Source organism: Pristiophorus japonicus, chromosome 8 (assembly GCF_044704955.1).
Source record: "Pristiophorus japonicus isolate sPriJap1 chromosome 8, sPriJap1.hap1, whole genome shotgun sequence".
NCBI lineage: Eukaryota > Metazoa > Chordata > Chondrichthyes > Pristiophoridae > Pristiophorus > Pristiophorus japonicus.
The window spans coordinates 7,670,633-7,814,811 of record NC_091984.1 but is presented as its reverse complement, the minus strand read 5'-3'; the positions used below and the strand labels follow the sequence as shown (position 1 = coordinate 7,814,811).

The 144,179-nt window shown below is 48.0% G+C and overlaps 1 protein-coding gene across 1 annotated transcript; it reads left to right on the top strand.

Moving 5' to 3' along the window:
• Positions 1 to 28,594: 28,594 nt before the first annotated feature.
• LOC139268370 (di-N-acetylchitobiase-like) lies at positions 28,595 to 94,474 on the top strand. Its single transcript, XM_070886440.1, has 8 exons — positions 28,595 to 28,727; positions 32,723 to 32,871; positions 34,391 to 34,529; positions 38,557 to 38,765; positions 49,556 to 49,727; positions 49,818 to 49,915; positions 63,515 to 63,676; positions 94,252 to 94,474. The coding sequence occupies exons 1-8, from the start codon at positions 28,595 to 28,597 to the stop codon at positions 94,453 to 94,455; spliced, it is 1,266 nt and encodes a 421-aa protein (XP_070742541.1). The 3' UTR covers positions 94,456 to 94,474.
• The last annotated feature ends 49,705 nt before the right edge of the window (positions 94,475 to 144,179 follow it).

Sequence of the window (144,179 nt, the reverse complement as noted above, 5' to 3'; positions counted from 1 at the left end):
ATCAATGCCAGAATAAAACTTAATCAAGTTTCAGTTAGCTGGGCTGCAAAACTTAAAAAAGAACAAAGGTTGATTTGGGGCACAGATAAGGAAGTCTCTCAAAGTATAATTAAGGCCTGTTTTTACAGCCAGGGGGACACTTTGCTTCTACACCAACTTCGTATGCTTCAGACCTGACAGACTTCAAGATCAGCACACCAGCGTTGTTAACCTGGTTCTTCAGAACATCAACCAAGACAGCATTGCAAACGACCAGGACACCAAACACGCCGCGGCAGCAAGAGGCTCACGGAACAACCACCAAGATATTACCAGCAACCAAATTGGTAATATTGAGCCACCGCGACCAACGATTTCCAAACCGAAGTCAACTCGACAAAAACCTGAAGATTCGCAAGCTACTCTACAAGCTATCCCTGAGCTACCAACGGGTAAAACATTACCTAAAAGAACTTTAATACCTACTGCTGAAGGAAGAAAGTGGGTACTTACCCCATAAATCCAATACGTGCCCTACCGCATCAGCGGACACCACCCAACTGAGGAACACGCAGCAAGAAGTCCTCTCCTACGTTCAGGGTACGGCTCGCAGAATCAACAAAATCTAACGCACCCCGAAACCGCGACCCATTACCGACTGTCAAGGAAGGATTGGTGAGCATAGTCCCTGAAGCTCCAGAGCCTAACCTAGTTAGATAGGGGAATTGGGAGGTGGGAGGTCTTGTACTGCGGTGTATTCCCTTGTGTTTGAATAAGGGATTCCCCATTAGAGTGATAAGCTTTCCCTCCTTTAAAGTGATAAGTTTTCTCAGTTTTAATAAAAGGTGTATTCATTCTTCTTGAATAAAAACCATACATTTCTTTGTTCAAAGAAGTTGTCTGCTGTACTTTATCACACCCTGATTAATAAATCCAGGCTCAAAAACCAGAGAGTGGGAGCAACTCACAACCGCTCTGGGTCAGGGAAGGTAAACTGATGCCCCACACCATCCCCTACACTCCCACCTTCCTCTCTGTTGGGACCAACATTCGTCTTCGAATCTTTATCACACTTCCTTCATGTTTTGGTCAACTGTCATCCTCAAACCTCTCTTCCCACTATTTCCATGTCTTTTTTTTCATTTGTTCTTGGGATGTGGTTGTGTTGGCAAGGCCAGTATTTATTGCCCATCCCTAATTGCCCTTGAGAAGGTGGTGGTGAGCCACCTTCCTGAACCACTGCTTTCCACATGGTAATGGTAGTCCCATAGTGCTGTTCGAGAGGGAATTCCAGGATTTTGATGGAGGGAAGTTCATTGATGAAGCAGCTGAAGATGAGTGGGCCTCGGACACTGCACTGAGGAACACCTGCAATGATGTCCTGGGGCTGAGATGATTGGCCTCTGCCAACCACATCCATCTTCCTTTGTGCTAGGTATGGCTCCAGCCAGTGGAGAGCCGTTCCCCTGACTCCCATGCTGCTTCCATTGTTTAGCATACATGGAGTCCTGTTTTGCAGCTTCCCCTGGTTGGCACCTCATTTTTCAGTACCCTGGTGCTGCTCCTGGTCTGCTCTTTTAAACTTCTCATTGAATCATGGTTACATAGAAACATAGAAACATAGAAAATAGGTGCAGGAGTAGGCCATTTGGCCCTTTGAGCCTGCACCGCCATTCAATAAGATCATGGCTGATCATTCTCTCAGTACCCCTTTCCTGCTTTCTCTCCATACCCCTTGATCCCTTTAGTCGTAAGGGCCACATTTAACTCCCTCTTGAATACATCCAATGAACTGGCATCAACGCCTGGCTTGATAATAATGGTAGAGTGAGGGATATGCCGGGCTATGAGGTTATAAATTGTGGTGGAATAAAATTCTCCTGCTGCTGATGGCCCACAGTGCCTCACGGATGCCCAGCTTTGAGATGCTCGATCCATTCTGAATCTCTCCCGTTTAGCACACTGGTAGTGCTGCACAACACGATGGAGGATGCCCTCAGTGTGAAGATAGACCTTCAGCTCTACAAAGACTGTGCGGTGGTCACAGCTACCAATACTATCATGGACAGATGCATCTGCAACAGGTAGATTGGTGAGAATGAGGCCAGATCAATTTTTCCCTCATGTTGCATACATTCTGTGCCCTTGCTACCCTCAGTGCTTCTTTCAAGTGGTGTTCAACACGAAGGAATACTGATTCAGCAGCTGAGGGAGGGAGATAGGTGATAACCAGCATGAGGTTTACTTGCTCATGCTTGACCTGAAGCCATGAGACTTCATGGCGTCAATGTTGAGCACTCCCAGAGCCACTCCCTCCCAACTGTAGACCACTAGGATGACACATTTGGTGGCTCTCTCCTGCCGGTGGGACAGGACAGGACAGGACAGTGATGGTGATGGAGGAGTCGGGGACATTGGCAAAAAGGCATGATTCTGTTGGTATGACTATATCAGGCTTTTGCCTGACTAGTGTGTAGGACAGCTCTCCCAATTTTAGTGCAAGTCCCCAGATGTTAGTGTGGAGGACTTTGCAGGGTCGACTGGGCTGGGTGTAACATTGTCTTGTCCGATGCCGGTGCCGAGGTTGGTGCCAAGTGGTCCATCCCGTTTTATTCTTATTATTGTTTGTTGTAGCTGTTTATTACAACTGAGTAACTTGCTCGACCATTTTAGAGGGCAGTAAGAGTCAACCACATTGCTGTGGGTCTGGAGTCACATACCATGCAGACCAGGTAAGGGCGGCAGATTTCCTTCCCCAAAGGACCAGATGGATTTTAAAGAAAACCCGGTACTTTAATGGTCATCAGAACTGATACTAGCCTTTTATTGCCAATTTATTTAATTAACTGAAATTAAATTCCACAGATGCCGTGGTGGGATTTGAACTCACGTCTTCAGATTAGTTTGCCCACATAATGATGGTGACTGCACTCCAAGACGCTGAGCATAAAATTGCAAACCCCTTTTTACCCCGGGGCGGGCGGCAGAAACGCCACCCCCGGAATTGCACCCATTATTGTGGGGACTATAATGGCTTTGTGCTGAACCTCCCGATCAGCCTCGGGTCGGGGTGTACACGGTGATGATGCCATTGCTGTGCGCACCGACCCCTTATCGTCCCAGGCTGACCGCTTTGAGCCCCGTGGGGGAAATTGGTCTGCGGGACGCGAGGCTGGCGTGGGGCAATGCCAACACCAGCTTTGTGGGGCGCGATGCTGCCGTACAGGAGCCGCCGGGTCGTTACTTGAAGGGGAAGGCCTTTGTGCCACGGCCGCCATGTTTTACAGTCGGCCCAACAATGGCGGTCGGTCTGCCATCATGAAGCCCACCACCCCCTCTTAGGGGCCGGGCCGCTGTCCCAGCCTAAAACTTCTCCGGTGGTGCCCACCAAAGGGGCTGTAGTGTTCACAACGGCCCTCCCCTGTAAATGAAGGGGAGGGGTGTTGTGTCGTGTCAGCACTACGCGGAAAGGCCATGTAGCATTGATGTCATCAGCGTGGTGCAGAGCTGCAAGCCCTGTTACTGCCCCGGGAGGGCCTTGGAAACGATGCAGAATGCCTCAGACAACACTCCACCTCGTCTCTGAGGTGATTCATTGTGGTGTGCTGCAGGCTGCACAACTTGGCTATAATGAAAGTGCAGGCATTGCCAGTGGGGATTGCAACCCCACCTCAGGAGATGGACAAAGAGGAAGAGGAGCCTGCCAAGGTCCCGAATGGCCAACCAGATGAGGAGGAGGAACAGCAGCCACAGAGGAGGCACTGTGGCAATGCTGCCGCTGCAAGAGCGTCTCATAATGCATCGTTTCTCTTCAATGGAGGAAGCTGACAGATGCAGCTAATATTGGCCGTGCTGTGCACTATGATAATGGCTCACTGAAATTCCACATTGATAGACAAGAGGGGAATGCAAATGGTCAAATTAATATTTTAATAACTTCGTCAAAAGTTTTGCCTCAAACAGCACACCAAACAAACCCTCACCAGCAACTAATAAAAAAAATGTAACAAATGCTCCTTGAAACAGCATAACACACAATCAACTTGAGCAATATGTGTTCAAACGCCCCTGCCATTTGTAATTCCACACCAGCTTCAATGTGCCATATTAGGACCAGACCCATACACCAATAGCAGGCATCAAACAACAGCAACAATATATTTACAATGATATTTACAGGATGAAGACATCTGTCCAGGGTGGCCAAAATCTTTATTTCCCACCCTTTCCTTAACCCCTCCTCCCACGCCTACTGCTCCTCCTTAATGGGGCTGCAGTGCCTGCAGCAAGACTGCTTTAAGGCTGCTGTGTCTGTAAGGCAGACACTACAGACGGCCTAGCAGGATGCCCTGGACCAGCTCTGAGACCGGAAGGGCCTGCAGCGGACTGCACTGCCTCAGTATCGGTGGCAGCAGTCTTGGATGGCTGGGGTATAGACCGCGGCAGGTGCAAAGGTGGAGTGGCAGTGGTGGGAGCCGGAATGCTGTCATCCTGAGCAAGGACAGCACCTTCCATTTCCAGCAGAGCCTCAGCATCCGGAGCTAGATTGCTGGCCTGCTTCGGCACCATCACTTCCCCAGAGAGGATGGCCGCAGTTGGTGTTTGCATGGCATCAATCTGAGACTGACTCACAGAACCCGGAGTCTGAAACGCTGCAGTCTGAGAGTTGATGCCAGTAACCAGTGACCGCATCAGATCACGAAGGCCTTGTGTGGCTTCGGCCTGTGATGCGATAGCTACTGCCATGCCACGCGGCATCACCTCTGGGATTCCACTGTCGCTCGTTGAGCCCATCTCCCTCTGGAGCCGGTCAAGGATGGGCTCGATAGGCTGCTGGGAGGCTCGGCCAATGCTTGAGGCGGCCTCCTCCAACCTCAGAGCAAGTGCATCCATGCTCTGCGGGATGCTTTCCAATGCACCCCTGGCGCTGTGTGTTGCTGCAGACCACTCAGGCCAGGAGTCTCAGGCTCTTCAAAGCCCAATAATGGCGTGTCTTCCACCGAGGTGGTGCCTCCACTTGGTGCAGCTGATGGAGGGTCACACTCTGTCGAAAAATTTTTGCCCCCTTCCTCCTCGTCTCCCCCACTGTTCGATGTGGAGGGCTTATGGTGAGGCTGCTGTGCTTCTGGCTCATCATCTGTAAGCACAAAGCAACAGAATTGTGGTTAGCAGCAGGTGAGGGGCAGGAAGGGAAGAAAGAGCTGGCATTGGACATTTATATGTAAAGGGAGTAGGGCATTTGGTCTCAAGGGTAAAGGGCCACACATAAAACACAAAGGGCATTAACATACTGCCAGGGGGCTCGGCTTCACCAACCACTACTGCACCAACTGGTGTGCCCACGAGGGCGGACACTTGCTCCTACACCTCTGTGAGGTCCTCGATGTCAGGCTCCCCTCCTCCGGTGCACCTCTGCTCGTGCCGGTTGTGTGTCAGTTTCGACTGCAATAACAAACACAAGAAGGTGTGAGTGAGTGTGCAGCTCATCGTGTGCCACATGTGCCTACCTTCGTTGAATAGTGGCTACTGTGTGGAAGTGTGCAGATCTCCATTTGAATGTGTGTGGCTGTGCAGAGTGGCTGGGTGAACGGTGGGATTAGGTGATTACCACCTAAGATGAAGGATAAGGCTGAAGTGTTGTGAACGCATATCAAGAGTGAAACGGTAGTGCGAGAAGGAGTCAGGCTGAGTAGGGAATACGAAGGTCAGCGACGATTGGATGGCCAGGCCATGGCTGATGAACTGAGCCTGAACTTTAATGGTGTCTTCACCAATGAAGACCATCGCCTCGGTACACATCGTGCAGGAGCAGGTACTGCAAAGTCTTGACATTGTGTGAGACAGTGAGCTTCACATTAAGGCATTGCAACGTGAATAGAAAGGGTACTCACCCTGACTGCCCTAGTGAGGTTGTTGAACTTCTTGTGACATTGTGTCACAGTTCTGGCGACTGTGTTCCTGGCGGAGACGTGCTGGGCCACCTCCCTCCATCACCTCCTGAAGACTCTGGGAGCAGGCCTCTTTCCACTGGAAGGTTGCAGCAGAATCCACCGCCTCTCCACTCCCTCCACGAATGCCTCGACGACCGTCGGTGAGATGCGGTGGTCACGCTGGCGACCAGCTTCCTCCTCCATTTTCCCACTCTGAGCAAACGGAGAAGTTGGAACTGCGCATGCGCATACTTATCTTACCACGTCTTTAAGAATTGACTGTCCACAGGATGCATAGCGGCTTTCGCAGCATTTGCATTCGCTCTGGAAATTTATTGTTGAGATTTTCAGTTCCACCACCGTTAGAGAATTGTGCAATGACTGATTTAACGCTCCCGTTCCCGCTTGGGGCGCTGAAACCTATTTTTGCAGCAGGCGGAGCAAACTTTCAGGGGAGCTATAGTTACTGCCCCAACAGGATTAACCCTTCAAAATGGGGGTACCGAATTACTAACCCAATTCCCCGATATCAGTGTTAAATTTACTTTACATCACATTTCTCAGGCTGCAATGATGCTGGAGCTCCCAGTCTCTGCCGTGTGTGACACAGAGTGGGCACCCCAAAGTTATACTGAGGTCAGTGGCGAATGAATACTGTGCATGTCTGGATGGATGCTGGTGCAGAGCTACACTTTCTGCAAGCTATTATTTAATGACAATGAGGGAGAGAATGGGAGCGCCTGACTTCATCTAACAATAAAAACATTTCAGAGCAAGTTTGTATAGTTCTCGGGGATTTTAAAATGCTGCTTTGCATCAGGCGGATATGATAGTGCAGCCGGTACGATCTCAAGCTGGTGCGGAACAGCCTCCAGGACTGGGGAAGAGGGGAACGCACAGTGTCTCACGTTACTTGTCTTTAGTACCATTGCCAGTTAGATTGCTGGCCTGACATCGGAGTTATACGACTACTTCTGTGATACTCCTACTACAAGGAGTAGTTGAGGCCAATAACAGATTCATTTAAAGGGAAGCAAAATAAGGGCATGAAGGAGAAAGAATAGATGAATATAATGATAGGGTTAGATGAAGAGGGGTGCGTTGAGGCTCATGTGGAACATAGACAGTGACTTGGACCCAATGGGCTTCGGCCTGTTTCTGTGCTGTACATTCTAAGCATGTAATACCTTGTTGATGTGTACTTGAAAATGTTTCACATTGATGCAAAAAGGCATTAGATACTGAATGAAAAATGTACTGGTATATTCTGTATCTAGCATAATGAATGAAATGTTTGTGAAAAGTTTCAGTGACGGCAGCAGATAAGAGTATGAATTACTTAGACCTTGAGCCACATGCACAAGTTCTTCTCTCCCATCCCCTTCACTCCCTTACTGACATTGTCAACCATCCAACCAATAAAGAACAGTGCTCTACTGACCCTGACAGAACAGAAATGTAATATACTTAACAATTATGGTACAGATGCAGAACACAGAGATTCAAGCTCCATGGGTGTAAGATACCCTCGTCATGATTAAAGTCTTTGGTTTCTTTTTACTGAATAAAATGGTTAAAACATTATGGGCAGGAAATTCCAAACCTTAGCGGCAGTGGATATCACTAACGGTGCGCTCGAGCATTATCGCCGTTGGAAAGCCCCGGCGCTGGGGCTAACTATATCGGTGCACCGGTCCCGAGCGAGTAAGGGAAGGTGCTGAAAGGGCACTTCTGCTCCCGTCGGGCAATAACCGGAGTAGGATGTCGGGGAAAACTTCGGGAGGGAACATCGGATCCGATCCATGTCAATGGTCGGTGAAAGGGCTTGTGGGGCTGAACAGGGCAGTACTGAGCATGTGTGGCCGTGCCTTGGCTGGAAGGAGTGACAGCAGTAAAGCGGCAGACTGATTTCCAACTGATAAATACACAGGTCAGCCTCTGACAACGAAGGTGTATCCAGCGGTACAGGAACCAGGCGGGTCGCACACCGGGATGCATAGCACGAGTCCCGGAAACCTATGGAGGCGGACCTGTTAAAACCGTGGGGATGGAGCCTGCTGTCTGCGGGTGGAAAAGTCACCTTGCCTCGGTGGTTAGTTTTCCGTTGTGTGATCGGCGCTATTGGGGCGGTCTGGTCGGATGCGTTTTGCTCCAGAGTCCCGTGTCCGAATTCATCCGGGGATGGCTCATAGGAAAGCAAGGGAAGGTGAAATGGTGAATGAAAAAAATACTGGAAGAATAGGAAACCATTAACTCTTTTAGCGTCTACCTGCAAAACATAAAACATTTATCCGTGCCACCCGACCTGGATGACACACCAGACATTTACAAGGCCCTTTTTTTTTTTCTTTTTTTTCGGTTTTTCTTTTGGGCACTAAAATCAAATTTTTTTCCTTTTTCCAGTGCCCCCTATAAAAGGGGAGGGGGACACTAAAAGCACCGGCAATTAAAACAAATTAAACTTTAAAACGTAAAATCAAATTAAAATTTGGTTGCCGGGCGTGATGATGCACTCCAGTCCCTCCGGTGCCCACCTCTTAGGAAACCATTAACCAGAGACCAAGTCCAAAAGGTGAAATGATTAACTAAAGAATGTGGGAAATGATTATCCAAAGTCTGCAAAATGCTTGCAGAGACTAAGTCTAAACGTGGCATGAGTTGCTGAGGCGTGAGTCCGGGGAGCGTCCGAGGCCTATCAAGGTCGCGAGAGCCAGGTGGAGTTCGTAGTCGCTGAGGCGTGAGTCCGGGGAATCCGGGCAAGGCCTATAAAGGCCGCGAGAGACAGCGGGAGTTCGTAGTCGCTGAGGCGTGAGTCCGGGGAATCCGGCCGGGGCCTGTAAAGGCCCAGCTTGCATCAGGGAGGCAAAAAAGAAGTAGAAAGAAAACGAAAGGTGACGTCACAACCAAGGGGGTAAGTGATTGGCTGGTGATTGGTCAGTAGTTTTTCTTTCTCTTTCTTTATCAGTAAGTAACATTTAGCATCGTTGTTGCCCAATTAAGTTTATCTAAGGATTAAGACATGGCAGGAGAGCTCGGACATGTGTTATGCTCCTCCTGTACTATGTGAGAAGTCAGGGACGCTTCTGGTCTCCCTGACGACTATGTGTGCAGGAAGTGTGTCCGCCTCCAGCTCCTGACGGAATGCATTGCGGCACTGGAGCTGCGAGTGGATTCACTCTGGAGCAGCCACGATGCTGAGAATGACGTGAATAGCACATTTAGCGAGTTGGTCTCACCGCAGGTAAAGGGTACACAGCCAGATAGTAAATGGGTGACCAACAGGAAGAGCAGTGCAAGGAAGGTAGTGCAGAGGTCCCCTGCGGACATCCCCCTGCAAAACAGATACCTCGCTTTTGGTACTGTTGAGGGGGATGACTCATCAGGGGAAGGCAGCAGCAGCCAAGTTCATGGCACTGTGGGTGGCTCTGCTGCACAGGAGGGCAGGAAAAAGAGTGGGAGAGCTATAATGATAGGGGATTCAATTGTAAAGGGAATAGATAGGCGTTTCTGCGACAGCAACCAAGACTCCAGGATGGTATGTTGCCTCCCTGGTGCAAGGGTCAAGGATGTCTCGGAGCGGATGCAGGACATTCTGAAAAGGGAGGGTGAACAGCCAGTTGTCGTGGTGCATATAGGTACCAATGATAGAGGCAAAAAACAGAATGAGTTCCTACGAGATGAATTTAGGAAGCTAGGAGCTAAGTTAAAACTTAGGACCTCAAAAGTAGTAATCTCAGGATTGCTACCAGTGCCACGTGCTAGTCAGACTAGAAATAGCAGGATAGCTCAGATGAATACGTGGATTGAGGAGTGGTGCAGAAGGGAGGGATTGAAATTGCTAGTGCATTGGAACCAGTTCTGGGGGAGGTGGGACCAGTACAAACCGGACGGTCTGCACCTGGGCAGGACCGGAACCAATGTCCTAGGGGGAGTGTTTGCTAGTGCTGTTGGGGAGGAGTTAAAATAATATGGCAGGGGGAGGGGAACCTATGTAGGGGGGCAGACGGAAATTAAAAAGGGAGAAAGAGGCAAAAGACAGAAAGGAGAATAGTAAAAGTGGAGGGCAGGGAATCCCAAGGCAAAAAACAAAAAGGGCCACATTACAGTAAAATTCTAAAGGGGCATGGTGTGTTAAAAAGTCAAGCCTGAAGGCTCTGTGCCTCAATGCGAAGAGTATTCGAAATAAGGTGGACGAATTAACTGCGCAGATAATGGATATGATGTAATTGGCATCACATAGAAACATAGAAACATAGAACAATAGGTGCAGGAGCAGGCCATTCGGCCCTTCTAGCCTGCACTGCCATTCAATGAGTTCATGGCTGAACATGCAACTTCAGTACCCACTTCCTGCTTTCTCGCCATACCCCTTGATCCCCCGAGTAGTAAGGACTTCATCTAACTCCCTTTTGAATATATTTAGTGAATTGGCCTCAACTACTTTCCGTGGTAGAGACTTCCACAGGTTCACCACTCTCTGGGTGAAAAAGTTCTCCTCATCTCAGTCCTAAATGGCTTACACCTTATCCTTAGAATGTGACCCCTGGTTCTGGACTTCCCCAACATTGGGAACATTCTTCCTGCATCCAACCTGTTTAAACCCGTCAGGATTTTAAACGTTTCTATGAGGTCCCCTCTCATTCTTCTGAACTCCAGTGAATACAAGCCCAGTTGATCCAATCTTTCTTGATAGGTCAGTCCCACCATCCTGGGAATCAGTCTGGTGAACCTTCGCTGCACTCCCTCAATAGCAAGAATGTCCTTCCTCAAGTTAGGAGACAAAAACTGTACACAATACTCCAGGTGTGGCCTCACCAAGGCCCTGTACAACTGCAGCAACACCTCCCTGGCCCTGTACTCAAATCCCCTCGCTATAAAGGCCAACATGCCATTTGCTTTCTTAACCGCCTGCTGTACCTGCATGCCAACGTTCAATGACTGATGTACCATGACACCCAGGTCTCATTGCACCTCTCCTTTTCCTAATCTGTCACCATTCAGATAATAGTCTGTCTCTCTATTTTTACCACCGAAGTGAATAACCTCACATTTATCCACATTATACTTCATCTGCCATGCATTTGCCCACTCACATAACCTATCCAAGTCACTCTGCAGCCTCATAGCATCCTCTGCGCAGCTCACACTGCCACCCAACTTAGTGTCATCCGCAAATTTGGAGATACTACATTTAATCCCCTCGTCTAAATCATTAATGTTCAGTGTAAACAGCTGAGGCCCCAACACAGAACCTTGCGGTACCCCACTAGTCACTGCCTGCCATTCTGAAAAGTACCCATTTACTCCTACTCTTTGCTTCCTGTCTGACAACCAGTTCTCAATCCATGTCAGCACACTACCCCCAATCCCATGTGCTTTAACTTTGCACATTAATCTCTTGTGTGGGACCTTGTCGAAAGCCTTCTGAAAGTCCAAATATACTGGTTCTCCCTTGTCCACTCTACTGGAAACATCCTCAGAAAATTCCAGAAGATTTGTTAAGCATGATTTCCCTTTCACAAATCCATGCTGACTTGGACCTATCATGTCACCTCTTTCCAAATGCGCTGCTATGACATCCTTAATAATTGATTCCATCATTTTACCCACGACTGAGGTCAGGCTGATCGGTCTATAATTCCCTGTTTCCTCTCTCCCTCCTTTTTTAAAAAGTGGGGTTACATTGGCTACCCTCCACTCGATAGGAACTGATCCAGAATCAATGGAATGTTGGAAAATCACTGTCAATGCATCCGCTATTTCCAAGGCCACCTCCTCAAGTACTCTGGGATGCAGTCCATCAGGCCCTGGGGATTTATCGGCCTTTAATCCCATCAATTTCCCCAACACAATTTCCCAACTAATAAAGATTTCCCTCAGTTCCTCCTCCTTACTAGACCCTCTGACCCCTTTTATATCCGGAAGGTTGTTTGTGTCCTCCTTAGTGAATACCGAACCAAAGTACTTGTTCAATTGTCTGCCATTTCTTTGTTCCCCGTTATGACTTCCCCTGATTCTGACTGCAGGGGACCTACGTTTGTCTTTACTAACCTTTTTCTCTTTACATATCTATAGAAACTTTTGCGATCCGTCTTAATGTTCCCTGCAAGCTTCTTCTCGTACTCCATTTTCCCTGCCCTAATCAAACCCTTTGTCCTCCTCTGCTGAGTTCTAAATTTCTCCCAGTCCCTGGGTTCGCTGCTATTTCTGGCCAATTTGTATGTCACTTCCTTGGCTTTAATACTATCCCTGATTTCCCTTGATAGCCACGGTTGAGCCACCTTCCCTTTTTTATTTTTATGCCAGACAGGAATGTACAATTGTTGTATTTCATCCATGCGGTCTCGAAATGTCTGCCATTGCCCATCCACAGTCAACCCCTTAAGTATCATTCGCCAATCTATCCTAGCCAATTCACACCTCATACCTTCAAAGTTACCCTTCTTTAAGTTCTGGACCATGGTCTCTGAATTAACTGTTTCATTTTCCATCCTAATGCAGAATTCCACCACATTATGGTCACTCTTCCCCAAGGGGCCTCGCACAATGAGATTGCTCATTAATCCTCTCTCATTACACAACACGCAGTCTAAGATTGCCTCCCCCCTGGTTGGTTCCTCAACATATTGGACTAGAAAACCATCCCTTATGCACTCCAGGAAATCCTCCTCTACCGTATTGCTTCCAGTTTGGCTCGCCCAAGCTATGTGCATATTAAAGTCACCCATTATAACTGCTGCACCTTTATTGCATGCACCCCTAATTTCCTGTTTGATGCCCTCCCCAACATCACTACTACTGTTTGGAGGTCTGTACACAACTCCCACTAACGTTTTTTGCACTTTGGTGTTCTGCAGCTCTACCCATATAGATTCCACATCATCCAAGCTAATGTCCTTCCTAACTATTGCATTAATCTCCTCTTTAACCAGCTATGCTACCCCACCTCCTTTTCCTTTTATTCTATCCTTCCTGAATCACAGAGACATGGCTCCAGGTTGACCAAGGCTGAGAATGCAACATCCAAGGGTATTCACCATTGAGGAAGGATAGACAGAGAGGAAAAGGAGGTGGGATGGCGTTGCTGGTTAAAGAGGAAATTAATGCTATAGTAAGGAAGGACATTAGCTTGGATGACGTGGAATCGGTATGGGTGCAGCTGCGAAATACCAAAGAGCACAAAACACTGGTGGGAGTTGTGTACAGGCCACCAAACAGTAGTCGTGAGGTTGGGGACAGCATCAAACAAGAAATAAGGGATGTGTGCAATAAAGGTACAGCAGTTATCATGGGCGACTTTAATTTACATATAGATTGGGCTAACCAAACTAGTAGCAGTACGGTAGAGGAGGATTTCCTGGAGTGTATTAGGGATGGTTTTTTTGACCAATATGTCGAGGAATCAACTAGAGAGCTGGCCATCCGAGACTGGGTGATGTGTAATGAGAAAGGACTAATTAGCAATCTTGTTGTGTGAGGCCCCTTGGGAAAGAGTGACCATAATATGGTAGAATTCTTTATTAAGATGGAGAGTGACACAGTCAATTCAGAAACTAGGGTCCGAAACTTGGGGAAAGCTAACTTCGATGGCATGAGGCGTCAATTGGCTAGAATAGACTGGCAAATGATACTTAAAGGGTTGACGGTAGATAGGCACTGGCAAACATTTATAGATCACATGGATGAACTTCAACAGCTGTATATCCCTGTCTGGAGTAAAAATAAAACAGGGAAGGTGGCACAACCGTGGCTAACAAGAGAAATTAAGGATAGTGTTAGATCCAAGGAAGAGGTATAGAAATTGGCCAGAAAAAGCAGCGAACCTGAGGACTGGGAGAAATTTAGAATTCAGCAGAGGAGGACAAAGGGTTTAATTAGGAGGGGGAAAATAGAGTATGAGAGGAAGCTTGCTGGGAACATAAAAACTGACTGCAAAAGCTTCTATAGATAAGAGAAAAAGATTCGTGAAGACAAATGTAGGTCCCTTACAGTCAGACTCAGGTGAATTAATAATGGGGAACAAAGAAATGGCAGACCAATTGAACAAATGCTTTGGTTCTGTCTTCACGAAGGAAGACACAAATGACCTTTCGGATGTACTGGGGACCGAGGGTCTAGTGAGAATGAGGAACTGAAGGATATCCTTATTCGGTGGGAAATTGTGTTGGGGAAATTGAAGGCCGACAAATCCCCGGGACCTGATTGTCTGCATCCCAGAGTACTTAAGGAGGTGGCACTAGAAATAGTTGATGCATTGGTGATCATTTTCTAACAGTCTATCGACTCTGGATCAGTTCCTATGGACTGGAGGGTAGCTAATGTAACACCAATTTTTAAAAAAGGAGGGAGAGAGAAAATGGGAAATAATAGACCGGTTAGCCTGACATCAGTAGTGGGGAAAATGTTAGAATCAATTATTAAGGATGAAATAGCAGCGCATTTGGAAAGCAGTGACTGGATTGGTCCACGTCAGCATGGATTTGTGAAAGGGAAATCATGCTTGACAAATCTTCTGGAATTTTTTGAGGATGTAACTAGTAGAGTGGACAAGGGAGAACCAGTGGATGTTGTGTATTTGGACTTTCAAAAGGCCTTTGACAAGGTCCCACAAAAAAGATTGGTGTGCTAAATCAAAGCACATGGTATTGGGGGTAATGTACTGGTGTGGATAGAGAACTGGTTGGCAGACAGGAAGCAGAGAGTCGGGATAAACAGGTCCTTTTCAAAATGGCAGGCAGTGATTAGTGGAGTGCCGCAGGGCTCAGTGCTGGGACCCCAGCTCTTTACAATATACATTAATGATTTGGATGCAGGAATTGAGTGTAATATCTCCAAGTTTGCAGATGACACTCAACTAGATGGCGGTGTGAGCTGTGAGGAGGATGCTAAGAGGCTGCAGGTTGATTGGACAGGTTAGGTGAGTGGGCAAATGCATGGCAGATACAGTATAATGCGGATAAAAGTGAGGTTATCCACTTTGGTGGCAAAAACACGAAGGCAGAATATTATCTGAATGGTGGCAGATTAGGAAAAGGGGAGGTGCAACGAGACCTGGGTGTCATGGTACATCAGTCATTGAAAGTTGGCATGCAGGTACAGCAGGCAGTGAAGAAGGCAAATGGCATGTTGGTCTTCATAGCTAGGGGATTTGAGTATAGGAGCAGGCAGGTCTTACTGCAGTTGTACAGGGCCTTGGTGAGGCCTCACCTGGAATATTGTGTTCAGTTTTGGTCTCCTAATCTGAGGAAGGACGTTCTTGCTATTGATGGAGTGCTGCGAAGGTTCACCAGATTAATTCCAGGGATGGCTGGACTGACATATGAGGAGAGACTGGATCAACTAGGCCTTTATATACTGGAGTTTAGAAGGATGAGAGGGGATCTCATAGAAAGGTATAAGATTCTGACGGGATGGGACTGGTTCGATGCGGGAAGAATGTTCCCGATGTTGGGGAAGTCCAGAAGCAGGGGACACAGTCTTAGGATAAGGGGTAGGCCATTTAGGACTGAGATGAGGAGAAACTTCTTCACTCAGAGAGTTGTTAACCTGTGGAATTCCCTGCCGCAAAGAGTTGTTGATGCAAGTTCATTGGATATATTCAAGAGAGAGTTAGATATGGACCTTATGGCTAAAGGGATCAAGGGGCATGGAGAGAAAGCGGGAAAGGTGTACTGAAGGAATGATCAGCCATGATGTTATTGAATGGTGGTGCAGGCTCGAAGGGCCGAATGGCCGACTCCTGCACCTATTTTCTATGTTTCTATGTTTCTTTAAATACATGTCCGAAATTCATTTATTAATAACCAGTGACCACATTTACAACAAACATATTAATGATGCACCTTTGTGCAATGGCTCGTTACTGTGCCTTTGCCTGCTCTAGTGCGACTACAAAGTGTTGGCCCAGTAGCTGCAGCACGGCTGGTGGACAGCTGCTGAGTGTCCGTGCGGGGGACTTCAGATGACCTTGCAGGACACCCTCGACTGACTCTGGGCCAGGAAGGTCCAGCTGCAGACTGCACCATCTCAGCAGGGGCGGCAGCAGTCTGGGGTAGCTGGATGACAGACAGTGACAGGGGCAATGGCGGTGTGGCCGTGGTGTAAGCAGAAATGCTATCATCCTGAGAGAGGACAGCAACTTCCTGTTCCACTGACCCACTGCCATTCCCCCGCGGCAACACCTCAGCATCCCTAGCAATCTGTTGGAGCACAGATTGATGGCCTGCTGAGACGCCGTGAAAGCCCCGGTTGACGGTGGTAGACCCAGCCATGATGGCAGCAGTCAGAGCTTGCGTGACATCAAGTTGAGACTGCATGAGAGCAGTCTGAGATTGGATGCCACCAAGCATAGACTGCATTACAGCACTAATATTTGCGTCGCTTCCGCCTGTGCTGCACTGGAAGCTGCCAGATCGCCCATCACACGCGGCATCATGTCTGGATCACCACGGACTCACTGGGAGTCTACCATCCTTTGCAGATTGGAAGTGATTGGCTCCATGGTGTGCTCAGAGTCTTCTGCAATGTTGGAGGTGGACTCCTCCACACTCCTGGTCATTACCGAGAGGCTGTCATGCACCCATGCCATTGGATCTATTATCGCCGTGTGCATGCCCATCACACTTCTTGTAAATGCCTCAATATGGAGGTCCTCATCTGTGTCCTGTGTAGCACAACTCACACATGAACCCGCCCTCCGGGGAGTTGGCTCCCGAGCTATCCTTTGCCCCGACCTCACTGTAGCCCACTCGTCCCCGGTGCCTCACCATGTGCAGATCTCGCTACTGTGGCCTCTAAACAACAGTGTCTGAGCTGGTGCCTGTGGGTGAGATCCGCCTCGCTCTCTACGCTGACCTCAGCGACAGGCTTCTCAGTTGCTTGTTCGTTGTCTGCAATAATAATCTCACACGAGTCGGGTAAAGGAAGGGAGAATTGTATGCATAGAGCATGATTAGCTGGAAAGTCTGATACGCTTGTGGGGTGAGGGGGAAGTGGGATGTGAGAAGAAGGAGTAGGGATGAACATACCGTGGTTTCCCCAAGGGGGTCTACGTCGCCGATGACCAAGGCGCCCTCCACCCGGCGCCCAATAATACGCAGCACTCTATTCTCCAGTGCAGACAGTGGTTGGGTGTCGGCTTGTCCCCTGTCTGTGCACTCCTGCTCCGTCCTGTTTTGAGCCACCTTGGCCTCACTCCACCGTGCTGCCCAAGACATCATGCGCTACCTCCCTCCACATGCTGCACAAGGCTTGCGGCGAGCGGCTCCTGCCACTTGCCGGGTCGAGCACCGCTCTCTGACTCTCCACACCGAACACCAAGGCTCCATTGCAGAATTTGTGGGCTCTCACCCTGGGTCGTTGATCCTCCATGTGTGCAGCAGCTTCAGTCCGTTAGCTCCTTCTCCTTCGGGCTGTACAGAGACTCCAGGGAAAAACCATGAATTGTTCCTCCAGCACACCCAGCACCAACATCAGAGATGGAGATAGGGGGCCCTCGCCCACCCCGCCACCACCCTCCGACCCAGCGGGCGGGGTATTTCGGATAAATCTTCCACCAGGTCGAGCAGTTCCTGGGAGATGTCGGGGCGACTGGGCGTGCTCAGCCTCATCGGCCTCGCCCGCCTCAGCTTACAGGACGACCGACCCAGCAATGATTAATGGTTGTGGTATGGTGGTAACTGTGGACGGCTCCCCGTCCCCCACAACAGGCATGGCTTCTTCCCCATCCCCAGCAGGCCCAGGCTGGACAGAAGTAGCTGTCTCACCCTCCCGAGGGATGGGCGACTCCCGCCGATGGCGCGTCTTGGTAATGGTGGGGATGTGGGGTGGGTGGAGCACGGGACCAGCGCGATGCGCCAACTCCTCTTGCATTGAGGGACCTCCCTCCTCTCGGTCCTCCTCCGCTTCCAAGAAATGGCGCTTCCTTTTTAGTCTGGATGGACACTGTAAAGTCCTGTCCCCTCAGTACAGATTCACACGAGGCATGTAGTGAAGTCAAGGTCACTCTGGACCTGCACCTTTATTTCACAGCTCTGGAAAGCTGCACTTGCCTGAGACCTGCCCTTATATACCTGTCTCTTGCAAGTGCACCCCTGGTGGTAAAGTATGCTGGTGGTTTCAGGTCATATCTTATTACAGTCATGTATAGCATGTTAGAATACAGTTATATATTATAATGTAAGATACATGACATCACCCTCCCCCAAGGTCTTATTGTCTTTATAGGTTCAGTCTCTCAGGTGGTCTACGCTCTCGCGTGGAGTGTGAGTTGTGGTTCAGTTGTTTGCCTTGGTGTCTGTTTTTCTTTGGGTGTGGTTGCTGATATCTCGCCTGGGTTGTCTGTTTCGATTGGTGTGATTGTTGTTGACTTGTCTGGGCTGTCTATTGGGATTGCCCTTTCCTCAATTTGTTCCCTCTGTCTGTCCACCAGGTGTGGTGCGAGTTCCACATTGTAGTCTGCCTCTGGTTCCGCAGTGTTGTTGGAAAATCTGCTTTTGACTTGGTCTGCATGCCTCCGGCAGGTTTTGCCATTGTCCATTTGTACTACCAGTAGCCTGTTTCCTTACTTGTCCGTTACTGTCCCTGCAAGCCATTTGGGACCCCTGCCATAGTTTAGTACAAACACTTTGTCCCCTATCTCATTCCATCTACCCCTCGAATTTCTGTCATGGTACTCAGTCAGCTTACGGCGCTTTGCCTCAATGATTTTGTGCATGTCTGGGAGGATTAATGAGAGCCTTGTTTTTAAAGTCCTTTTCATCAACAGTTGCGCGGGGGTGATCCCAGTTAATGAGTGCGGACGAGATCTGTATGCCAGCAGCAGTCGCGACAGGCGACCCTGCAGCATGGGACCTTGGATTTTAAGAGTGCCTTGTTTAATCATTTGCACTGCTCTCTCCGCCTGACCGTTGGAGGCCGGCTTGAACGGTGCCGTCTTGACATTATTTATGCGGAGGTCAATTATAAAGTCTTGGAATTCTGCGCTGGTGTAGCACGGACCATTGTCACTGACCAATATGTCAGGGATTCCGTGCGTTGCAAACATGGTTGCGAGGCTCTCCACAGGGGTGGAGGTTGTGCTCGAGTTTAAAATGGTGCATTCGATCCACTTTGAAAATGCATCTACAACTATGAGGAACATTTTGCCCAAGAATGGGCCTGCCTGGTCTACGTGCACCCGCGACCAGTGGAGCCTCCCTGGGGGCATTGCTGAGTTGGGCACACATGGTGCACCTTCGGACGCAGAGTTCCAAGTCCGCATCAATACCAGGCCACCAGACGTGGGATCTGGCTGTGGCCTTCATGAGAATGATCCCCGGGTGCTCGCGGTGGAGCTCCCGGACAAATGCCTCTCTGCCTCGCAGAGGCATGACTACTCAGCTGCCCCACATCAGGCAGTCTGCTTGTCGTGATAGCTCATGCATGCACCTGTGAAAGGGTTTTAATTCCTCGGGGCAGGCATCGCGAGCCTCTGCCCAGTCACCAGTTAGGACACATCTTTTTACTAAGGATAACGTGGGGTTGCTGGCCGTCCAGGCTCTGATTTGGCGAGCCGTCATGGGTGAACCTGTGAACTCAAAGACATTGATTGTCATGACTATCTCACAGTCCTGTTCATCAGACACTTCCGTGGTCGCCAGGGGTAGCCTGCTGAGAGCGTCGGCACAGTTGTCTGTGCCTGGTCTGTGTCTTCTGGTATAGTCGCCAGCATGAGTGCCCATCATTGAATTCGTGCCGAGGCATTGGCATTTATTGCCTTGCTCTCGGATAGGAGGGACATGATCGGTTTCTAACGCGAACTTGGCCCCGAAAAGGTATCGATGCATCTTTTTCACACCGTACACGCATGTGAGCGCCTCCTTCTCTACCATTCCGTACCCGCGCTCCGCCCGCGAAAGTGACCTGGAGGCATGAGCTATGGGTTGTAATTTGTCCGCACTATTGACATGTTGCAAAACGCACCCGACCCCATATGCTGATGCATCGCATGAGAGAACTAGCTTTTTACCTGGATCAAAGAAAGTCAAAACACTGTTGCGTGCCTTATTGAAGGCGCGTTCCTGGGCGTCCCCCCAAAACCAATCGCACCCCTTCCTGAGTAGCACGTGGAGAGGCTCCAGCAGCGTGATTAAGTTCTGGATAAAGTTCCCAAAGTAATTGAGTAGCCCGAAAAAGGCACGCAGTTCTGAGACATTCCGGGGCCTGGGTGCCAGGCGAATTGCTTCTGTTTTGGACTCTGTTGGGCGGATTCCATCAGTGGCAATCCTTCTGCCCAAAAATTCAACCTCGGGTGCGAGAAACAAGCACTTGGATTTCTTGACTCGTAGGCCTACCCTATCCAACCGCTTTAGTACTTCCTCCAAATTACGGAGATGGGAGTCGGTGTCCCTACCCGTGATAAGTATGTCATCTTGAAATACAACCGACCCCGGGATGGACTTGAGCAGACTCTCCATGTTGCGCTGGAATATGGCAGCTGCCGACCTGATGCCGAATGGGCATCGATTGTATATGAAAAGGCCTTGATGTGTGTTGATGGTGGTGAGTAGCTTGGATTCCTCGGTCAATTCTTGCGTCATATACGCAGATGTGAGGTCTAATTTTGAGAAAAGTTTACCTCCAGCCAATGTGGCAAATAAGTCCTCCACTCTGGGCAGTGGGTACTGGTCCTGTAGGGAGACTCTGTTTATGGTAGATTTGTAGTCCCCACAGATTCGTATGGATCCATCGGGTTTCATGACTGGGATGATGGGACTTGCCCAGGCGCTAAATTCCACAGGTGATATAATGCCTTCCCGCAGAAGCCTGTCTAGTTCGTGTTCAATCTTTTCCCTCATCACATAGGGTACAGCTCTGGCCTTGTGATGGACCGGTCTGGTATCCTGTGTGATGTAGATTTTGACTTTGGCCCCTTTGAAAGTGCCCACACCTGGCTGAAAGAGATGTTCAAATCGCTTTATAACTATTGAGTAGGAGGTCCGTTCCTCTAATGACATGGCATGGACATCATCCCATTTCCAGTTTAGTTTTGCCAGCCAGCTTCTCCCCAGCAGTGCTGGGGGGCTCCGGGGACAATCCACAGGGGAAGTCGGTTCACTGTCCCTTTGTGTGTGACAGAGAGCATGGCGCTGCCGAGGACTGGTATGATTTCTTTGGTATAGGTCCTTAGTTTGGTGTTGATTGCTCGCATTGTCGGTTGATGAGGTGTGAACGGCCGTTCCTGTGGCTCTTGATGGCTTCTGCCTGCTGTCGAGAGCCTGTTCTCCTGGTTTTGTCTGTGTGTGGGGGTAGCAGCTTGTTTAGTGCTGTGAACTTCTTGTTCCGATATTTCGTTAGTTGTCGTACCTGCATTGTAAATCAACCTTGTTTCTTCTTCCCCTACCAAGAATGTCTGTGCAACCAGTGCTGCTGCCTCTAAGGTCAGGTTCTTGGTCTCTATGAGCTTTCGGAATAGGCCTGCATGGCCTATTCCTTCAGTGAAAAAGTCTCTCAGCATTTCTCTCCTCAGTTCATCGGAGAACTCACATAAACTAGCCAACCTCCGAAGTTCCGTCACGAAGTCGGGTATGCTCTGGCCCACACAGCGTCTGCAGTTGTAGAACCTGTGTCTGGCCATGTGTAGGTTGCTCGCTGGCTTCAGGTGGTCTCTTACCAGTGTGCTCAATTCTTCAAATGACTTGCTTGCTGGTTTCTCGGGTGCCAACAGATCCTTCATTAAAGCATATGTTTTCGAGCCACAGCTGGTCAAGTGATGGGCTCTTCTCTTGTCTGCCTTATCGTCGCCTAACCAGTCTTTGGTTACAAAGCTTTGCTGGAGCCTTTCTATAAAGTCCTCCCAAATGTCTCCCGCATTGTACTTTTCATCTGATCCGTTGTTCGCCATTCTGTGGATTCTGTAATCCCGTAACTCATCGCCACTGTAAAGTCCTGTCCCCTCAGTACAGATTCACACGAGGCATGTAGTAAAGTCAAGGTCACTCTGGACCTGCACCTTTATTTCACAGCTCTGGAATGCTGCACTTGCCTGAGACCTGTCCTTATATACCTGTCTCTTGCAAGTGCACCCCTGGTGGTAAGGTATGCTGGTGGTTACAGGTCATATCTTATTAGTCATGTATAGCATGTTAGGATACAGTTATATATAATAATGTAAGATACATGACAGACACGGAGGCAGGGAGACTTCTATGTTTGCCTCTGCCTCTGCCTCCGCTCCCTCCTTCTGTTTTTGTTTCTCGGGCCCAAGGCCGACTGCGGGTAGTAGATTCTCTTTGGGAGTGGGTCCTGTCATAGGATTGGTCACGGGATTACCTCGTGCTCACGTTCACCATTTTGGTGTTTGGGGCAAGCGCGGTTATGGGGTCATTTGAGTTTACTTAGTGACTCGCCTCAAGATGTTTTTTTCCCTCCACACCTTCCTTCTGCTCGGACGCACTCCCTTTCCCCCGCCGGAGGCCGTGTTGGTCTTTTTCTGACATCGCCCGTGCCTCTACTGGTTCCGACGAAAGCGGGTGGGGGAGGAGTGGCAGCGACACCAGCCTCGGCCACCTTAGGTGGTTTAACGGACTTGGAGGTCGGAGTCGAGGATGACTTGCTTCCACACTAGAAATGAGTTCTCAGGTGACTGAAGAGTCCAATGCGGGACCTACAGTCTCTGTCACAGGTGGGGCAGACGGTTGTTGAAGGAACAGGAGTGTGGGGTGCCTGGGTTGCCACGTGCTCCTTCCACTGTCGACGCTTGGCTTCAGCTTGCTCTCAGCGAAGAGGCTCGAGGTGTTCAGCGCCTTCCCGGATGCTTTTCCTCCACTTTGGGCGGTCTTGGGCCAGGGATTCCCAGGTGCCAGTGTGGATGTTACATTTTTTCAAGGAGGCTTTGAGGGTGTCCTTGAAGCATTTCCTCTGCCCACCTGGGGCTCACTTGCTGTGTTGGAGCTCCGAGTAGAGCACTTGTTTTGGGAGTCTTGTGTCAGGCATGCGGGTGATGTATCCCGTCCAGTGTGGCTGATCGAGCGTGGTCAGTACTTCGATGCTGAGGATATCGGCCTGAGCGAGGACACTGACGTTGGTGCGCATGTCATGCCAATGGATTTGCAGGATCTTACAGAGGCAGCATAAGTGGTACTTCTCCAGTGTTTTGAGGTGCCTGCTTTACATAGTCCATGTCTCTGAGCCATATAGGAGGGCGGGTATCACAACTGCTCTGTAGACCATGAGCTTGGTGCAGGGTTTGAGGTCCTGGTCTTCGAATACTCTCTTCCTCAGGTGACCAAAGGTTGCACTGGCACACTGCAGGTGGTGTTGGACCTCGTCGTCGATGTCTGCCCTTGTTCACAGTAGGCTCCCGAGGTATGGAAAATGGTCCACTTTGTCCCATGTCTCGTTGTGGATTTTGATAAACGGGGGCAATACTGTTTGATGGGGGCAGTTTGGGACGATCTTTGTCTTACGGTTGTTTAGTGTAAGGCCCATGCTCTCGTAAGCCTTGGTGAAGATTTTGACGATGGCTTGGAGTTCGGCCTCCGAGTGTGCGCAGATCAACCATCGTCTATGTACTATAGTCCAATGATGGAGGATGGGACGACCTTGGATCTAACCTGGAAGTGACGGAGTTTGAACAGATTCCCGTTTGTCCTGTAATTTAGCTCCACTCCAGCGGGGAGCTTGCCGAGGGCGAGATGGAGCATTGCAGCAAGGAAGATCGAGAAGAGCGTTGGTGCGATGACACAGCCTTGCTTGACCCCGGTCCGAACGTGGACTGGGTCTGTGGTGAATCCGCTGGTCAGGATCACGGCTTGTATGTCATCATGGAGCAGGTGGAGAATGGTGACAAACTTTTGAGGGCAGCCGAATCTGAGGAGGACGCTTCATAATATCTCTCGGTTGACAGTGTCAAGACTTTTATGACCTCGGTGGAAGACACGCCATTATTGGGCTTTGAAGGTCCTGAGGCTCCTGGCCCGAGTGGCCTGCAGCAACACACAGCGCGAGGGGCATCTTGGGGCAAGCTCCCCAGAGGTTGAGTCTGATCATGAGTTCTGCTCTGAGACACTCAGATGTGGACATGGACTTGGAGGCTATGTCAAGAGAGTCCATGGTAATTCACCATGAGCTTATGGCTGCATTGGAAAGCATCCCACAGAGCATGGATGCACTTGCATGGATGGAGTTCAGAAGAATGAGAGGGGACTTCATAGAAACGTTTAAAATTCTGATGGATTCAGACAGGTTAGATGCAGGAAGAATGTTCCTAATGTTGGGGAAGTCCAGAACCAGGGGTCACAGTCTAAGGATAAGGGGTAAGCCATTTAGGACCGAGATGAAGAGAAACTTCTTCACCCAGAGAGTGGTGAACCTGTGGAATTCTTGACCACAGAAAGTTGTTGAGGCCAATTCACTAAATACATTCAAAAAGGTGTTAGATGTAGTCCTTACTACTAGGGGGATCAAGGGGTATGGCGAGAAAGCAGGAATGGGGTACTGAAGTTGTATGTTCAGCCATGAACTTATTGAATGGCGGTGCAGGCTAGAAGGGCCGAATGGCCTACTCCTGCACCTATTTTCTATGTTTCTATGTTTCTATGTTGCAGGAGGCTGCCTCAAGTATTGGCCGAGCCTCCCAGCAGCCCATTGGGCCCATCCTTGACCGGCTCCAGAGGGAGATGGGCTCAACGAGCGACAGTGGAATCCCAGAGGTGATGCCGCGTGCCATGGCTGGCATGACAGTAGCTATCACATCACAGGCCGAAGCCATGCAAGGCCTTTGTGATGTGATGCAGTTATTGGTTACTGGCATCAACTCTCAGACTGCAATGTTTCAGACTCAGTGATCTGTGAGTCAGTCTCAGATTGATGCCATGCAAACACCAACTGCGGCCATCCTCTCTGGGGAAGTGATGGTGTCGAAGCAGGCCAGCAGTCTTGCTCCGGATGCTGAGAGGCTCTGCTGGAAATGGAAGGTGCTGTCCTTGCTCAAGATGACAGCATTCCGGCTCCCACCACTGCCACTCCACCTTTGCACCTGCCGCGGTCTATACCCCAGCCATCCAAGACTGCTGCCACCGATACTGAGGCAGTGCAGTCCGCTGCCGGCTCTTCCGGTCTCAGAGCTGGTCCAGGGTATCCTGCTCGGCTACCTGTCGTGTCTGCCTTAGAGACACAGCAGCCTTAAAACAGCCTTGCTGCAGGCACTGCGGCCCCATTAAGTAGGAGCAGTAGGCGTGGGAGGAGGTGTTAAGGAAGCGGTGGGAAATAAAGATTTTGGCCACCATGGACTGATGTCTTCATCCTGTAAATATCATTGTAAATATATTGTTGCTGTTGTTTGATGCCTGCTATTGGTGTATGGGTCTGGACCTAATATGGCACATTGAAGCTGGTGTGGAATTACAAATGGCAGGGGTGCTTGAACATATATTGCTCAAGTTGATTGTGTGTTATGCTGTTTCAAGGGGCATTTGTTACATTTTTTATTGGTTGTTGGTGAGGTTTTTTTGGTGTGCTGTTTGAGGCAAGACTTTTGGTGAAATTATTAAAATGTTTATTTGACCATTTGCATTGTCTATTAATGTGGAATTTCTCTGAGCCATTATCACAGCACATAACATGGTCAATATTAGCTGCTTCCATCAGCTTCCTCCATTGAAGAGAAACGATACATTATGAGCCACTGATGATTGGCCCTTGCAGCGGCAGCATTGCCACAGTGCTTCCTTCGTGGCTGCTGTTCCTCCTCCTCGTCTGGTTGGTCATTTGGAGCCTTGGCAGGCTCCTCTTCCTCTTTGTCCTCCTCCTGAGGTGGGGTTGCAATCCCCACGGCCAATGCCTGGGACCTCATTATAGTCAAATTGTGCAGCATGCAACACACCACAATGAATAGCGACACCTGTTGATTGCAGTATTGAAGGCTGCCACCAGAGCGGTCCAGGCATCGGAACTGTTGCTTCAGCACCCCTATTGTCTACTCGACTCTGTTGCGGGCGGTCGCATGGCTGCTGTTGTAGCGATGCTCCAATTGGGTGGTGGGATTGCTGAGAGGGGTCATTAGCCAGGTGGCAAGGCCGTATCCTTTGTCCCCGAGCAGCCAGCCATGTCCTTCCCATGCTGGCCTAAACATTCGTGGCACATGCTCTCATGCAGGATGTATGCATCCTGTGTGCTGCCAGGATAGCGAGCATTCACTGCGAGGATGCGCTGCGTGTGGTCACACAGCAGCTGCACATTCAGGGAGTGGTATACCTTTCAGTTTCGGAAGACCTCGGCATTCTAGAATGGTGCTCGCAAGACCACATGTGTGCAGTCAATGGCTCCTTGAACCATTGGGAAGCTTGCTATCCTGGCAAACCCATATGTCTGCTCATACGATTTATCCCTGCTCATAGGGAATGTTAATAATTGCATTGACCGTCTGAACAGAGTCCGGTAAACATGAACCAAATTTCCCGGCGGGACACAACAACCTCCGTGGATGGGTGGTGAGCCTTTCGGGGATCCATTAATGCCCCTAAATGAGCTGCTTCAAACCAAATTTCATGTCCACAGAGTGATCAACATAGGGAAAGAGTTCCCACATCCAGTAGCTGGGACTGAATAATTTAAGAAACAACTGGATACAAAAGAAGTGGGGGGATATATATATATTTTTTTTGGAGGGTCGAGTGGCCTCCATCATCAGTGATTATCTTGCTTGTGCACTAAATTGATAATAATGTACGAATTCTTCACATTTGTATTGAATTCCTCTGACTGTCAGTCAACTGTGATATTAGACCACTTATACAAAAAGGGTTCCATGCCTCTTAAAATAAAGTCGAATACATTCAAGGAAGAATTTGCAATTATATTGCACAATTCAGGCCCTCAGCACATCTATACAGCCAAAGATAACGGGAACGATAATGCCCACGCCAGTGTAACGGGACGGTAACCTACGAACCTGGGCCTATTTGCGCCCGGGTTGGAAGTACCGCCCCTCTCTGGGAATTTGGCCCAAGTGCATCAGAGAATAAGCGGAGTGTTGTCTGAGGCGCTCCCGGTAGCTGACCGTGCATCTCTGCACCACGCTGATGACATCAGCACTACACGGTCACTCCGCGTAGCCCTGACATGCCACAAAGCCCCACCCTTTCATTTGAAAGGGGAGGGCCGTTGCGAACTCTGCAGTCCCTTTCCTGGCACCACTGGGCCACCGGAGACTTTTTAGGCTGGGGCAGCGGCCCGGCCCCCAAAGGGGGTGTGGGGCAACATGATAGCAGCCCAGCCTTACCAACAGCCGCTATTGTTGGGACGACTGAAAAGTCGGCCGACAGAAAAACATGGCGGTCACGGTGCAAAGGCCCTCCCCTTTAAGCTGCGCCCAGGTGGCTCCTGTACAGCAGCATTGCACCCCGCAAAGCTATTGTTGGCATCGCCCCATGCTAGCCTCGCGTCCCGCGGGGCACAAAGGGGTCAGTGCAGGGTGATAAGGCACCAGCGCGGGGCGCAAAGCGGTCGGCCTGGGGCGATAAGGGGTCGGCGGGGTGATAAGGGGTCGGTGCACAGCGATGGCATCAACGTGTACACCCCGTCCCGAGACTAATCGGGAGGCGCAGCGCAAAGCCATTATCACCCCTACAATAATAGGGGCAATTCCGGGGGAGGCTTTTCCGTTGCCCGCCCTGGGGTGAAAAGGGGTTTGCAATTTCATGGTCAACGTCTTGCAATGCAGTCACCGTCATTATGTTGGCAAAATAATCCAAACACATGAGTTCAATTTCCACCATGGCAGCTGTGGAATTTAAATTCAGTTAATTAAATAAATCGGCAATAAAAAGTTCGTAATAGTAGTGATGACCATTAAAGTACCGGGTTGTCTTAAAATCCTATCACTGATGTCCTTTAGGGAAGGAAATCTGCCGTCCTTACCTGGTCTGCACTACATGTGACTCCAGACCCAGAGCAATGTGGTTGACTCTTAACTGCCCTCTGAAATGGCTGAGCACACCACTCAGTTGTAATAAACAGTTAGAAGAAACAATAGTAAGAATAAAACTAGATGGACCACCCAGCATCAACCTCGGCACCGGCATCGGACAAGACAACAGCACACCCAGCCCAGTCGACCCTGCAAAGTCCTTCGTACTAACATCTGGGGACTTGCCCCAAACTTGGGAGAGGTAGTCCCACACACTAGTCAGGCAAAAGCCTGATATAGTCATACCAACAGAATCATACCTTTCTGCCAATGTCCCTGACTCCTCCATCACCATCACTGGGTATGTCCTGTCCCATCAGCAGGAGAGAGCCACCAAATGTGTCATCCTTGTGGTCTACAGTTGGGAGGGAGTGGCTCTGGGAGTGCTCAACATTGACCCCATGAAATCTCATGGCTTCAGGTCAAGCATGAGAAAGTAAACCTCATGCTGGTTATCACCTATCTCTCTCCCTCAGCTGCTGAATCAGTATTCCTTCATGTTGAACACCACGTGAGAGAGGCACTGAGGGTAGCAAGGGCACAGAATGTACTGGACATGAGGGAAAAACCTACCTGGCCTCGTTCTCACCAATCTACCTGTCGCAGATGCATCTGTCCATGACAGTATTGGTAGCTGTGACCACCGCACAGTCTTTGTAGAGCCAAAGGTCTGTCTTCACACTGAGGGCATCCTCCATCGTGTAGTGTAGCACTACCTAAACGGGAGAGATTCAGAATGGATCTAGCACCTCAAAGCCGGGCATCCGTGAGGCGCTGTGGGCCATCAGCAGCAGGAGAATTTTATTCCACCACAATTTGTAACCTCATGGCCCGGCATATCCCTCACTCTACCATTAACATCAAGCCAGGTGAGTAACCATGATTCAATGAGAAGTTTAAAAGAGCAGACCAGGAGCAGCATCAGGATACTGAAAAATGAGCTGCCAACCAGGGGAAGCTGCAACACAGGACTACATGTATGCTAAACAATGGAAGCAGCATGGGAGTCAGGAGAAAGGCTCTCCACTGGCTGGAGCCATACCTAGCAAAAAGAAAGATGGTTGTGGTTGGCAGAGGCCAATCATCTCAGCCCCAGGACATGACTGCAGGTGATCCTCAGGGCAGTGTCCTCGGCCCAACTGTGGCTAACAAGGGAAATTAAGGATAGTGGTAAATCCAAGGAAGAGGCATATAAATTGGCCAGAAAATGCAGCAAACCTGAGGACTGGGAGAAATTTAGAATTCAGCAGAGAAGGGCAAAGATTTTAATTAAGAGGGGGAAAATAGAGTATGAGAAGAAGCTTGCCGGGAACATAAAAACTGACTGCAAAAGCTTCTATAGATATGTGAAGAGAAAAAGATTAGTGAAGACAAACGTAGGTCCCTTGTAGTCGGATTCAGGTGAATTTATAATGGGGAACAAAGAAATGGCAGACCAATTGAACGAATACTTTGGTTCTGTCTTCACGAAGAAGACACAAATAACCTTCCGGAAGCACTCAGGGACCGACGGTCTCGTGAGAAGGAGGAACTGAAGGATATCCTCAATAGGTGGGAAATTGTGTTTGGAAAATTGATGGGATTGAAGGCCGATAAATCCCCGGGGCCTGATAGTCTGCATCCCAGAGTACTTAGGGAAGTGGCCCTAGAAATAGTGGATGCATTGGTGATCATTTTCCAACAGTCTATCAACTCTGGATCAGTTCCTATGGACTGGAGGGTAGCTAATGTAACACAACTTTTTAAAAAGGGTGGGAGAGAGAAAGCGGGTAATTATAGACCGGTTATCCTGACATCAATAGTGGGGAAAATGTTGGAATCAATTATTAAGGATGAAACAGCAGCGCATTTGGAAAGCAGTGACAGGATCGGTCCAAGTCAGCATGGATTTATGAAAGGGAAATCATGCTTGACAAATCTTCTGGAATTTTTTGAGGACGTAATTTGTAGAGTGGATAAGGGAGAACCAGCGGATGTGGTGTATTTGCACTTTCAAAAGGCTTTTGACAAGGTCCCACACAAGAGATTGGTGTGCAAAATCAAAGCACATGGAATTGGGGGTAGATACTGACGGGGATAGAGAACTGGTTGGCAGACAGAAAGCAGAGAGTCGGGATAAACAGGTCCTTTTCAAAATGGCAGCCAGTGACTAGTGGAGTGCCGCAGGGCTCAGTGCTGGGACCCCAGCTCTTTACAATATACATCAATGATTTAGATGAAGGAATTGAGGGTACTATTTCCAAGTTTGCAGATGACACTAAGCTGGGTGGCGGTGTGAGCTCTGAGGTGGACGCTAAGAGGCTGCAGGGTGACTTGGACAGGTTCGGTGAGTGGGCAAATGCATGGCAGATGCAGTATAATGTGGATAAATGTGATGTCAATCACTTTGGGGACAAAAACGCGAAGACAGAATATTATCTGAATGGCGGCAGATTAGGAAAAGGGGAGGTGCAACGAGACCTGGATGTCATGGTTCATCAGTCATTAAAAGTTGGCATACATCGACAGCAGACAGTGAAGAAGGCAAATGGTATGTTGGCCTTCATAGCTAGGGGATTTGAGTGGAGGAGCAGAGAGGTCTTACTGCAGTTGTACAGGGCCTGGGTGAGGCCTCACCTGGAATATTGTGTTCAGATTTGGTCTCCTAATCTGAGGAAGGACGTTCTTGCTATTGAGGGAGTGCAGCGAAGGTTCATAGGACTGATTCCCGGGATGGCTGGACTGACATATGAGGAGAGACTGGAACAACTGGGCCTTTATACATTGGACTTTAGAAGGATGATTGGGGATCTCATAGAAGCATATAAGATTCTGATAGGACGGGACAGGTTAGATGCAGATGGAATGTTCCCGATGTTGGGGAAGTCCAGATCCAGGGGACATAGTCTTAGGATAAGGGGTAGTCCATATAGGACTGAGATGAGGAGAAACTTCGTCACTCAGAGAATGGATAATCGGTGGAATTTCCTGCCGCAGAGAGTTGTTGATGCCAGTTCATTGGATATATTCAAGAGGGAGTTAGGTATGGCCCTTATGGCTAAATGGATCAAGGGATATGGAGAGAAAGCAGGAAAGTGGTACTGAGGGAATGTTCAGCCATGATCTTATTGAATGGTGGCGCAGGCTCGAAGGGCTGAAAGGCCTACTCCTGCACCTATTTTCTATGTTTCAGCTGCTTCATCAATCATCTTCCCTCCATCAAAATCCTGGAATTCCCTCTCTAACAGCACTACGGGACTACCTTTACCACGCGGAAAGCAGTGGTTCAGGAAGGTGGCTCACCACCACCTTCTCAAGGGCAATTACGGATGGGCAATAAATGCTGGCCTTGTCAATACACCCACATCCCAGAAACGAATGAAAAAAGAGACATGGAAATAGTGGGAAGAGAGGTTTGAGGGTGATAGTTGGCCAAAACATGGAGGAAGTGAGGTAAAGATTCGAAGACGAATGTTGGTTTCAACAGAGAGAAAGGTGGAAGAGAGATTCAGAGACAAATGTTGGTAAAGACACACAGTAAGTGCAGGATAGGGGTTCAGCGATGAATATTGGTCAAGGCAGGGAGGATGAGGGAATGGGGGATAGAGTTGCAGGGTTGAATGGTGTTAAAGTTAAGGAGGAAAGAGGAGGGAATGGAGAGAGTTTCAGGGATGAATGTTGCCCATATTAGGGAGAAAGTGAGGGACATCGGTTCAGGAATGAAGGTTGCTCAATGTTAAGGAGGAAGCGGGTGGAAACAGGTTCAGGGATTAATGTTGTCCAATGTTAGTTGGAGGACTGCGTGCAGTTCTAGTCACCGTATTATAGGAAGGACTTGATTGCACTAGAGAGGGTGCAGAGGAGATTTACTAGGATGCTACCTGGAATGGAGAATCTTAGCTATGAGGACAGATTGGATAGGCTGGGTTTGTTATCATTGGAACAGAGGAGGTTGAGAGGAGACCTCATTCAGGTGTACAACATTTTAAGGGTTTTGGATGCTTATTTCACTTGGTGTAGGGGTCAATTATGAGAGGATTAGTTTTAAGGTGGTTGGTAGAAGGTTCAGAGGGGATCCGAGGGGAGACTTCTTCAAGCAGAGGGTTGTGGAGATCTGAAACTCACTGCCTGGAAGGGTAATGGATGCAGAAACCCTCACCACATTTAAAAGGTGCTTGGATGGGCACTTAAAGTGCCGTAACGTGCAGGGTTATGGACCTAGAGCTGGTAAATGGGATTAGACTGGAGAACCTCTTGTTGGCTGGCGCAGATGGTAAGTACTGCAGAGAATCGAATATGTCCAATGTGATTTCCTGGACTAGTTTTGATTGCCTGGATGGGTCAGAGAGGAATTTTCCCAGATTTTTTGTCCCCAATTGGCCTGGGTTTTTATCTGGGTTTTGTCTCTCTCAGGAGATCACATTACTCTGGTTGGGGTGGTGTACAGAATGTTTCGGTGCAAGGCGTGTCGCAGTTGTGTAGGGTGGACTGGTTGGGCAGTGGTTAGCTTTCCGCTGTTGTTCATTGTTCATAGGTTTATATGTAACCTTCAGGGCTGCTGACCGAGAGCCATGTGGCTCTTTGTTGGCCGGTGCAGAGACGATGGGTCGAAATGGCCTCCTTCTGCACTGTAGATTTCTTTGTTTCTCTGTTAAGGAGGAAGTGGGGGAGACAGGTTCAGAGATGAATCTTGCCCAAAAGAGGTAGGGAGGGAAGAAGAGAACGTCCCAACAAAGTTGCATTTGACAGTATGAAGCTTGCGTCAACATTTCACTATTACCACACATACCAAGAGATAGAGAGATCCAGGAGGTGTCATCAGTCACATGCCGGTCAGTATAAATACATTGTCGCACAGTGTCTGATAAGTTTTCATCTCTGGCAGAGAGGATGCGCTTGAGTTTGGCATTGGCGCAGGTTCTGGCCCTGGCCGTGCTGTGGGTCGCCGGTGAATCCAACACCAGTATCGAGTGTCAATGCTCGAATCCGTCTCTGTGCCAACCCGTGGCCGCACACATTCAGCACCAAGTCGAGGTGGGTGTCGAGGGCCATTAAATTCCCTCGTGTAAAAGTTATTTTACTTTAAGTTGTCTGTTGAAGTGTATTGAGCAGCAGCCCTTGGAATGGACATTGGGATGTGAGCTCCTTCCTTTCTTCATTTTGTTCCTCTCACCCGCACTGTTGTGGAAGATCTGAGAGATTCTCCTCTTTAGTTTGTTCTTTCTGGTGTGAGGGTCGTTCTTCACCCCCTGGCACTTTCCTCCTAGGGGACCGAGATGGGGGGCTCGGGCTGTGTTGTACTGGGGACTCAGGCTGTGCGGGGTTATGACAGAGGGCACTGGTTGGGTTTGTTTGGGAGGCTCGGGCTGGGTTGAATTGGGTTGGGGCCACAGGCTGCATTAGGTTGAGTTGGGTGCATCGGGCTGGGTAGGGTTAGGTTGGGGGGGCACTGGGTTGGTTTGTTTGGGGGCTCGGGATGAGTTGTGTTGGATTGGGGACACAGGCTGCACTGGGTTGAGTTTGGGGCATTAGCTGGGTTAGTTTGTTTTGGGGGACTCGGGCGGGGTGTGGCTAGGTGGAGACACTCTGATTGGGTTGGCTTCGGTTGGGGGCGCTGGCTGGTTTGGGTTGAGGCTGGCAGGTTCGGGCTGGGCTGGGTTGGGTGGGCTCGAGCTGGGTTGGTGGATTTGGGCTGGGCTGTGTTGGTGGGCTTGGGCAGGGCTGGGTTGGGGGGGCTCGGGCTGGGTTGGTGGATTTGGGCTGGGCTGTGTTGGTGGGCTCGGGCTGGGCTGGGTTGGGGGGCATGGGCTGGGCTGGGGTGGGGAAAGAGATGGCACCGGTAAAGTCCAGCCTGTGTCAAGGGGATAGGGATTGCTGACCAAGTATCCGGAAAAGGCTGAGGGGTGTGGGTTGGGATCGGGAACTGGTGAAGCTCATGGATCTGTGCAAGGGTCAAGTTAGAATATGGTGGAAATGCAGAGTATCATATTATAATGCGTATGTTAAAATGTTAATGTTGGTATAGTTGCAGCCTGTATAAAATAGGACAATCGATTGAACTGTGCAAAGATATTTTCATAAGTGCAACGTCAATAAAATGTGCTTTTTTTAACGTGAAGTTTCTTAAATGACATGTGATCTCCCTCTTACTGCCTAATGCTATGGTTAAGATTTGTGGTTTGCACAGAATATTGACCCCAAAACATCTGTTAAAAATTCTGCAATCCCATGCAATAAAAATGGGATTTGACTTAATCAGTCAATGTAAAGTGTGACCCTGGCCAGGATTAAACTGCATATAACTTATCAGATCTTTGAAAACAAAACATTGGTGGCAAATGACTATGTAACTGATGTAGCTGATGAGGTTAGCATTTACTCCAGAATAATGTTACTAAGTGGGCAGTGTGGCAGCAACAAGAGCACCACCAATATAACCTGCAGGATAGAGGTGTTCACCAGCCCTCCCTGATCACATAGCCTGGGGACAGTTATATTGATTGGGAAAATCTATATTTTTAAATGCCGATTGACTGCTTTATTTTTGTACTAGGTTGTTGTCTTTGATATTGGTGGAAAGGATTGGAAGCATTATGACTGGTCTCAGGTCACGACTATTATACCCGTGAGAACGTATGACCCTGAGATTTTGTGTCGCGCTCATGCAAATGACGTTCGAGTTCTCCTGATAGGTAACTCATTTTATCACCGAAAAAACCACAACGAGATATAGGGCTAAAAATTGATTACCGCCCCGTTTGGCGGCGGAACACTCGCTCGGCGGGATATTTTGCAGCGGGCACAGAAGTCCCGACCCGCTCTCTAAATTGGGGTTACCGCCCCCGAAAGGAAGTGGAGCTTTAAATCCAGCACTCCACTTGCTTTTTGGGGCAGTACTGGGGCACATGCACTGGGCCGCATAGCTCTGCCGTATAGGTGGGGCTCATCCCTAAATTAAAGAGAAGGACCAAAGCTGCAAAGTCTGCAGTAAAAAAATAGTCCTACCTTGACCACCGGGTTGCAGGAGCCCCACGCCAATAGCCCGGCACTCAAACAGAGTGCCTGAATGACCAATCACGGTGTGGACCCACGTCCAAAGTGGCAAAGGGCTGCACAAGACAATTGGACAATTTTAATTGACCCACCCACCACCTCCCTTTTAACTCGTGCCCCGCTAGCGGCAGGCCGCCTGGTATGTATCCCCTGACGCTGTCGCTGTCATCGCTTGAGGTCTCTAGATAGAGTATGTGGGAAGGGCCTATTTCCCTTAGCAGAGAGATCAATAACCAGGGAGCATAGATTTAAATTAATTGATAGAACGATTAGAGGGGAATTGAAGAGAAACGTCTTCAGCCAGAGAATGGTGGGGGTCTGGAACTCACTGCCTGAAAGGATGGTAGAGGCAGAAACCTTCATCACATTTACAAAGTACTTAGATATTCACTTGAAGTGCCATAACCTACAAGGCTATGGATCAAGAGCTGGAAAGTGGGATTAGCTCTTTTTTGGCAGGCACAGACAAGATGGGCCAAATGGCCTCCTTTTCTGGCATGAACTTCTCTAATTCTAGGATTATGTGCAAAGTCCTGTTAATAAGATGACAGGACAGGCATTACTAGATTTGAACACATTAGAATTGGTAAATTGGTAAATTGGTAAATTGGTAAATCGTTGACACAGAACTTTGAATAGAAAGCTGAAAGGACATACGTGGATTTTAAAGCCTTATAAATAGATAGTTGGAACATTTATTCCCTGGCACTGCAGCAGTATGCCACGTATTCTGAAATTAGGATGCAGTTAAATGAAAGCCCTCCCCAATTATGTCCCGAGCCTTGGCCCAGCACACACGTTACACTCTACTGTCTCTGGCTGACTGAGATTTCTTCTCGTACACCATCAATGGCAGAGACTTCAGCTGTTATTGACTTGAACGCTATCTGAACCTCTATGTCTTGGTATTTCTCTCCCTATCTTTGCAAGCCCCCTCAAAACCTCCCTCATTTAATGTGCTTCCCTCAAGTGTCAGCCTGGCTCTGTGGCAGCACTCTCTCTCTCTCTCTCCTCTGGCTCAGGAGATTTTGATGTTCTTCAGGACTTGACACATTTGAGCAGTACTGAGAGAGGGCTGCATTTCCAGAGGTGCTGTGTTTCAGATGATACATTAAACAAAGGCTCCAGCTGCCTATTCAGGTGAATGTAAAAGACCCCATTGACACAATTCGAAGGATAATGGTCAGTTCTCGTGGTGCCCTTGGCAACATTTATTCCTCAACCAACACCACTAATGCACTTTATCTGGCCATTTGATAGTATCATAGAATCATAGAATGATTACAACACGAAAGGCCATTCAGCCCATCTACCCCATGCCGGCTCTCTGCAGGACCACCTCAGCTATGTCGCTTTTGATTATTTTGCCAATCACCTTAAATCTGTGCTCTCTGGTTCTCGACCCTTCAGCCAATGGGAACAGTTTCTCTGTATCTACTTGGTCTGGACCCCTAATGATTTTGAACACCTTTCATAAATCTCCTCTCAATCTTCTCTGCTCAAAGGAGAATAGCTCTAGCTTCTCTAGTTTATCCATGTAACTGAAGTCCATCATCCCTGAAATTATTCTCATAAATCTTTTCTGCACCCTCTCTAAGGCCTTCACATCCTTCCTAAAGTGCGGTGCCCAGAATTGGACACAGTACTTAAGTTGGGGCCTAACCAGTGATTTATACAGGTAGATTATCATTTCCACGCTTTTGTACTCTATGCCTCTATTCAGGAAGCTCAGTATCCTTCAAGCATTTTTAACTGCCTTTTCAGCCTTCAACGATTTATGCACATATACCCCTAGATCTCTCTGTTCATGCACCCCCTTTAGGATTGTACCATTTAGTTTATATTTCCTCTCCTCATTCTTTTGACAAAAATGAAACATTTCACACTTTTCTGCTTTAAATTTCATCAGCCACGTGTCCGTCCATTCCACCAGCCTGTCTATGTCATCTTGAAGTCTATCAATATCCTCCTCACTGTTCACTATACTTCCAAGTTTTGTGTCATCTGAAAATGTTGAAATTGTGCCCCGTACACCCACATCCAAATCATTAATATCAAGAAAAGCTGTGGTCCTAGAACCAACTCCTGAGGAACATCTCTGTATACCTTTAACCTCCACTTCGATAAACAAATATTCACCACTACTCTCTGTTTCCTGACTCTTAGCCAATTTCATATCCATGCTGCCATTTCCTGTTTTATTCCATGGGTTTCAACTTTGCTCACAAGCCTATGATCTGGCATTTTGTCATATGCCTTTTGGAAATCTGTATACACCACATCAACTGCATCATTTTAGGCAGTCCCTCGAAATCAAGGAAGACTTGCTTCCACTCTAAAAGTGAGTTCTTAGGTGACTGAACAGTCCAATATGGGAACCACAGTTTCTGTCACAGGTTGAAGGAAAGGGTGGGTGGGGAGGCTGGTTTGTCGCACGCTCCTTCCGCTGCCTGTGCCTGTTTTCTGCATGCTCTCGGTGACGAGACTCGAGGTGCTCAGCGCCCTCCCGGGTGCACGTTCTCCACCAAGGGTGGCCTTTGGCCAGGGACTCCCAAGTTTCGGTGGGGATGTTGCATTTTATCAAGGAGGCTTTGACTGTGTCCTTGAAACATTTCCTCTGCCCATCTTGGGCTCACTTGCCGTTTAGGAGTTCCAAGTAGAGCGCTTGCTTTGGGAATCTTGTGTCAGTCATGCGAACTATGTGGCCCGCCCAATGGAGCTGGTCGAGTGTGGTCAGTGCTTCGATGCTGGGGATGTTGGCCTGATCAGCATTACCCTCATCAACCCTTTCTGTTACCTCATCAAAAAACTCGATCAAGTTGGTTAAACATGATTTGCCTTCAATAAATCCATGCTGGCTTTACTTAATAATCCACACTTGTCCAAGTGACTCTTAATTTTGTCTCTGATTATTGTTTCTCAAATCTTCCCCAGTACCAAGGTTAAACTGACTGCCCTATAGTTGATGTCTTTACCTTTACACCCTTTTTTGAACAAGGGTGTATCATTTGCAATTCTCCAGTCCTGGAGCACCAACACAATTTCTAAAGAAGGTTGGAAGATTATGACTAATACCTCTGCGATTTCTTCCTTCACTTCCCTCAGTGTTCTAGCATCCATCCCATCTGATCCTGGTGACTTATTTACTTTAAGAACAGCTAGCCTTTCTAGTACATCATCTTAATCAATTTATATCCCATTCAGTATCACCTTTACCCTCCCTTTCATTATGGCAGCATCTTGTTCCTTGGACAGATGCACTGTACTCATTCAGTAAACCTTCTGCCTCCATGCATAGGTCTCCTTTTGGATCCCGAAATGCCTCCACCCCTCTCCTTACTACCTGTTTACTATTTATATGCCTATAAAAGACTTTAGAATTACCTTTTGAGTTCATTTCCTATTTATGGGACATTAATTGGGTACAACTTAGCTACCACATCTGCTTATAAGACAATAGTGATTTCACTTCAAACATCATTATTTGGCTGTGAGTCACTTAAGGACATCCTGAGGATGTGAAAGGCACTATGTAAATGCAAGTTCCAGCTAAATCTTCCTCTCCTACTTACTACTTGTTGCACTTCTGTCCTGTAAAATGCCTTGGGCTCTATGTTCTACAAATGATGCTGTATAAATGTCAGTTGTTTCTTCTTTTTTCATTAGGACGTATAACACAACCGCTTTTATACAGCCCTGCAGTGCGAGCACTTTGGATTAATGAACAAATACAGGTGGCAAAAAGGCAATTTATGGATGGAATCATTTTTAGTTATCAGCAAACTTTATCAGCTCAATCAGTGTTTCAAACCAGACTAATTGAGCTGATTCGTGACACCGCACGAATCTTCCACCGTGAAATACCTGGATCTCAGGTAAACAACGACAACTTGTATTTATATAGCGTCGTTAACATAAGAACATAAGAATTAGGAACAGGAGTAGGCCATCTAGCCCCTCGAGCCTGCTCCGCCATGGCTGGTCTGGCCGTGGACTCAGCTCCACTTACCCGCCCGCTCCCCGTAACGCTTAATTCCCTTATTGGTTAAAAATCTATCTATCTGTGACTTGAATACATTCAATGAGCTAGCCTCAACTGCTTCCTTGGGCAGAGAATTCCACGGATTCACAACCCTCTGGGAGAAGAAATTCCTTCTCAACTCGGTTTTAAATTGGCTCCTCGTATTTTGAGGCTGTGCCCCCTAGTTCTAGTCTCCCTGACCAGTGGAAACAACCTCTCTGCCTCTATCTTGTTAACGTGGTAAAAAATCCCAAGGTTATCTATGTCGTTAAGGTAGTAAAAAATCCCAAGGTGCTTCACAGGAGTGTTTTAAGGCAAAACAAATAATTTGACACCAAGCCATGTAAGAAGAAATTACGGCAGATGAACAAAAGCTTGGTCAAAGGGTTAGGTTTTAAGAAACATTCTGAAGGAGGAAAGAGAGGAGAGAGGGGGAGAGTTTGCTTGAGTTATAATCAGGGTTGCTCAAGAGGGCTGAATTTGAGGAGCGCAGGCATCTCTGGGCGGGGGAGGCTGCCTGAAGGAGATTACAGAGATAGGGAGGGGTGAAGACATGGAGGGAATAGTAAACAAGGATGAGAATTTTGAAATCAAGGCATTGTTTAACCAGTGGACAATTTAGGTCAGCGAGCACAGGGGTGATGGGTGAGTGGGACACGGGCTGCCGTGTTTTTGATGACCTCTAGTTTACGTAGGGTAGAATGTTGGAGGCCATCCAGGAGTGTATTGGAGTAGTCAAGTCTAGAGGTAACAAAGGCATGGGTGAGGGTTTCTGGCAGCAGATGAGCTGAGGCAGGGGCGGAGATGGGCGATGTTACGGAGGTGGAAATAGGCGATTTAAGTTATGCTGTGGATATGTGGCCGGAAGCTCAGTTCAGGATCAAATGTGACACCTAGGTTGTGAACATTCTGGTTCAGCCTTGAACACATGCTAAGGAGAGGGATGGAGTCGGTGGCTAGGGAACGTAATTTGCAGCAGGGACCAAAGACAATGGCTTAGTTCTTACCAACATTTCATTGCAGAACATTTTTTCTCATCCAGTACTGGATGTCGCACAAGCAGTCTGACAATTTACAGACCATGGAAGGGTCGAGAGAGGTGGTGGTCAGGTAGAGCTGGGTGTAATCATCATACATGTGGAAACTGATGGCGTGTTTTCGGAAGATGTCGCCGAGGGGCAGCTTATAAATGAGAAATAGGAAGGTCAAGGATAGATCATTGGGGGACACCAGAGGAAACGATGTGGGAGTGGGAAGAGAAACCATTGCAGGTGATTTTCTGGCTCTGATTAGATAGATAAAATGGAACCAGGCGAATGTCCCACCCAGCTGGATGGTGACAGAGAGGCATTGGAGGAGGGTGGAATGGTCAACCGTGTCAAAGGCTGCAGACAGGTCGAGAAGGATGAGGAGGGATAGTTTACCTTTGTCATAGTCACAAAGGATGTCATTTGTGACTTTGATGTGAGCCATTTCAGTCCTGTGGCGGGGGAGTAACCAGATTGAATGGATTCAAACATGGAGTTAAGGACAAGATGGGCACAGATTTAGGAGGCAACAACACAATTAAGGAATTTGGAGAGGAAAGGGAAGTTGGATGGTCAGCAGTTTAGTGGGAATAGGGTCAAAGGAGCAGGAAGTGGGTCTCATGGACAAGATGAGCATGGAGGGGTCAAGAGGGGCTATCAGAGAGAAACTGGGGAGAGATGTGAGTTCAGGGCTAAGGCAGGGGGGAACCTCAGAGGAAATTTGGCCCGGTGGGTGAGGGGAAGGAAGGGAAGTGGCAGAGGCAGCTGATCGGATGGTCTCCAAAGAACAAATTGCAGAGGCTTTGACCATCAGTTTCCAATCCTTTCTGGTTTCAGGTGTGGTGCCAGGGGATTGGATTACTGCCAATGTGGTACCTATGTTTAAGACGGGAGAAAGGGACAGACTTTGAGTAATTACAGGCCAGTCAGTCTAACCTCAGTGGTGGGAAAATTATTGGAACAATACTGAAGGACAGGATAAATCTTCATTTAGAAAGACATGGATTAATCAAGGCTAGTCAGCATGGATTTGTTAAGGGAATGTCATGACTGATTAACTTGATTTAATTTTTTGAGGAGGTAACAAGGAGGTTCAATGAGGGTAGTGTGTTTGATATAGTGTATATGGATTTCAGCAAGGCTTTCGATATGGTCCCTCATGGCAAACTGGGCATGAAAGTAAAAGCCCATGGGATCCAGGGCAAAATGGCAAATTGGATCGAAAATTGGCTCAAAGGCAGGAAGCAGAGGGTAATGGTTGATGGGTGTTTTTGTGATTGGAAGGCTGTTTCCAGTGGGGTTCCGCAGGGCTCAGTGCTAGGTCCCTTGCTTTTGGTGGTATACATCAAAGATCTAACTTGAATATAGGGGATATGATTAAGAAGTTTGCAGATGATACTAAAATCAGCTGTGTGGTTGATAATGAAGAAGAAAGCTATAGATTGCAGGAAGATATCATTCAAATGGTCAGATGGGCAGAACAGTGGCAAATGGAATTTATTCCAGAAAAGTGTGACATAACATGTTTGGGGGGGGCCAATAAGGAAAGGGAATGCACATTAAATGATAGGACACTGAGAAGTGTAGAGGATCAAAGGGACCTCAGAATACATGTCCACTGATCCCTGAAGGTAGCAGGCCAGGTAGATAAGGTGTTTAAGAAGGCATACGGAATGCTTGCCATTATTCCAAGGGATAGAATACAAGAGCAGTGGGGGGGTTATGCTTGAACTATATAAAACAGTAGTTAGGGCACAGCTAGAGTACTGCATGCAGTCCTGGTCACCACATTACAGGAAAGATGTGATTGCACTGGAGAGGGTACCGAGGAGATTTACGAGAATGTTGCCAGGAGTGGAGAATCTTAGCTCTGAGGACAGATTGGATATGCTCGGTTTGTTTTCCTTGGAACTGAGGAGGCTGAGGGGAGACCACATTGAGGTGTATAAAATTATGAGGAGCCTAGATATAGTGGTTAGAAAGGGCCTATTTCCCTCAGGAGAGGGGTCAACAACCAGGGGACATAAATTTAAAGTAATTGGTAGAATATTTAGAGGGGATATGAGGGGAAATTTCTTCACCCAGATGGTTGTGGGGTTCTGGAACTCACTGACTGAAAGGGTGGCAGAGGCAGAAACCCTCACCACAATTAAAAAGTACTTGGATGTGCACTTGAAGTGCTGCAACCTTCAGGGCTTCGGACATAGAGCTGGAAAGTGGGATTAGGCTGGATAGCCTCTTGTTGGCCAGCGCAGACACGATGGGCTGAAGTGGCCTCTTTCCGTGCTGTAAACTTCTAATATTCTATGATGAGCTCCTCACACTTGTTGTTGGAAGTGAGTGTGATGGAGACAAGGGAGAGGGGTTTAAGAAGGAGGTTGGCAAGAGAGAATGGTAACTGGGGCTTATCTTTGCATTCCAGATTGATCCTGGAATAGTGAACAGTATTGACAGACAAGAGTCAAACCCGATAATGCTTTATGTGGTCCAGACAGATCTGGCAGTGAATGGCTAAACCTGTTGTCCAACACATCCGTTTAAACCTGTGCTCTTTGGACTTGAGGGAATGAAGATGAGGGTCGTACCAGGGGGTACAGCCAGGGTGAGAGAGAATAATGGTTTTAATAGAGAGTAGGGCATCAAAGGTGGTGATGAGGGTGTGGATGAGCAGATCGGTGGCTGCAGAAATATCATGGTGAATGGAGGGACAAAGGCTGGACAGATTGGAGTGGATAAGTGCAGTTGTAAGAGAGTTTGGAGAGAGTTTTTTCCAGGTGCAGATGTAGAAGGAAGTAGTGTTGGTCGGGGGAAGGGGGATGTGGGTGGAGGGCGATACAAAGAAATGGTCAGAGATTACCTGATCTGCAATTGACACGGTAGGAATAGCAAGGCCACGAGAGATGGCAAGGTCAAGGGAGAGGCCGTGAATATGGGTTGGGGAGTTCACATGGAGGGAGAGATTAAGGGAGGATAGGAGAGTAGTGAACTCAGTGGAGAGGCAGCATGATGAATTGAGATGGAGGTTGAAATTACCGAGGATGAGAAGTCGCTGGGTGCAGAGGCTGAGGGAGGAAAGCAGTGAGGATATATCCGTCATTACATTTTTATTGTGCTTGGATGGGTGGTAGAGAAGGAGAATTTTAAATGAGAGGTGAGAGGGGTGGAATAAGGTGAGATGTTCAAAGGAGGAGGAGGTGCAGGAGGAGTAGGGGGATAGACCAAGGTATGATTTGGTGATGAGAACCACATCGCCACCACAGGGGCCTGGGCAGGGCAAGTGGTGGAAGGTATAGCCGGGTGGGGAGGCTTTATTTAAAGGTAAGGGGGCTGAAATTGCCCGGTGCTGGAAACGGGGCGCACCTACTCTGGTTGTCGTGTTTTTACCAGCGTGCTGGTTGCGGTGGCCTCTGGAATGAAATTCCACCCTTTGGCTTTTTTACCCCGGCGGATCAGAAGTCGGTCATAATGGGGGTGGAATTACGGCAGTGAGCACACTGGAGCTGAGGAAGTTGGGGGCGGTCGTGGTGGCCGCTGCTGTCAGTCATCAGCCGGGCACTGATGACATCATCACAGTGCAGTGTCACCATGGCTCTCCCCTTCAATTAAAGGGGAGAACCTGCGCGATTGTTTAAGTTCAGTCCACTGGGCCACCAGGAAATGTTTAGGCCAGGCCAGTGGCCTGGCACCCAAGAGTGTGTGCCAGGTTTCCTGTTGGCGGCCCGGCCGAACCCGGGGGCATAATTGTTGGCCCGACATGGCAGTTGGCCGACAATAAAAATAACATGAATGCCGCGGCAGTTAGTCCTCCCATTTAGTGGGAGCCGCACTGCCATTTTACAAGGATTACAGCTTTTGGCACCACTTGGCAGGAGCAATACTTTTTCGGCGGAATTTTGCTATCGGGGGACACATCGGCAGTGTGCGCTCTTATGATGCACTTAGGATGGATAGACAGTAGTGGTGTGGTGGGAGGGGAGTGGGTCACCACCGAGATACCGCAGTAGCAGATTTCTTAAATTGGTGGCCATTACATGAAAAATAGGCGGCCATTGCACTCCGCAGCGTGGCTGCCGATAAGACCGTAACAGGGCTTCAGGGAAGGGGCAATTTCAGACCCAAGGTGTCATCACCCCCCAGCCAAGTTTCCGTCAGGGCCAAGATTTCGTGCAGTCATCCAGAATAAGCTCATGGATGGCAAGGGCTTTCTGGAGGGAAATGCGGAGAGGGTCGGTGATGGATGATCCACTGCCGGCATCCACAGGGTCAGCACTTGGAGGGATGAGTTGGACGAGAGGAGATTGGCAAGGTTAGCCCCCCCATGGGCTAGCTGGGTGGCAAGGTCTGTGGGAGAGTGGGATGGGACCTTTGGGGACACTACCCCTGAGGAGTCAGCGACGAGTGCCACGGTGGGCCCTTCGGCGCATACCAAGAGAGGCACAGAGAGAAGCTGCAGGCTTATCTAAGAGCGAGCCGAGCCTGCGACGGCGGCAGGAGAGGAGGAAGGTCGAAGTGTAACGAAGGGTTGGAATAGGGATTTTGGAGGAAAGAGTATCCGAGAGAGGGGAGTTGCAAGGCAGCAAGACGACAGGAGAGAATGGTTAGTGGGGAAATAGCGAGAAAAGATCAAGCGGGAGAAGTTGTGGAAATAGAAGTGAATGTCTCAGGTTCGAAGTGACAGCCAAATTCCGCACGCAACTGGACATATGGAAAAACTGAAGTTACATAAGCGTGGTTATGCAGCAATTATCGGGATGCACATTTCCCGGGAGTGACAGGGAATATGTTGGTGGTCATAGTAAGGAGTCCAGAGTTAAAGTAAAGGAGCCATAAAAAAATTAAGGATAATAATTTTGTTTCTATTTAATTGTAAAGGAACATTGATATTTTTCTGGAGAAGAAAATGGAAATAGTGATATTTAGCTGCTGTTTATTAGTGCACCATCTGGTTCCATTCTGCTTTGACCAAAGCTGAGGTTAGAAATTTTAATTTGAATCAGCTTCAGCTGGATATACAGCAAACTTGGTGCTGCCCCACTTGTAGCCCAGAATTCTACCGTTAGTTGAAGCCCAGCTTCCATGAATGGCATGGTTCAAACTGTAATATTCACACAAGTTCATAGAACGATAGAGCACAGAAGATGACCATTTGGCCCATCGTTCCTGTGCCTGCTCTCTGAAAGAACTATCCAATCACTCCCATCCCCCTGCTCTCTCTCCATAGACTTTCAACTTTTTTCCTTCAAGTATTTATCCAATTGCCTTTTGAAAGTTACTAACAACTCGCTGTGTAAAAAATATCCTCCTCATGTCATCTCTGGTTCTTCTGGCAATTATCATAACAGGGTCCTCTGGTTACCGACCCTCCAATTCACAATTTCTTACATTCCCTTCTTTGAGAAGGAAATATCCTTATTGACTTCTCACAACCAACTTTTGACTGCTCGAGCTATTGCTAAGTTATTTGCTTGTTGCTTTCTCCACTTGGGTTACTTAGTAGCGAGACTCAGAAATGAAGGTTTCCCCTTTGAGGGGGAGGAGCAACCTCCGACCTCTTACTCAAGTTCAATTCACTGTCCCGATTCTGCCCCGCCTGGGGTATCCTCTGTAATGTCTATCTTTCCTGATCTTACCCCACCTGGGGTATCCCCTACGCTGCTTCGGATCTTTTCTTTCGGTGTGCTCAATTATTTTTGTGTGCTGGTTAGCCATAGACATATATTGAGTAGACTATCATTACAAGTTGGAGAATTACCAGAGCGTGTGAAATAATACGAAGGTAAGGATGTGCTGGAATATTAACCCCAATGGGACAGGTTCAGTTAGACCGATAAATCATGGAAGCTGCAGTAGTAGTGACACAGGAGGCACCACCAAAATCACCTCAGGCTGGATTTGTACTGGCTTTTCCCAAGCTCCGTTAACTACAAAACACAATTATTACAGTCACGTTAAATTCAGTCTCACAATCATTTCAAACGACACTCGTTTAACATCTAATCAATAAGTCATGGACTTAAAAGATTCTCCAGATCTCACTTTTACTCATATCCATCTTGTGGATAATTCTTGCTAAACTTATTTCTCCCTAGCTTTTAATTGTCCCAATCCAAAATCCATGTAACTCTCCACTTCAACTTCAATTTGAATCCGTCTAACATGTACCAGTGTGTTTAACTCTATGCTGATTGTTTCATTAATTACATAGTTTCTCGATAGAGTATGTGTCAATGCTTTAAAAGATCTCTCACTCTCCTGAGCCACATTAACCATTTCATGTCCGATGTAATTATTTGTACTGCACTTTTTTTGACAGACAGGCGTCTGTCCAGCCCCACCCCTTATACTGCATTTTTTTGTCAGTCCACCCCCTGTCAAGCTCCGCCCCCTCCTCCCAGCTGAATCATTCCATCCACATAGTGCCCAGACGCAGGACCTGAGGCTCCGATTCTCTCCCCCAATCTCCCCTCCCCCACTCCTCACCCCCTCGGCCGACGTAGGGCCGAGAGCAAGAGAGCGGATGACGGGGGAGTAGGAGGCTGGGGGGGAGAGAGAGTCTGGGGGGTGGGCGCAGCTGGGGTTGGTGGGAAAGAGAGAGGCTGGGGGGAGAGAGAGAGACTGGGTTGGGAGATTGAGAGAGGCTGGAGGGAGAGACAGAGGCTGGGTTGGGGAGAGTGAGAGGCTGGGGGGAGAGAGAGAAAGAGACACGGGTGAGTGGAAGACAGATCACGTTCTTCGAACCCCCTACAAGGGACATCATCGGAGTGGATGATATCCTGAAGTCATGACACTGTCACTATTCACTTCATACCCAATAAACCTGTCAACAATCCGTACACAATGCCTGCCCCATCTAAGTGGGGTGGGGGGGGGAAAGGATGCACTTGGACTGGGGTAAGGCACTTTGGCAGGGGGAGGCATGCACTTGGACTGGAGTAAGGCACTTTGACTGGGGGAGAGATGGACTGGGGTAAGGCACTTCGGCTGGGGGAGGGATGTACTTGGACTGGGGTATGGGACTTTGGCTGGCCCTTGCTGTCTTCTGGGGACCTCTGTCCTCTGTCGCTTCAGGAAGTCAAAGTGGATTGAGTTACAATTTGCAAGGTCAGTGAGACCTTGGGATGGGCGGTTCCAGTTACACATTGCTGTGAAACTTCAGGGTATGGCTTATCCTCCAAGGGGATCAATCATAGACAAAGTGTTGAGCATGGTGGCCATTTCTGCAGTACAAATAAGCGCATCCTTTCATGTCTTGCTGTTGACAAGTAAATGAGCATGTCTGAGACCTGTACTTCAGTGCAAATTCATTAGCACACTCATACAGGTGTGCTCATGCCACATGTGTCATCCGATACAAGCCATTCTCGGGCTTTCAGGTGATCTTATCAAAGGATTCTAGTTATCTGCAGATCTTTGCTTATCTCCCACTGCATGTTCCCGATATCTAGAGTAGTGGCCAGGCTATCAAATTCAGTTTTCTTAAGTTACATCGACAATGACACAAATGTGTCCAAGAGAAAGCTATCGGTTTACTATTCTCAACTGCACTTTCCTGACTTTCACTGGAATGTTCGGAAAATTCAATTATCCAGTTTCTACCTCATACCCTCCTTCACTTCCACTCTCCATTTTACACATCCCATTAATTACCATTCATATCTCATTCCTGATAACTGGAGCAGCTTTACTATCCAAAATTATCAAATTAAAGATAGAAACCATTGATCGAATGTTCTAACTTGGTCCAAGTCATTAACACATTTTTTTTTTTAATTCTTTATAACCCGTTACATTTTATTTTCCTTTTGGCACGTGGGAAGACATTCACTTCCAATTAAAAAACTTAAATTAATAATGTCCAATATCTTTAAAATTTCATTTTGCAGTTTGATGAACCAAATAAAACCCAGCTGACAGCGGAAAGAGTTAATTCCTTTGCAGATTTGTAAGAAGGCAGAGCAAATATTGTCAATCACAAGCAATTGTGTCACATTACGTAACTTAAACAAAAATCTTTCCCAATAGAAACTTTTTTCCCCGAGTCTTTGTGTCTTCAAAATTTTCTTAGAAATTAAAAATCCATTAAAACAGCAGAAATCATTCGTAAAGCTGTCATTGTTAGCTTTAAATAAAACTTTCTCATCAGGAAAGGCAGCACTTTAGATTAAACTCCAATTGTTTTGAAACTTCCAATTCAAATGTCGCCAATTTAATAAACATCATACATTCTACACAAAAGGAAAATGAGGGCAGATCTTCCCTCAGCTTACATCCAACAGGCTTTTTTTTTAAAAAAGGGACACTAAAGAAACATAGAAACATAGAAAATAGGTGCAGGAGTAGGCCATTCGGCCCTTCTAGCCTGCACCGCCATTCAATGAGTTCATGGCTGAACATGCAACTTCAGTACCCCATTCCTGCTTTCTCACCATACCCCTTGATTCCCCTGATAGAAACTTTTTACGTGAACTGTGCTCACATTTTGTGTGCAAGATCCCAGCATGCTGTGTGCTGGGCGGTTCCATTTCAGCTAGGTGAAGCATGCTTGGAGAAGGCCTCAGGCTATTTCACCCAATTATACAGGGTGCTGCACTCGATCAGCACAACAGGCTATAACCATTGCACTACCTACCAAAACGATGTTTTTTAAAGTTCCAATTGATTTAAAATGAGACCATGCATTTTTAATTTAAACTATCTAAGACAATAGCAATTTTCTTTACTGTAACCCAATTTAAAAGACAGTCATCATCATCATAGGCGGTCCCTCGAAGCGAGGATGACTTGCTTCCACGCAAAAAAGGGATGAGTTCACAGGTGTTTCAATGAAGGACCTAATATTCCAGGTCCCGAACTACATGTTGAAGGGTGGAAGATGCCTGTGGGTGGATTTTTTTAATGTGGGGTGGCCATTGCACCCCAGCCACCACACGGGCTTGACCGAGGTCTTGGTCCAGTGGCAAGGATTAACCAAGACGACTGGAGACCAGCTCTGCTGCACGGACCTAGTACGCACACATATCGCAATGTGGGCTGGCCCGTGCTGCCCCTGGGCACCTCGGCTCTTCTGGGCCCCGAACTCACGCCTCTCCTACACTACACTGGGTCTTTCTTTTATATTCTTTTTAGGGGTGGGCCTGGTGTAGGATACGGACAGGACCATTTAACCTATGATATGTCAGGTTCTTTGTCTCAACTCTTGGGTGAAACCCTCCTCTTCACATCTCCCAAAGTTGGAGACAGACATTCCATTCTTGGCCTTCAGATGTTTGCAGCTGCCTGTTATCAGTTATTGATGTTCACGCTGTTCACGTAGCTTTAGCTATTGTACCAGGGAATGAATCCTTTATTCTAACACCAGTCTGAAGGGACATCTTGGTCTCAAGTTACTTCTTCGAATTCACAATTTCTTACATCACTTTGATCAGGTATTGGAACATGGCCGATCGATTTGCGATTGTAATTTGGTCACAACTTGATGCCTTTAGGAGAGGAGAGATAATTGACAGAAAAATTGGAGGAAGAAGTTGAGTGAACGATGAGAGATTGAACATGATTAATATATTGTTAACCTAAAGTGCTACTAATTAACTTCTTCGTTTTATTCTTTGGCCCTTAGGTCACATTTATTGTGCCTTGGGCTCCAAACTGCATAGAGGGCCAATGCTATGACTTTGCTTCAATTGCAAAACATTGTGACATTTTGTTTGTGAGATCCTATGATATGCATACGCAAACGATCAACGAGTGTTTTGCAAGCCCAAATGCTATTTATCACCAGGTTGTATCAGGTATGTACAATAAAATGTTCAGGTTCAGTGTCTACCTGCCCTATATCAATGTTAATCTAAGAACCTCATTGTTGTTTTTTGCCCATTTAGGTCTGTCCGCTTATATCAAACTTGGTATTGAATCCAGAAAGCTCGTGTTGGGACTTGCATGGTCTGGTTATGACTATACTTGCAAGCGCTTTTTTGAGGTAAGGCAAAATGGTCAGCTTGCATTGCACAAGAAACTCTTTTGAGTTTACCTGCAAAAACATAAACAAAATGGGAGTAGAATCAATTCACCTGAAACTCATCCATCTGGTACATTAATTGTCTCATCAGGACATCTAATTGTGTTTTGGAACAGCCCAATGTTTTTGTGTCTGTCAGTTTGTTCTGCACACTATTTCAAAAACTTCTCTTTTTTTAACAAAAAGGTTTTTAATTTCTGTTCCATGTTTATTTTTCACTAATTTCCATTTACATCCACTGGCTTGCTCTCTGGGCTTACCTTATCCATGCTATTTAATATTGTATTCCATTGAAGCTGCCCCGAAGTGCATTGTTCAGGACTTCACCCTCCAGTGGAATTACTTTCTCTCTATCTACCCAATCAACTCCTTTGATCATGTTAAACACATCAATTAGATCAGCCCTTAATCTGCTACTTTCAGTCACTGTGAGTATCTGCCGAACATCTTTGCGTCCTTCTGAGCATGTTGGCGGTATCCCAATGTGCACCCGATCCCCTTCTGCACATGCACGCTGTTTACCGAAGCCGCGAAAGCACAGTACCCAACAGATGTGGTCTGCACTATGGGCCACGCTTTACTTCACTCCTCAAGGAGAAGGTCACTGTATCCGTTGGTGGCCAGGGGCAAGGTGGGGCAGCGGCTGAAAGAGAGCGAGAGAGAGAGAGTGGGGGAATGAGAGAGAAGGAAAAGGTCATTGGATCCGTTGGGGGCGGGGTGGGGGGATGCCAGCGGAAGAGAGGGAGAGGGAGAGAGGCAGAACGTCAGAGAGAGAGAGGGGGAGTGGAGTGATAGGGTGAAAGTGAGTGAGAGAGAGGGGTAAGATAGATGGGGAGAGAGAGCGGGGGGGGGAGAGAGGGAGAGTGAGAGAGAGGGGCGAGAGGGAGAGAGAGAGAGAGTGGTGAAGGGTAGATAGAGGAAAAGAGAAAGGGGCAAAAGGGAGGGAGGGTGAGTGGGAGGGAGAGTGGGAGAGTGGGAGAGGGGAGTGAAGAGAGAGAGGGATGTAGAGAGAGAGGGAAGAGAGACACGGGTGTAGTGAGAGACAGAGGAGAGAGAGAGAGGGGAGAGAGAATGGTAGAGTGGGAGAGAGAGAGAGAGAGAGAGAAGGGGGAAGATTTAAGGATAGGAAAGAGGATTAGAGCGAAGGGAGAGGGTTCTGAGGGGAGAGGAGATCAGGACCTCGATGGGGAGAGGGGGGGTCAGGAACTCGGGGGCGAGAGGAGGTCAGGAATTCGGGGACGGGGAGGTTAAATAGCACGGAGAGCACAGTGAGGATGGGGGAAGAATGTGGCTCAGGCCGAAAGCTGGCGGGGGGGGGGGTGACGGAAGGAATGAGCTTGAGAATGTGATCCAGATGGTAAAGGGGATCACATACATTCAATCCTACCCTCTTTACCTACACCATGTTCTCCCTCTCCTTCCTCTACATCTGATTGGTTTCTCAGAATGCTCGCTACTTGTGTGGCAAGTGATACCATTGGACTGGATGAAATCCAGGACTCATGATACTGTTAAACATAAGAAACAGGAGCAGGAGTAGGCCATTTGGCCCCTCGAGCCTGCTCTACCATTTAATAAGATCATGGCTAATCTGATCTTGGGCTCGGCTCCACTTCCCTGTCCGCTCCCATAATCCTTCGCTCACTTATTATCTAAAAATCTGTCTATCTCCTTATATTCAATGACCTAGCTTCCACAGCTCTCTTTCTTCATAACTCAACACCCTCATCTCAGGAATCAACCTGGTGAACCTTCTCTGAACTGCCTCCAATGCAAGTATATCCCTCCTTAAATAAGGAGACCAAAACTGTACGCAGTACTCTCGTGTGGCCTCACCAAGACCCTGACAGTTGTAGCAGGACTTCCCTGCTTTTATACTCCATCCCCTTTGCAATAAAGGCCAACATTCCATTTGCTTCCTGATTGCTTGGCTGTACCTGCATACTAACTTTTTGTGTTTCATGCACAAGGACTCCAGGTCCCTCTGTGCTACAGCATTTTGTAATTTCGCTCTATTTAAATAATAATTTGCTTTTTTATTTTTCCTGCCAAAGTGGATAACCTCACACATTCCCACATTATCCTCTATCTGATAAATATTTGCCCACTCACTTAGCCTGTCTACATCCCTTTGCAGATTGTTTGTGTCCTCCTCACAACTTGCTTTCCCACCCAACTTTGTATCATCAGCTAATGTGGCTACGTTACACTCGATCCCTTCATCCAAATCATTAATATAGATTGTAAATAGTTGAGGCCCCAGCACCAATCCCTATGGCACCCCACTAGTTACAGTTTGCCAACCGGAAAATGACCCATTTATCCCCACTCTGATTTCTGTTAGTTAGCCAATCCAATATCAATGCTAATATATTACCCCCAACCCCGTGAGTTTTTATCTTGTGCAGTAGCCTTTTATGTGGCACGTTATTGAACGCCATCTGGGAATCCAAATACACCACATCCACTGGTTCCCCCTTATCCACCCTGCTCGTTACATCCTCAAAGAATTCCAGCAAATTTGTCAAAAATGATTTCCCTTTCATAAAACCATGCTGACTCTGCTTGACTGAATTATGCTTTTCCAAATGTCCTGCTATAGCTTCTTTAATAATGGACTCCAGCATTTTCCCAACGACAGATGTTAGGCTAATTGGTCTATTGTTTCCTGTTTTCGGTCGCCTCCTTTTTTAAATTGGGGCGTTACATTTGCGGTTTTCAAATCTGCTGGGACCTCTCCAAATCCAGGGAATTTTGGTCGATTACCACCAATGCATCCACTATGTCTACAGCTACTTCTTTTAAGACCCTCGGATACAGACATTAGGTCCAGGGACTTGTGCACCTTTAACCTCATTATTTTACTGAGTACTTTTTCTTTAGTGATCGTGATTGTTTTAAGTTCCTCCCTCCATATAGCCCCTGTATTATCCATTATTGGGATGTTTTTCTGTCTTCTACCGTGAAGACCGACACAAAATATTTGTTCAAAGTCGCTGCTATTTTCCTGTTACCTATTATTAATTCCCCGGTCTCATCCTCTAAGTGACCAACATTTACTTTAGCTACTCTCTTCCTTTTTATATACCTGTAGAAACTCTTACTTTCTGTTTTTATATTTCTTGCTAGTTTACTCTCATAATCTATCTTCCCTCTTTTTATTACTTTTAAAGTCATCCTTTGCTGTTTACTTCAAAATCCCCAGTCCTCTGGCCTCCCACTAATCTTGGCAACTTTGTACACTGTTGTTTTCAATTTGATACCATCCTTTACTTTCTTAATAAACCACGGATGGTTCTCTCTTCTGGTAAAATCTTTCCTTCTCACCGGAATATATTTTGTTGAGAGTTATGAAATATCTCCTCATTATCCGTCACTGCTTATAAATGTCTTACATTTTAATCTATTTTCCGAGTCCACTTTAGCCAACTCTGCTTTCATACCTTTGTAATCATCTTTATTTAGGATCAGGACACTGGTTTGAGATCTGACTTTCTCACCCTCCAACTGAATTTGAAATTCAACCATACTATGATTTCTCTTTCCTAGAGGATCCTTTACCATGAGATCATTTATTAATCCTGTCTCATTATACAGTACCAGATCTGAGATAGCCTGCTCCCTGGTTGGTTCTGCAAGGTATTGTTCAAGGAAACCATTCTGGATGAACTCTTCCTCAATTTGATTTGTCCAATCAATATGATGATTAAAATTACCCATTGTCATGTATCTTACATTATTATATATAACTGTATCCTAACATGCTATACATGACTGTAATAAGATATGACCTGTAACCACCAGCATACCTTACCACCAGGGGTGCACTTGCAAGAGACAGATATATAAGGACAGGTCTCAGGCAAGTGCAGCATTCCAGAGCTGTGAAATAAAGGTGCAGGTCCAGAGTGACCTTGACTTCACTACATGCCCCGTGTGAATCTGTATTGAGGGGACAGGACTTTACACCCATGATTATTGCCATTCCTTTCTTACAAGCCTCCATTATTTCTTGAGTTATATTCCATCCAACAATGTAGCTATTGTTAGGGGGTCTACAGACTAACCTCACCAGTGACTTCTTCCCCTTATTATTTCTTATCTCCACCCAAACTGATTCTACATCTTGATCTTCTGAGCCAATATAATTTCTCATTACTACACTGATCTCATCCTTTATTAATGGAGCTACCCCACCTCCTATTCCTTTCAGTCTATCCTTCCGAATTGTCAAATACCCCTGAATATACAGTTCCCACCCTTGCAACCTCATCCCTGTAATGCGTATCAAATCATACCCACTTGCATTTATTTGCACCGTTATCTCATCTATCTTCTTACCAATGCCGCATGCATTCAGCTAAAAAGCTTTTCATTTTGTCTTTTTGGCTATGAGGAAAGATTGGAGATGCTGGGTCTGTTTTCTTTGGACAGGGTGCTAAGGGAAGACCTGATTGAGGTGTATAAAATTATGAGGGGCCTGGATAGAGTGGATAGAAAGGACCTGTTTCCCTTGGCAGAGGGTCAAACAACTAAGTGACATAGATTTAAAATAATTGGGGGGAGGTTTTGGGAAGATATGAGTGGAAATTTCTTCACCCAGAGGATAATGGTGGTCTGGAACTCACTGCCTGAAAGGGTGCTAGAGGCAGGAACCCTCACCACATTTAAAAGATACTTGGATGTGCACTTAAAGTGCTGTAACCTACAGGGCTACGAACCAAGAGATGGAAAGTGGGATCAGGCTGGAGAGTTCTTGGTTGGCCGGCGCAGACTCGATGGGCCAAAATGGCCTCCTTCCGTGCTGTATATATCTGTGTTACTATGATTCTATGATTTTACCATTTTGTCCTGCTTTGACCATACTTTCTGATACACTCTGATTTTTATACATTCTGTCCCTTCCTGTCAGACTTTGGTTATCATTTCCCCCACCGCTGACCTGCCCTATTGCCTTCATAGATCAAGGTATTATTTAAATGGAGAAAGATTGCAAAGTGCCGCAGTACAGCGGGACCTGGGGGGTAATTGTACATGAAACACAAAAGGATAGTATGCAGGTACAGCAAGTGACCAGGAAGGCCAACAGTATCTTGGCCTTTATTACGAAGGGGATGGAGTATAAAAACAGGGAAATCTTGCTACAGCTGTATTAGGTATTGGTAATGTCATGTATGTAACCATCATGCAGCGGTAATCTTCATGTAACTGTAATCTTCATGCAACTCCTGTACACTGTACTTATACCCGAGAAATGCACACCCTGACCACAGGGGGTGAACTTGTGGGAGACACTCCTCACCTGGGTTTCCAGGTATAAAAGGGGAGGTCCCACCCAGGGCCAGCACTCCTTGGACCTGGGAATAAAGGTTAAGGTCACGCAGTGATCGTGTCTGCAGTACATGCCTCATGTGAATTTGTAGTAAGGTGCAGGGACACCACATTTGGCGACGAGAAACGGGAATCACTGAACCACGAGGCTGGCCATCGGTAGCACAGAGGAACGTTACTGTGTGGGTGAGGACTGGGATGACTTAATGGAGAGCCTCCAGCAGAGCTTTGTCACGAAGGACTGGCTGGAAGCGACAGCGGCTGACAAGCGGAGGGCGCATCTACTGACCAGCTGCGGACCACAGACGTATGCACTGATGAATGACTTGCTCGCACCCCAAAAGCTAGCGGACATGTCTTTTGAAGAGCTCAGCCAGCTGATCAGTGAGCATCTTAAGCCGGCGACTAGCATACACATGGCCCGGCACCGGTTCTACACACACCGGCGTCGGGAGGGACAAAACATCTCGTACTTCGTTGCGGACCTGCGGCGTTTGGCCAGTCTCTAAGTTCACAAACGCCTGCAGAGGGGAGATGTTAAGGGATTTCTTCATTGAGGGCATTAATCATGCCAGGATTTTCAGGAAGCTCACAGTGACCAAAGACTTAACTTTAGAAGGGGCGGCGTTGATAGCTCAGACCTTCATGGCAGGGGAAGAGGAGACCAAGCTAATTTATGTGCGCAGCCCTGGTTCCAACGTGATGATGGACCAGGGAGTTAACATGGTGAATGCGGCTCTGGACCCCGCAGGCAGGCAAGGGCATTTAGAAACTGCCCAGGCAGCAACAGACTCTTGGGTGGGCCCGCAACGGGGACAATGGAAAGGGAATCGGCAATTCACGCCATCACAAGGAAGAACGCTTCCCGCGATGGGACCATTAACACCCACATTCAGAGTGCTTAGAAACAACCAAATGGGCAATCAGAGAGGAATGCCTGGAACAGTCCTTTTGTTAACAATCTCAGCTCATGCTGGAGGTGCGGGGGTAGACATACTGCGAAAAGATGCAGGTTCCAGCAATATACCTGTAGGATTTGCAACATCAGTGGACACTTGGCCAGGATGTGCAAAAAGACTGTAGCGAGGCTAATCTGTGAGACAGAGGAACCAGACGAGGGGTCTGCAATGCAGGATAAGGCCTGGGGTAAAGCCATGGATGCTGAAGTTTAGCGGGTTCACGTGGCTGACGTCCAAAGCTCATACACTAAAACGCCACCAATGATCATGAAAATTTTATTGAATGGCATCTCGGTGCACATGGAGCTGGATACAGGAGCTAGCCAGTCACTTATGAGCGCCCAACAATTTGAGAGACTATGGCCACACAGAGCGAGCAGGCCCAATCTGGCACGCATTGACATGCAGCTACATAGAAACATAGAAACATAGAAAATAGGTGCAGGAGTAGGCCATTCAGCCCTTCTAGCCTGAACCGCCATTCAATAAGTTCATGGCTGAACATGAAACTTCAGTACCCCCTTCCTGCTTTCTCGCCATACCCCTTGATCCCCCGAGTAGTAAGGACTTCATCTAACTCCCTTTTGAATATATTTAGTGAATTGGCCTCAACTACTTTCTGTGGTAGAGAATTCCACAGGTTCACCACTCTCTGGATGAAGAAGTTTCTCCTCATCTCGGTCCTAAATGGCTTACCCCTTATCCGTAGACTGTGACCCCTGGTTCTGGACTTCCCCAACATTGGGAACATTCTTCCTGCATCTAACCTGTCTAAACCCGTCAGAATTTTAAACGTTTCTATGAGGTCCCCTCTCATTCTTATGAACTCCAGTGAATACAAGCCCAGTTGATCCAGTCTTTCTTGATAGGCCAGTCCCACCATCCCAGGAATCAGTCTGGTAAATCTTCGCTGCACTCCCTCAATAGCAAGAATGTCCTTCCTCAAGTTAGGAGACCAAAACTGTACACAATACTCCAGGTGTGGCCTCACCAAGGCCCTATACAACTGTAGCAACACCTCCCTGCCCCTGTACTCAAATCCCCTCGCTATTAAGGCCAACATGCCATTTGCTTTCTTAACCGCCTGCTGCACCTGCATGCCAACCTTCAATGACTGATGTACCATGACACCCAGATCTCGTTGCACCTCCCCTTTTCCTAATCTGTCACCATTCAGATAATAGTCTGTCTCTCTGTTTTTACCACCAAAGTGGATAACCTCACATTTATCCACATTATACTTCATCTGCCATGCATTTGCCCACTCACCTAACCTATCCAAGTCACTCTGCAGCCTCATAGCATCCTCCTCGCAGCTCACACTGCCACCCAACTTAGTGTCATCCGCAAATTTGGAGATACTACATTTAATCCCCTCATCTAAATCATTAATATACAATGTAAACAGCTGGGGCCCCAGCACAGAACCTTGCGGTACCCCACTAGTCACTGCCTGCCATTCTGAAAAGTACCCATTTACTCCTACTCTTTGCTTCCTGTCTGACAACCAGTTCTCAATCCACATCAGCACACTACCCCCAATCCCATGTGCTTTAACTTTGCACATTAATCTCTTGTGTGGGACCTTGTCGAAAGCCTTCTGAAAGTCCAAATATACCACATCAACTGGTTCTCCTTTGTCCACTTTACTGGAAACATCCTCAAAAAATTCCAGAAGATTTGTCAAGCATGATTTCCCTTTCACAAATCCATGCTGACTTGGACCTATCATGTCACCATTTTCCAAATGCGCTGCTATGCCATCCTTAATAATTGATTCCATCATTTTACCCACTACTGAGGTCAGGCTGACCGGTCTATAATTCCCTGTTTTCTCTCTCCCTCCTTTTTTAAAAAGTGGGGTTACATTGGCTACCCTCCACTCCATAGGAACTGATCCAGAGTCAATGGAATGTTGGAAAATGACTGTCAATGCATCCGCTATTTCCAAGGCCACCTCCTTAATTACTCTGGGATGCAGTCCATGAGGCCCTGGGGATTTATCGGCCTTCAATCCCATCAATTTCCCCAACACAATTTCCCGACTAATAAAGATTTCCCTCAGTTCCTCCTCCTTACTAGACCCTCTGACCCCTTTTATATTCGGAAGGTTGTTTGTGTCCTCCTTCGTGAATACCGAACCAAAGTACTTGTTCAATTGGTCCGCCATTTCTTTGTTCCCCGTTGTGACTTCCCCTGATTCTGACTGCAGGGGACCTACGTTTGTCTTTACTAATCTTTTTCTCTTTATATACCGATAGAAACTTTTGAAATCCGTCTTAATGTTCCCTGCAAGCTTCTTCTCGTACTCCATTTTCCCTGCCATAATCAAACCCTTTGTCCTCCTCTGCTGAGTTCTAAATTTCTCCCAGTCCCCGGGTTCGCTGCTATTTCTGGCCAATTTGTATGCCACTTCCTTGGCTTTAATACTATCCCTGATTTCTCTAGATAGCCACGGTTGAGCCACCTTCCCTTTTTTATTTTTACGCCAGACAGGAATGTACAATTGTTGTAGTTCATCCATGCGGTCTCTAAATGTCTGCCATTGCCCATCCACGGACGTACACCAAAGAGATCATCCCAGTGCTAGGCAGTGCAAACTTGATGGTAACACATAATGGATCACAGAACCGGCTGCCACTCTGCATCATCCCGGGAAATGGCACCGTGCTCTTGGGGAGGAATTGGCTAGCCGAGATGAATTGGAAATGGGGGGATGTGCACGCCATTTCATCTGCGGAGCAAAGTTCATGCTCACAGGTCCTACAAAAATTTGGGTCACTGTTTCAACCCGGTGTCGGAACGTTCAAGAGCACTAAAGTAGTGATACGCATCACTCCGGACGCCAGACCAGTGCACCACAAAGCCAGAGCGGTGCCGTATGTGATGCGTTGAGAAAATTGAAAGTGAATTGGACAGGCTGCTCAGAGAGGGCATAATTTCGGCCATTGAATTCAGCAACTGGGCAAGTCCCTTCATTCCTGTTCTTAAAGCAGATGGCTCGGTTCGGATTTGTGGCGACTACAAAGCCACCATCAACCGAGTGTCGCTGCAAAACCAATACCCGCTCCCGAGAGCAGAGGACCTTTTTGCCATGCTGGCAGGTGGAAAGCTGTTCACAAAGCTGGACCTCACTTCGGCCTACATGACCCAGGAACTGGCTGAAGAATCCAAGCTTCTGACCACCATCACGACGCAGAAGGAATTATTTACCTACAACAGGTGTCCGTTTGGCATTCGTTCGGCAGCAGCTATCTTTCAGAGAAACATGGAAAGCTTGCTCAAATCCATTCCGGGAACAATCGTATTCCAAGACGACATCCTTATAACGGGTCAAGACACCGAGGAACACCTCCACAACCTGGAGGAGGTGCTACGCCGACTGGACCGGGTAGGCTTGCAACTGAAAAAGGCCAAGTGTGTGTTTTTGGCCCCAGAGGTCGAGTTTTTGGGCAGGAGGATTGCCGCAGATGGGATCCGGCCCACTGAATCAAAAACCCAGGCCCGGCAACACGTCAGAGTTGCGATCATTCCTGGGACTTTTGAACTATTTTGGGAACTTGCTGCCGAACTTAAACACACTGTTGGAGCCATTACACATGCTCCTGCGTAAAGGTTGTGAATGGCTTTGGGGGGGACTGTCACAAATGGGCTTTCAATAAGGCGAGGAACTTGCTATATTCGAACAAACTGTTGACTTTGTATGAGCCCTGTAAAAAAACTGGTTTTAAAGTGCGATGCGTCATCCTACGGGGTTGGTTGTGTGTTGCAGCAGGGTAACGATGTCGGCCGACTCCAACTGGTGGCTTATGCCTCCAGGTCGCTCTCCCAGGCAGAGCGTGGATATGGCTTGGTTGAATAGGAAGCACTCGCTTGTGTTTACGGTGTGAAAAAGATGCACCAGTAACTTTTCGGTAGACGGTTCGAGCTAGAAACGGACCACAAGCCGTTAACATCCCTGTTGTCCGTCAGCTCGCATACAGCAATGGGCTCTCACGCTGGCTGCGTATGACTACACCATACGGCACCGGCCAGGCACCGAAAATTGCGCTGATGCGCTCAGCAGGCTCCCACTGGCCACCACTGAGGGGGCGTCGGATCAAAACGCGGAGATGGTCATGGCCATTGAGGCTTTTGACACTGCAGGCTCCCCTATCACAGCCCGCCAGATCAAACTCTGGACCAACAGGGACCCCCTCCTATCCATGATAAAGAAATGTGCTCTGACTGGGGATTGGGTGCCCGCACACGGGGCGTGCCCCGAGGAGGTCAGACCGTTTTACAGACGGATGGATGAGCTCTCTATCCAAGCCGATTGCCTGCTATGGGACAGCTGGGTAGTCATGCCCCAGAAAGGAAAGGAAGCGTTCGCCAGGGAACTCCACAGCGAACATCGTGTTAATGAAGGCCATTGATCGGTCACATGTATGGTGGCCGGGGATTGACTCAGACCTGGAACACTGGGTTCGCAGGTGCACGACGTGTGCCCAGCTGGGCAATGCCCCCAGGGAGGCCCCACTCAGCCCGTGGCCCTGGCCCACCAGGCCATGGTCACGTATTCACGTCGACTATGCGGGCCCGTTCATGGGAAAAATGTTCCTGATCGTTGTCGATGCATACTCGAAGTGGATCGAGTGCATCATATTGAACTCGTGCATGACATCCATCACCGTGGAGAGTCTGCGTACTGTTTTCGCGACCCACGGCTTGCCGGACATCCTGGTCATCGACAATGGCCCGTGTTTCACCAGCCATGAATTCCAGGATTTTATGTAGGGCAATGGGATCAAACATGTCCGGACAGCGCCGTTCAAGCCGGCTTCCAATGGGCAGGCAGAACGTGCGGTCCAAGTCATAAAACAGGGCATGCTACGCATCCAAGGACCCTCTCTTCAGTACCGCCTATCGCGCCTCCTGCTGGCCTACAGGTCCCGCCCGCACTCACGGGAGTCCCGCCAGCAGAACTCCTCATGAAACGCACGCTTAAAACGCGGCTGTCCCTCATTCACCCAGACGTGGCAGACATTGTTGAGGGCAAGCGCCAATCCCAAACCGAGCTCCATGATCGAGGCTCAAGGGGGAGCTGTACAGAAATGGATGACCCGGTATTTGTTCTTAACCATGCTTTGGGACTCAAGTGGCTTGAGGGCACAGTAATCGGCAAAGAAGGGAATAGGGTCATAGTGGTCAGACTAAACAATGGGCAGATATGCCGCAAACACTTGGACCAAGTAAAGAATAGGTTCAGCATAGACACGGAGGAACCTGAGGAAGAGCATGAGATGTCACCCACACCACTGCCAGTGGACGAGCAACAAGGACAGTCCACAGCATGCACACTCCCTGCGGCCAGCCCGGACAGGCCGGAATCACCTCAGGTGACAGAGACGCATGCCAAGGCTCAGCCACCAGAGCTCCAACTGCGGCGCTCCACGAGAGAGAGTCGACCACCCGATAGGCTTAACCTTTGACACAATAAGACGTAAGGGGGAGGTGATGTCATGTATGTAACCATCATGCAACGGTAATCTTCATGTAACTGTAAATTTCATGCAACTCCTGTACACTGTACTTATACCCTAGAAATGCACACCCTGACCACAGGGGGTGAACTTGTGGGAGACACTCCTCACCTGAATTTCCAGGTATAAAAGGGGAGGTCCCACCCAGGGTCAGCACTCCTTGGTCCTGGGAATAAAGGCAAGGTCATGCAGTGACTGTATCTGCAGTACATGTCTCGTGTGAATTTGTAGTAAGGTGCAGAGACACCACAGGTGAGGCCACACCTGGAATACTATGTGCAGTTTTAGTTTCCACATTTACTTGCTTTGGAGGCAGTTCAGAGAAGGTTCACTAGGTTGATTCTGGGGATGAGGGATTTGCTTTATGAGGAAAGGTTGAGTAGGTTGGGCCTCTACTCATTGGAATTTAGAAGAATGAGAGGTGATGTTATCAAAATGTATAAGATTATGAGGGAGCTTGACAAGGTGGATGCAGAGAGGATGTTTCTACTGATGGGGGAGACTAGAACTAGGGGACATGAACTTAGAATAAGGGGCTGCCCTTTTAAAACAGAGATGAGGAAAAATTTATTGTGTGGAATTCGCTGCCTCAGAGAGCTGTGGAAGCTGGGACATTGAATAAATTTAAGACAGAAATAGACAGTTTCTTAAACGATAAGGGGATAAGGGGTTATCGGGAGCGGGCGGGGAAGTAGACCTGAGTCCATGATCAGATCAGCCATGAACGTATTAAATGGCGGAGCAGGCTCAAGGGGTCGTATGGCCTTCTCCTTTTCCTATTTCTTATGTTCTTATGTTCACCTTGCTCTTTGTCTTTTATAAATTTCTGCTCACCTGAGCCCTCCCCTCTCTACAGCCCTAGTTAGTCAATTTGCCAGGACACTAGCCCCAGCATGGTTCAAGTGAAACCTGTCCCAACGAACAGTTCCCTCTTACCCCTGTACTGGTACCAGTGCCCCATGAATTGAAACTCATTTCTTCCACACCAGTCTTTGAGCCATGCTGGGTTACTATTCACTTCATAGCCAATAAACCTGTTAACAATCTGTGACCCACACACAATGCCCCATCTATGGATGGTGGGGGATGGTAAGGAACTAGTTGGGGGGAGAAGTTCAGGAACCAGAAGGGGGAAGAAAATTGGGAAGGTGGAGAAAGTTAGGAATTGGGGGGAAACGGGGTGTAGGGGAAGAAGGTAAAGAGCCCAGAGGGGTAAAGGTGGTCAGGAACTTGGGCATTGGGTGGTCAGATACTTGGGCGGGGGCAGTTCAGATACTTGGGCAGGGTGAGAGAAGGTCAGGATCTCGGGGGTGGGAAGGGGGGAGGGTGAAAGGCAGGAAATTGAGTGGGGAGAGGATGACAGAAACGTGGAGGGGAAGGTCAGGAACTTGGGTGGTGGGGGAGGTAAAGAACTTGTTGATTGGCAAAAAATCAGAAACTCGGGGTGAACTGAATGTTAGAAACATGTTTGGGGGGTAGGAGTACGTGTTAAACCACAAGGGTGAGCCCAATCTCTTCTATGTGAGCTCTGTTCCGACTGGCGCCTGGCAGTCAGAATGGCTCAAATTACAATTTGCAAATAGTTGATTAATTAGGCAGGCAGGATCTAATTACACATTCCAGATAAACTACTGGGTGTGTCTTGTCCTTTACATTTGGAGATTGTTCATGCTGTTCCTGTGTTTTTGAAGTTACCAAATTATATATATTCACAAGTATTATTTTCTCATCCTTTTTGTACTTTCCAGCCTGGTAGATGTGAATTGGAAAGAAAGAATTTGATGCGTGCCCCTTGCAGTTATCACGCAGCAAGACCGGTCTCATACAAAGATATCATGAAGCTCTTGCCTAAATCATTTACCGGCAAATATTGGGATGAAGTTTCGAGGGCTCCATATCTTAACTACATGGTAAGATTATCAATCAAAACATAATGGAGATTGGTGCATTTAATGTTATTTGTACAATGTGAACATTACTGCCTTTCATGATTCAATATTCTCTGTGTACAGGATTTGGCAATCGAGACTCATATTTGGGGAAGGAAATGTGTTACCCTTACCCGATCTGACCTCTATGTAACCTCGGTCACACACCAATGTGGCTGATCATTAACTGCCCTCTGAAATACCTCGCAAGACACACAGTCGCTTTGGGCAACTCGAGATGGGCAGCAACACACACATTCCAACAATTATTTTTTAGAGAGTTGAAACTGAAACAAAATATTAGGTTTGAAAGTTTGTTCCATATTGTTGATCCCAATATTAATCTGAAGGCAGGTTGTGTGCTCCGGTGTGGAATTACATGGGGGAAACACGGAAATCAACTGAGCAGGCTGAATTTTGCAATTTGAACTGAATTGTAGCAATTAATTTTGACTTCAAGGTTTTGTGTCTCCGAGCTGCACAGTGGGCGTGATGCACACCCACATGACATAATCTCAGCTGTATTTAAAGGGACAGTGCCCATGTATAAATTGGAGATGTTCAGTATGGATGGTGGCAATAGAGCAAGGGCAGCACCCAGATTCAATGATGCCTCACTGGAATTACTGCTGGGTGCAGTCAGGAGGTGGAGGAGAGACATATTTTCCCCCAGCCATTGGAGAAAGAAACCTGCTGCTCTCATCAAGGAGGTGCAGTTGGAGTTAGTTAAGGAGGAGAGCAGCAGGAGCATTGTGCCCAGGTCATGGATGCAATATAGAAAGCAGTTTAATTATCTCACTGGGTCAAGAAAGTAAGTACTTTTGCTGATTCAACTGCATTCTGTGCTTTAAGCTAAACGCTTTTCACTCTGTCTTGCTTAGTATTCTTCATCACACTGCTCACGCCAACTCAACTTTGAATAGCACCCAACCCTCACTTCATCACTTCCCCACATATCCATACTCATCCCAATTGGGCAATATGATGCATGTGTCTCATAGTCACGCTCATCGAATGTACCGTCATCTGCACCTGTATCTCAGATGAGGAGAAATTTCTTCTCTCAGAGGGTTGTAAATCTATGGAAATGTCTGTCCCAGAGAGCTGTGGAGGCTGGGTCTTTGAATATATTTAAGGCGGAGGTAGACAGATTTTTGAGCGATAAGAGAGTAAAGGGTCATGCGGAGCGGGCAGGAAAGTGGAAATGATTCCATGATCAGATCAGCCATGATCTTATTGAATGGCGGAGCAGGCTCGAGGGGCCAAAGGGCCTAATCCTACTCCAATTTCTTATGTTCTTATGTCCTTCACTCACTCACAGGTCCATTTTTTCACCTGTTGGTGGAGCAGAGAGCGCAAAATGCAAGGGAGAGAAATAGGACTGGAGTTGGGGGCGCCATAAATAGTACAGCTCACAGATAGCAAGGAGTGTTATGTCTCGAATAAGGCAATGTAACTGAGTACTGTCGACATGAGTTAGTGTGACCTTAGTCTCTTTATTCTAACTCCAGAGTGCTGGTACAGCATGGGAGGCCTGCTTATATACAGTGCTCCCAAGAGATGCTGTGATCCTTTGGGACTCCAACCGATATTCCCTCTGGTGGCGGTAGAATGCTGGTTACATAGTGTTGTATCCATAACATCACTCCCTCCCAAAGTCAATAGTGCACTTGTTTATAGGGTGAGAAGATCTGGGGCTCTCCGCTCCCCAGTCGATCATCTCGGTACAAATGCAGGTGCAGGTGAGTTGGTTGGGCCTTCACTGGGCTGCTGCGCAACTGGCCTTGCTGGGCTGCTCGGGATGATGAGTTCAGCTTTGTGGTCCACCGTGATGTCGGTTGCCACTTGTGTGTGTGTCGGAGGGTCGACGTTGGTGGTGTCCTCTTCAGGTTGCTCGTGGCATCTGTGAATCGCAGTTTGGTTTGGTCCAAATGCTTTCTGCAAGTTAGTCCATTTGCGAGTTTGACCTGAAACACTCTACTCCCTTCTTTGGCTATGACAGTGCCAGCAAGCCATTTGGGATCATGTCCATAGTTGAGTACAAATACAGGATCATTGACTTCAATATCACGTGACAAATTTGCACGATCATGAAACATGCTTTGTTGATGCTGCCTGCCCTCGACATGATCCTGGAGATCAGGGTGGACTAGAGAGAGCCTTGTTTTGAGCGCCCTTTTCATGAGCAACTCGGCTGGGGGAGCCCCGGTGAGCAAGTGATGTCTGGTGCGGTAGCTGAGCAGAACTCGGGACAGGCGGGTCTGCAGGAATCCTTCCGACACACGTTTCAAACTTTGCTTGATGATTTGGACTGCCCGTTCTGCCTGGCCGTTGGATGTGGGCTTGAGCGGGGCAGATGTGACGTGCTTGATCCCATTGCGGGTCATGAATTCCTTGAATTAAGCGCTAGTGAAGCACGGCCCGTTGTCACTGACAAGGACATCAGGCAGGCCGTGCATGGCAAAGATGGCTCATAGGCTTTCGATGTTGGCAGTGGATGTGCTTACAGACATTATTACTCACTCAATCCATTTTGAATAAGCATCCACATCAACCAAGAACATTTTGCCTAGGAACGGGCCAGCGAAGTCAACATGGATCCTAGATACGTTTGGAGGGCCATGACCACAAACTTAGCGGTGCCTCCCTGGGTGCATTGCTCAGTTGAGAGCAAGTGTTGCATTGGTGCACACAAGACTCCAAATCTGAGTTGATGCCGGGCAACCACCCATGGGATCTGATTATAGATTTCATCATTACTATGTCTGGGTGGGTACTGTGTAGGTTGCATATGAATGTTTCCCTGCCTTTCTTGGGCAAAACCACATGATTACCCCATAAAAGACAGTACGCCTGTATGGGCATTTCGTCTTTACGCCGCTGGAACGGCTTGATCTCTTCCTGCATCTCCACTGGTATGTTGGAACAGTTCCCATGGAGACCACAGTGTTTTACAAGGGACAGTAAAGGATCCTGGCTGGTCCAGGTCCTGATCTGGTGGGCCGTAATGGGTGACTTTTCATTTTCAAATGCATCCATCACTAAGAGCAAGGCTGCAGGCTGTGCCATTTCCACCCCGGTGGTGGGAAATGGTAGACGACTGAGGGCATCAGCGCAGTTCTCTGTGCCTGGCCTGTGGCAAATTACATAGTTATATGCAGACAACGTGAGGTGTGAGCGCCCATCTTTGGATGCGAGCAGAGGCATTGTTATTGATACCTTTGCTCTCTGAGAATAGCGATATGAGCGGCTTGTGGTCAGTTTCTAACTCGAACTTAAGCCCAAACAGATACTGGTGCATTTTTCTTACCCTGTATACACATGCCAGAGCTTCTTTTTCAATCATGCTGTAGGCCCTTTCGGCCTTGGACAAGCTTCTGGACGCATAAGCGACCGGTTGCAATTTCCAGATTCGTTAGCTTGTTGTAACATACACCCGACCCCATACGAAGACGCATCGCAAGCTAGCACTAAACGTTTACATGGATCATACAAAACAAGCAGTTTGTTGGAACATAACAGATTTCTGGCTTTCTCAAAAGCCGTCTCTTGTGATTTCCCCCATATCCAGTCATCTCGCTTGTGTAGCAACGCATGTAGAGGTTCCAGCAAGGTGCTTAACCCGGATAGAAAATTACCAAAATAATTGAGGAGTCCCAGGAGCGACCGCAGCTCCATCACATTCTGTGGTCCCGGCGCGTTTGATGGCCTCCGTCATAGCGTCGGTGGGTCTGATGCCATCTGCCGCGATTCATCTCCCTAAGAACTCAACCTCTGGTGCCAGGAAAACAGACTTTGAGCGTTTCAACCTGAGTTCCACGTGATCTAGCCGAATTAGAACCTCCTCCAGGTTCTTCAAGTGTTCGATGGTGTCCTGACCTGTGATCAATATGTCGTCCTGGAAAACCACGGTGCATGGAACCGACTTTAGCAGACTCTCCATGTTCCTTTGAAAAATCGCCATGGCCGCTCGAATCCCAAACGGGCATCTATTGTAGATGAACAGACCTTAATATGTGTTGACGCAGGTGAGACCTTTCGAAGATTCTGCTAGCTCCTGCGTCATGCAGGCCGAGGTCAGATCCAACCTGGTGAACGTCTTTCCTCCTGTCAGTGTCACAAATAGGTCGTCTGCCTTGGGTAGCGGGTACTGGTCCTGCAGTGAAAACGATTAATTGTTACTTTATAGTCCCCACAAATTCTGACCGTGCCATTGCCCTTGAGAACCGGAACAATCGGACTGGCCCACTGGTTGAACTCCACCGGCACGATGATGCCCTCTTGTAGCAGCCTGTCTAACTCGCTCTCCACTTTCTCTCACATCATATAGGGCACCACCCGTGCCTTGTGGTGGATGGGGCGTGTACCGGGAACCAAGTGGATCTGCAACTTCGATCCCGAGAAACTTCCGATGCCTGGTTCAAGCAACGATGGAAACTTGCTCAGAACCTGGGCACATGAGGCATTGTCGAGTGATGAAAGCGCTCGGATGTCATCCCAGTTCCAGCGGATTTTTCCCAGTCAGCTTCTGCCGAACAGTGTGGTGCCATCTCCTGGTACAATCCATAGTGGGAGTTCGTGCACTGCTCAATCATAGGAGACGTTTACTGCTGCACTGCCAATTATAGGGATCAGCTCTTTAGTGTAAGTTCTCAGCTTGGTGTGAATAGAGCTCAGCTTGGGCCCATTTGCCTTGTTGCACCACAGCCTGTCGAAGGCCTTTTTGCTCATGATGGACTGACTCGCACCCGTGTCCAGTTCCACGAATACTGGAATTCCATTCAGTTTGAATTTTAACATGATCGGTGGGCAGTTCATGGTGAAGATATGTACCCCGTATGTTGTGTATCTGTAAAGCATGCACTCCCATGTTCCGACACCAGGGAGCTCATACCCTGAAGTCCCAAGGGATCCCAGCATCCCTTGGGAGCACTGTATATAAGCCGGCCCTTAATGCCTATACCTCACTCTGGTGTGTCTTATTAAAGACTGAGGTCACTGGTACTTTAACCTCCCTGTGTGCAGCCTCATCTGTGTGAGGAACACAATAACTGGCGACGAGTATACAAATCCAACACAAAGATGCAGCAAACTGTGGGCGTCCTGGAGAAGTTCTCGGAGGGTGAGGACTGGGAAGACTATGTCGAACGGCTAGAACAGTACTTTGTAGCCAATGAGCTGGATGGAGAAGGAAGTGCTGCAAAAAGGAGAGTGGTCCTCCTCACGGTCTGCGGGGCACCGACCTACAGCCTCATGAAGAATCTTCTGGCACCAGTGAAACCCACAGATAAGTCATATGAGGAGCTGTGTACACTGGTTCGAGAGCATCTTAACCCGAGGGAGAGTGTGTTGATGGTGAGGTATCGGTTCTACATGTGTTGGCGATCTGAAGGTCAGGAAGTGGCGAGCTACGTCGCTGAGCTAAGGCGACTTGCAGGACAATGTGAGTTGATGGCTACCTGGAGCAGATGCTCAGAGACTTTTTTGTACTGGGCATTGGCCACGAGACCACCCTACGAAGACTTTTGACTGTAGAGACACCGACCCTCAGTAAGGCCATTGCGATAGCACAGGCGTTTATGTCCACCAGTGACAACACCAAACAAATCTCTCAGCACACAAGTGCGAGCAATGTTCATAAATTAACTGGAACTGTATTTGCGAGCAGAAATGTACAGGGCAGAAACCACGAGTGTGCAACTGCCAGCAGGCCTCAGACGACCCAGATGACTGAGAGTCCGCAACAAAGGATGAATGCAAGGCAATTCACACCTTGTTGGCGTTGTGGAGGCTTCCATTCAGCCTATTCACAATGGGGCACATCCAACGAGTTTGCAAACCAGCTGCAAGCTCTGCAAAACCTGCGAATCACCACGTGGCAGAGGAAGATCGGTCCATGGTGGATCAAAGCAATTTAGAGCCTCAGAGAGAGGAGGCAGATGCTGAAGTACATGGGGTGCACACATTTTCGACGAAATGTCCACCTATAATGCTAAACTCAAAATTGAATGGCTAACCCGTAGCCATGGAACTGGACACTGGCGCTAGCCAATCCATCATGAGTAAAAAGATGTTTGAGAGACTGTGGTGCAACAAGGCATTCAGACCAGCCTGAGCCCCATCCACACGAAACTGAGAACATACACCAAAGAGCTTATCACTGTCCTGGGCAGCGCCATGGTCAAGGTCATCTACGAGGGCACGGTGCACGAACTGCCACTCTGGATTGTCCCGGGCGATGGCCCCACAATGCTTGGAAGGAACTGGCTGGGCAAAATCCGCTGGAACTGGGATGACATCTGAGCGCTATCACATGTCGATGAGGCCTCATGTACCCAGGTTCTTAACAAATTTCCTTCCCTTTTTGAGCCAGGCATTGGAAACTTTTCCGGGGAAAAGGTGCGGATCCACTTGGTCCCAGAGGCACGACCCATTCACCACAAGGCGCGAGCGGTACCTCACATGATGAGGGAGAGAGTGGAAATTGAGCTGGACAGGCTGCAACGCGAGGGCATCATCTCCCCAGTGGAATTCAGCGAGTGGGCCAGCCCAATTGTTCCAGTACTCAAAAGTGATGGCACGGTCAGGATTTGCGGCGATTATAAAGTAACTATTAATTGTTTCTCGCTACAGGACCAGTACCCGCTGCCTAAGGCAGACGACCTATTTGCGACGCTGGCAGGAGGCAAGACATTCACCAAGCTCGACCTGACTTCGACCTGATGCAGGAGCTGGAAGAGTCTTCAAAGGGCCTCACCTGCATCAACACGCACAAGGGACTGTTCATCGACAACAGATGCCCGTTTGCAATTCGGTCGGCTGCAGCGATCTTCCAAAGGAACATGGAGAGCCTACTCAAGTCGAAACCACACAGTGGTCTTTCAGGACGACATATTGGTCACGGATCGGGACACCGTCGAGCACCTACAAAACCTGGAGGAGGTCCTCCAGCGACTGGATCACGTAGGGCTGCGGCTGAAGAGGTCGAAATGCGTCTTCATGGCAACAGAAGTGGAGTTTTTGAGGAGAAAGATCGCGGCGGATGGCATTCGGCCCACAGACGCCAAGACAGAGGCTATCAGGAACACGCTCAGCCCACAGAACGTCACGGAGCTGCGTTCATTCCTGGGACTCCTCACCTATTTTTGTAACTTCCTAGCGGGGTTAAGCACTTTCTTAGAGCCCCTACATGTGTTATTGCGTAAAGGTGAGAACTGGGTATGGGAAAAAAAACAAGTAATTGCTTTTGAGAAAGCCAGAAACATTTTATGGCCCAACAAACTGCTTGTATTGTATAACCCGTGTAAAAGACTTGTGCTAGCATGTGATGCGTCATCGTACGGAGTCGGGTGTGTTTTACAACAAGCTACCATTGTGGGGAAGTTGCAACCTGTCGCCTCTGCCTCCAGGAGCTTGTCTAAGGCCGAGAGGGCCGACAGCATGATTGAGAAAGAGGCATTAGCATGTGTGTTCGGGGTAAAGAAATGCATCAGTACCTGTTTGGCCTCAAATTTGAGCTGGAAACCAATCACAAGCCCCTCATATCTCTGTTCGCTGAAAACAAGGGGATAAATACCAATGCCTCAGCCTGCATACAAAGGTGGGCACTCGCGCTATCAGCGTATAACTATACCATCCACCACAGGCCAGACACCGAGAACTGTGCGGATGCTCTCAGTCGACTACCATTGCCCACCACGGGGGTGGAAATGGCACAGCCTGCAAACTTGTTGATGGTGGCGCAGCCCGCAGACTTGTTGATGGTCATGGAAGCATTTGAAAATGATAAATCACCTGTCACGGCCTGCCAGATTAGGACTTGGACCAGCCAAGATCCTCTGCTGTCCCTCGTAAAAAACTGAGTACTGCATGGGAGCTGGGCCAGCATCCCCGTTGAAATGCAAGAGCTAATCAAGCCGTTCGAGCGGTGAAAGGACGAGCTGTCCATCGACTGCCTGTTGTGGGGTAACCGCGTAATGCTACCAAAAAAGGGCAGGGAGATGTTCATCTCGGATCTCCACAACACACACCCGGGTATAATAATGATGAAAGCGATAGCCAGATCCCATGTGTGGTGGCCCGGTATCGACTCTGACTTACAGTCCTGTGTACGGCAATGCAGCGTGTGTGCTCAGTTGAGCAACGCACCCAGAGAGGCACCACTAAGTTTGTGGTCCTGGCCCTCTAGACCATGGTCGAGGGTCCATGTCGACTATGTTAAGTCCTGACTCTAATGTACTGACTTACACGAGACACATGCTGAAGTCAAGGTCACTCAAGACCTGCACCTTTAATTCCAGCTCTCCAGTGCTGCACTTGCCTGAGACCTCAGTGGGACAGGTATGGAGTGTCTCCTGCAAGTGCACCCCTGGTGGTAAGGTATGCTTATTGTTACAGGTCATATCCAGTTACAGTCATGTATAGCATGGTAAGATGCAGTTATATACAGTAATGTGAGATACATGACTTCACCCTCCCCCAAGGTCTTATTGCCTTTATAGATTCAGTCTCTCAGGTGGCCTGAGCTCTCGCGTGGAGCGTCTTAGTTGTGGTTCAGTTGTTTGCCTTGATGCCTGTTTTTCGTTCGGTGTGATTGCTGGTATCTCGCCTGGGCTGTCTGTTGAGACTGCCCTTTCCTTAGGTTGTTCCACCTGTCTGTCCACCAGGTGTGGTGTGAGTTCCACATTGTAGTCTGCCTCTGGTTCTTCAGTGTTATCAGTGAATCTACTTTTTACTTGGTCTACATGCCCCCGGCAGGTTTGGCCATTGTCCATTTCTACAACCAGTAGACCTGTTTCCCTCTTTGTCTGTTACTATCTCTGAAAGCCATTTGGGACCCCAGCCATAGTTTAGCACAAACACTTTGTCCCCTATCTCATTCCACCTCCGCCTCGAATTTCAGTCATGGTACTCAGTTAGCTTTTGACGCTTAGCCTCAACAATTTCATGCATGTCTGGGAGGATTAACGAGAGCCTGGTTTTTAAGGTTCGTTTCATCAATAGTTGCATGGGGGGAACCCCAGTCAATGTATGTGGACGAGATCTGTATGCCAGCAGCAGTCTCGACAGGCGGCTCTGCAGCGTGGGACCTTGGATTCTGAGCATGCCTTGTTTAATGATTTGCACTGCTCTCTCCGCCTGGTCATTGGACGTCGGCTTGAAAGGTGCCGTCTTAACGTGCTTTATACCGTGGTCAACTATAAAATCGTGAAATTCTGTGCTGGTGAAGCACGGACCATTATCACTGACCAATATGTCAGGAATGCCGTGCGTTGCAAACATGGTTCTAAGGCTCTCCACTATGGTGGAGGTGGTGCTCGAGTTTAAAATGGTGCACTCGATCCATTTTGAAAATGCATTAACGACTATGAGGAACATTTTGTCCATGAATGGGCCCGCATAATCTACATACACCCGCGACCACGGTTTAGTGGGCCAGGGCCAGGGGCTAAGGGGGGCCTCCCTGGGGGCATTACTGAGTTGGGCACAAATAGTGCACTGACGGACGCAGAGCTCCAAGTCCGCATCAATGCCAGGCCACCAGACTTGAGATCTGGCTATGGCCTTCATAAGGACGATCCCCGGGTGCTCGCAATGGAGCTCCCGGACAAACGCCTCCCTGCCTCGTAAGGGCATAACTACTCGGCTGCCCCACATCAGGCAGTCTGCCTGTAGTGAGAGTTCATGCATGTGCCTATGGAAGGGTTTGACCTCCTCGGGGCAGGCATCATGAGCCTCTGCCCAGTCACCGGTTAAAACACATCTTTTAACTAGAGATAATGTAGGGTCGCTGGTCGCCCAGGCTCTGATTTGGCGAGCCGTCATGGGCGAACCTGTGGATTCAAAGGCATTGATTGCCATGACCATCTCACAGTCCTATTCGTCGGACCCTTCTGTGGTCACCAGGGGTAGCTTGCTTAGCGCGTCGGCACAGTTGTCTGTGCCTGGTCTGTGCCTTATCGTGTAGTCGTAAGCCGCCAGCATGAGTGCCCACCACTGAATGTGCGCCGAGGCGTTGGCGTTGATTGCCTTGCACTCGGATAGTAGGGACGTGAGGGGTTTGTGGTCAGTTTCTAACGCAAAGTTGGCCCCGAAAAGGTATTGGTGCATCTTTTTTGGCACCGTACACGCACACGAGCGCCTCCTTCTCAACCATACCGTCCCCGCGCTCCGCCCGCGAAGGCATAAGCAACGGGCTGCAATTTACCCGCATCATTGACATGCTGTAAAACGCACCTGACCCCGTACGCTGACGCATCACACGTAAGGACTAACTTTTTACCTGGGTCAAAAAAGGCTAAAACACTCTTGGAACATAGAAGGTTGCGTGCCTTATCGAAGGCGCGTTCTTGGGCTTCCCCCCAAAACCAATCGCACCCCTTTCTGAGTAACACGTGGAGAGGCTCCAGCAGCGTGTTCAAGTTCTGTATAAAGTTCCCAAAGTAATTGAGTAGCCCGAGAAAGGCGTGCAGTTCCAAGACATTCCGGGGCCTGGGTGCCAGGCGAATCACTTCGGTTTTGGATTCGGGTGGGCGGATTCCATCAGCGGCAATCCTTCTACCCAAAAATTCAACCTCAGGCGCGAGAAACAGACATTTGGATTTCTTAACTCTTGGCCTACCCGATCCAATCGACTTAGCACTTCCTCAAGATTGCGGAGATGAGAGTCGGTGTCCCTGTCCGTGATGAGTATGTCATCTTGAAACACAATCGTCCCCGGGATGGACTTGAGCAGAATATAGCAGCTGCCGACCTGATGCCGAATGGGCATCGATTGTACACAAAAAGGCCTTGATGTGTGTTGATGGTGGTGAGTAGCTTAGACTCTTCGGTCAGTTCTTGCATCATATACGCAGATGTGAGGTCAAGTTTCGAGAAAAGTTTTCCTCCAGCCAACGTGGAGGAAAATAGGTCCTCCACTCTGGGCAGCGTGTATTGGTCCTGTAGGGAGACTCTGTTTATGCTAGACTTGTAATCCCCACAGATTCGTACGGATCCATCAGGCTTCATGACGGGGATGATGGGGCTTGCCCAGTCGCTGAATTCCACGGGAGAAATTATGCTTTCCCACAGAAGCCAGTCCAGTTCGTTTTCAATCTTTTATCTCATCACAAAAGGCACAGCTCTAGCCTTGTGATTGACTGGTCTGGCATTCTGTGTGATGTAGATTTTAACTTTAGCTCCTTTGAAGGTGCCCACACCTGGCTGAAAGAGATGTTCAAAATGGCTTCGAACTGTTGAGCAGGAGGTCCGTTCCTCTGACGACATGGCGTGAACATCATCCCATTTCCAATTAAGTTCTGCTAGCCAGCTTCTCCCCAACAGGGCTGGGAGATCCCCGGGGACAATCCACAGGGAAAGTCGGTTCACCGTCCCTTTGTGTGTGACTGAGAGCATGGCGCTGCCAAGGACTGGGATGATTTCTGTAGTATAGGTCCTTAGTTTGGTGTCGATCTTTGAGAGTTTTGGTCTGTTGCTTTTGTGCAGCCACAGCTGATCAAATTGTTGAACGTTCATGAGGGATTGACTGACTGGCCCCCATGTCTAGTTCCATGTTGACGGGTATCCCGTTGAGTAGAACCCTCATCATAATTGGAGGCGTCTTGGTGTAAGAACAGTGGACATTGATCGTGTTAACCTGCTGTACCTCAGCGCCCCGTGCACTGGTCCACTTTCCGACCCTTCCGATTCGTATACCAGCCGAGCTGCTGTTTTTCTGCACATGCGAGCCAGGTGCCCTGTGTAGTTGCAGTTTCTGCAAACAGCATGCTGAAATCGACACACCCTGGTTGAGTGCCGTCCCCCACATCTCCAACACAGACCGTTTCCATTGTTTCCGAAGGATGAGCTGCGTCTGGCTGATCTCCCTTGAGCTTCTCTCAATCTGATGTTGATTGCTCGCATTGTGGGTTGATGAGGTGTGATCGGCCGTTCATGTGGTCCTTGATTTTGATGGCTTCTGGCGCCACTGTCTGCTGTTGAAGGCCTGCTCTCCTGCCTTTGTCTGTGTGAGAGGGTAGCGATTTGTTTCACAATGCGAACCCCTTGTTCCGATGCCTCGTTAGTTGTCGTACCCAAAGTATAGATCAGCCTCATTGCTTCTTCGCCTGCCAAGAACATCTGTGCGACCAGTGCTGCTGCCTCTAGTGTCAAGTTCTTAGTCTCTATAAGCTTTTGGAATATGCCTGCGTGGCCTATTCCTTCAATAAAAAAGTGTCTCAGTACTTCTCTCCTTAGTTCATCGGGGAACTCACATGAACTAGCCAGCCTCCAAAGTTCCGCCACAAAGTCGGGTATGCTTTGGCCCACACAGCATCTGTAGTTGTAGAACCTGTGTCTGGCCATGTGTAGGCTGCTCGCTGGCTTCAGGTGGTCTCTCACCAGTGTGCTCAACTCCTCAAACGACTTGCTTGCTGGTTTCTCGGGTGCCTGCAGGTCTTTCATTGAAGCGTATGTTTTCGAGCCACAGCTGGTCAAGAGATGGGCTCTTCTCTTGTCTGCCTTATCGTCGCCCAGCCAGTCTTTGGTCACAAAGCTTTGCTGGAGCCTTTCTATAAAGTCATCCCAATTGTCTCCAGCATTGTATTTCTCATCTGTGCTGTTGGTAGCCATTCTGTGGATTCTGTAATCCCGTAACTCGTCGACACTGTTAAGTCCTGACTCTAATGTACTGACTTACACGAGACACATGCTGAAGTCAAGGTCACTCAGGACCTGCACCTTTAATTTCAGCTCTCCAGTGCTGCACTTGCCTGAGAACTCCCTTTATATACCTCAGTGGGACGGTATGGAGTGTCTCCTGCAAGTGCACCCGTGGTGGTAAGGCATGCTTATTGTTACAGGCCATATCTAGTTACAGTCATGTATAGCATGGTAAGGTACAGTTAGAAACAGTAATGTGAGATACATGACAGACTATGCAGGCCCGTTTCTCGGTAAAATGTTCCTGGTGGTGGTGGATGCTTTTTCAAAATGGATTGAATGTGAAATAATGTCGGGAAGCACCGCCACCACCACCATTGAAAGCCTGAGGGCCATGTTTGCCACCCACGGCCTGCCTGACATTCTGGTCAGTGACAACGGGCCATGTTGCACCAGTGCCGAATTTAAAGAATTCATGACCCGCAATAGGATCAAACATGTCACCTCGGCCTTATTTAAACCAGCCTCCAATGGGCAGGCAGGGCGGGCAGTACAAACAATCAAACAGAGCCTTAAACAAGTCACAGAAGGCTCACTCCAAACCCACCTGTCCCGAGTACTGCTCAGCTACCGCACGAGACCCCACTCGCTCACAGGGTGACCCCGGCTGAGCTACTCATGAAAAGAACACTTAAAACAAGACTCTCCATGGTTCACCCCAACCTGCATGATCAGGTAGAGAGCAGGCGGCAGCATCAAAATGTAAACGATGGTCGCGCCACTGTGTCATGGGAAATTGATCTGAACGACCCTGTGTATGGACATGGTCCCAAGTGGATCACGGGCACGGTGATAGCTAAAGAAGGGAATAGGGTGTTTGTAGTCAAACTAGACAATGGACAAATTTACAGAAAGCACCTGGACTCGACGAGGCTGTGGTTCACAGACTGCCCAGAACAACCCACAGCAGTCACCACCTTTTTCGAGCCCACAACACACACCCAAAGGATCAGTGACACCACGCCGGACCAGGAAATCGAACCCATCATGCCCAACAGCCCAGCAAGGCCAGGCTCACCTAGCAGCCCTGCAGGGCCAACAACACGCCAGCCCAGCGAGGGCACAGCCAACACACCAGAACAGACATTTGTACCGAGGCGGTCCACCAGGGAAAGAAAGGCTCCCAACCGCCTCACCTTGTAAATAGTTTTCACTTTGACTTTGGCGGGGGAGTGATGTTGTGTATCTGTAAAGCATGCACTCTCATGTTCCGCCACCAGGGAGCTCATCCCCTGAAGTCCCATGGTCCTAACATCCCTTGGGAGCACTGTCTATAAGCCGGCCCCTAAGGCCTGTTCCTCACTCTGGATTGCCTTATTAAAGACTGAGGTCACTGTTACTTTAACCTCCCTGTGTGCAGTCTCATTTGTGTTAGGTACACTTTTGCCTCCTCGGTTTGAGTCTCTAGTTCAGTTTGATCCTCCATGGATCGGTCTTCCTCTGCAACATGGTGGTTTGCAGGGTTTGCAGCTCGTCTGCACATTTGCTGGAGGTGTCCCATTGTTCCACAGCCTTTGCACGCATAGTGTTTGATGCGGCATTGATGGGCTCGATGATCACCTCCGCAGCGTCAACGGGGTGTCGATTGCCTCGCATTAACACTTGATGGCGGACTCTGAGTCATCTGAGGTCATGCAGCTGCAGGCGTGTATGTTCTGCCGTATGCATTCCTGCCTGAAAACGATGTTACTTTGTGTACAGTACTTGCCGAAACATCTTTATGCTGCAAAATGTGTTTGGTGTTATCGCTGGTGGACATAAATGCCTGGGCTATCGTTATGGCTTTGTTCAGGTTCTGTGTTTTAACAGTCAATAGTTTGCGAAGGATAACCTCGTGGCCAATGCCAAGCACAAAAAAGGCTCTTAGCATTTGCTCCAGGAATCCATCGAATTCGCAGTGTCCTGCAAGGCGCCTTAGTTCAGCGACTTCCTGGCCTTCAGACCATTGACATGTGTAAAATCGATACCTTGCCATCAGAACGCTCTCCTTTGCATTTAGGTGCTCCCAGACCAGCGTACGCAGTTCTTCATATGATTGGTTTCACCGGTGCAAGAAGATTCTTCATGAGACCATTGTTGTTGCCTCGCAGACTGTGAGGAGGATTGCCCTTTATTTGGCACTGTTCACACTCCCTTACAGCTCCTTGGCCACAAAGTATTGGTCGAGTCGCTCCACGAAGGCCTCGCAATCGTTCCCTTCTGAGAATTTCTCCAGGATACCAACAGTTCTCTGCATTCTCTGCCTGGTTTGTTATCTCATCGCCAGTTGTTATGTCTCGAATAAGGCAATGTAACTGAGCACTGTAGACGTGAGTAAATGTGACTTTAGTCACTTTATTCTAACTCCAGAGTGCTGGTACAGCATGCACCAGCACTGATACTCACACTTCAGTGGGTTCACTTAGAGAGTTAGTTGTGTTTTCACCTGGTGACTCACACCTCACAAGTGAGCACGAGCAGACACTGGTGGTAGGGACAGCTATGTGGAGGTCAGGTTGGGGGGCGCAGTCCTTTCCAAGCTCGAATCAGCTGGATACAGATACTGAACTCCGGGACCTATTGTTCAGAACGAGATTGCAAGAGGTGCCTCGGCAACTTAGGCAGGTACATAGAAACATAGAAACATAGAAAATAGGTGCAGGAGTAGGCCATTTGGCCCTTCGAGCCTGCACCAACATTCAATAAGATCATGGCTGATCATTCCCTCAGTACCCCTTTCCTGCTTTCTCTCCATACCTCTTGATGCCTTTAGCCGCAAGGGCCATATCTAACTCCCTCTTGAATATATCCAATGAACTGGCATCAACAACTCTCTGCGATCGGGAATTCCACAGGTTAACAACTCCCTGAGTGAAGAAGTTTCTAATCATCTCAATCCTAAATGGCCCAGCCCCTATCCTAAGACTTCTGGACTTCCCCATCATTCTTCCCGCTTATAACCTGTCCAGTCCTGTCAGAATCTTGTAAGTTTCTATGAGATCCCCTCTCATCCTTCTAAACTCCAGTGTATAAAGGCCCAGTTGATCCAGTCTCTCCTCATATGTAAGTCACGCCATCCTGGGAATCAGTCTGGTGAACCTTCGCTGCACTCCCTCAATAGCAAGAACGTCCTTCCTCAGATTAGGAGACCGAAACTGAACACAATATTCCAGGTGAGGCCTCACCAAGGCACTGTACAACTGCAGTAAGACCTCCCTGCTCCTATACTCAAATCCTTTGGCTATGAAGGCCAACATACCATATGCCTTCTTCACCGCCTGCTGTATCTGCATGCCAACTTTCAATGACTGATAACCATGACACTCAGGTCTCATTGCACCTCCCCCTTTCCTAATCTGCCGCCATTCAGATAATATTCTGCCTTTGTGTTTTTGCCCCCAAAGTGGATAACCTTACATTTATCCACATTATACTGCATCTGCCATGCGTTTGCCCACTCACCTAACCTGTCCAAGTCACCCTACAGCCTCTTAGCATCCTCCTCACAGCTCTCACCACCACCCAGCTGAGTGTCATCTGCAATCTTGGAGATATTACACTCAATTCCTTCATCTGAATCATTGATCTATATTGTAAATAGCTGGGGTCCCAGCACTGAGCCCTGCCGCACCCCACTAGTCACTGCCTGCCGTTCTGAAAAGGACCCATTTAACCCAACTCTCTGATTCCTGTCTGCTAACCAGTTCTCTATCCACATCAGTACATTACCCCCAATACCATGTGCTTTCATTTTCTCTTGTGTGGGATCTTGTCAAAAGCCTTTTGAAAGTCCAAATACACCACATCCACTGGTTCTCCCTTATCCACTTTACTAGTTACATCCTCAAAAAATTCTCGAAGATTTGTCAAGCATGATTTTCCTTTCATAAATCCATGACGAATGAGACCAATCCTGTCACTACTTTCCAAATGTGCTGTTATTTCATCTTTAATAATTGATTCCAACATTTTCCCCACTACTGATGTCAGGCTAACCGGTCTATAATTATCCGTTTTCTCTCTCCCTCCTTTTTAAAAAAGTGGTGTTACATTAGCTACCCTCCAGTCCATAGGAACTGATCCAGAGTCGATAGACTGTTGGAAAATGATCACCAATGCATCCACTATTTCTATGGTCACTTCCTTAAGTACTCTGGGATGCAGACTATCAAGCCCCAGGGATTTATCGGCCTTCAATCCCATCAATTTCCCGAACACAATTTCCTGACTCATAAGAATTTCCTTCAGTTCCTCCTTCTCGCTAGACCCTCGGTCTCCTAGTATTTCCAGAACGTTATTCGTGTCTTCCTTCGTGAAAACAGAACCAAAGTATTTCTTTAACATGTCTGTCATTTCTTTGTTCCCCATTATAAATTCACCTGAATCTGACTGCAAGGGACCTACGTTTGTTTTCACTAATCTTTTTCTCTATACATATCTATAGAAGCTTTTGCAGTCAGTTTTTATGTTCCCATCAAGCTTCCTCTCATACTCTATTTTCCCCCTCCTAATTAAACCCTTTGTCCTCCTCTGCTGTATTACAAAATTCTCCCAGTCCTCAGGTTTGCTGCTTTTTCTGGCCAATTTATATGCCTCTTCCTTGGATTTAACACTATTCTTAATTTCCTTTGTTAGCCACAGTTGAGCCACCTTCCCTGTTTTATTTTTACTCCAGACAGGGATGTACGATTGTTGAAGTTCATCCATGTGCTCTTTAAATGTTTGCCATACTTCAATCATTTTATATCTAATGTTTCAGAAGCGTTTTTCTTTGCATCATTTTATTGTGAGTATACAGCAAAATATATTGTAAATTGTACAAGGTGTCTACTGTTTTGGGTTTTCTACCTACTGGACAAAATGAACTGAAGTTCATGCCCTGAAAAGTTGCAAATGATGTGAACAGTTGAGGAGTTAGCTTTTTGTCGGAAGGATGCTGACTAATGGTTCATATCAGTTGTTTCATTGTAATGTTCTCATTTCTTGTTCAAACAAAAGTTCCAAGACTGTAAACATTTGTTACTTGGGTCTCAAATTTACAGTATCTGGAAAGTGCAACATTATCGTGTTTTATTTAAAGTCAGATATTTTATATTGAGACCAAGTATTACTGCTCTGAAAGAATTTATCTTGGGCACAGCAAGGATTACACTTGCTAAACTATGAGCAGTGTGAAAATCTCTTAAATCAGCGCTCCACTTCCTTCCGGGGGCAGTAACCCAGATTTTGTGAGATGAGCAAAACTTTAGCGCTTGGCACTGAGTTTCACACCTCCCAACTGTTATCACCACCAAATGGGGCAATAATGAATTTCACCCCCATGGAATCATAGAATGTTTACAGCACGGAAGAAGGCCATTTGGCCCGTTGAGCCCTTGCTGGCTCTCTGCAAGAGTATCTCAGTTAATCCCACACCCCTACCTTTTCCCCTTGGCCCTGCAATTTTTTTTTCTTCCAGGTACTTATCCAACTCCCTTTTGAAAGCCGTGATTGAGTCTGTCTCCTCGACGCTTTCAGGCAGAGGATTCCAGATCCGAGCCGCTCGCTGTGTAAATGTTTTTTTCCTTCTGTCACGTTTGGTTCTTTTGCCAATCACCTTAAATCTGTGTCCTCTTGTTCTCAACCCCTCATGATTTTGAACACCTCTATCAAATATCCTCGCAATCATCTCTGCTCTGAGAACAACCCAGATTCTTCTGACTGTCCACGTAACTGAAGTCCCTCATCCCTAGAATCATTCTCAGAAATCTGTTCTGCACTCGCTCTAATACCTTCACTAAATTCCGAAAGTGCGGTGCCCAGAATTGGACATAATATTCCAGCTGAGGCCGAACAAGTGTTTTATACAGGTTCATCATAATAGCCACGCTTTTGTACCTGATACCTCTATTCAGGAAGCCAGGATCCCCTCAACTTTTTTTATCTGCTGTATACATTCCTCCAGTCCGAAAAACAACCGTTCACAACTATTCTCTGTTTCCTGTCATACAGCCAATTTTGTATCCACTCTGCCAGTGTCCCTTTTATTCTAAGGGCTTCAATTTTGTTGGCAAGCCTACTATGTGGCACTTTGTCGAATGCCTTTTGGAAATCCATGAATACCACGTCATCCACATTGCCCTCATCTATGATTTCTGTTACCTCATCAAAAAACGCGATCAAGTTGGTTAAACACGATTTGCCTTTAACAAATCCATGCTGGCTTTCCTTAATTAATCCATACTTGTCCAAGTGACTGTTAATTTTGTCCTTGATTATTGTTTCTAAAAGCTTCCGCACAACTGAGGTTAAACTGACCGGTCTATAGTTGCACAGTTTAACTTTACACCCTTATTTAACAAGGGTGTAATATTTGCAATTATCCAGTCCTCTGGCACCACCTCTGTTTCTAAAGAGGATTGAAAGATTGTGGTCAGTACCTCCGTGATTTCTTCCTTCACTTCCCTCAGCATCCGAGGATGCATCCCTTCCGGTCCTGGTGACTTAATTACTTTATGTACGGGCAGCCTTTCTAGTACCTCGTCTTTATCAATTCTAATCCCATCCAGTATCTCCTCTATCTCCCCCTTTATTGAGCTCAATTTTCCCCAATTATCTGCGCCGTTTTATTGGTGTGCGCCGTTTTTTTGGAGTAAATTCAAATCTGTAAGTTTCCTCAAACTTTCTGCACTAACGTAATTCACTTAGGTAGGATTTTTTTAGGCTACCATTTTTTTACCTCATTGCGGGGGTAACCTGCCACCCGTGCCAATTCTGGCCATTAAAGCAAGTTTGGCCAGCTCTGATTTACTGCAATATTTCTTAGGATGGGATATGTGACCACTCTGGAACAACCTTCTGGGCAGTTAACAAATTCAGCGCAGGTAAGAGAATCAGTGCAGCAGGTGCAGTTCCACGGCCTGGACGGCAGCAGCAGAGAGGGAGAGAGAGGGGGAGGGGAGAGAGGGAGGGGAGGAGAGAGGGGAGAGGGAGAGGGGGGGAGAGGGGAGAGGGAGAGAGGGAAACCTTTTCGGCCAGGATTAGGAGCTGCACCGTGAGGAGGGCGGGGGGGAGGTGGGGGGCTGAGGCCTTTCGGCCGGGATTAGGAACAACACCCGGCACTGGGAGGGGATGAAGTGGGATGGCAGGGATAGACTTTTGGCTTAAACACTTTAATAATTTAATGCTGGAGTGCTGCTGCAATGTGCAAGGTACTTGTGCACGTTGCTGTGGGCTGGCCAGAATGTGTTATATGTTTCACTTTCCAGTCTCAGCCTGCAGTTTGTCCCTCGTTACCCAGGCAACCCAATTTCTATTTGGTGCAGATCTTAGGCTCCACCCCCAAAAGTTAACAGACAGGCTACGCAGTGCAAAAATCAATAATTCAAATGGGGAAATTTAGCTGATTTTTTTTTTAGCATAGTTCGGCCCCAAAAAAACAGGCGGAACTGTTCAAAATCGCCAAAAGACAGCTTTGGGGAAAATTGAGCCCATTATGTCTCAGTCAGCATCTTCTTCCTTAGTGAAGACAGATGCAAAGAACTCATTTAGTACCTCACCCATACCCTCTGCCTCCATGTCTAGGTCTCCTGTTTGTCTCTAATCGGCCCCACCCCTATATATTGCTGCCCATTTACTATTTATATGCCTAAAGAAGACTTTTGCATTACCTTTTATGATAGCTGCCATTCAATTCTTATAACCTCTCTTTGCCCCTCTTATTTTCATTTTCACTTCTCTGAACTTTCTATATTTAGCCTGATTCTCAGATGTATTCTCGGTCTGACATCTGTTATACGTGCTCTTTTTCTGATTCATCTTATTCTCGATCTCTTTCGCCATCCAGGGAGCTCTGGCTCTGGTTGCTCTACCTTTCCCCTTAGCGGGAATGTACCTTGACTCTACCCGAACTATTGCCGATTTAAAGGCATCTCACTGTTCCACTGCAGTTTTGCCTGCCAATCTTTAATCCAATTTATCCGGGCCAGATCCATTCTCATCCCACTGAAATTTACCTTCCTCCAATTAAGTATTTTTACTCTAGATTGCTCCCTATCATTTTCCATAGCTAATCTAAACCTTATGATACTATGATCACTATTCCCTAAATGTTCACGTGCTGTCACTTGCCCCACTTGACTCACCCCATTCCCCAGAAACAGATCCAAGAATGTCTCCTTCCTCATTGGATCAGAAACATACTGATCAAATGTTCTCCTGAACAAACATTAGAAATTCTTTTCCCTCTCTGCCCTTGCACTAAGATTATCCCAGTCCATATATAGGATAGTTGAAGTATCCATTCCCACTACTCTATATTTCTTGCATCTCTCTGTAACGTCTCTCTATATTTGCTCCTCTATATTTTTCTCACTAGTTGTTGGCCTATAGTATATAATGGCATCTCTATTATTTCTTAACTCTTGCCATGTACATTCTGTCCTTGACCCTTCCAGCGCATCCTCTCTTTCCAGCATTCTATCATTCTCCTTAACCAATACTGCCACACGACCTCCTATCTTTCCTTCCCTATCTTTCCTGAACACCCTATATAGAATCATAGGGGTACAAAATTGCCCCCCGCCTTAAACGGGGCGCACGCACCCCGTTTCCATGTTTATTACCGCAGCTGCAGTTCAGATCAACTCTTTCAGGAAATTCCGCCCTTTGGTTTCTTTTGTTTTCATTCGGAGGTCGTTCATAATGGATGGCGGTGACTACACCTTGGGCAAAAACGCAGCAGTGACAGTTACTTCATCAATAAACTCGATCTTGTTAGTTATACACAATTTGCCTTTAACAAATCTGTGTTGGTTTTCCTTAATTAATCCATGCGTGTCCAAGGTGACTGTTAATTTTGTCCCGGATTATCGTTTCTAAAAGCTTCTCCACTACCGAGGTTAAGCTGACTGGCCTATAGTTGCTGGATTTATCCTTACACACTTTTTTGAACAAGGGTGTAACATTTGAAATTCTCCAGTCCTCTGGCACCACTCCTGTATCTAAGGAGAATTGAAAGATTATGACCAGTACCCGTGCGATTCGGTCCTTAACTTCCCTCAGCATCCCACGAAGCATCCCATTCAGTCCTGGTGATTAATGCGGAGATTCAACATCTCCTCCAGTGCGCCAGTGCAGCCTTTGGCCACCTGAGGAAAAGACCAGGCCCTCAAATCTACCACCAAGCTCATGGTCTACAGGGCTGTAGTAATACCCACCCACCTGTATGGATCAGAGGCATGGACAATATACAGAAGACACCTCAAGTTGCTGGAGATATATTACCAACAATGTTTCCGCAAGATCCTGCAAATCCCCTGGGAGGACAGGCGCACCAACATCAGTGTCCTCGCCCAGGCTAACATCCCCAGCCATGAAGCACTGACCACACTCCATCAGCTTCGCTGGAGAGGCCACATAATTCGCATGCCAGACACAAGGCTCCCTAAGCAATTGCTCTATGCAGAGCTCTTTCATGACAAACGAACCAAAAGTGGGCAGCGGAAACGTTACAAGGAAACCTTCAAAGCCTCCCTGGTAAAGTGCGGCATCACCACTGACACCTGGGAGTCCCTGGCCAAAGACTGCCCGAGGTGGAGAAAGTGCATCCGAGAGGGCGTTGAGCTCTTCGAATCTCAATGCCGCGAGCATGAAGAGGTCAGGCGCAGGCAGCGGAAGGAGCCACCTCCCCCTTCCCCCGCCGAATATCTGTCCCACCTGTGACAGGGTCTGTGGCTCTCGCATTGGATTGTTCAGCCAACAAAGGACTCACTTTAGGAGTGAAAGCAAGACTTCCTCGACTCCGAAGGACTGCCTATGATGATGATGGGTGATTAATCTATTTTAAGTACAGCCAGTCTTACTAGTACCTCTTCTTTATCAATTTTTATCCCATCCAGTATCCCCACGACCTCCTCTTTCACTATGAATTGAGCAGCATCTTCTTCGTTGGTAAAGATAGATGCAAAGTACTCATTTAGTACCTCAGTCATACCCTCCGCCTCCATTCGTAAGTTTCCTTTTATGTCCCACCCCTCCTCTTACCCGTATAATACCTGTATGCCGATAGAAGACTTTTGAATTTCCTTTTATGAAGGCCATTGGTGGCATTCAACTGCCTAGGTCCTCACCTCCTGAATTCCCCTCCTAAACTTCTCTACCTCTCCTCCTTCAAGATCCTCCTTAAAACTCACTTCTTTGGCCAAGCATTTGGTCACCTGTCCTAATATCTCCCGATGTGCCTTTGTGTCAGATTTTATTTGATAACGCTCCTGTGAAGCACCTTAGCATGCTCTGCTACATTAAAGGTGTTATATAAATGTGGTTCTTCTTGTTGTAAAAGATGTTAAGAATGGAATTCATGTTGTACTTGATCGTGTCTATTTAAATCATTTCAAAGTGCGTCACGCAATAAGTTTCTGTGAAGTGCTGTAACATAGTTATGTAATTGGCTTGAAATCATGCTGCGGAGTGTTAGCGGATCAATCAACTGATCAGCCTCGCGCTATTTTTCCAGCATTAAATTATTTGTACTGTATCCCATGGTGTAGCATCAAACAAGAAATTAGGGATACATGCAATAAAGGTACAGCAGTTATCATGGGCAACTTTAATCTACATATAGATTGGGCTAACCAAATTGGTAGCAATACGGTGGAGGAGGATTTCCTGGAGTGTAATGGGGATGGTTTTCTGTACCAGTATGTCAAGAAACCAACTAGAGGGCTGGTCATCCTAGAATGAGTGATGTGTAATGAGAAAGGACTAATTAGCAATCTTGTTGTGCGAGGCCCCTTGGGGAAGAGTGACCATTATATGGTAGAATTCTTTATTAAGATGGAGAGTGACACAGTTAATTCAGAGACTAGGGTCCTGAACTTAAGGAAAGGTAACTTGGATGGTTTGAGATGTGAATTGGCTAGAATAGACAGGCAAATGATACTTAAAGGGTTGACGGTGGATAGGCAATGGCAAACATTTAAAGATCGCATGGATAAACTTCACCAATTGTACATCCCTGTCTGGAATAAAAATAAAATGGGAAAGGTGGCTCAACCATGGCTAACAAGGGAAATTAAGGATAGTGTTAAATCCAAGGTAGAAGCATATAAATTGGCCAGAAAAAGCAGCAAACCTGAGGACTGGGAGAAATTTAGAATTCAGCAGGGGAGGACAAAGGGTTTAATTAGGAGGGGGGAAATAGAGTATGAGAGGAAGCTTGCCGGAAACATAAAAACTGACTGCAAAAGCTTCGATAGATATGTGAAGAGAAAAAGATTAGTGAAGACGAACGTAAGTCCCTTGCAGTCAGATTCAGGTGAATTTATAATGGGGAATAAAGAAATGGTAGACCAGTTGAACAAATACTTTGGTTCTGTCTTCACGAAGGAAGAAACAAATTACCTTCCAGAAGTACTAGGGGACCGAGGGTCTAGTGAGAAGGAGGAACTGAAGGATATCCTTATTAGACGGGAAATTGTGTTCGGGAAATTGATGGGATTGAAGAGCGATAAATCCCCAGGCCTGATGGTCTACATCCCAGAGTACTTAAGGAAGTAGCCCGAGAAATAGTGGATGCATTGGTGATCATTTTCCAACAGTCTATCGAATCTGGATTAGTTTCTATGGATTGGAGGTTAGATAATGTAACACCACTTTTTAAAAAAGGAGGGAGAGAGAAAATGGGTAATTCTAGAGCAGTTAGCCTGACATCAGTAGTGGGGAAAATGTTGGAATCAATTATTAAAGATGAAATAACAGCGCATTTGGAAAGCAGTGACATGATCGGTCCAAGTCAGCATGGAATTATGAAAGGGAAATCATGCTTGACAAATCTTCTGGAATTTTTTGAGGATGTAACTAGTAGAGTAGACAAGGGAGAACCAGTGGATGTGGTGTATTTGCACTTTCAAAAGTCTTTTGACAAGGTTCCACACAAGAGATTGGTGAGCAAAATTAAAGCACATGGTATTGGGGGTAATGTACTGACGTGGATAGAGAACTGGTTGGCAGACAGGAATCAGAGAGTCGGGACAAACGGGTCCTTTTCAGAATGGCAGGCAGTGACTAGTGGGGTGCCACAGGGTTCAGTGCTGGGACCCCAGCTCTTTAAATATACATTAATGAATTGGATGAAGGAATTGAGTTTAATATCTCCAAGGTTGCAGATGACACTAAACTGGGTGGTGGTGTGAGCTGTGAGGAGGATGCTAAGAGGCTGCAGGGTGACTTGGACAGGTTAGGTGAATGGGCAATTGCATGGCAGATGCAGTATAATGTGGATAAATGTGAGGGTATCCACTTTGGGGGAAAAAACACAAAGGCAGAATATTATCTGAGAGGCAGCAGATTAGGAAAAGGGGAAGTGCAATGAGACCTGGGTGTCATGGTACATCAGTTATTGAAAGTTGGCATGCAGGTACAGCAGGCTGTGAAGAAGGCAAACGGTATGTTGGCCTTCATAGCTAAGGGATTTGAGTATAGGAGCAGGGCGGTCTTACTGCAGTTGTTCAGGGCCATGGTGAGGCTTCACCAGGAATATCGTGTTCAGTTTAGGTCTCCTAATCTGAGGTTCTTGCTATCGAGGGAGTGCAGTGAAGGTTCACCAGACTGATTCCCGGGATGGCTGGACTGACATATGAGGAGAGACTGGATCGACTTGGCCTTTATTCACTGGAGTTTAGAAGGATGAGAGGGGATCTCATAAAAACATATAAACTTCTGACGAGACTGGACAGATTAGATGCAGGAGGAATGTTCCTGATGTTGGGGAAGTCCAGAACCAGGGGACACCGACTAAGGATAAGGGTTAAGCCATTTAGGACTGAGATGGGGAGAAATTTCTTCACTCAGTTTCTGTGGAATTCCCTACCGCAGAGAATTGTTGATGCCATTGTTGATCCGTTCATTGGATATATTCAACAGGGAGTTAGATATGGCCCTTATGGCTAAAGGGATCAGGAGAAAGCAGGAAAGGGTTACTGAGGTGGATGATCAGCCATGATCTTATTGAATGGTGGTGCAGGCTCGATGGGCTGAATGGCCTACTCCAGCACCTACTTTCTATGTTTCTATGTTTCTCTGTAATTTCAATGTCAGTGCTTGCATTGACTTTGCCAACTGTAGTATCATAAGGAACTAAAAAAGTTGAAATGTATTCATTTTTGAGGTTCTGTGATCTCGATGATCAGTAGCCAGACTTTTTCTAAAATTAGTTTCTATTAGTTTGTAGTGATTTTCCTAATCCATTTCAACCTTGGTTTGGAACCTACCTTTTCAGCCTTCTTTTCTTCAGCCACCTTGTTACACTCAGAATAAAGAATTAAACTGAGTACTGGAAGCAATGAGTAAGTGTGACCTTAGCTCCTTTAATTAGATTCCAGAGTACAGATACCTTGTGGTTGGCCTGCTTATATTCAGTGCACCCAAGGGATGCTGGATAGGCCCTCTGGTGGTGGTGTGATACAGGTTGCAAAGGGTTAAATAAATAACATCACTCCCTCGTGAAGTTAATAGTACACTTATTTACAGGGTGAGACGATCTGGGACTTTTCGCTCCTTTGTCGATCGTCTCGGTACAAATGTGGTTGAGTTGGTTGGTTCTTCACTGGACTGCTGGGCAGCCAGTCTTGCCAGGCTGCTGGGGATGGTGAGTTCGGCTTTGTGATCAACCATGATGTCACTTGCCACTTGTGTGTGTGTTGGAGGGTCGAAGTTGGTGTGGCCTCTTTGGGTTGCTCGTAGCTGTTAGTGAACTGCAATTTGATTTGTTTTCTGCACATTAGTCCATTGGCCAATTTGACCTGAAACACCCCATTCCCTTCTTTGGCTATGACCGTGCCAGCGAGCCATTTGGGACCATGTCCATAATTGAGTACAAACACAGGATCATTAACTTCAATATCGCATGACAAATTTGCGCGATGATGATACATACTTTGTTGATGCCGCCTGCCCTCGACTTGATCATGGAGATCCGGGTGGACAAGAGAGAGCCTTGTTTTGAGCATACTTTTCATGAGCAGCTCGGCTGGGGAAACCCCGGTGAGCGTGTGGGGTCTGGTGCGGTAGCTGAGCAGAACTCGGGATAGTCGGGTCTGCAGAGAGCCTTCCGACACAAGTTTCAAGCTTTGCCTGATTGTCTGAACTGGCCGTTCTGCGTGGCCGTTGGATGCGAGCTTGAACGGGGCAGATGTAACATGCTTGATCCCATTGAGGTTCATGAATTCCTTGAATTCAGCACTGGTGAAACACGGCCCATTGTCGCTGACTAGGATATCAGGCAGGCCGTGTGTGGCAAACGTGGCTCGTAGGCTTTCGATGGTGGCGGTGGACGTGCTTACAGACATTATTACACATTCAATCAATTTTGAATAGCATCCACAACAACCAAGAACATTTTGCCTAGAAATGGGCCAGCGAAGTCAACGTGGATCCTAGACCACGGTTTGGAGGGCCATGACCACAAACTTAGCCGTGCCTCTCTAGGTGCATTGCTCAGTTGAGACCAATGTTGCACTGGTGCATGCATGACTCTAAATCTGAGTCGATGCCGGGCCACCACACATGGGATCTGGCTATGGCTTTCATCATTACAATACCTGGGTGGGTGTGTGTAGGTCACAGATGAACGTTTCTCTGCCTTTCTTGGGCAAGACCACATGATTACCCCACAAAAAACAGTCCGTCTGCAAGGACATTTTGTCTTTGTGCCACTGGAACGGCTTGATCTCTTCATGCATCTCCGCTGGGTGCTGGACCAGCTCCCATGGAGGACACAGTTTTTTTACCAAGGACAGTAAAGGATCCTGGCTGGTCCAGGTCCTGATCTGGTAGGCCGTAACCGGGTGACTTTTCATTTTCGAATGCATCCATCACCATGAGCAAGTCTGCAGGCTGTGCCATTTCCACCCCGGTGGTGGGCAATGGTAGCCAATTGAGAGCATCAGCGCAGTTCTCTGTGCCCAGTCTGTGACGGATTACATAGTTGTATGCCAACAGCGTGAGCACCTATCTTTGGATACAGGCAGAGGCATTGGTGTTAATCCCTTTGCTCCCTGAGAATAACGATGTGAGTGGTTTATGGTCAGTTTCCAGCTCAAACTTGAGACCAAATAAATACTGGTGCATTTTTTTCACCCTGTAACCACACGCCAGAGGTTCTTTTTCAATCATGCTGTAGGCCCTTTCGGCCTTGGACAGACTCCTGGATGCATAAGTGACCGGTTGCAAAATCCCCGATTCGTTAGCCTGTTGTAACACACACCTAACCCCGTTTGACGACGCAAAGCAAGCTAGCACTAATCGTTTACATCGGTTATACATAACAAGCAGTTTGTTTGAACATAACAGATTTCTGGCTTTCTCAAAGGCAGCCTCTTGTGAATTCCCCCGTAATCAGTCATCTCCCTTGCGCAGTAGCACATATAGGGGTTTGAGCAAGATGCTTAACCCTGGTAGGAAATTACCGAAATAGTTGAGGGGTTCCAGGAATGACCACAGCTCCGTCATGTTCTGTGTTCTCCGCGCGTTCTTAATAGCATCCGTCTTGGCATCAGTGGGTCTGATGCCATCTGCTGTGATTCTTCTTCCCAAGAACTTGACCTCAGGCACCAGGAAAACACACTTCGAGCGTTTCAACACGATCTAACTGACATAGAACCTCTTTCAGGTTCTTCAAGTGTTCGATGGTGTCCCGACCTGTGACCAGTATGTCGTCCTGGAAAACCACGGTGCAAGTAACCGATTTTAGCAGGCTCTCCATGTTCCGGTGGAAAATTGCCAAGGCCGACCGAATCCCGAACGGGCAGCTGTTATAGATGAACAGACCTTTGTGCGTGTTGATGCAGGTGAGGCCTTTCGAAGATTCCTCCAACTCCTGCGTCATGTAGGCCAAGGTCAGCTCCAACTTGGTGAACGTCTTTCCTCCAGCCAGGGTCGCAAATAGGTCATCTGTCTTGGATAGCGGGTACTGGTCCTGTAGTGAAAACGGTTAATCGTTACTTTATAATCCCCACAAATTCTGACCGTGCCATCACCTTTGAGTACCGGGACAATCGGACTGGCCCACTCGTTGAATTTCACTGGCGCGATGATGCCTTCTCGCTGCAGCCTGTCCAGCTCAATTTCCACTTTCTCTCGCATCCTATACGGTACCACCCCTGCCTTGTGGTGGATGAGTCATGTACCAGGAACCAAATGGATCTGCACTTTCGCCCTCGAAAAACTTCCAATGCCTGGCTCGAACAACGATGGAAATCTGCTCAGAACCTGGGCACATGAGGCATCGTCGACGGACGAAAGCGCTTGGATGTCGTCCCAGTTGCAGCTGATTTTTCCCAGCCAATTCTGCCGAACAGTGTGGGGCCATCCCCTGGCATGATCCATAGTGGGAGTTCGTGCACTGCTCCATCATAGGAGACTTTGACTTCTGCGCTGCTAATTACAGAGATCAGTTCTTTGGTGTAAGTGCTTAGCTTGGTGTGAATGTGACTGAGCTTGGGCCTGTGTGCCTTGTTGCACCACAGCCTGTCGAAGGCCTTTTTGCTCATTATGGATTGACTCGCACCAGTGTCCAGTTCCATGGCTACTGGAATTCCATTCAGATCAACTTTTAACATTATTGGTGGACATTTCGTGGTGAAGGTGTATACCCCGTACACTTTTGCCTCCTCGGTTCGAGTCTCTAGTTCAGCCTGATCCACCGTGGATCGATCTTCCTCTGCAATGTGGTGGTTTGCAGGGTTTGCAGCTCGCCTGCACATTCGCTGGAGGTGTCCCATTGTTCTGCAACCATTGCATTCATAGTGCTTGAAGTGGCATTGATGGGCCCAATGATCAGCTCCACAACGCCAACAAGGTGTTAACTGCCTCGCATTAACGATTGATGGCAGACTCTGGGTCATCTGAGGTCGTGCAGCAGCCGGCGTGTATGTTCTGCCATGTATATTCCTGCTGAAAACGACGTTACTTTGTGCACAGTACTGGCCGCATTCTCTTTATGCTGCAAAATTATTGCTGGTGGACATAAATGCCTGGGCTATCGTTATGGCTTTGCTCAGATTCTGTGTTTCAACAGTCAATAGTTTGCGAAGGATTACCTCATGGTCAATGCCAAGCACAAAAAAGTCTCTCAGCATTTGTTCAAGGAATCCATCAAATTCCCAAAGTCCTGCAAGGCGCCTTAGTTCGGCGACATAGCTCGCCACTTCCTGGCACTCCGACCGTTGACACGTGTAGAACTGATACCTCGCCATCAAAACGCTTTCCTTAGGATTTAGATGCACCCGGACCAGCGTACACATTTCTTCATAGGATTTGGTTGTTGGTTTTACCGGAGCTGGAAGATTCTTTATGAGGCCATAGGTTGTTGCCCAGACAGTAAGGAGGATCGCCCTTTGTTTGGCAGCGTTCTCGACTCCTTCCAGCTCATTGGCCATGAAGTGTTGGTTGAGTCTCTCCAGGAAGGCCTCCCAATCGTCCCCTTCTGAAAAGTTCTCCAGGATACCAACTGTTCTTTGCATTTTCAGGCGCTTGTTTGTTATCTCAACACCAATTGTTACGCTCAGAATAAAGGATGAAACTGAGTACTGGAAGCAATGAGTAAGTGTGTCCTTAGCTCCTTTAATTAGACTCCAGAGTGCAGGTACCTCGTTGGTGGCCTGCTTATATACAGTGCTCCCAAGGGATGCTGGAATCCCTTGAGACTCCAACAGGTAGGTCCTCTGCTGGTGGTGTGATACAAGTTACTAACACACCTAACCTCACCTTTTAATGCACATACAATTTTAATGTAGTATGCATATTGCTGCTGAAGATGTTCAGTATTGTGTCTGGAACTGTGCACTGAGTCAAACCTTGCTCCTATCTGTGTAACTCACTTTGTTTTTTTATGGCAGGTCAATATTACATACCATGAGGTCTGGTTTGACGATCCAGAGAGCATTTCAATAAAAGCATCTATCTTGATGAAATTAAAACTCCGTGGCATTGGCATGTGGAATGCAAATGACCTAGATTACAGTGCTGTTCCTTTAGCAGCGATGCAAACTGAAGACATGTGGAATGCAATGTGCCCTTTCAGAGGAAAATGGCGAGCTTGAACCATTTAATCTTTTCATAATGTGATCATTTAGTTTTGCAAGTAAACTCAACCAAAAGTGAGCTCACTTCCAACATTAGAAATGACACTAATATTGATCTAGGGAACAGCTTTATCCTTTTATCTAATCAACAAATTTCTAGTCATTGAAAAGCAAATGTACTAATGCAATTTGCACTACAAGATCTGGTCACTTCAGCACCTTAAGTTATTTACAAGATGCAACAAACCTATATTAATGATCATAATGCTTAATGATAGCGCAGGTTAAAACTTCTTGCTAAATACTTACAATTCAGGCAACAATTCAGCTTTCCCATTGGGTGATAATCCACTTCTCACATTCACATGTGTGATGTTCATTTTATGCACATCGTAATTTTTGATGGGCTTTTTTATGATTTTCCTTTTCCTTAGGTTATCATTTTGAACTGAGACAACATTTTAATTTTCAGTATCCTCCTTTAATGGGTGTGAATGGCCAGTAAATCGTGTTGTGGCCAGCAAATAGGGTCCAGTATACTGCTACTGTGTTATTTTGAATTGTAATATACAATGATTAGAGCATAGAAGGTGGCCATTCGGCCCATCGAGCCCATGCTGGCTCTCTGCAAAAGCCCTTTAATTACTCCCACTCCACCACCCTTTCCCCGTAGCTCTACAATTTTTTTTCCCTTCAGGTACTTATCCAGTTCCCTTTTCAAAGTCACGATTGAATCTGCCTCCACCACCTAAGGCAGTGCATTCCAGATCCTAACCACTTGATGCATAATAAAGTTTCTCCTCATGTCGCCTTTGGCTCTTTTACCAATCACCTTAAATCTGTGTCCTTTGGTTCTTGACCCTTCTTCCAATGGGAACAGTTTCTCTCTATCTACTCTGTCTAGACCCCTCATGATATTTAACACCTCGATCAAATCTCCTCAACCATCTCTGTTCTCAGGAGAACAACCTCAGCTTCTCCAACCCAGCCATGCAACTGAAGTCCTTCAACCCTGGAACCATTCTTTTAAATCGTTTCTGCACCCACTCTTAGTCCTTCACATCCTTCCTACAGTGCAATACTCAGAATTGGACACAAATATTGCATGCAGCCAAAAGCCTCACAGTCATACTCGCAGAATCATACATTTCAGCTAATGTCCCTGACTCCTCCATTACTATCCCTGGATATGTTCTATCCCACCGGCTGCACAGACTCACCAGAGGTGGTGGCACAGTGGTATACATTTGGGAGGGATGCTCCTGAGAATCCTCAACATTGACTCCAGAACACATGAATTCTGATGGATTCAGGTCAAGCATGGGCAAGTAAACCTCCTGATTACCATCTACCGCCCTCCCTCAGCTGATCAATCAATACACCTCCATGTTGATCACCACTTGGAAGAAGCACTGAGGGAAGCAAGGGCACAATATACTGTGGGTGGGAGACGTCAATGTCTATCACCAAGAGTACCTCGGTAACTCCACTACTGACCGAGCTGGCCAAGTCCTGAAGGACATAGCTGACAGACTGAGAGTGTGGCAGGTGGTGAGAGAACCAACACAAGGGAAAAACACACATTAACTTGTCCTCACCAATCTACCTGTCGCAGATGCATCCGTCCACGACAACATTGGTAGCCGTGACAACAGTTATTGTGGAGACAAAGTCCCATCTTCAGACTGAGGACACTATCCATCGTGTTTTGTGGCACTATTACAATGCCAACTGGGAAAGATTCAGAACAGATCTAGAGATCAAACTGGGCATCCATGAGGCGATGTGGGCCATCAGCAGTAGCCGAATTGTATTCCATCACAATCTGTAATCTCATGGCCAGGCATATAAACAGTGGAAGCAGTGTGCTATAGAAAAGCTAAGTGATCCCACATTCAGTGGACCAGATCGATTCAGATCGAAGCTCTGCAGTCCTGCCACATCCAGTTGTAAATGGTGGTGGACCATTAAACAACTAACGGGAGGAGGAGGCTTCATGAATATCCCCATCCTCAAAAGAGAAGTTTGAAACGCTTGTAACCATTGTGAGATTATAAAATGTATTAACATTAACAATATACTGTGGGTGGGAGACGTCAATGTCTATCACCAAGAGTACCTCGGTAACTCCACTACTGACCGAGCTGGCCAAGTCCTGAAGGACATAGCTGACAGACTGAGAGTGTGGCAGGTGGTGAGAGAACCAACACAAGGGAAAAACACACATTAACTTGTCCTCACCAATCTACCTGTCGCAGATGCATCCGTCCACGACAACATTGGTAGCCGTGACAACAGTTATTGTGGAGACAAAGTCCCATCTTCAGACTGAGGACACTATCCATCGTGTTTTGTGGCACTATTACAATGCCAACTGGGAAAGATTCAGAACAGATCTAGAGATCAAACTGGGCATCCATGAGGCGATGTGGGCCATCAGCAGTAGCCGAATTGTATTCCATCACAATCTGTAATCTCATGGCCAGGCATATAAACAGTGGAAGCAGTGTGCTATAGAAAAGCTAAGTGATCCCACATTCAGTGGACCAGATCGATTCAGATCGAAGCTCTGCAGTCCTGCCACATCCAGTTGTAAATGGTGGTGGACCATTAAACAACTAACGGGAGGAGGAGGCTTCATGAATATCCCCATCCTCAAAAGAGAAGTTTGAAACGCTTGTAACCATTGTGAGATTATAAAATGTATTAACATTAACATTTGTGAACCTTGTATTTGTGAGATTGTAAAATGAATTAAGCTTTATGATTATAAAATGTATCTTGCTTTTCTGATGACGAGACATTACTGTTGGTAGTTATCGGCCTGTGCAAAGTCTAGTCAAGTTTTTACCGACATGGTCAGACCATGCAAGGTCCAGACAAGTTATTTTTATAGAAATTATCAGACCATTTTTGCAGAGAGGGAATGGGATACAGCGAGCTTTTGCAACAGCTACCATTACAGCTGCATACTGTTATTGTAAAAGTAATGTTACAGGTTAAAATGAGATAATGGCTACATAATTGAACATGCAAAGACAGCATCAGAGTGACCACGTTTGGGTTAACCAGATATAGAACTGACCCCAGAACAAGAGAATGGGGAAACATCTAGAAGTCTTGTATCTGCCACAAATGATTGGATAAGAAGAATCAACTGACCTCAACAAAGAGATTTAAAAAAGGTACTGTTTGACCTGAGATGTACAGATGTAGAGAAGAGGACGATGGTACCTGACGAGATGGAGTTACACGAGGAAAATGTGCTCAACATCTCTCTGGTGCAGAGGTATTGAGGAGTGAATCCATGCTGGCGAAAACCTAACGCTCTACTTTGCCAGACTGGATCAAAGAAATAACGGTGACATTGCACGCGACACTGTCCAGTGACTGAATTTGGCAATATACTTTGGAACTGTAATTAATGTCAGTTAAAATTAGTCTTTGCCGACTGAATTGACGTCTGCTTTATAACAATAAAACAGCTATCATTACCAATATGTAGTCATGTCCGAATCATTAAGTTTGAGGTTAAAACCTCTTACAAATCTGGCGACCACGAAGGATTATAACTAATGTTTATTTTGGTGAACAGAGGACCTCTATGTCTGTTGGGGTGCACAACCACAGATCTTAGGGAGGTAACCTATTGGACCTGTAGGAGACCTAATCACCCACCAGTAATCAAAGGTACACAAAGATGTCAAAATGAGTGAGTGTTCAAGAAGCGTTAGACCAAGAGTTAAGTAAGTTGAATGTTAAGGATACTCAAATGTTCGTGTCAGAATGTCTGACGAGTGAGATATCGTTTTATGAAGAGGTGGTGAAGTTTATTCAGGGACAAGTAGATGATAAATTAAGGTAGAGAAAGGAAGGGGATTACTTGCCTATGTGTCCTAGTTCTGTACAAAAGGTGCAGATGAACGTTATAGGAAAGGTGAGGTGAGAGAGGAGAAGCAGAAAGAGCAGGAGAGACAGTGGGAGATGGAGAGGGAAAAAGATCTCAGCTGCAGGCAAATCCATCTGAAAAATCAGCAAAAGGAGAAAAAACAGGGAATTGGGGAGTCAGGAAAAGCTGCTGAGACGATAGTTTAAAAGGCAAAGGAACAAAAAGAAACTTAATATTGAAACCGACACTGAACCGATCAGTTTCTGTGCCGAGAAAAATAAATCTCAAGTTTACTGAGTGAAAGGAACCTTAAAGGTTACTGCAATTTCAGTTTGTGTGAAAGTGTACAAGTTTTCCTGACTGTGAATGTTTAAGAAGTCACAGTATTCCTTTTGTCTGAAAGTCTGCCTTTGAAAGAAAGTGGGTCCGAAATTCAGGGCCACCAGAAAGCTGGCGCACTTACTTTCTCTTTAAGATTTTTCCGCCGGGATTGTTGAGGCGGCCTCTCCGTTGATTTTCAGCACTTCGGATTTTTTTTTACGTTGGACCGAAAGTCCATTAAAGGGGAGAGAATCCGTCATTTTATATTAAGAATAAGAGGATAACTAAAGAAAGGACAGGGACTATTAAAGACCGTGAGGATAATCTGTGTGTGGAGGTGGACGATGTGGGTATGGTCTCAGTTGTGGGAAAATTATTGGAAAAAATCCTGAAGGACAGGATCAATCTACATTTAGAAAGACATGGATTAATCAGGGACAGTCAGTATGGATTTGTCAAGGGATGGTCGTGTCTGACTAACTTGATTGAATTTTTCGAGGAGCAAACGAGGAAAGTCGATGAGGGCACTTCATGTGATGTAGTTTAATTGGATTTTATCAAAGCTTTTAATAAGATCCCTCATGGCAGACTGGTCACGAAAGTAAAAGCCCATGGGATCCAGGACAAAGTGGCAACTTGGATCCAAAATTGCCTCAGAGGCAGGAAGCAAAGGATGTTTTTGTGACTGGAAGGATGTTTCCTGTTGTGTATGGAGAAAGAGTCAGACTGAACACTGTGAGTTCAAAGTAACGTGTGACCTTAGTCTTTTATTGCAGGCCTCTCCAACCTGTGAAGCCTTCTTAAATACCTGTGCTCCCAAGGGATTATGGGATCCCTTGGGACTCCGGGGAATGAGTCCTCTGGTGGCTGTACAGAGTAAATACAAGACCACGTATAGAAAAACATTCCCCCCAAAAGTCAATAGTGTAACTATTTACAACGTGAGTCGATCTGGGGCCCTTCTTGCCCTGGTTGATCGTCTCGGTGTGAAAGCTGGTGTTGTTGAATCATTGGTTGGGCCCTCGCTGGGCTGCTGTGCAGCTGGCCTTGCTGGGCTGCCTGGTGTGTTGGGCCCTGCAGGGCTGCTGTGGATGATGGGTATTGCTTCGTGGCCAACCATGGTGTCGGTTGCCACTGGTGTGTTTTTTGGGGGATCAACAAAGGTAGGGTCCAAGATGGGTTGCTCAGGGTAATCCGTGATTCTGAGTTTGATTTGGTCCAAGTGTTTCTGGTGAATGAGTCCATTTGAAAGTTTGATCCGAAACATCCTGCTCCCCTCTTTGGCCACGACAGTGCCGGGAAACCACTTGGGACCTTGTTCATAATTTAATACAAATACAGGATAATTGATTTCAATCTCGCGTGACACATTTGCACTATCATGGTATGCACTTCGTTGAAGCCGCCTGCTCTCTACCTGTTCATGTAGATCAGGATGAATTAATGAGAGTCTTGTCTTAAGTGCTCTTTTCATGAGCAGTCCAGCAGGTGGGATCCCAGTGAGTGAGTGGGGTCTCGTGCGGTAGCGAAGCAGGACTCGGGATAGGCGAATCTGCAGTGAGCCTTCAGTTACCCTCTTCAAGCCTTGCTTGATGGTTTGCACTGCTCTCTCTGCCTGACCATTGGACGCTGGTTTAAATGGGGCAGATGTGACATGTTTGATCCCGTTACGAGTCATGAATTCTTTGAACTCAGCACTGGTAAGACATGGCCCATTGTCGCTCACCAGGACATCGGGTAGGCCGTGTGTGGCAAATATGGCACTCAGACTTTCAGTAGTGACAGTGGACATGTTAGCCGACATTATCACACATTCAATCCACTTGGAGTACGCGTCTACAACCACAAGGAACATTTTACCCAAGAACGGGCCTGTATAGTCGATGTGTACCCTGGACCACAGTTTGGAGGGCCAAGACCATAAACTTAGCGGCGCCTCCCTGGGTACATTGCTTAACTGTGAGTATGTATTACATTTTTGAATGCAGGACTCTAAGTCCGCATCGGTACCGGGCCACCACACGTGGGATCTGTCTATCGCTTTCATCAATGCGATGCCTGGGTGGGTACTGTGGAGGTCATTGATGAAGATATCTCTGCCCTTCTTGGGGACCACTACTCGATTGCCCCACAGAAGGCAGTCTCTGCCTGTATAGACATTTCATCTTTGTGCCGCTGGAACGGCTTTATCTCTTCCTGCATTTCCACTGGGACACTGGACCAGCTCCCATGAAGCACACAGCTTTTGAGTGGAGATAATAAGGCTTGTCCAGGTTTTGATCTGCCGGGCAGTGATGGGTGATTGCTCACTCTCAAATGCTTCCATAACCATGGCTAGATCTACGGGCTGTGCCATTTCCACCCCCGTGATGAGCAATGGCAGCCTACTGAGAGCATCGACACAGTTTTCTGTGCCTGGCCTGTGGCGGATGGCGTAGTTGTATACGGACAACGTGAGTACCCATCTCTAGATGCGAGCCGATGCATTAGTATTTATCCCTATATTCTCGGAAAACAGGGATATAAGTGGATTATGGTCAGTTTCCAATTCGAAATTTAGCCCAAACAGGTATTGATGCATTTTCTTTACCCCATAGACACACGCTAATGCTTCTTTTTCAATCATGCTGTAGGCTCTCTCGACCTTAGACAGACTCGTGGATGCATAAGCAACCGGTTGCAGTTTCCTGAAATCATTAGCTTGTTGCAATACACCACCGACGCCATATGACGACTCATCACATGTTAGTACCAAACGCTTACATGGATCCTACAACACAAGCATTTGTTTGAGCGTAACAATTTTCTCGCTTTTACAAAGGCATTTTCTTGGCTTTTGCCCCAAACCCATTCACCCCCTTTTCATAGTAAGACATGTAATGGTTCTAGTAGTGTGCTGAGACCTGGTAAGAAGTTACCAAAGTAGTTCAAGTGTCCCAGAAACGACCGCAGCTCCGTCATGTTCTGTGGCCTCGGTGCGTTCTCGATTGCCTCTGACTTCACATTGGTGGGCCTGATGCCGTCTGCCGCAATCCTCCTTCCCAGGACTCCACTTCAGGTGGCAGGAAAATGCACTTCGAGCGTTTTAACCTGAGGCCCACGCGGTTGAGTTGACTAAGAACCTCCTCCAGGTTCTGCAGTTGCTCGACTGTGTTCCGACCTGTGACCAAGATGTCGTCCTGGACTTTCTATGTTTCTCTGGAATATTGCTGCTGCTGATCGGATTCCAAATGGGCATCTGTTATAAACAAAAAGACCTTTGTGCGTGTTGATGCAGGTGAGGGCCTTCGGTGATTCCTCCAGTTCCTACGTCATGTAGACTGAAGTCAGATCCAGCTTCGTGAAAGTCTTTCCTCCCGCCAGTGTTGCAAAGAGGTCGTCGGCTTTTGGTAGTGGGTATTGGTCCTGCAGGGAGAAACGATTGAGAGTTACTTTGTAATCGCCACAGATTCTGATGGTGCATGTCCCTTGAGGACTGGGACAATAGGACTGGCCCACTCGTTGAACTCGATCGGAGAGATGATGCCCTCTCTTTGTTGCCGATCTAGCTCGATCTCTACCCTTTCTCTCATCATGTACGGTATTGCTCTCACCTTGTGATGGATGGGTCATGCCCCCGGACTTAGGTGGATCTGCACTTTTGCTCCCTGGAATTTCCCGATGCCTGCTTCGAACAGCGAAGGAAATTTGTTTAAGACCTGGGCACACGAAGTGTCGTCAGTGGGCGATAGCGCTCAGATGTTGTCCCAGTTCCAGCATATCTTTCCCAGCCAGTTCCTGCCGAGCAGCGTGGGACCATCACCCGGTATCACCCAGAGTGGTAGCTTGTGCACCACCCCTTCATAGGAGGCCTTTACGGTAGCACTGCCGATTACAGGAATCAGTTCTTTCGTGTAAGTTCTTAGTTTCGTGCGAATTGGAGTTAAGACTGGCCTTGAGGCCTTGTTGCACCACAACCTTTCGAAAGTCTTTTTGCCCATGATGGACTGGCTTGCGCCTATGTCCAGCTCCATTGACACCGGGATTTAGTTCAACATTCAGCATTATCGGGGACAATTCGTGGTGAATGTGTGTACCCCATGTACCTCTGCCTCCTCAATCTGAGGCTCTGTTTTATCGGTGATCCTCCTCGGCAACATGGTGGTTTGTAGGTTTAACAGGCTTAACAGCTCGCCTGCACACTCGTTAGAGGTGTCCTATTGTTCCACAGCCTTTGCAAACGTATCCTTTGAATCGGCATGAATGGAAACGATGATCACCCCCGCAGCGCTAACAAGGTGTTAATGGCCTTGTATTCATCACCCTTGATGGTGGACTCTGAGACATCTGGGGACATGCAGCTGCAGGTGTATGTGACCTGCCCTGTACGTTACGATTCGAAAATAACATCACTTTGTTCACAGTTCTTGTAGCAGCACTTGTGTGCTGAGAGATTTGCTTCGTACTGTCACTGGCTACAATGAACACCTGGGCTATCGCTGTGGCCTTACTCAAGGTTGGGGTCTCTACAGTCAAAAGTTTGCGAAGTATGGTTTTGTGGCCAATGCCAAGTACGAAAAAGTCTCTGAGCATGTGCTCCAAATGTCCATCAAATTCGCAATGTCCTGCAAGGCATCTTAGCTCGGCGACATAACTCGCCACTTCCTGGCCTTCAGATCTTTTGTAGGTGTAGAACCGATACCTTTCCATCAGATCGCTTTCCTTTGGGTTCAAATGCTCTCGGACCAGTGTGCACGAATCATCGTACGATTTCTCCGTAGGTTTCGTTGGAGTGAGCAGATTTTTCATAAGGCCATACGTTGGTGCCCCGCAGACGGTGAGGAGGATCGCCCTTCGTTTGGCAGCGCTCTCTTCCCCATCTATCTCATTGACCATGAAGTATTGGTCGAGTCGCTCCACTAAAGTTTCCTAATCATCTCCCTCCGAAAATTTCTTGAGGATGCCCACTGTTCTCTGCATCTTTGGGTTCGCTATCTGTATCTTGTCACCAGTTGTAGTATATATAGAAAGGGTCAGACTGAACACTGTGAGCTCAAAGTAACGTGTGACCTTAGTCTTTTATTGCACATCTCCAGAGTGCCTCTTCAACCTGTGAAGCCTCCTTAAATACTTGTGCTCCCAAGGGACTATGGGATCCCTTGGGACTCCAGGGAATGAACCCTCTGGTGGCTGTACAGAGTAAATTCAAGTCCACATATATAACATTTCCAGTTGGGTTCCACAGGGCTCAGTACTAGGTACCTTGCTTTTTGTGGTATACATCAATGATCTAGAATATAGGGGGTATGATTAAGAAGTTTGCAGATGATGCAAACCTAGGGCCTAAATTTCCCCATGAGTTGCACCGGTTTTTTTGATGTAACTTGATTTTCTGGTGTATATTTTTAGTTGCAAATATGGCCATTTAATTTGCGCCAGTGTAAGTGAGTTAGTTATGTTTTTTGTTAGGTCAGTTTTTTTTTCAAAAGGGGTTGTTCTCAGCCACTTACACCATTTATGCCAATTTGCCAGAAAAAAGTTGTACTAAACTAACTTAGGGCAGTGTATGTGTCCACTTTTGTCTGCAAAGAAAGACCTTACTTACAGTTAAGGAATCGGCGTAAGTAACTACATTTCACGCACTACCAAGCACCAAACAAAGCACAAGCAGTAATAACAAGAAGTGAAGTAAAGAATTAAATTAACAAATAAAAGTACTGAATCAAATCCTACCTTAAACTGAACTATGCAGCGGCTGGCCATGCAGGAGTCCATTCGGCCAGGGCAAGGTGCGGGACACCAGCAAGTCCTTCGGCCAGGGCAAGAATCGGGACAACGCAGCATACCGGGACTGCAGGAGGGAGGAGTATCAACGGAGAAAGTGGCAGGCTGGTGGGGGAAGGGGGGTGTGTGGGGAGGACGAGTATCAATGGAGAACGCGGCAGGCTGGTGGTCATGGGAGGGAGGCAGAAGGCTGAACTCTGCAGGCTTGGAGGGGGGGTGGTGCTAATGAGGAGGGATAGAGAAGTCACATGACTGAAGGGTGGATGGGGAGAGATCAAAAGATCTTTGGGTTTCTTACCTTGTTTGGGGAGTGAGAAGAGCTGGGCTGTGCTGCCATTTTGCACCTTATTTAACCTTTGAAAGTTTTAATTTTACTTTAAGGATGGGTGCATCAATCTCAATGCCGTAGATTATTCAATGGTTATGCGTCACTGTGATACGTAGGAGAGAATTGATTAGAGCTCATCTCATCATGAACATCAGAGCCCGTAGGCTGCTGGGCAGGGGCATTACACACCTCGAAGATTTTGAGTCAGGCGTTCCTACCTGGACCTGAGTGAGGCAGATTGTGTCAGAAGGCTGCATTTCCGCAGAGAAGTTGTCCGTGAGATCTGTGAGTTGGTGAGACCACAGTTGCAGCCAAGAAGCAGCAGGTGGACTGCCTTGTCTGGTGAAGTGAAGGTTACAGTTGTATTTTCCTTCTATGCCTCGGGATCGTTTCACGGTACAACTGGAGATGTGTGCTCCATCTTGCAAGGTGCAATGCAGGTCTCCATTCGTCAGGTCATGGCTGCACTGTATGCATGGAGGAATGACTTCATCACGTTCCCAATGACCCCCCCAGCAATGCGTGACAGGGCTGTGGGCTTCTGCAGGATTGCTGGCTTCCCAAAGGTACAGGGCGGCATTGATTGTACCCACATCGCCTTGCGAGCACCTGTGGAGGATGCCGAGCAGTTCAGTTATAGAAAAGGCTTCCACTCCATTAATGTGCAGCTCTTGTGTGACGACATGGATAGCATCATGTCAGTCGATGCAAGATACCCTGGCAGCACCCATGATGCGTTCATCCTGCGCGACAGCACTATATCTGACACATTTGAGAAGCAGCCAGAAGGGCAGAGCTGGCTACTGGGAGACAAAGGGTACAGCCTCGCCACCTGGCTCATGACGCCCCTACGCGTAACCCAGAGATGGAAGCTGACCATCAATATAACATGTCGCACATTAAGACACGCAGCATCATAGAGAGGACCATTGGCATCTTGAAATAGCGTTTCCGATGCCTGGACCATTCCGGAGGCAACTTGCAATATTTCCCTGAGCTGGTCGGTCACTTCACTGTTGTGTGCTGCATGCTGCATAACTTAGCCATCATGAGGCAGCAGCAGCTGATAGTGGAAGAAGAATGTGGTGAGAGTGCCTGAAGATAATGATGTGGAAGATGCAGGTGACGAGCAGGAGGAGGAGGAGCTGGAGGAGGATGATGACGAGGATCAGGAAACCATGCAAGTGCCTGAGGCCGGAGCACGACGTCGGAGGAGGCCGGACCATCGTGCTCCTTTGACGATTGCGCCAGCAGCTCATCCATGATCGCTTTACTGATGCTTGAGGCCTCATCGACAACTGTTCCACTTTGACATGTTTATTTTTTGCAGCTGTTCCTAAATGTTGTGTTGTGTTAATGGAACATGATTCAGTTTCAATGTAAAAAAAATATTTTATTGAAAATTTTAGAATGTACTTCACTTTAGTGTAATAAAATAATTTTTTTTATCAAACTGTACTTTAATATGACTCTTTAAGATCACTTAATAACTTTAAGGTCACTTATAGTCTTGTAAAGTTACATCACTTGCAAAACAATTTACATTAGAAAACAGTTACAAGAGTAAAATCAACAACAACAACATCAAAACCAACAGCAGCAAAGGAAAACTGCACCCATCTCAGATCCACATCTCGGTGAATGTGCACTGCTTCATGGGGGTGGGTGTGGGGTTCGGGGGTGATGGTGGTGATGGTGGGGGGAATGCGGTTAAGGCTTGGGTCTCTACAGAGACTTGTGCGGGGATTGTCGTGGGAGTGGCAGTGGCTTGGCCTGGCTGAGTTCCCTTATTACAGCAGCTACCTCCTTGATGGCCTGTGCCGTCGTTCCCGCTGACTCTGTAATCTCCTCCCTCATGTCCCGTGCAGGGGACCGCAGAGAGAGGGGTAATTAGCAATCTGGTCGTGTGAGGCCCCTTGGGGAAGAGTGACCATAACATGGTAGAATTCTTCATTAAGGTGGAGAGTGACACAGTTAATTCAGAGACTAGGGTCCTGAACTTAAAGAAAGGTAACTTTGATGGTATTAGACATGAATTGGCTAGGATAGATTGGCAAATAATACTTAAAGGGTTGATGGTGGACAGGCAATAGCAGACATTTAAAGATCACATGGATGAACTATAATAATTGTACATCCCTGTCTGACATAAAAATAAAAAGAGGAAGATGGCTCAACCATGGCTAACAAGGGAAATTAGGGATAGTGTTAAATCCAAGGAAGAGGCATATAAATTGGCCAGAAAAAGCAGCAAACCTGAGGACTGGGAGAAATTTAGAAACCAGCAGAGGAGGACTAAGGGTTTAATTAGGAGGGGGGAAATATAATACGAGCGTAAGCTTGCAGGGAACATAAAAACTGATTGTAAAAGCTTCCATAGATATGTGAAGAGAAAAAGATTAATGAAGACTAATGTAGGTCCCTTGCAGTCAGAATCAGGTGAATTCCTAATGGGGAACAAGGAAATGACAGACCAATTGAACAAATACTAGGGAAGACACAAATAAATTCCCCAAAAAAATTGGGGACCGAAAGTCGAGCGAGAGGAGGAACTGAAGGAAATCCTTATTAGTCAGGAAATTGTGTTAGGGAAATTGATGGGATTGAAGGCCGATAAATCCCCAGGGCCTGATAGTCTGCCTCCCAGAGTACTTAAGGAAGTGGCCCTAGAAATAGTAGATGCATTGGTGATCATTTTCCAACATTCTATAGATTCTGGATCAGTTCCTATGGATTAGAGGGTAGCTAATGTAACCCCACTTTTAAAAAAAGGAGGGAGAGAGAAAACAGCGAATTATAGACCGGTTAGCCAGTTAGGGGAAAATGTTGGTGTTATGGGTGTAAGACTTGCCACTAGGGGCACACCTGTGGGAGACCTGTGAGTCACCTGTGTACCCTGGAGCAAGCAGGTATAAAAGGCAGTCCACCATGCTGCTGCCTCACTTGGGAGTTATATTAAAGAGACCAAGGTCACGATGGTTTGAGCTTACAACACAGTCTCATGGAGTTAATCTGAACTTGACAACTGGCAATGAGTTACAGATCATGAACTTTCACATGGAAATGGCTGCCATTGGTATTGTTGAGAGATTTGTTGAGGGTGATGATTGGGAAGCCTTTGTTGAGCGTCTCGACCAGTACTTTGTGGCAAACGAGCTGGACCCGGCTGAGATGGAGACCAAGCGCAGGTCGATTCTCCTCACCGCATGTGAGTCGTCGATATATGGCCTCTTCAAAGATCTACTGGTCCCAGACAAACCAATGGACAAGACTGACACAGAGCTGTGTGCGCTGGCCCAGGAACACCTCCAGCCAAAGGAGAACAGCCAGGTATCGCTTCTACATGCACCATCGCTCCGAGGGCCAGACCATGGCGAGTTTTGTCACCGACCCAAGACGCCTTGTGGGACAGTGCGAATTTGCAGGATCTTTGGTGGAAATGTGGTATTTTTTCGTGCTCGGAATTGGCCACGAGGCCATCCTCCGCAAATTACTGTCTGCCGAATCCTTAGAATTGAGGCCATCACGATAGCCCAGCCCTTTATAACCATGAGTGACAACATGAAACAGATATCTTCACAGAATTGAAGCTCAGCGGCAATTACTGAGCATAACATAATGCCTTTAGCAGGCAGAACTGTACATGGTAGGGCCCACACGACTGCAGGGGTCAGGCCTAGGATGACTCAGAGGCCACTGTGGAAGTGCTAATGCGAATCCATTAACACTATGCTGGCACTGCGGGGGCAGCCATAGAGTCCATCAATGTCAATTCAAGCACTATGTGTGCAAGGGCTGTGGAACAATGAGACACCTCCAGCGCAAGTGCAAGCAACCTCGGACTCACCATGTGACAGAGTCAGTAGAGAGCGACCGATCCAGAGTGGATCATGCTGAACAAGCAGGAGAGTCAACTCAACCAGAGGATGAGGAAGATGTGTATGGGGTACACACCTTCACCACCAAAAGCCTTCCGATAATGTTAAAAGTTAAACTTAACAACATTCCAGTCTCCATGGAACTGGACACAGGGGCAAGTCAATCGATAATGAGCCAGAAGGCTTTTGAGAAACTGTGGAGTAACAAGGCACAGAGGCCAAAACTGAGCCCGATTCACATTACGCTACGCACTCACACGGCAGTGCAGCAATGAAAGTATCGTATGACGGAATGGTGCATGATTTACCACTATGGATTGTACCAGGCGATGGCCCAACGCTGTTCGGCAGGTGCTAGCTAGGCAAGATCCGGTGGAACCGGGACGACATCAAAGCACTGTCTTCGGTGGATGACACTCCATGCGCCCAGGTGCTAAACAAATTCCCGACATTATGTGAGTCAGGCATCGGCAACTTCACAGGCACCAAAGTGCAGATCCATCTTGTTCCTGGGGCATGGCCCATTCATCACAAGGCCCAAACAGTCCCACAGATGATGCGAGAGAAAGTCGAAATTGTGCTGGACAGACTTCAACGAGAGGAAATCATATCGCCAGTCGAGTTCAACGAGTGAGCCAGTCCAATTGTGCCGGTACTAAAGAGTGATGGGATGGTCAGAACCTGCGGGGACTACAAAGTGATGATCAACCGAGTCTCATTACAAGACCAATACCCACTACCTAAAGTGGAGGACTTATTTGCAACGCTAGCAGGGGGAAAGTCGTTCACCAAGCTAGATGTAATCTTCGCTTACATGACACAGGAGCTAGCTGAACCATCAAAGAAGCTGACGTGCATCAACACGCACAAAGAACTGTTTGTGTACCACAAATGCCCCTTTGGGATTCACTCAGCGGCGGCCATCTTCCAGAGGAACATGGAGATTCTGCTAAAATCGGTTCCATGCACATTGGTGTTCCAAGACGACATCTTGATCACTGGTCGCAACAACACCGAATACTTGCACAACCTAGAAGAGGTTCTAAAGCGACTGGACAGAGTCGGACTCAGGCTGAAACGCTCCAAGTGTATTTTCCTGGTGCCAGAGGTCGAAATTCTGGGGAGAAAGATTGTGGCGGACTGCATCAGACCCACAGACTCCAAGACGGTGGCCATCAAGAATGCACCCAGACCACAGAATGTGACGGAGCTGTGTTTGTTCCTGGGTCTCCTCAATTACTTTGGTAACTTTCTACCGGGGTTGAGCACTTTGCTGGACCCCTTGCATTTATTGCTACGCAAGAGTGATGACTAGGTTTGGGGTAAATCTCAAGAGACAGCCTTTAATAAGGCCAGAAACCTGCTATGCTCTAACAAGTTACTTGTCCTGCATGACCCATGTAAACGCCTAGTACTAGCATGTGATGCGTCGTCGTACGGGGTCGGTTGTGTGTTACAGCAAGCAAATATGTCAGGCAAACTGCAACCGGTTGCATACACATCCAGAAGTTTATCCAAGGCTGAAAGAGCCTACAGTATGGTTGAGAAAGAAGCATTGGCCTGTGTATACGGGGTTAAGAAAATGCATCAACATCTATTTGGTCTCCGGTTCGAACTCGAAACTGACCACAAACTGTCTACTTCACTGCTCTCAGAAAGCAAAGGTATCAACACTAATCCTTCATCCCACATCCAAAGATACAGACATTGTCTGCATATGACTATGGAATCCGCCACAGACTAGGTACTGAGAACTGCGCTGATGCCCTCAGTTGGCTGCCATTGCTCATGACCGGGGTGGAAATGGCGCAACCCGCAGACTTGCTTCTGGTAATGGATGCTTTTGAGAGCGAGGGGTCACCTGTCACGGCTCGCCAGATAAGGACCTGGACCAGCCAAGACCCCCTGCTATCACTAGTAAAAAGCTGCATCCTCAATGGGAGCTGGTCGGGGGTTCCTAGGAAAATGCAAGATGAAATTAAGACTTTTCACCGAAGCAAGGACGAACTGTCAGTCCAATCGGATTGCCTCCTATGGAGGAATCGCGTGATTTTTCCTAAAACGGGCAGGGAAACATTTATACGCGACCTACACAGTACCCACCAAGGCATAGTCATGATGAAGGTTATTACCAGGTCGCACGTCTGGTGGCCTGGCTTTGACTCTGAATTAGCGTCATGCGTACAGCAATGCAACACTTGCTCATAGCCGAGCAACGCATCCAGGGAGGCCACTCTGAACCTGTGGTCATGGCCCTCCAAACCGTGGTTCAGGTTCCACGTACATTTCGCTGGCCCCTTTCGAGGGAAGATGTTTCTAGTAGCAGTGGACGCTTACTCAAAATGGATTGAATGAATAATAATGTCAACATGTATGTTCACTGCCACCATTGAGAGCCTGAGGGCCATGTTCGCCACCCATGGTTTGCCCGATATCCTTGTCAGTGACAATGGACCATGTTTCACCAGCTCGGAATTCAACGAGTTCATGATCCGCAATGGCATTAAGCATGTCAGGTTTGCCCCGTTGAAGCCCGCATCCAATGGCCAAACGGAATGGACAATCCAAACAGAGAAACATAGAAAGTAGGTGAAGGAGTAGGCCATTCGGCCCTTTGAGCCTGCACCACCATACAATAAGATCATGGCTGATCATGCAACTTCAGTACCCCATTCCGGCTTTGTCTCCATATCCCTTGATCCTTAAGGGCCACATCTAACTCCCTTTTGAATAAATCTAATGAACTGGCCTCAACAACTTTCTGTGGTAGAGAATTCCACAAGTTCACAATTCTCCTCATCTCGGTCCTAAATGGCTTACCCCTTATCATTAGACTGTGACCCCTGGTTCTGAACTTCCCCAACACCGGGAACATTCTTCCTGCATCCAACCTGTCCAATCCCGTCAGAATTTTATATGTTTCTATGAGATCCCCTCTCATTATTCTAAATTCCAGTGAATATAAGCCAAATCGATCCAGTCTTTCATCATATGTCAGTACTGCCATCCCAGGAATCAGTCTGGTGAACCTTTGCTGCACTCCCTCAATAGCAAGAATGTCCTTAGATTAGGAGACCAAAACTGCACACAATACTCAAGGTGTGGTCTCACCAAGGTCCTGTACAACTGCAGTAAGACCTCCCATGCTCTGATACTCAAATCCCCTTGCTATGAAGACCAGCATGCCAGTTGCCTTCTTTACGGCCTGCTGTACCTGCATGCCTACCTTCAATGACTGATGTACCATGACACCCAGGTCTCATTGCACCTCCCCTTTTACTAATCTGTCACCATTCAGATAATAATCTGCCTTCCTGTTTTTGCCACCAAAGTGGTTAACCTCACACTTATCCACATTATACTGCATCTGCCATGCATTTGCCCATTCACCTAACCTGCAGCCTCCTAGCATCCTCCTCGCAGCTTGCACTGCCACCCAGTTTAGTGTCATCTGCAAACTTGGAGATATTACATTCAATTCCCTCGTCTAAATCATTAATATATATTGTAAATAGATGGGGTCCCAGCACTGAACCCTGCGACACCGCAATAGTCACTGCCTGCCATTCTGAAATGGACCCATTTATTCCCACTCTTTGGTTCCTGTCTGCCAACCAGTTCTCTATCCACATCAATAAATTACCCCCAATACCATGTGCCTTAATTTTGCACACTAATCTCTTGTGTGGGACCTGGTCAAAAGCCTTTTGAAAGTCCAAATACACCACATCCACTGGTTCTCCCTTATCCATTCTACTAGTTACATCCTCAAAAAATTCTAGAAGATTTGTCAAGATTTCTTTCAGAAATCAATGCTGAATTGGACCGATCCTGACACTGCTTTCCAAATGCGCTGCTATTTCATCTTTAATAATTGAATCCAGCATTTTCCCCACTACCGATGTCAGGCTAACCAGTCTATAATTCCCTGCTTTCTCTCTCCCTCATTTTTTAAAAAATGAGGTTAGATTAGCTGCCCTTCAATCCATGAACCAGAGTCTATATAATGTTGGAAAATGATGACCAAATCATCCACTATTTCGAAGGACACTTCCTTATGTACTCTGGGATGCAGACAATCAGGCCCTGGGGATTTAGCGGTCTTCAGTCCCTTCAATTTCCCTAACACCATTTCCTGACTAATAAGGTTTTCCCTCAGTTCCCCCTTCTCACTAGACCCTTGGTCCCCTAGTATTTTCGGGAGGTTATCATGTCTTCCTTAGTGAAGACAGAACCAAAGTATTTGTTCAATTGGTCTGCCATTTCCTTGTTCCCCATTATGAATTCCCCTGATTCTGACTGCAAGGGACCTACATTAGTCTTCACTAATCTTTTTCTCTTCACATATCTATAGAAGGTTTTGCAGTCTGTTTTTATGTTCTCTGCAAGCTTACTCTCATATTCTATTTTCCCCCTCCTAATTAAACCCTTTGTCCTCTTCTGCTGAATTCTAAATTTCTCCCAGTCCTCAGGTTTGCTGCTTTTTCTGGCCAATGTATATGCCTCTTCCTTGGAATTAACACTTTCCCTATTTTCCCTTGTTAGCCACGGTTGAGCCACCTTCCCTATTTTATTCTCACGCCTCACAGGGATGTACAATTGTTGTTGCTCATCCAAGTGATATTTAAATGTCTGCCATTGCCTATCCACCGTCAACCCTTTAAGTATCATTCTCAGTCTATCCTAGCTAATTCATGTCTCATACTGTCGAAGTTTCTTTTCTTTAAGTTTAGGACCCTAGTCTCTGAATTAACTGTGTCACTCTCCATATTAATGAAGATTTCTATCATATTATGGTCACTTTTCCCCAAGGGGCCCCGCACGACCAGATTGCTAATTAATCTTCTCTCGTTACACAAGACCCAGTCTAGGATGGCCTGCTCTCTAATTGATTCCTCGACATATTTGTCTAGAAAACCATCCCTTATACACTCCAGGAAATCCTCCTCCAAAGTATTGCTATCAGTTTGGTTAGTATTGTGTTCCTAACACAGATAAGACTGTACACAGGGAGGTTAAGGTAACAGTGACCTCAGTCTTTATTAAGAGGAACAGGCCTTAGGGGCCGGCTTATATACCGTGCTCCCAAGGGATGGTGGGATCTCTTGAGACTTCAGGGGATGCGCTCCCTGGTGGCAGAACATGGGAGTGCATGCTTTACAGATACCCAACATCACTCCCCTCCTCAAAGTCAAAGTGAAATCTATTTACAAGGTGAGGTGGTCTGGAGCCTTTCTTTCCCTGGTGGAACGCCTCGGTACAAATGCCTGTTCTGGTGTGTTGGCTGTGCCCTCGCTGGGCTGGTGTGTTGTTGGCCCTGCAGGGCTGCTAGGTGAGCCTGGCCTTGCTGGGCTGTTGAGGGTGATGGGTTCGATTTCCTGGTCCGGCGTGGTGTTGTTGATCCTTTGGGTGTGTATTGTGGGCTCGAAAAAGTTGGTGTCTGCTGTGGGTTGTTCAGGGCAGTCTGTGAACCGCAGCCTCGTTTGGTCCAGGTGCTTTCTGCAAATTTGTCCATTGTCTAGTTTGACTACAAACATCCTACTCCCTTCTTTAGCTATCACCGTGCCCGCGATCCACTTGGGACCATGTCCATAGTTTAACATATACACATGGTCATTCAGATCAATTTTCCGTGACACAGTGGCGCGACCATTGATTACATTTTGTTGCTGCTGCCTGCTCTCTACCTGATCATGCAGGTTGGGGTGAACCAGCGAGAGTCTGGTTTTAAGTGTCCTTTTCATGAGTAGCTCAGCCGGGGACACCCCTGTGTGTGAGTGGGGTCTCGTGCGGTAGCTGAGCAGTACTCGGGACAGGCGGGTTTGGAGTGAGCCTTCTGTGGCTCGTTTAAGACTCTGTTTGATTGTTTGTACTGCCCACTCTGCCTGCCCATTGGAGGCTGGTTTAAATAAGGCCGAGGTGACATGTTTGATCCCATTGCAGGTCATGAATTCTTTAAATTCGGCACTGGTGAAACATGGCCCGTTGTCACTGACCAGAATGTCAGGCAGGCTGTGGGTGGCAAACATGGCCCTCAGGCTTTCAATGGTGTCCCTGATGACTACGTGTGCGGGAAGTGTAACCGCCTCCAGCTCCTGACGGACCGCGTAGCGGAATTGGAGCTGAGGGTGGATTCACTCTGGAGCATCCACGATGCTGAGAATGACGTGAGTAGCACATACAGCGAGCTGGTCTTACCACAGGTAAAGGGTCCACAGCCAGATAGGGAATGGAAGAACAACAGGATGAGTAGTGCAAGGAAGGTAGTGCAGGGGCCCCTGGGGTCATCCACCTGCAAAACAGATACACTGCTTTGAGTACTGTTGAGGAGGATGACTCATCAGGGGAGGGCAGCAGCAGCCAAGTTCATGGCACCGTGGCTGGCTCTCTTGCACAGGAGGGCAGGAAAAAGAATGGGAGAGCGACAGTGACAGGGGATTCAATTGTGAGGGCAATAGATAGGCGTTTCTGCGGCCGCAACCGAGACTCCAGAATGGTATTATGCCTCCCTGGTGCAAGGGTCAAGGATGTCTCGGAGCGGGTGCAGGACATTCTAAAAAGGGAGGGAGAACAGCCAGTTGTCGTGGTGCACATTGGTACCAACGACATAGGTAAAAAAAGGGATGAGGTCCTACGAAACGAATTTAAGGAGCTAGGAGCTAAATTAAAAAGTAGGACCTCAAAAGTAGTAATCTCGTGATTGCTACCAGTGCCACGTGCTAGTCAGAGTAGGAATCACAGGATAGCGCAGATAAATACGTGGCTTGAGCAGTGGTGCGGCAGGGAGGGATTCAAATTCCTGGGTCATTGGAACCGGTTCTGGGGGAGGTGGGACCAGTACAAATCGGATGGTCTGCGCCTGGGCAGGACCGGAACCAATGTCCGAGGGGGAGTGTTTTCTAGTGCTGTTGGGGAGAAGTTAAACTAATATGGCAGGGGGATGGGAACCAATGCAGGGAGACAAAGGGAAACAAAAAGGAGGCAAAAGCAAAAGACAGAAAGGAGATGAGGAAAAGTGGAGGGCAGAGAAACACAAGGCATAGAAGAAAAAAGGGACACTGTACAGCAAAATTCTAAAAGGAAAAGGGTTTTAAAAAAACAAGCCTGAAGGCTTTGTGTCTTAATGCAAGGAGTATCCGTAATAAGGTGGATAAATTAACTGTGCAAATAGATGTTAACAAATATGATGTGATTGGGATTACAGAGACGTGGCTCCAGGATGATCAGGGCTGGGAACTCAACATCCAGGGATATTCAACATTCAGGAAGGATAGAATAAAAGGAAAAGGAGGTGGGGTAGCATTGCTGGTTAAAGAGGAGATTAATGCAATAGTTAGGAAGGACATTAGCTTGGATGATGTGGAATCTATATGGGTAGAGCTGCAGAACACCAAAGGGCAAAAAACATAAGTGGGAGTTGTGTACAAACCTCCAAACAGTAGTAGCGATGTTGGAGAGGGCATCAAACAGGAAATTAGGGGTGCATGCAATAAAGGTGCAGCAGTTATAATGGGTGACTTTAATATGCACATAGATTGGGATAACCAATACGGTGGAGGAGGATTTCCTGGAGTGCATAAGGGATGGTTTTCTAGACCAATATGTCGAGGAACGAACTAGGGGGGAGGCCATCTTAGACTGGGTGTTGTGTAATGAGAGAGGATTAATTAGCAATTTCATTTTGTGAGGCCCCTTGGGGAAGAGTGACCATAATATCGTGGAATTCTGCATTAGGAAGGAGAATGAAACAGTTAATTCAGAGACCATGGTCCAGAACTTAAAGAAGGGTAACTTTGAAGGTATGAGGCGTGAATTGGCTAGGATAGATTGGCGAATGATACTTAAGGGGTTGACTGTGGATGGGCAATGGCAGACATTTAGAGACCGCATGGATGAACTACAACAATTGTACATTCCTGTCTGGCGTAAAAATAAAAAAGGGAAGGTGGCTCAACCGTGGCTATCAAGGGAAATCAGGGATAGTATTAAAGCCAAGGAAGTGGCATACAAATTGGTCAGAAATAGCAGTGAACCCGGGGACTGGGAGAAATTTAGAACTCAGCAGAGGAGGACAAAGGATTGGATTAGGGCAGGGAAAATGAAGTATGAGAAGAAGCTTGCAGGGAACATTAAGACGGATTGCAAAAGTTTCTATAGATATGTAAAGAGAAAAAGGTTAGTAAGGACAAACGTAGGTCCCCTGCAGTCAGAATCAGGGAAAGTCATAACGGGGAACAAAGAAATGGCAGACCAATTGAACAAGTACTTTGGTTCGGTATTCACTAAGGAGGACACAAACAATCTTCTGGATATAAAAGGAGTCAGAGGGTCTAGTAAGGAGGAGGAACTAAGGGAAATCCTTATTAGTCGGGAAATTGTGTTGGGGAAATTGATGGGATTGAAGGCCGATAAATCCCCAGGGCCTGATGGACTGCATTCCAGAGTACTTAAGGAGGTGGCCTTGGAAATAGTGGATGCATTGACAGTCATTTTCCAACATTCCATTGATTCTGGATCAGATCTTATCGAGTGGAAGGTAGCCAATGTAACCCCACTTTTTAAAAAAGGAGGGAGAGAGAAAACAGGGAATTATAGACCGGTCAGCCTGACCTCAGTAGTGGGTAAAATAATGGAATCAATTATTAAAGATGTCATAGCAGCACATTTGGAAAGAGGTGACATGATAGGTCCAAGTCAGCATGGATTTGTGAAAGGGAAATCATGCTTGACAAATCTTCTGGAATTTTTTGAGGATGTTTCCAGGAGAGTGGACAAGGGAGAACCAGTTGATGTGGTATATTTGGACTTTCAGAACGCTTTCGACAAGGTCCCACACAAGAGATTAATGTGCAAAGTTAAAGCACATGGGATTGGGGGTAGTGTGCTGACATGGATTGAGAACTGGTTGTCAGACAGGAAGCAAAGAGTAGGAGTAAATGGGTACTTTTTAGAATGGCAGGTAGTGACTAGTGGGGTACCGCAAGGTTCTGTGCTGGGGCCCCAGCTGTTTACACTGTACATTAATGATTTAGACAAGGGGATTAAATGTAGTATCTCCAAATTTGTGGATGACACTAAGTTGGGTGGCAGTGTGAGCTGCGAGGAGGATGCTATGAGGCTGCAGAGTGACTTGGATAGGTTAGGTGAGTGGGCAAATGCATGGCAGATGAAATATAATGTGGATAAATGTGAGGTTATCCACTTTGGTGGTAAAAATAGAGAGACAGACTATTATCTGAATGGTGACAGATTAGGAAAAGGGGATGTGCAACGAGACCTGGGTGTCATGGTACATCAGTCATTGAAGGTTGGCATGCAGGTACAGCAGGCGGTTAAGAAAGCAAATGGCATCTTGGCCTTCATAGCGAGGGATTTGAGTACAGCGTCAGGGAGGAGTTGCTACAGTTGTACAGGGCCTTGGTGAGGCCACACCTGGAGTATTGTGTACAGATTTGGTCTCCTAACTTGATGAAGGACATTCTTGCTATTGAGGGAGTGCAGCGAAGGTTCACCAGACTGATTCCCGGGATGGCGGGACTGATCTATCAAGAAAGACTGGATCAACTGGGCTTGTATTCACTGGAGTTCAGAAGAATGAGAGGGGACCTCATAGAAACATTTAAAATTCTGGTGGGTTCAGACAGGTTAGATGCAGGAAGAATGTTCCCAATGTTGGGGAAGTCCAGAACCAGGGGGTCACAGTCTAAGGATAAGGGGTAAGCCATTTAGGACCGAGATGAGGAGAAACTTCTTCACCCAGAGAGTGGTGAACCTGTGGAATTCTCTACACAGAAAGTTGTTGAGGCCAATTCACTAAATATATTCAAAAAGGAGTTAGATGTAGTCCTTACTACTAGAGGGATCAAGGGGTATGGCGAGAAAGCAGGAATGGGGTACTGAAGTTGCATGTTCAGCCATGAACTCATTGAATGGCGGTGCAGGCTAGAAGGACCGAATGGCCTACTCCTGCACCTATTTTCTATTTTTCTATGTTTCTATATTTCTATGGTGGCGATGGCGACATTATTTCACATTCAATCCATTTAGAAAAAGCATCCACCACCACCAGGAACATTTTACCGAGAAACAGGCCCGCATAGTCGACATGGATCCTTGACCATGGTCTGGAGGGCCAGGACCACAAACTTAGTGGTGCCTCTCTGGGCGCGTTGCTCAACTGAGCACACACGCTACATTGCCGTACACAGGACTCTATGTCAGATTCGATACCGGGCCACCACACATGGGATCTGGCTATCGCTTTCATCATTATTATGCCCGGGTGTGTGCTGTGGAGATCCAAGATGAATATCTCCCTGCCCTTTTTGGGTAGCACTACGCAGTTACCCCACAGCTGGCATTCTGCCTGAATGGACAGCTCATTCTTTTGCCGCTGGAACGGCTTGATTAGCTCTTGCATTTAAACGGGGCAGAGGATCTTGGCTGGTCCAAGTCCTAATCTGGCAGGCCGTGACAGGTGATTTATCATTTTCAAATGCTTCCATGACCATCAGCAAGTCTGCGGGCTGCACCACCATCAACAAGTTTTCAGGCTGCGCTATTTCCACCCCCGTGGTGGGCAATGGTAGCCGACTGAGAGCATCCGCACAGTTTTCGGTGCCTGGCCTGTGGCGGGTGGTATAATTATACATTGATAACGCGAGTGCCCACTTTTGCATGCGGGCTGAGACATTAGTATTTATCCCCTTGTTTTCAGCGAACAGGGCTATGACGGACTTGTGATCGGTTTCCAGCTCAAATTTGAGGCCAAACAGATACTGATGTATTTTCTTTACCCCAAACACACATACTAATGCCTCTTTCTCAATGATGCTGTCGGCCCTCTCGGCAACTTCCCCGCAACGTTAGCTTGTTGTAATACACACCCGACTCCGTACGACGACGCGTCACATGCTAGCACAAGTCTTTTACACGGGTTATACAATACAAGTAGCTTGCTGGAGCATAAAATGTTTCTGGCTTTCTCAAAAGCAATTACTTGTTTTTTTCCCCATACGCAGTTCTCACCTTTGCGCAATAACACATGTAGGGGCTCTAAGAGGGTGCTTAACCCCGGTAGGATGTTACCAAAATAGTTGAGGAGTCCCAGGAACGACCGCAGCTCCGTGACATTCTGTGGCCTGGGCGCGTTCCTTACAACCTCTGTCTTGACGTCTGTGGATCGAATGCCATCCGCCGCAATCTTTCTCCCCCAAAACTCCACTTCTGTTGCCATGAAGACGCAACCCTACGTGATCCAGTCACTGGAGGACCTCCTCCAGGTTTTGTAGGTGCTCGATGGTGTCCCGACCCGTGACCAATATGTCGTCCAGAAAAACCACTGTGCGTGGTACCGACTTGAGTAGGTTCTCCATGTTTCTCTGGAAGATCGCTGCAGCCGACCGAATTCCAAATGGGCATCTGTTGTAGATGAACAGTTCCTTGTGCGTGTTGATGCAGGTGAGGCCCTTCGAAGACTCCTCCAGCTCCTGTGTCATGTAGGCCGAAGTGAGGTCAAGCTTGGTGAACGTCTTGCCTCCTGCCAGCATCGCAAATAGGTCGTCTGCCTTCGGTAGCGGGTATTGGTTCTGTAGCGAGAAATGATTCATAGTTACTTTATAATCGCTGAAAATCCTGACCGTGCCATCACTTTTGAGTATTGGAACATTCGGGCTGGCCCACTCGCTGAATTCCACTAGGGAGATGATGGCCTCGCGTTGCAGCCTGTCCAGCTTGATTTCCACTCCCTCCCTCATCATGTGAGGTACCGCTCGCGCCTTGTGGTGAATGGGTCATGCCTCTGGGACCAAGTGGATCCGTACCTTCGCCCCAGAAAAGTTTCCAATGCCTGGCTCAAAAAGGGAAGGAAATCTGTTGAGAACCTGGGTACATGAGGCCTCACTGACATGTGATAGCGCTCGGATGTCATTCCAGTTCCAGGGGCTTTTCCCCAGCCAGCTCCTTTCAAGCAGTGTGGGGCCATTGCCCGAGACAATTCAGAGTGGCAGTTCGTGCACCATGTCCTCGTAGGTGACTTTGACCATGGCGCTGCCCAGGACAGTGATAAGCTCTTTGGTGTACGTCCTCAGTTTCGTGTGGATGGGGCTCAGGGCTGGTCTGAATGCCTTGTTGCACCACAGTCTCTCAAACATCTTTTTACTCATGATGGATTGGCTAGCGCCAGTGTCCAGTTCCATGGCTACGGGTAAGCCATTCAATTTTACATTTAGCATTATAGGTGGACATTTCATCGAAAATGTGTGCACCCCATGTACTTTCGCATCTACCTCCTCTCTCTGAGGCTCTAAATTTCTTTGATCCACCATGGACCGATCTTCCTCTGCCACGTGGTGTTTAGCAGGTTTTGCAGAGCTTGCAGCTCGTCTGCAAACTCATTGGAGGTGGCCCATTGTTCCACAGCTCTTGCAAACATACCCTTTGAAGCGGCATGAATAGACTGCATGGAAGCCTCCACAATGCTAACAAGGTGTGAATTGCCTTGCATTCATCCTTTGTTGTGGACCCTGAGTCATCTGGGTCACCTGAGGCCTGCTGGCAGTTGCAGACTCGTGGTTTCTGTCCTGTACATTTCTGCTCAGAAACACAGTTCCAGTTAATTTATGAACATTGCTAGCACTTGTGTGCTCAGAAATTTGTTTGGTGTTATCACTGGTGGACATAAACGCCTATGCTATTGCAATGGCCTTACTGAGGGTCGGTGGCTCTACAGACAGAAGTTTTCGTAGGATGGTCTCGTGGCCAATGCCCAGTACAAAAAAGTCTCTGAGCATTTGCTCCAGGTAGCCATCAAACTCACATTGTCCTGCAAGTCACCTTAGCTTGGCGACGTAGCTCACCACTTCCTGACCTTCAGATCGCTGGCACGTGTAGAACCGATAGCTTGCCATCAGCACGCTCTCCCTCGGGTTAAGATGCTCCCAAACCAGTGTACACAGCTCCTCATATGACTTATCTGTGGGTTTCACTGGAGCCAGAAGATTCTTCATGAGGCTGTAGGTCGGTGCCCCGCAGACCGTGAGGAGGACCGCTCTCCTTTTTGCAGTGCTTCCTTCTATGTCCAGCTCGTTGGCTACAAAGTACTGGTCTAGCCGTTCGACATAGGCGTCCCAGTCCTCACCCTCTGAGAACTTCTCCAGGATGCCCACAGTTTGCTGCATCTTTGCGTTGGATTTGTATACTCGTTGCCAGTTATTGTGTTCGTAACACAGATGAGACTGCACACAGGGAGATTAAAGTAACAGTGACCTCAGTCTTTATTAAGACACTCCAGAGTGAGGAATAGGCCTTAGGGTCCAGCTTATATACAGTTCTCCCAAGAGATGCTGGGATCCCTTGAAACTTCAGGGGATGCGCTCCCTGGTGGCGGAACATGGGAGTGCATGCTTTACAGATACACAACAGTTAGCCCAATCAATATGCAGATTAAAATCACCCATGATAACTGCTGTGCACTTATTGCATGCATCTCTAATTTCCTGTTTGATGCCATCCTAACTTCCCTATTACTGTTTGGTGTTCTGTACTCAAATCCCATGAATGTTTCCTGCCCTTTGGTGTTTTACAGCTCTACCCATATAGATTCCACATCATCCACGCTAATGTCCTTCCTTACTATTGTGTTCATCTCCTCTTTAACCAGTAACGCTACCCCACCTCCTTTTCCTTCCTGTCTGTCCTTCCTGAATATTGAATACCCCTGGATGTTGAGTTCCCAGCCTTGGTTACTTTGGAGCCATGTCTCTGTAATCCCAATTACATCTTATCCATTAACAGCTATCTGCGCAGTCAATTCATCCACCTTATTACAAATGCTCTCGCATTGAGACTCAGAGCCTTCAGGCTTGTTTTTTTAACACTCTTTGTCCTTTTAGAATTATGTTGTAATGTGGCCCTTTGTGATTTTTGCCCTTGATTTCTCTGCCCTCCACTCTTGCTTTTCTCCTTCCTACCTTTTGCTTCTGCCCCCTTTTTACTTCCCTCTGCCTCCCTGCATAGATTCCCATCCCCCTGCCTTTTTAGTTTAAACCCTCCCCAACAGCACTAGCAAACACTCCGCCTGGAACATCGGCTCTGGTCCTGCCCAGGTGCAGACTGTCCTGTTTGTACTGGTCCCACCACCCCCAGAACCGGTTCCATCAAGCAAGACGCGTAACGGATGGTTCCTTGCAGACCCGGTTATGCAGTGTCCTGCTCAGCTACCGGACGTGCTCCTACTCATTCACCGGGGCTCCCCCTGCAGAGTTGTTAATGAAGAGAGCACTCAAAACCAGGCTCTCCTTAGTCCACCGAATCTCAATAATCACGTAGAAACCCAGCGACACATGAATAACGTTTACCATGATCGCGCGGCGGCCTTGCGTGACATTGAGGTTAATGATCCGGTGTTTATTCTAAATTATGGTCACGGTCCCAAGTGGATTGCTGACACTGTCTTCGCCAAGGAGGGGAATAGAGTGTTTGTTGTGAAATTGTTGAATGGGCAAAGGTGTAGCAAGCACCTCGATCAGACCAAACTGCGATTCACAGACAACCAAGAGCAGATGGAAGAAGACCCTACCATCTATGATCCACCAACACACATCCAACCAGCAATTGACCTCTCTCCACGAGGATGAACACACCATGTTCGACAGTCTGATCAGACCAGCCGAGCTGCTGTGCAGCAATGATTCGACCAACTCACCCATACCAGGATTTCAACTCAGGCGATCGACCAGGGAACGCAGACTGCCAGATCGCCTCAACCTGTAAATAACTTGTACTCAAGACTTTGGGGGGAAGTGATGTTATGTTTGTGAACCTTACCTGTGTGTAAGACTTGCCACTAGGAGGCAGACCTGTGTACCCTGGAGCAAGCAGATATAAAAGGCAGTCCACCACGCTGCTGCCTCACTTGCGAGTTATATTAAAGAGACCAAGGTCACAATGGTTTGAGCTTACAGCACAGTCTCGTGGAGTTATTCTGAACTAAACAGTTTGAATCAATTATCAAAGATGTAATAGCAGCGCATTTGGAAAGCAGTGACAGGATCAGTCCAATTCAGCATGGATTTATGAAAGGGAAATCATGCTTGACAAATCTTCTAGAATTTTTTGAGGATATAACTAGTAGAGTGGACAAGGGAGAACCAGTGGATGTGGTGTATTTGGATTTTCAAAAGGCTTTTGACAAGGTCCCACACAAGAGATTGGTGTGTAAAATTAAAGCACATGGTATTGGGGGTAATGTATTGACGTGGATAGAGAACTGGTTGGCAGGCAGGAAGCAAAGAGTAGGAATAAACGGGTCCTTTTCAGAATGGCAGGCAGTGATTAGTGGGGTACCGCAAGGTTCAGTGCTGGGACCCCAGCTATTTACAATATGCATTAATGATTTAGACGAAGGAATTGAGTGTAACTGTTGTGTCCTTAGATGCTCTAACAATGACTCCACGAGGCAGTGTGTTGTACTTGAACTGTAGTGACCTTAGTCATTTATTAGTTAACTCCAGAGTGAGGATCACACCTGGTGGCCTGCCTTTTATAAACTTGGGCCCTATGCTTCTATGTCATTTTTGCTATTTCTGCCGTCAGTGCCGTTATCTCATCACCCACCCGACTGATGCTGTTCACAAGTGATCCGGTAAGCTCATTGGTCTCCACACCCAATGCTATCACCTGAGCCACATCTGTTACACCCTCCATCTCAGGACAGCGTGGCACATTTCTCCTTGGACTCGCCCTGGGTTTGTCTCGCAGAACCCCTCCAGTGGGAGTCGCAGTCTGGGACGGTGGGGCCCTGGGTGTTCCATGCTGCATTCTAGCAGCACTGGGAGTGGCAGGATTGGTCGGTGGTGCCCTGGGTGTTCCATGCTGCATTCCAGCAGCACTGGAACCTGGAACCTCGGACAGTGGGGCCCTGGGTGTTCCATACTTCATTCCACCAGCAGTGGGAGTCGCAGGCTGGGACGGTGGGGCCCTGGGTGTTCCATGCTGCATTCTAGCAGCACTGGGAGTGGCAGGATTGGTCGGTGGTGCCCTGGGTGTTCCATGCTGCATTCCAGCAGCACTGGAACCTGGAACCTCGGACAGTGGGGCCCTGGGTGTTCCATACTTCATTCCACCAGCAGTGGGAGTCGCAGGCTGGGACGGTGGGGCTCTGAGTGTTCCATGCTGCATTCCAGCAGCACTGGAACCTGGAACCTCGGACAGTGGGGCCCTGGGTGTTCCATACTTCATTCCACCAGCAGTGGGAGTCGCAGGCTGGGACGGTGGGGCTCTGAGTGTTCCATGCTGCATTCCAGCAGCAGTGGGATCCGGAACCTTGGACGGTGGGGCCCTGGGTGTTCCATACTGCATTCCAGCAGCAGTGGGAGTCGCAGGCTGAGATATTGGGGCACTGAATGATCCATACTGCATTCCAGCAGCACTGGAACCCACAACCTGTGGACTTTCGAAAGCATCCAAGGTCGGACCAAAACTTAAACCACTATACAGGGACTGGGATGAGCTGAAACCATAGAATGTCGAATCAGACCCTAAACCAGTATGCAGGGACTGGGACGACTGAAACCACAGAATATCGAACCAGACCCTAAACCTCTATGCAGAGACTGGGCCGCGCTCAATCCACGGAATGACGAACCAGAAATCCTGGAAGTGTTTGGCAATGCAAGTTCAAGATTCTCCCCTTCATACCTCTCCATGGCCACTCCCTATAAAGTTGGTATGACTCGCCCGCGTCTGAATCTACTTCTGTATCTTCAGGATTGGCATCAGGTTCTGCAAAATATAACAGAACAGTGAAATGGTCAGCAGCAGAGGAGGGGGCAGGATGGGTGGCATGAGTAGGCTCACACGTCGCAGGCCAGGCAGCAGGTTGATTTGAAGGGCCACGAGTAATTTTCAGTACTTCCCCTCTCCCTCGCGTGTGGGCCCAGCTTGTGGAGTACTGATTGCTTTTCTCCAGGCAGGACCCATCAAAGCAGCGACCCTTTGTTCCAATGGTGTCAGTGGGTGCAGATTTGGCGGGCCTCCTCCTGTTCGAGTTCTTTCCCTTTTGTTGTGGGACAATTTCTTCTGCAAAGATGAAAACATAACTTGTTAAAGAGGATGTCTTTCTGCTCGGTGGGACATATACAGATGGTCACAGTTACAGATGCAATTCCATTGACAAATGAAAATATTACTTACACTAACTGCTTGGCCAAGATCCTGCTATTTCTTTTTACACTGCCTTCCATTTCTCGTGGTATTCACCACTGCGCAATAATCTTCTGCAACTTTGTTCCAGCGTTTATTAATTTCTTTGGGTGGAACTTTTGTGCGACCTCTGTTGCTCATATCCAGCTCCTGCCACCTTTCCTCCATTACATTAACTAGTACCTCCACTTCTTGATGCGTGAAATTCTTCATTCTTGGGGCACGGTGTTGCATTGTTCTATTGAATTGACACTCAGTGATTTTTCAAAACACAAAGTCCTTATTTTGCTTGCAGCAATGAATGATTCTCACCTATGCAGCACTCCTTGTGGAAGTTTAGCAGCTGATTTCTTGCAGAGTACTCCAAACAGCACTCCTATAGCTTTCAAAACATCAATCAGGCATCCGAAAGCAAGTGAGAGGTTCTCCCTTTAAAAATGGCCGATTGCCAATGTTATTGCCCCACTGAGCATGTGCGAACGCTGCAACACGCACGTATGTGCTGCCGGCACTCACACAGTCACTCAGATCAGGCCCCGCCCCAGTGCCGGCTCTGCGCGGCCAGCACGGACCTAGCTCCGCCCCCCCTCTCTGTGTTCTGCGCCACACCACCGCGACAGATGGCCCGAGAATCGGCGATAATTGCAAGTCTTTTTTCTTGGCGCTGCTTTTGCTCTACAATGTCGGCGGGGGGCTCGGAGGTGCGGCGTTTTACCTCTGTGGGGAAATTTTGGCCCATAGGCTGTGTGGGTGATAATGAAGAAGAAAGTTGTGGACTGCCGGAAGATATCAATCAACTGGTCAGGTGTGCAGAACAGTGGCAAATGGTATTTAATCTGGAGAAATGTGAGGTCATGCATTTGGGGAGGGCTAACAAGGCAAGGGAATACACGTTAAACGACAGGACACTGAGAAGTTTAGAGGAACCAAAGGTACTTGGGAGTGTTCACAGATCCCTGAAGGTAGCAGGCCAGGTAGATAAGGTGGTTAAGAAGGGAAACGGAATGCTTGCATTTATTAACGGAGGCGTAGAATATAAGAGTGGGGGTGGTTGTGCTTGAACTGTATAAAACACTGGTTTAAGCTGCAGCTGGAGTACTGCATGCAGTTCTGGTCATCATAGGCAGTCCCTCGGAATCGAGGAGGACTTGCTTCCACTCCCAATGTGAGTTCTTTGATGGCTGAGCAGTCCGATACGAGAGCCACAGACCCTGTTACAGGTGGGACAGACATTCGTCAGGGGAAGGGGTCGGTGGGGCTGGTTTGCCGAGCGTTCCTTCCGCTGGCTGCTCCTTGCGCCAAGGCTCAAAGAGCTCAACACCCTCGCAGATGGACTTTCTCCACCTTGGGTGGTCTGCGGCCAGGGTCTCCCAGGTGTCACTAAATATATTCAAAAAGGAGTTAGATGTAGTCCTTACTACTAGGGGGATCAAGGGGTATGGCGAGAAAGCAGGAAGGGTTGCATGTTCAGCCACGAACTCATTGAATGGCAGTGCAGGCTCGAAGGGCCGAATGGCCTACCCCGCATCTATTTTCTATGTTTCTATGTTTCTATGTGTCAGTGGTGATGTCGCACTTTACCAGGGAGGCTTTGAGGGTGTCCTTATAACATTTCCGCTGTCCTCCTTTGGCTTGTTTACAATGAAGGAGCTCCGCATAAAGCATTTGCTTAGGGAGTCTCGTATCTGGCATGCGTACTATGTGGCCTGCCCAGTGAAGCTGATCGAGTGTGGTCAGTGCGTCAATACTGGGGATGTTAGCCTGGTTGAGGACACTAATGTTAGGGCACCTGTCCTCCCAGGAGATTTGCAGGATCTTGCAGAGACATTGTTGGTGATATATCTCCAGCGACTTGAGGTGCCTTCTGTACATCGTCCATGTCATGTATGTAACATTCATGTAACTGTAACCTTCATGTAACAACACTGCATACTGTATACACCTAAGAAATGCACACCTTGACCAAAGGGGGTGAACTTGTGGGAGACACTCCTCACCTGGTCATCCAGGTATATAAAGGGAGGTCCCATGCAGGGTCATCACTTCTTGGTCCTGTGAATTAAGATTCGGGTCACAGAGTAACCTTGTCTGCAGAATGTGCCTCGTGTGAATTTATAGCAGTTTGTAAGGACACTATATTTGGCGACGAGAAACGGGAATCAACGACTCGCGAGAATGGCCACCTGTAGCACAGAGGAACGCTACTGTGTTGGTGAGGACTGTGACGATTTCGTTGAGAGGCTCCAGCAGAGCTTTGTCACGAAGGACTGGCTGGGAGATGCAGCGGCTGACAAGCGAAGGGCGTTCTACCGACCAGCTGTGGACCTAAGACGTACGCGCTGATGAAAGACCTGCTCGCACCCGAGAAGCCGGGGGACAAAACCTTTGAAGAGCTCAGCAAACTGATCAGTGAGCACCTCAAACCAACGAGCAGTATACACATGGCCCGACACCGATTCTACACACACCGACATCGGGAAGGACAGAGAATACCGGACTTTGTTGCGGACCTTCGGCATTTGGCCAGCCTCTGTAAGTTCACAGACGCCTGCAGGGGGGAGATGTTACGGGATTTCTTCATTGAGGGCATTAGTCATGCTGGGATTTTCAGAAAGCTAATTGAGACCAAGGACTTGACCTTGGAAGCGGTGGCATTGATGGCTCAGACTTTCATGGCGGGGGAGGAGGAAACCAAGATAATGTACGCGCGCAACTCTGCTTCCAACGTGATGATGGATCAGGGAGTTAACATTGTAAACGCGACTCAGAACCCCGCAGGCAGGCAAGGGCAATTCGACACCACCGAGGCAGCAACAGAGACAATGGCAGGTTGAACGGACATTTACACCATCACAGTGGATAATACGTCTCGGGATGGGGCCATTGACACCCACTAACAGAGTGCTAAAGAGTAATCAAAGAGACAATCAGAGAGGAATGCCTGGTAACAGCTCTTTTGTTCACAACAATCTCAGCTCATGCTGGATGTGCGGGGGCAGACATGCTGCAAAAACTTGTAGGTTTCAACAATTTATCTGTAGAACTTGTAACTTCAGTGGACATTTAGCCAGAATGTGCAGGAAGCCCGCAGTGAGGCTAATTTACGAGGCAGATGAATCACAACAGGGGTCTGCAAGGCAGGTTGATGCTTGGGACAAAGCAATGGATGCTGAAGTTCCGCGGGTTCATGTGGCAAACATCAACAGCTCATATACAAAAACGCCACCTATGATGATGAAAGTCCTATTAAACGGCATCCCGGTATGCATGGAGCTGGACACAGGGGCCAGCCAGTCACTTATGAATGTCCAACAATTCGAGAAACTATGGCCACTCAGAGCTAGCAGACCCAAACTAGAACGCATTGACACGCAATTACGGATGTACACCAAAGAGATCATCCCAGTGCTAGGCAGTGCAATGTTGGTGGTCACACATAATGGAGCAGAGAACCGGCTGCCACTCTGAATTGTCCCGCGAAATGGTCCCGCGCTTTTGGGGAGGAGCTGGCTGGCCGAGATGAACTGGAAATGGGGGGATGTGCACGCTATTTCATCTGTGGAGCGAAGTTCATGCTCACAGGTCCGACAGAAATTTGGGTCACTATTTCAACCTGGTGTCGGGACTTTCAAAGGTATCAAAGTAGAGATACGCATCACCCCGGACGCCAGACCAGTGCACCATAAAGCCAGAGCTGTGCTGTATGTGATGCGGGAGAAAATTGAGAGTGAGTTGGACAGGTTGCTAAGAGAGGGCATAATCTCACCTGTTGAATTCAGCGACTGGGCAAGCCCCATCGTCCTTGTCCTAAAAACGGATGGCTCGGTCAGGATCTGTGGCGACTACAAGGCCACTATCAACCGAGTGTCACGACAAGACCAATACCCGCTTCCGAGAGCGGAGGATCTTTTTGCCACACTGGCAAGCGGCAAGCTATTCACCAAGTTGGACCTCACTTCAGCCTACATGACCCAGGAACTGGCCGAAGAATTCAAGCTACTGACCACCATCACCACGCACAAGGGGCTGTTTGTCTACAACAGGTGTCCGTTTGGCATTCAATCAGCGGCCGCTATCTTTCAAAGGAACATGGAAAGCCTGCTCAAATCCATCGCTGGAACAATCGTATTTCAGGATGACATCCTTATCACGGGTCGAGACACCGACTAACACCTCCACAACCTGGAGGAGGTGCGACGCCGACTGGACCGGGTAGCCTGCGACTAAAGAAGTCCAAAAATGTGTCTTTTTGGCCCCAGAGGTTGAGTTTTTGGGCAGGAGGGTTGCCGCAGACGGGATACGGCCTACCGAATCCAAAACGGAGGCGATTCGTCGTGCGCCCAGGCACGGCAACACGTTGGAGTTGCGTTCATTTCTGGGACTATTGAACTATTTCGGGAACTTTCTGCCGAGCTTAAGCACATTGTTGGAGCCGCTACACGTGCTCCTGTGCAAGGGTTACGATTGGTTTTTGGGGGACTGTCAGGAACGGGCTTTCAATCGGGCATGGAACCTGCTTTGTTCTAATAAGCCGTTGACCCTGTACAACCCCTGGAAGAAATTGGTTTTGACATGTGATGCATCATCCTATGGGGTTGGATGCGTGTTGCAGCAGAGTAATGATGAGGGCCAACTCCAACCTGTGGCTTATGCCTCCAGGTCGCTCTCCCAAGCAGAAAGGAGAAATGGGATGGTTTAAAGGAAGCACTCGCATGTGTCTACAGGGTAAAAAAGATGCACCAGTACCTTTTTGGCAGGAGGTTTGAGTTAGAAACGACCACAAGCCGTTAACATCCCTGTTGTCAGACAGCAAAGCTGTCAATGCCAATGCGTCAGCTCGCATACAGCGATGGACTCTCACGCTGGCTGCGTATAACTACACCATACTGCACCGGCCAGGCACCGAAAATTGCGCTGACGCACTCAGCAGGCTTCCACTGGCCACCACTGAGGGGGCAGCGGAGCAAAGCGCTGAGATGGTCATGGCTGTTGTTGCCTTTGACAGCGCAGGCTCCCCATCACAGCCCGCCAGATCAAAATCTGGACCAACAGAGATCCCCTCCTATCCTTGATTAAGAAATGTGTCCTGACTGGGGATTGGGCGTCCGCACACGGAGCATGCCACGAGGAGGTCAGATCGTTTCACAGATGGATGGATGAGCTCTCCATCCAAGCCGACTGCCTACTATGGAGCAGCCGGGTAGTCATGCCCCAGAAGGGAAGGGAAGCATTCATCAGGGAACTCCACAGCGAGCACCCAGGCATCATGCTAATGAAAGCCATTGCCCGGTCACATGTATGGTGGCCGGGAATTGACTCAGACCTGGAACACTATGTTCGCAGGTGCAAGACGTGTGCCCAGCTGGGCAATGCCTCCAGGGAGGCCCCACTCAGCCCGTGGCCCTGGCCCACCCGGCCATGGTCACGTATTCACGTAGACTACGCGGGCCCGCTCATGGGAAAAATGTTCCTCATTGTTGTTGATGCGTACTCGAAATGGATCAAGTGCATCATATTAAATTCGTGCACGACATCTACCATTGTGGAGAGTCTGCGTGCGGTCTTTGCGACCCACGGCTTGCTGGACATTCTGGTTAGCGACAATGGCCCGTGTTTCACTAGCTATGAATTCCGGGAGTTCATGTCGGGTAATAGCATCAAACATGTCAGTACAGCACCGTTCAAGCCAGCTTCCAATGGCCAGGCGAAATGTGCGGTCCAAATCATAAAACAAGGCATGCTCCGGATTCAAGGACCCTCCCTTCAATGCCGCCTATCGCGTCTCCTGCTGGCCTATAGGTCCCGACCGCATTCGCTCACGGGGGTCCCGCCCGCGGAACTACTCATGAAATGTACACTTAAAACTCGGCTGTCCCTCATTCATCCAGTCCTGTCAGACATTGTTGAGGGCAAGCGCCAGTCCCAAAATGAGTGCCATGACCGTAACTCAAAGGGGAGATGTATAGAAATCAATGACCCTGTATTTGTTCTTAATCACGCTTTGGGGCCCAAGTGGCTTGAGGGTTCTGTAATTGGCAAAGAGGGGAATAGGGTCATAGTGGTCAGACACAACAATGGACAGATATGCCGCAAGCATCTGGACCAAGTAAAAAAAAGGTTCAGCATGGACACTGAGGAACCTGAGGAAGATCATGAGATGCTGCTCGCACCATTGCCAGTGAACGAGCAACAAGAACTGTCAGCAGCATGCACAGTCCCTGCGGCCAGCCCGGACAAGCCGGAATCACCACAGAGGACAGAGACGCATGCCAAGGCTCAACAACCAGAGCCCCAACTGCGGCGCTCCACGAGAGAGCGTCGACCGCCCAAAAGACTTAATCTTTGACCCCATAAGACGTGGGGAGGAGGTGATGTCATGTATGTAATCTTCATGTAACTGTAACCTTCATGTAACAACACTGCATACTGTATACACCTAAGAAATGCACACCTTGACCAAAGGGGGTGAACTTGTGGGAGGCACTCCTCACCTGGTCATCCAGGTATATAAAGGGAGGTCCCACACAGGGTCATCACTTCTTGGTCCTGTGAATAAAGGTTCGGGTCACAGATTGACCTTGTCTGCAGAATGTGCCTCGTGTGAATTTATAGTAGATTGTAAGGACACTACAGTCCATGCCTCAGACCCATACAGGAGGGCGGGTATTACTACAGCCCTGTAGACCATGAGTTTGGTGGTAGATTTGAGGGCCTGGTCTTCAAACACTCTTTTCCGCAGGCGGCCGAAGGCTGCGCTGACGCACTGGAGGCGATACTGAATCTCCGCATCAATGTCTGCCTTTGTTGATAAGAGGCTCCTGAGATAAGGGAAATGGTCCACACTGTCCAGAGCCGCGCCGTGGATCTTGATGAGTGGAGGGCAGTGCTGTGTGGCGATGACAGGCTGATGAAGGATCTTTGTCTTACGGATGTTAAGGGTAAGGCCCATGCTTTCTTATGCCTCAGTGAATACATTGCCTATATCCTGGAGTTCAGCCTCTGAATGTGCACAGACGCAGGCTTCATCCGCATATTGCAGCTCAATGACAGAGGTTGGGGTGATCTTGGACCTGGCCTGGAGGCAGCGTAGGTTAAACAGCTTCCCACTGGTTCTGTAGTTTAATTCCACTCCAGCGGGGAGCTTGTGGATTGTGAGGTGGAGCATGGCGGCGAGGAAGATTGAGAAGAGGGTTGGAGCGATGACGCAGCCCTGTTTGACCACGGTCCGGACGTGAAGTGGGTCTGTAATGAATCCGTTGGTGAGGATCACGGCCTGCATGTCATCGTGAAGCAGGCGAAAGGTGTTGATAAACTTTTGGGGGGCATCTGAAACGGAGGAGGACGCTCCATAGACCCTCACGGTTGACAGTGTCAAAGACCTTTGTAAGATCGAAAAAGGCCATGTACAAGGGCTAGCGCTGCTCCCTGCAATTTTCCTGCAACTGGCGCGCTGCAAAGATCATGTCTGTTGTGCCCCGTAGGGGACGAAATCCGCATTGTGATTCCGGGAGGAGCTCCTTGGCCACAGGGAGAAGACGATTGAGGAGAACTCGACTCGCGGTTGTGATCACCGCATTACAGAACGGACGAGATTGCACTGGAGAGGATACAGAGGAGATTTACAAGGATGTTGCTGGGAATGGAGAATCTTAGCTATGAGGACAGATTGAATAGGCTGGGTTTGTTTTCCTTGGAACAGAGGAGGCTGAGGGGAGACTTCGTTGAGGTGTATAAAATTATGAGGGGCCTAGATATAGTGGATAGAAAGGGACTATTTCCCTTAGCAACAACCAGCGGGCAGGAATTTAAAGTAATTGGTAGAAGCTTTCGAGGGGATTTGAGGGCAAATTTCCTCATGCAGAGGGTTGTGGGAGTCCGGAACTCACTGACTGAAAGTGTGGTCGAGGCAGAAACCCTCACCAGGTTTATAAAGAACTTGGTTTGAGGGGAAATTTCCTCCCGCAGAGGGTCGTGGGGGTCTGGAACTCACTGCCTGAATGTATGGTAGAGGCAGAAACCCTCACCACATTTATAAAGTACTTGGATGCACACTTGAAGTGCTGTAACCTGCAGGGTTACAGACTTTGAGCTGGAAAGTGGGATTAGGCTGGATGGCCTCTTGTTGGCCAGTGCAGACACGATGGGCTGAAATGGCCTCCTTCTGTGCTGTAAACTTCTATGATTCTATTTTTCGATAACTTTGGCCACTGAGCCAGCAGGGAAGGTTTCGGCCGGGCCAACGGCCTGGTTCCCAAGAGAGGGTGCCAGGCTGTCCGTTGGCGGCCCGGCCGAACCTGTGGGCATTAGTGTGCTGGCCGATCGGGAAGTCGGCCGGCAAAAGTAAAGAGATGGCGGCCACGGCAGTGGGCCATCCCCTCGAAGGGCCGCCGCACTGCTGGACCACACACAGTGAGAAGGTGCACTGACAGAAAAATCTGTCTGGGGCACCGTGCGGCGGGGCAACGATTGTTTTTAGTGAATTTGGGGCGCTGTATTCTGCAGGTGAGGGAGAGCGGTGGTGTGTGTTTTGATCACGTGTTTGCGGCGGTCATCAGCAGTGGGGCGGAATTGGGTACCGGACGAAAAATCCCCGACCTGAATGTGGGTCGGGGCGGGGCGGACAGTTGACCACAAAGCAGCAGCCACGGGATTCCGTCGCATGGTCACCACAAACGGGCAGTAACGGTTCTGACTGAGACCCTGAATTTCAGCCCCAGTGTCTGTTGTGTCTGTTTTAGCTCCACCCACTTTTCTGCGATGGAACTAAAAGCCGTTTAACACTTTGTCGTCTTGTTTTGAATATTGGAAGTTTTGAGAGAGTGTGAATTTGTTGAGTATGTTCATTTCAACGTAAGATTATGCCTCTAGATGTGGGGAAAGTTTTGTGATCGACATTTTAAGTTAACAACACTGCTAGGAACAAAGCACTGTCTTCTGAATCTGGCGACTAAAAGTCATATAACCCCACCCTCTGATGTTTTGGCAAGTAAGAATTAGTCAGAATTTCTCAACTGGGCTGTAAGAGGGCGGGGGGAATTGTCTATGATGAAATAAAGAAAGGAGAAAGGGAAAGATTCTGTCCCATTTCTATTATCAGTGCAGTACTACTAAAAAAAAAGGATGTGTTTATTTGTACTGCCAAAATGGCCACCATGCGCCACCCTTCTTTTCTGATTGGTCCCCTTGGAGGACAAGTCACACCCTGAAGTTTCATAGCAATGTGTAACTGGAACCGCCTATCCCAAGGTCTCACTAACTTTGCAAATTGTAACTTGATCCACTTTGACTTCCTGAAGTGACAGAGGACAGAACTTCCCAGAAGACAGCAAGGGCCAGCCAAAGTCCCTTACCCCAGTCCAAGTACATCCCTCCCCCAGCCTAAGTGCCTCCCCCAGTGTAAGTGCCTTACCCCAGTCCAAGTACATCCCTCCCCCAGCCAAAATGCCTTACCCCAGTCCAAGTGCATGCCACCCCTAGCTAAAGTACTTTCCCCCAGCCAAAGTTCCTCCCTCAAACAAAGTGCCTTACCCACAGTGCAAGTGCATCCTTCCAACCCCTATCCCCCCACCATAGATGGGGCTTAGTGTACGGATTGTTAACACTGAAGTGAATAGCAACAATGTCGTGACTTCTGGATATCATCCACGCCAACGATGTCCCTTGTAGGGGGGTTGGAAGAATGCGATCCATCTTCCCCGAGTTCCCTCTCTCCCCTCTGAACACCCCCCCCCACCCAACCTGTGCCCCGCTCTCTGTCCTCCCCCCGTGTCCCTCTCTCTCTCTCCTCCTCCCAGTCTCTCTCTCTCCTCCCCCAGTCTCTCTCCCCCCACCCAATAGGGAAGAATATTGTGGATATCTAGGGCATCGCTGCCAATGGCAGATATATGTTGCAACCCTAATTCTATCTGGCTTTTCCACAATATTTGTGAAAATTCCTAGTTGTCCCACAGCTGTTTGAATTTTTTCCAGTTGGCTTTCAAATCGCTGGTCACCTGCAATGGAGGTGGGAGAGGAATGTGTGCGGGAGTTGGCACCGTGGTGGTCATGATAGCTCGCTAAAGTTTAGGACTTTGAGTTTGTCACATATTTGCATATAGTTCAAATAACCAGAGGACTAGAACAAGTCGAATAATAAAATATTGTGGCCATGTATTTGTAGAAATACTTTGTCAATCAAGACTCTACAACAGCTTATGCTACCTTAAGTTTACTTTACAAATGCCTCTAGATTACTTTACAATCCACGCGCGATGTGTATGAAGCACGGTCTGCATTGCACTGCTTAACATCGATTTCAATCGGCTCACAAGTCTCAGTTCCAATATTTCGATCGTAGATGCATTCGACAATAGATCGGAAGTCTCCACTTCTGACACCATGTGTTTTATAGTCTCTTGAACATTTAGTTCAAATTAACTCTATTTATTTGGGAGATCTCAGAGAGCCGTGTGCAGTTTTAAAATGGAGTTCCTCCTCAGAGAAGCAGCTTTCTTCAATACAGATTCCTTGGGCCTGAAATCGCTGAAACCCAAGGCCCGGCCAAATGCCGCCCAAAGGACCGCCGATGGCCACCGAGAAACCGGGCGATACTTTGCCGGAAGATTCCACTAAAAGAGATGGCAGTGCCGCCCAGCAGCAAAATAACGGTTTACGCCATCAATCTGGGCGGCAGTGGGCGGGAGCTCTCAATCTCGGCGGCAAAGGCTCTTGCTGCCCAAGTGCCGCTGAGGATGGAGCCAGGCCCAGGGAGGGTGGAAGACCTGAAAATAAAAATCATTACAAAGAAATAAAACACCGGAACACCTTCAGGGGACCGCATGCAGGTAAGTCGCGTTAAAAAAATGTTTTAAAGATGTTCAGTAACCTTTTTTTGCAGGTCTTCGTACTTACCGTCAGGGTTAGACCAGCCTCCATGCAGCGGTCCTTCCCTCTGCTGGCGCCGACTCCCGCCCGCACCAATCTGGCAGCTCAGCGGGCGGGAGGTCACTTACACTACTTGGCCGTCAGCGGCCGTCAGCAGGCGGTTCCCGGCGGTGTTCCCTTCTCGCCTGCTCCAGCCCAAGTGGAAAGTGGCTCACAGGGGAGACCGGAGGCAAAACTCAGCGGCAGTGGGCGGTAAGGCCATCAATATCGGGGCCCAGGACTCTATACCTCCAAAATAGAGGGCGCTATACATTATATCGTTACCCATGAGCATGCTCAACACCCTTCTTGTAAATGGCTCACTATCAAGGTCCTCATCTGTGTCCTGTGTAGCAGAACTCACGTGTGAACACGCACTCCGGGGAGCTGGCCCCCGAGCTACCCTTTCCCCTTGGCCTTGCTGGAGCCCACTTGTCCCCGGTGCAGTGACACGGTGTGTTTTTTCTCCTCCTCTTCTCCTGCCTCACTCTCTACCGTGCCCTCAGGGACGGCTGCTCAGTTGCTTGCTCATTATCTGCAAGCATAAAGACACAAGAGTCGTGTTAAGGTGAGGAGGGGGGGGCAGGGGCAGGAAGGGAGAATTGCTGCATACAGCATGATTAGCTGGAAAGTCTGATACGCTTGTGGGGGAGAGGGGTGTGGGATGTGAGAAGAAGGAGTAGGGGTGAACATACCGTGTTGTCCCCAAGGGGCCAATGTCGCCGATGGCCAAGGCGCCCTCCACCCGACGCCCAATAATACGCAGCACTCTATTCTCCAGTGCAGACAGTGGTTGGGTGTCGGCTTGTCTCCTGCCTGTGCACTCCTGCTCCGTCCTGTTTTGAGCCACCTTGGCCTGCAAGAACAAGGAAAGTGTGTGAGTGAGTGTGCAGCAATGTGTTTGGGTGATGTGCCTGCTGTAGTTGAATAGCTGTCATTGTGGGCAAGGTGTGAGATGTAGGTGTGAATGTAGGTAGGTAGAGATTGTGGTGGGGGAGTGCTGGGGGTGTGGTTGTTTGGACAGTGTGTTAAGACTGTGGTTCAGATGGTGGTACGTAGCAATTGTAGAAGCATTCACTCACCCTGACCACCCGGGTGAGGTTGTTAAACTTCTTCCTGTACTGTGTGTGGGTCCTGGGGACCACAGTGCTGCCCAAGACATCATGCGCTACCTCCCTTCACATGCTGCACAAGGCTTGTGGTGAGCGGCTCCTGCCACTTGCCGAGTCAAGCACCGCTCTCTGACTCTCCACACCGAACACCAAGGCTTCCAAGGCTTCATTGCAGAATTTGTCTGCTCTCTCCCTGGGCCATGGATCCGCCATGAGTGCAGCAGTTTCAGTCCGATAGCTCATTCTCCTTCACAAGCAATGCTGACTCATTCATCATTAAAATTCAACCACGTGCACCCTTGTTAAAGGGGCACAACCAATATAACCTGTAAATTAATGAAAAATATCAAATGAACCTTAACAAATCAAACCAAGATCTTATTTCCGGTGGCGATGATACATTCCAATCGCGGAAGGTCTCAAGCATGCCGGCGGACACAGCGTAGGAACTGCGGAAGAGAGGCAGGCAGTCGGGCTGAATGACCCCCTTAACCGCCCGCTGCCTGGACTTGTTACTGGCCATTTTGGCCAGGCCCAGGAGCAGCCCTACGAGGTGGTCTTCCAACTTACTAGCTCCCTCCCGCAACATGAGCCGCCTCCGAGAAATCCCTTCCGTGCCTTTCCATTCTGCACAGAGGTGATTCCTGTACGGGCTGCTCTTGTACACCCGCCATTTAGCCATCCTCGTCTGCCATCGGGAGGAGGCGAGAGTCCCCAATAGAGAACTCTCTATGCGGGAGTCCAAGAAGAAATCGATGAGAATTAACTGCATGTTGGTGACAAACGCAGGGGGATCAATCAAAGTGACCAACCGGTATCACAGCATCGCGGCCACCATTTGATTTCTAACCAGCGCTCGACCCCTGTCGGACAGCACTCGTCCTGTCCTACACCCTCGGCGGGCAGTGACTTTGGTCTCCAGCACTATCCAGGTCGAGGAGATGGGTTGTACTCCAGGCAAAGGCCTGAGCTCCTCCGACAGGGAGTCCACCTGCCACTGACCTACTAGGAGTCTGGAATATTTCTCCCGGTTGATCCTGGCGGAAGACGCGGCCGAGTAGACCTGCAGGCACATGGACATCCTCCGCAGGTCAACGGGACCCGTGACCATGAGGCGCACATCATTGGCGACGACCTCCACACCCGGCCCTTGCAGAGCCAGTCCCGTCAACCTCTTCCACAAGGGGCGGAGGAAAGGCCCCACGTAGCTGGCATGTAACTGGCCGGATATGAGGCAATCCCCTGACGCATCCCTCTCCCGAAGCGAAGGGGCGTGGTCATTGATCCATTACAACCTTCCGGATATAAAAGGGGTCAGAGGGTCTAGTAAGGAGGAGGAACTGAGGGAAATCTTTATTAGTCGGGAAATTGTGTTGGGGAAATTGATGGGATTGAAGGCCGATAAATCCCCAGGGCCTGATGGACAGCATCCCAGAGTACTTAAGGAGATGGCCTTGGAAATAGCGGATGCATTGACAGTCATTTTCCAACATTCCATTGACTCTGGATCAGTTCCTATGGAGTGGAGGGTAGCCAATGTAACCCCACTTTTTAAAAAAGGAGGGAGAGAGAAAACAGGGAATTATAGACCGGTCAGCCTGACATCAGTAGTGGGTAAAATGATGGAATCAATTATTAAGGATGTCATAGCAGCGCATTTGGAAAATGGTGACATGATAGGTCCAAGTCAGCATGGATTTGTGAAAGGGAGATCATACTTGACAAATCTTCTGGAATTTTTTGAGGATGTTTCCAGTAAAGTGGACAAAGGAAAACCAGTTGATGTGGTATATTTGGACTTTCAGAAGGCTTTCGACAAGGTCCCACACAAGAGATTAATGTGCAAAGTTAAAGCACATGGGATTGGGGGTAGTGTGCTGACGTGGATTGAGAACTGGTTGTCAGACAGGAAGCAAAGAGTAGGAGTAAATGGGTACTTTTCAGAATGGCAGGCAGTGACTAGTGGGGTACCGCAAAGTTCTGTGCTGGGGCCCAGCTGTTTACATTGTACATTAATGATTTAGACGAGGGGATTAAATGTAGTATCTCCAAATTTGCGGATGACACTAAGTTGGGTGGCAGTGTGAGCTGCGAGGAGGATGCTATGAGGCTGCAGAATGACCTGGATAGGTTAGGTGAGTGGGCAAATGCGTGGCAGATGAAGTATAATGTGGATAAATGTGAGGTTATCCACTTTGGTGGTAAAAACAGAGAGACAGACTATTATCTGAATGGTGACAGATTAGGAAAAGGGGAGGTGCAACGAGACCTGGGTGTCATGGTACATCAGTCATTGAAGGTTGGCATGCAGGTACAGTAGGCGGTTAAGAAAGCAAATGGCATGTTGGCCTTCATAGTGAGGGGATTTGAGTACAGGGGCAGGGAGGTGTTGCTACAGTTGTACAGGGCCTTGGTGAGGCCACACCTGGAGTATTGTGTACAGTTTTGGTCTCCTAACTTGAGGAAGGACATTCTTGCTATTGAGGGAGTGCAGCGAAGATTCACCAGACTGATTCCCGGGATGGTGGGACTGACCTATCAAGAGAGACTGGATCGACTGGGCTTGTATTCACTGGAGTTCAGAAGAGTGAGAGGGGACCTCATAGAAACGTTTAAAATTCTGACGGGTTTGGACAGGTTGGATGCAGGAAGAATGTTCCCAATGTTGGGGAAGTCCAGAACCAGGGGGTCACAGTCTAAGGATAAGGGGTAAGCCATTTAGGACCGAGATGAGGAGAAACTTCTTCACCCAGAGAGTGGTGAACCTGTGGCATTCTCTACCACAGAAAGTAGTTGAGGCCAATTCACTAAATATATTCAAAAGGGAGTTAGATGAGGTCCTTACTACTCGGGGGATCGGGGAGTATGGCGTGGGAGCAGGAGGGGGGTACTGAAGTTTCATGTTCAGCCATGAACTCATTGAATGGCGGTGCAGGCTAGAAGGGCTGAATAGCCTGCTCCTGCACCTATTTTCTATGTTTCTATGTTTCTATTACCCTCCAGCAGCAGGTTGTTAAAACGCCAGTATGCCCCCTCACCCCCCACCCCCCCAGGCCCCGCGCGGTTAGTGGAATGCTCTCTGCCCACACCAGGTGGTGGTCCGAGCATGGCAGGAGACGTACGCCCGGGAAATGTAAAGACGGTCGTGTCTGGCCATTCCTCCTCCAGACCCCACACAAATAAAGGCGCTGGAGTCGGGATGGAGATTTCACCAGACGTCCACTACTTCGAAGGACCCAACCAGGCCCCTCAACTTCTCCATTGCCTCATGCCTCGAGGTTGTGGCTGAAACCTCCCCCCACACCCGGCCCCCGAGGACAATGCAGTCGCCGATCTCGATGGAGCCTGAAAGAGCAGACACTTCTGAGAAGTGCACTTGCAGCGCACTGGACTGAGGGGCGTACACATTCACTAGACGGAGCGGCACGTCCCCCAGGCAAACAGTGACAAGGAGCAAGCGACCTGGCACAGGTACCTTGACCCCCAAGATCTCTGGCTGAAAATGTGGGGCCAGCAAGATAGCCAACCCGCAAGAAGTGGCGGCGAGGTGCCTCATGCAGACCTCTCCTTTCCATTCCAGGTGCCACATGGCCTCGTCCCCTGCAACAATGTGGGTTTCCTGCAGGAAGCACACCGAATAGTTCCCTTCCATTAGGATCGAGAAGTTATTAAATCTGTGGCGCGCCTCTCTGCTGCCGTTGATGTTGGGGCTGGCTATGTTTATGTTCAAGACAAGAGCACAGTGTGCCTCTACTTAACACTACTGTGGGGAGAGAGCGGAGTTGTGCGATATCCTTCACTCCCTCAGCAACCCCAGGAGGAATGTCTTGAGTCGGCGCAGCTCGAGACGGCTCACGTCCTTGTCCGTGGCCATGGTCTTCACAGCGGCGCTGATGGACAGACCTGATGAGCAGCGCCAGCTCCCACCACCTGTCCATGGTCAGCTGGATCTTTGTGACGACACACATTTTCTGCCAAAACTTCCCGGAATTCCATGACGGAGATGAGGGGAGACTCGTTAGAGGGGAACAAGGGCATCCACCAACTCGCTGGCGATGGTCTCCAAATTGTCCCCAGTGCCCTCCAGCGAGCTCCTGTCCTCCTCTGGAAGGTCGTGTCTAGCGGCTGATCCATCCACCACACAGGGTGCAGTGAACGGCTCGGCCACACCTGCCGGCCCTACCTCTGTCACAATCCCACCCCCGGGATCAATGACAGAGGAATCCTCCCTGGGCTCCTCTGGGGATGCCGGGCCAGGAGGTAGCAGTGAATCAGGGTCACTCTCCCACTCAGGCCCTGGGGCATGGGGAGAAACCGGGGAGGAAACCATTCCCAGTTCCTCCAACACACCCGGCACCAATGTCAGAGACAGAGCTAGGAGCCCTCTTCGTCCCAACCACCACCCTCCGTCCCAGCAGGCGAGGTGTTTTTGTTTAAATCTTCCACCAGGTCGATCTGTTCCTGGGAGATGTCGGGGCGACTGGGCAGGTTCAGCCTGATCGGCCTCGCCCTCCTCCGTCCCCAGGCCTGCGTCTGGTCCACCCTTTGAGTGTAACACCAATGCGTTTGGGCTTACAACTATTTTGGTAGAAACTTTCATTCAAATGCCCCCTTGTTTTTTTTTTCAGGGCACCAAAAAGCACAAATTAACAATTGAACATAAAAAGGAACCTTTGTCAAATCAAATTAAAATTCTGTTCCCAGTTGAAATGATGCACTCCAGTCCCTCCGGCGCCCACCTCTCGCGGAAGGCCACAAGCATCCGGTGGACACCGCGTGCTCCATCTCCAGGGACACCCTGCCTCGGATGTAACCACGGAAGCGAGTCAGGCAGACGGGCTGACCGACCCCCTCGACCGCCCGCTGCCTGGACCGGTTAATGGCCCCCTTGGCCATGCCCAGGAGCAGGCCCATGAGGAGGCCTTCCAAACTGCCCGCTCCACTCTGCACAGGGTGCCCAAAGATCAGGAGCGTGGGACTGAAGCACAACTATTTTAAGTGGAACAATAAAGGAGGCCACTAAAACCGATAAACTTAAATAAATTAAACTTTAGACAGTAAACTTGAATCAAGTTAAATTTTGGTTGCCGAGGGTGCTGATGCATTCCAGTCCCACCGGCGCCCACCTCTATGCAGGAGTCCTCCCTTTATTTATTGGGGACTTGGCCTGGAGGGTGTTGCACGGAGCAGTCCCGTGCAATATGTTTTAAAGTCGGTTCACGTACTCACAGGCCGCCTGTAATTTCTGCGGTCTAGAGGTGTCCGTGTTCCATGCCTATGTTCAATGTGTGAGGTTGCAGCCCCTTTTTCAATTCTTCCTGCATCGAACATGTCCAGCCCCGTCAGAATTTAATATCTTTCCATGAGATCCCCTCTCATCCTTCTCAACTCCAGTGAATACAGGCCCAGTTGATCCAGTCTCTCCTCATATGTCAGTCCTGCCAACCCGGGAATCAGTCTGGTGAACCTTCGCTGCACTCTCTCAATAGCAAGAACGTCCTTCCTCAGATTAGGAGACCAAAACTGATCATGGTTGATCATGCAATTTCAGTACCCCATTCCTGCTTTCTCTCCATACCCCTTGATCCCTTTAGCCATAAGGGCCACATCTAACTCGCTTTTGAATATATCGAATGAACTGGCCACAATAACTTTCTGTGGTAGAGAATTCCACAGGTTCACAATTCTCTGAGAGAAGAAGTTTCTCCTCATCTCGGTCCTAAATGGCTTACCGTTTTCCTTAGACTGTGACCCCTGGTTCTGGACTTCCCCAACATCGGGAACATTCTTTCTGCATCTAACCTATCCAATCCCGTCAGAATTTTATGTTTCTATGAGATCCCCTCTCATTCTTCTAAATTCCTGTGAAATTCTAGTTGATCCAGTCTTTCTTCATATGTCAGTCCTACCATTCCGGGAATCAGTCTGGTGAACCTTTGCTGCACTCCCTCAATAGCAAGAATGTCCTTCCTCAGATTAGGAGACCAAAACTGTACACAATTTTCAAGGTGTGGCCTCACCAAGGCCCTGTACAACTGCAGTAAGACCTCCCTGCTCCTATACTCAAATCCTCTCGCTATGAAGGCCAACATTCATTTGCCTTCTTCACCGCCTGCTGTACTTGCATGCCAATTTTCAATGCCTGATGTACCAAGACACCCAGGTCTCGTTGCACCTACCCTTTTCCTAATCTGTCACCATTCAGATAATATTCTGTCTTCCTGTTTTTGCCACCAAAGTGGATAACCTCACATTTATTGATATTATACTGCATCTGCCATGCATTTGCACACTCACCTAATCTGTCCAAGTCACCCTGCAGCCTCTTCGCATCCTCCTCACAGCTC

Coding starts and splice junctions, on each gene's coding strand:
- LOC139268370 (XM_070886440.1), top strand. CDS start 28,595: ATGGATCTAGCACCTCAAAGCCGGGCATCCGTGAGGCGCTGTGGGCCA. Junction 38,766..49,555: donor GTGAAATACCTGGATCTCAG/GTAAACAACGAC, acceptor TTTGGCCCTTAG/GTCACATTTATTGTGCCTTG. Junction 63,677..94,251: donor CTCCATATCTTAACTACATG/GTAAGATTATCA, acceptor TTTTTATGGCAG/GTCAATATTACATACCATGA.